Below are 144,179 nucleotides of genomic sequence, written 5' to 3'. Positions count from 1 at the left end.
CAGGCCTGACTTGGTCAACGATGTCCACGTGTCAATGTCCAAGAATGCAAGACAGCCATACTGCGTCAGCAAGGAAGCCGGTATGTTATTTCAATGTTTATTAATTGTTTTTGAAGCAGAAAATTTGTTGCATATTTGTCATTTTAAAAAGATTTAAATGAAGTTTGTGACAATTGTGCAATAATAATTTTAAATACAGGAAAGCTACAAAGTTCTTAAAGATTATGAATTGATCAGATCAATTACAATTTACATAAAAAATATTACCCGAAGGCAGATTGCTCTGGGTAAAAATAAGTAACAAGATTAGTCCTAGAAAGAGATATATAGGTTGTGATGATGAGAGGAGATACAAGATTGCCTTTAATAGGAATTATCCTACTCTCTATAGATATAGTTAGATATACTAATATTGTAAATGCTGAAGTAATTCTGTTACCTTTTCGTGCTTAAACTGGTTTGGAATTGGTTTGAGTTCTGGATAAGGACATAGGTCTACTTTTTGGGGGTAAAATGGAGGTGGATGGTGTGTGTGCAGTAGGTAGTTTTATAATTTTCGCGCGGCTTAAGCCGCAGGTTCAACTAGTTATAGAGTATTATTACTAAATACTCTGATCGCACTGTAATGTCCACATTCTTCAACTAATCCGTGTTGTTGCGTGTTACTGCGAATGAGTGCGATATTGACGTGACGATATGGCGTTCTGGGTCTGTTCAGTAACTGGCACGGGTGCAAATATGTCACTACAATGATACACCATTAAAAAGATATGTTTTCATTGAAATAAGATTGTATTTTCTCAGTATTAAAGTTAGATATTTTGACATGGAGGTAGACAAAGAAAACTTGTGCGGTTTCCATTGTCTACCTCCATAAGACTTTCATTATCTTAGTTCTTTTAAAATTCTGCAAACAGATTACACTTTAACAATGTGAATGAGGCCATCGTTCCCACAGGATTATTGAAGTCTTAAAACCTTTCAAAAAATTGGGTAAATCGTAAACTTAATTTAGTTAAACAAGTTGTCGCCTGGAGCTTCGATCGCGTTTTAAGGGTTGATCGTCAAGTTTTAGGTATAAAAAAGTAGCCTATGGTCAATACACAATTTTTTTTAATTTGTTTGTGTGGTTTGGCTGTAAATATGTAACAGAGAGAGAGTTACTTTTGCATTTATAATATGTAATGTAATCTTTTATTGAATCCTTCACTATTTTTATTCCAGGTCACCAAACCAGTGCCGAATCATGGGGTACCGGTCGTGCTGTAGCTCGTATTCCCCGTGTCCGTGGTGGTGGTACCCACAGGTAATTTATCAGACGATAACAGTTACTAATGAAATCAATGTGCTATGTATGGATTTAAATCTAGAGATCAAAAATTGATTAAAATTAAACCAATACTAGATATGATGACAAATTTTTGCAATTGTGTGAATTTAGACACACATGTGTTCACCCAATGGTTAATGTTCGACCGTAATCATTTGAACATTTTAGTAAAACATAATAATTTCTATTCCGGTTTCCATTTTTTATTCTTAACATTGAAGCAACTTGAGATATTTAAAAAGAATCACTCGACGAACTGTACAAGAGATAGTTGCTTCTCCACAGTAGCTTTAAGGAAGAAATGATTTTTGAATGAATGTATGTTTTCCATACTAAACTCGTATCTATTGAAATGTTTTCCATACCAAACTCTCGATAACCATCCCTGTAACCTTACTTGTATTACTCTACGTAATGCAAGGGTCACTACGGCAGGGTACATTATAGCTCCTTTATCGCAGGCATATTGAATTAATCGTTTTTTATGTCTCGACATATGGGAGGATAAATCTATAAAGACTAAACAATTCATTCAGTAACTTGTATCTCTTGAAAGTTGTGTGTCTGTTTTATTTTTATTTCTCGTAGTTATTGACTTAGTGTATTCCAATCACAAGAGGACCGAACCCAAATGAATAATATTTGGCTTGGAACTTTGGATGAAATTAAAGATATAAGTAGTTAATTGAAATAGTGTGGTGTTGTAAATAGAGATATATTAACTATAATGAACTGTTAGTAGTGCATAATATAGCAGAGCTATTATTATATATGTATATGTTTACTCCTTCTTTGATCGGAATCCAGTAAAGGGAAAGTACAGATCAGCAGTTAATAGTGTATGTCGTCTCCAGGTCCGGTCAGGGTGCGTTCGGTAACATGTGTCGCGGTGGACGCATGTTCGCTCCCACCAAGCCGTGGCGCCGCTGGCACCGGTTCGTGAACCTGCGCCAGCGCCGCGCAGCCGCCGCCGCCGCCGTGGCCGCCGCCGGAGTGCCAGCCCTCGTGCAGGCCAGAGGTGAGACCATGCCTTATGTCAGCTAGTGTGTTTTAATTTAAATTTTTTCAAGTAAAACAATTAGAGAGTACACCTTGGCCTTGATTGGGCCGGAGAAGCTTCTATGAACTAATATGATAATTATTATGGATTTCTAATTATTTTCTTCATGTTTTCCTGAAATGAGCTAAACAGGTGTAATAAGCTCATAAATAACTTTGTATTCAACTCGGTACAATCAGATTGTTTTATTATTTGAACTTAAGAATATTGACATTCAATCCCAAATTCATTATTTTTAAATTATCAATTAGCATTCAGATAAGAAGGTAAATGTATCAGCTTAAGTGGTACATAGATAATAAATATAACTATCATTACAGGTCACATTATCGAGAAGGTTCCTGAACTACCTTTGGTAGTCTCCGACAAGGTCCAAGAGATCAACAAGACAAAGCAAGCCGTCATCTTCCTGCGACGCGTCAAGGCCTGGTCTGACGTACTTAAAGTGAGTTATTTATCTAGCAGCATCCTTAGATGTATGCAATTTTTTTAGTTTTTATAAAACATAAATGATTACATAGAGACTTAACTTGTTGGTGGTAGAGGATCTTGTAATACGACCCAGAGAGTACCGCTGCTCGATACATAGTGTAAGTTAGTTTTCACGGAATTAACGCACAAGGAAAACGAAATTTATTTTATATCGATACAAGCGTTGCAGAACTATCGATAGTTTAACACTAATCGATACTAATACAATTACAATTGCGAAAGTAATTCGGCCTTTTAAGCTTTCACGGCCAAACCTCTGAATCGAACTTGATGAAATTTGGTCTAAAGCAAGTTTGAACCCTAACGAAGGACATCTGCCGTGTAACCCCTAAGACGCGAGCGACGTCGCGTGTATATGTATGTATGTATGTATATATATAGAAAAGATAATTGTCAAAACTTCAAAGATTAATATAATAAAATCATTAAAACTTGCTCATTAACATGGAATTTTTTTTTCAGGTATACAAGTCCCAGCGCCTGCGTGCCGGTGTCGGTAAGATGCGTAACAGACGTCGGCTGCAACGCAAGGGACCTCTCATCATCTACAACAAGGATCAGGTATGTGTCGAATGTCTCTTGGGTTAAATGAGGCCACAATTAAATAATAATGTTACCCCCTATATATCTTTCAGCCATTGGAGTATAGTACAAAAAAAATGTATTTATATTGACCATTACAAACCCCTCACTTGCTAAACTCATAATATTATTGTTTTGAGTTATGATTAAATGAGGGTATATTATTAAATCCCTAAGGAAACATTGGACAATGATTATTTTTTGACCAGTGTGTCGACGTGTGGAACACAACTTTACTGAAATTATTTCTTTTAAAAATTTATTACAAATAGCGATGATCTCTTAAATGATTTCGCTGGTATCGCACCGTGCTTTCCAAAACTTTAGCCTTAAGGGCATAAATGTGTCTGCAAACTGAACTACAGTAAACCTGTAAATGTCCCAGTGTTGGGCTAAGGCTTTTCTGCCTTTGAGAAGGTTTGGATAAAAAAAAGTTACTTTAGTAACTGTAATGTCCTCATACTGGGTTAAGGCCGCCTCTCCTTCTGTGGATAAAGTTTGGCTTGCTCCAATGGGGTTGGTGGATATACAAGTGGAAATTATACATAATTTCATTGATATTAGATACAGGTTTCCTCACGATTTTTTCACCATGGAGCATTATAAACAAATAAAAATTTGGGATTGTCAGCTTTATGTGGATTTGTTATACTTATTATCAAACTCATATCTCCCTCTCCAGGGTCTTACTCGCGCCTTCCGCAACATCCCAGGTGTTGAGATGCTCTCCGTCAACAAGTTGAACCTGCTCAAGTTGGCGCCAGGTGGTCACGTTGGTCGTTTCATCATTTGGACGCAGTCCGCCTTCGGCAGGCTCGGTGAGTTGTTACTATCGTAGCTTTAATATTGTCCCGACTTTGTTCAGGTGAAATAAGTGTATATATGTATTTACTCCCCAAACGTAACGCCACTTACTCTATCCAATTTAGTCATCCATCTCAAACAAAACACAAAAAAATCATTAATTTTCGTACAACAGTTTAGGAGTTCAGTTACAAAAGATTTATCTATGTATAAAGATTTAATGATACCGGATTGATTATTTTATCCTCGTGAACTTCAAAGCTGGAAGCGTCAAGTGTTAGGTGATGTTAGAACTCTTGATATTTTCTGTACCCCTGACAATGTGCATGGGAAAATTAATGATCAGTTGAGTTAGTTACTATGTAATAGTGTAACAAATAAACCAATTAACAAATTAACTTTTGGATTTTTATAATAATTTTCTAAAGTTAGTCAATCAGAGATGGAACTTCCTTGAGATATAATTATTATTATTAGGGTATGATTATTAAATACTCTGATCGCACTGTAATGTCCACATTCTTCAACTAATCCGTGTTGTTGCGTGTTACTGCGAATGAGTGCGATATTGACGTGACGATATGGCGTTCTGGGTCTGTTCAGTAACTGGCACGGGTGCAAATATGTCACAACAATTATATAATACATGTTACACATATGCTCCAAATTTATCGTTATTGTACAAGGAATAAGCCCGTCTGGATTGTTACTGCTCATTTTTCATCTATTATACCACCAAACATCAATACTCAGAGTTGTTGTGTTCTGTTTTGAAGAGTAAGCAACCCAGTGTAACTACAGGCACACGACATACCAGTTCCTATCTGCCCTTACACCTTTAGTATGAAATTCAATACAATATATAATGTTTATATCACATGTAAAAATGTAAGTTTTATAATTAGTAGTTAATAATATAAATGTTTGTTATAGATTCCCTCTTCGGTTCATGGAAGACACCATCTAAAGAAAAGAAGAACTTTAACTTGCCTCAACCTAAGATGGCGAACACTGATCTGAGCCGTCTCCTCAAGTCCGATGAGATCAGGAAGGTCCTACGTGCACCTAAGTAAGTTCAATTTTTAAATCTTTTATTCGAAGTAGTATCAAATCTTTAGGTCACAATGGAGATCATTTTATTTACATACTATATTATACTAAAGTGCTCTTAAATGCAAGCATGGAAGAATTAGCACCACGATAAAATTGTTAAAAAATTGTGAATATCGCTAAAACCAACACAAAATTGAGGATATATATTGTATCAGTTTTTTCCCTCGTTTAAGGGGACAGGGCAAGTGTTAGTTACCCCATGTCCTATCCAGTACCCCTTACGTGTATGTAAAATATCTGGATGATCGTTGAGTAGTTACGACGTGAAACTCGCTTTCCTATTTATAAATTTAGTGTTTAGTTAGTATTGTAAATGATGAAATTCTCTTACAGAGCATTGGGTTATGAAAACAACCATGATTACTTATCACGTTGACTTTAACTGAATAAATAATATTTAAATCTTAAAATAATTTATGTCCAAAAGACATTATTTAATGATAAAACTTTTTACAGCAAGCGTGTGGTTCGTGCTTCTCGCAAATTGAACCCACTCACCAACTCGAGGGCCATGCTCCGTCTTAACCCATATGCCGCTGTGCTCAAGAGGAAAGCAGTGCTCGATCAGCAGAGGAAGAACAACCAGAAAGCTTTATCCCTGGCTGAAAAGCGTGGAGTAAGTTTAACTATGTATCTTTTGAGACTTAAAGTGCAGTAAATAGTTTATTAAACTTCTGGTATTAAATGTTTTCCTAAGAAAATGCAAAAGTATTTGTATAACTGTGTTACACTAGCCAAGAGCACACACAGTGGAGGTTTGGAGTTAATCCCGCAATGTTACACTAGTGCAGGTCGATCGAGGCTTAAAATTATCCACTAAATGATGATACTCTCTTTCAGAGCATTGGGTTATGAATAACAATGATTACTCACGTTGACACATACTGATTTTATCCACCAAAAAAAACTCGAGGTCCCAACCGTTTCTCGTTTCTAAATATAATAAATTTCCAGATCAAACTGCCAGCCAGCGACCCCGCGGCGAAGGCGGCCAAGTTACGCCTCAACAGGGCTAAATCTATCAAACTCGCTAATTCCAAGAAGCCCAAGAAGGCGCCGGCTAAGAAGACCGCGCCCCCACCCCCCAAGAAGAAGGCAGAGAAAAAGGCTGCGCCTAAAAAGTGATTGACTAATAAAGTTTATAACTGATTTGGTGTTTCAATCTGTTCCTTTGTCTATTTGTATTTTTTTAATTTGAGGAAAGACCTTTGTGGTCGAGTAGTATGTACACCGGTTTTCATGGATAAGCCACTCCGAGGTCCCGGGTTAGATTTCCGGCCGAGATGATGTAGAAAAAGTTCATTAATATTCTATGATGTCTTGGGTCTGGGTGTATGTGGTACCGTCGTTACTTCTGATATTCCATAACTTGGCTTTAGCTACTTACATTGGGATCAGAGTGATGTATGTGATGTCCAATATATATTTTTTTTAATTTGAGGACAGCTACGAATTTGTATGCTTAGAAGATTTTTTTAGTGTGGCAATAAAGCTCTTCAATCAACCACCCCTACATCGTCAATGCTGCCTTAGGAAGAATATACCACGCCTTGTGCTTGTAGTTACACTGGCTGGCTCACTCCCATTTCTAGTCGGAATATTGGTATTCCTTTTATCGGTAGAATATCTGATGAACGGGTGGTACCTACCCAGACGTAACAGACGACCCGGAAGTAAAATATACCAAAAAATCATTAGATTTTAAAATTCTTAAAGTGTAAGTAAGCGTAACAAAAAATCAAACTGATGGCTTTGAATATTTTAATAATACCTGACCTCAACAAGGAAGGCGGTCTTTGTCCAGCTGTGGGGAACGTTAACAGATTGTCGCCTTGCCTATCAATCTTAAAACCTGAATTTCACTATTACATAGTGGATTAATAACACAATTTATATTTTTAAGCAAAATGGCTTTAAAGTGAGCCATCAGAGCACAAATTTCGCCGGTACTAGATTTGCGGTAGAAATCACGAAAACAAATGCTTATGGGCGTGGATCCATGTCTATGATGCGGCGCCGTTTGCCGTGCAACGGTACGGCACCGCCACCGGCGTCGTGTACCGACACCCCACTCAACACAAAAATTTGGCTTGAGCTTGAAAGAACGGCACGTGCTTCCACTAGTGAAATCGAAAAGTCTAAATCTAAATCGTCCGCCATTTTATGCAAAAAATTACCGCACTATGCAACTGACAACACAATAATAGTGAGCACGTGCTGGTACTCGTTTATTCAAGTAGGTTTTTACAAGCACTTTTGAATCGTGATTTAACAAACTATTTAAAGTAAAGCTACCATCGGTTCGGAATGTAGATTCTACAGAGAAGAACCGGCAAGAAACTCGGTAGTATTTTTTTTTCAACATCTTAAAATACAGTCATGTTAGTTAAATACAAAGTTAAGTTAAGTAAAGTTAATCTTGTATCGAACAATATGCCTTCTCTACTGATATATTTTTTACAATTGACTTGAATCTATGAAACGGCCAAGTTAAAAATGTCTGCGGACATGTCTTTACTGAAACTATCGGAAGCAATCCGGTATAATTTCGTATCTGTATCTAATAGACGTTGAAACCAGTCTTTATAAGCTTGGAGCACCAGATTCGAGGTTTTAACAATGTATTAAAATACTCAATTGCACCACAATATTACGAATGATTGCACTAAAATTGAGTATTTTCGTAGAAACACTGATAATTTGTGTTGGTGATTCCGTTTTCTGAAAAATAATGTTATTTATAAACCTATTTTTTTATTCAACTACACACTCGGAATAAAAAAGCAAGTATATTGGTCAAGATTTCGGTAAAAAAATATTATCAGTTAAACTCAATATCGTCATAGAACATAAAAGTGCAACCGTTCATGCAAAAAAAAAAACACTGTTTCGATACTTAGAGGTTGAAAAGTGATAAGGACCATTTCACATTTAAAAAAAAAACAACAGGATGTTAAAAAAATATTTATTTTATAGAATAAAATATCATTCTTAAGATAACATGCAAATACAATAAATTTATAACACTGAATTTGTCACAGCGACGAGTTACTCGAATTTTATAAAATATATTTTCAAATAAATCACAGCATTGTGTAAATAGTTCATTATTTTGTTGATGTTTCGTGATAAAATTAAAATAATAATTAATTATGTGATAATCAGTAATTGAATGAAAAACTTCATTAGATCAATATTACGAAGATTTTAGTCAAACGATTGAAAAAATAATAATTGAGAAATGGCTTACTTAAAACTAACTAACCATGGGCCAATAGGAGATATTAACCTTCCCTTACGTAGCTATTGCGTGACCTTGGAAACTAAGATGTTACGTCCCTTGTGCCTGTAGTCACACAGATCACACTTCAAACCGGAATAACAACTCATTACTGTTTAGCGGAAGAATACATGATAAAGCCATACGAACGCGTAAAGATCAATTCGCAAATGATTTAAACTTTCACGCACTGAATATTTAAGTCCACATGTTCAAACCATGAAAATTCGTCCTGAAATTATTTATTGGACCGATAGTTTGTTTTCGATTATTATTTTAAGCAGTTGGCTGATATTTGGACCACCAACGCACACTAGTAAAGTATGACGTTCGGCGAGTGTCAAGTGTAGCTGTTAAGGTGATATCAGACGGTTCATTCGAGTGAATGATTCATTCATCTTTCATTCCATGTTCACACGGCTTAGCTAAAAAAGAACATTCATCCGTAGTTTCTTTTAATATGGCGTCGAATGAGGTCGTGTCTCTTGGAATAAGTTTAATTTGTGATCATTTCATTTCACTCTGTGTTCAGGCCGATCCAACGTCGTTGGATCAGTTCACTAATGAATTAATTCGACACTTTTGTTTCACTGTGTTTAGATGTGTCACTTTGAGTGAAAGATGCAAAATAAAACACGAAAATGAACCGTCTGATTCCACCTTTCGCACACCAAGATAGAGTTGGCTCGTTTGATGTACAGTAGAACGCCGATTATCCGAATTAATTGTGACCGGGGCCAAATTTGTCGTAGAACCGATAACCGTTGGGGAAAACGTGTTCTAGAGTGGAGACCGCGTCTCGGCAAACTCACGATCGTCACGGAGTGACGATTTGCGCAAGACGGCTGGCAGGAGCTGGATGCGAGTTGCCGAAGAAAGACCACAGTGGCGTGCATTTGGAGAGGCCTATGTTCAGCAGTGGATGAAAGCTGATGATGATGGGGTCGATTCGGATTATCGAACATTGAAATAATAAAGAAGAACGAAGTGTCAAATAGAATAAACCTTATCAAGTTTGACAAACACAGTTCTCCAACCACAACAGTTGAAATACATCTGGACTCCAGCGAGTTCCGACTTGTTACGACACAAAACAAAAATTACGGTACCGACTCGGATAATCAGCGTTCTACGGTAGTTCTCCTGTAGTGCGACTCGGATTTAGGGGAGGGTAACTGGGGCAACTGCCCTGGGGCCTCCACATCCTCCCACAACAGAGATTCCGGATATCTATAAATTGTCAAAATATAATAATGTTACTAGTAACTGTTTTAAAAGTTACCGATACAAATATATGAATACCTTACCGATTGAAATAAAAATATTCAAATGGACTCATAATATAATTATTATGGCACATCCAGAACTTTAAATCCGACTCTGGGGCTATACTCTCTCTCTCTCTATAGATATACAAATAATCCAAGATTCGTGTTTAGATATTCATTTAAGCCATAATTTTTCCACGACTGGATAACGAAAATATGTAATTTTAAAACAAAAATCGCGATTTATTTTGACGATAGATTAAAAAATAACAAAACATTTATATATATATGTACAATTCATATTCACAATTCTCACATTAGTTAAGCGTAAAATATATACCAGGACCTACAACGAGTCCGCCCCCCAACCCTAACGAACACGATTCTAAATTACCGACATTGGAAGTTCAATATTCGTAACCTTTGTAGTTAACAAACTAACATCACTTGCCAGAGATCGACGTAGCAAATAATACGCAAAACTCTCGCTATGATCCAACGATAGCCCATACGTCGAAAAATGTTCAGGCATTAAAAAGCTACGGTGGAATTGATATACTAACATACATCTCAACGTAGTATAAAACAAAGTCGCTTCCCGTCTATACGTTTAGATTTTAAAGCGGTTTCCATCAATAAACACAGCGTTTCAAGAGGAAGGTTTATATGTATATATGTTTACATGCGTATTACTGTTGAGAAAAGCCGAGAATTTCGACTATTCAAGTACATAGACTCTTATACCTTATGTACCCGTGACTGAGAGCAAGTAATACGTACACTAAAAATAACACCCCCCCTTATCCCCTCCACTGATAGAACTCGGTTACTTATCCCTCCAAGAAATTCATTATTCAAATCACAATTCGTAAAGAATTAATTTTCATTTGTATAAATTCATATTCTCAATGTAAATAATTGTAAAAATATTATTTACATAAAATTTTCGAAGTTTCGACGAATTATTCGTGTGTATATATTGTCTGTGTGTACAATCGTTTCCAGTGGCTGGATCAAAGATGACCAAACTTTGACCTTGAACTGACTATTAGCTAGCGCCGATATACACAGGCATCAGACCCGACGTGCGGGTTTCCTCGCGAAATTCCTCAGCAACGAGATGGACTATAGACAGAATTGCAGCGTGATTTGAGTTACTGTTATTCAGATTGCTTATAAGTACTGTAAATCCTTGAGTCGTCCCGATTTAACGCCGGTGTTTAATCGAGATCTATAGTAGTAATATTTCTCCTCGTGCTGCTCCCGGAGGTGTTGTTTCACGTCCGAGTACTTCCGGAACGGCTTCTTGCACAGCGGACAGTCCGCTTCGTACTTTCTTTCGTTGTGAACCTGTGAACGGATTTTTTTTTCAATTATTTTTTAAACATACTTTTAATATAATATATGGACCTATTAAATGGGCCACGTGATAGTAGGTGGTCACCAACGATCCTAGATATAGTCGCCGTGAGATATATTTACCAAGCCCTGAATCGCCAATGCGTAATTTTAATCTGGGAGTTACGACACAACAATACAAGTATTGCTGTTTGGTGGTAGAGCGTATAATATACTCTACTACCACCAATTCAAGTTCCAGTTTTATTTCGACATCATTAAAATTTAAAAACTTTATTAAGACTAAATTAATTGTAAATCTGTTTATTTGAAAAGAGCAACAATGCGAGTTTCTTGCCGTTTCTTCTCGCTGGAGGCTGCTTTCCGAAACGGTGGTAGTATTTTAATATCGACGATTCAAAAACGCTTCATTGTGAAGTTTACTTGAATAAAATTGACTGATTTGATTTTACAGATATTGACGAATTTGGAAGTGACCAAAAATCTATTTTAATTTAAAATTATAAATCTTTCAATTTTATGAAGTACAATGGTTTACTGTACTTCGACTACTTGTACGATAATAGTTTAAAGGAAGACCAGCCGACTACGCAGGACTTTTTACAGTGCACTAGTGTGCACAAACAGAGGTGTTCTGTCTTCCTCACTCTCACAATCGGATGGAACAGCATAGCCGCCAAGTTCGGGAAGAGTTCAGGCGCACGATCGATGGTTTCACCAGCTTCCTACCCGACTTGGGGTTTGAACCTCGAGATCTTACTATAAGACAATCGAGTCACCATTGTTATATGTCTGAGAATGGAAAGCGGAACGTCAAATCCTAGTCGATTTGGGCGTATTCGGATACGATGGTGGGCAACACTGGGGTGGTTGGCAGCTGACGGTTGCCAAGGGTTGTGAATGGACGGACACGTAGAGCCCATCTACGTCCGACTTCACCGAGTTTCCGAAAAATATACGATGGACGAAGGTCGCCCACATTCCGCCACGTTCCCTTCCTTATATATAATACTAATTACCTAGACATCGGTTGAAGGGTATAGAGTTGACGTGCAGCGCCATCTAGCGGCGACCACGACTTAATGGGTCAATACAATTGACATTGTAGCTGAGGTTAGCGAGGGATTGCTTGGGTAAGGAGGATAGCCCCGCAACCCACACCCTGACTGCAAGGTTTGTATAGGTCACACATTTCATCACCTGCCACATGTGCTCCCACTTCTCCTTCAGCGAGCTGTAGTATAACGAGCACGTGGTACACTTGAACCGGGAACGATTTCTCTTCAAGTGCTTATTGTAACTCGACTGAGTGTAGAACAGTTTGTTGCAGGTGTTGCAGCTGATCGGTTTGACAACTTGATGCATCTGAAATCATAAGATATTATTATTTAACCGTGTACGTGGTAATGTTAGCTGTGAGTGTATAATAGCGTATGACAGAGACCGCATTAGAGGGAATTATTTAAGGGTGAGAGAGAAGGCCGTTGAGCCGAGATGGCCCAGTGGTTACGAACGCGTACATGTTAACAGATGATTTCGGGATCAAACCCAGGCTGGCACCACTGAATTTTCATGTGCTTAATTTGTGTATATAATTCATCTCGTGCTCGGCGGTGAAACCTACACGTGTAATCCACTATTCAACGAAATTCTGCCACATGTGTATTCCACCAACCAGCTGAATTTCTTTCACCGGTTTTTCTCAGGTCAGGGTGTTCCTTTTTCCGAACCGGTGGTAGTGTTTAATTTGACCATCAATAAGAAAATGTAATACTTCTATATTGAATAAAGGAATTTGAGTTTCGAGTTGAGTTTGAGCACTGGAGCAGCGTGGTGGAATATGGTCCAAACCTTCTCCTCAAACAGGGAGGAGGCCGTAGCCCAGCAGTGGGAAATTTACAGGCTGCTAATGTAAATGTAATGTAAAGCGAGAAGGAGGTGTGGGGAACGGTGTTACGACAGATTCAAGTGTAACATTCTCTGTTATTAAAGTAAAATAAATAATTACGTGCCTTCTTCAACCCCTATCCCCACAAATACATCTCTACATAGTATAAAACAAAGTCGCTCCCCGTCTATACGCTTAGATCTTTTAAACTACCCAACGGACTATAATGACGATCAGTCGTATACATTTGTCCTTCCCTCATCAACCGGTGTAAGCCGGTCGTGTAAGTCGTGGTCGAGTAAGCTCACCTTAATATGTTTAATGAGAAACTTCTTGTTGGTGAACTTCTTCTTGCAGATGTCGCAAACGACCACAGACATGTTGTGCACCTTCTTATGTTTGCAGAAGTTGCTCGAGTCGCTGAAGGCTTTGTCGCAAATTTCACACTTGTACACCGGCAGGCAGGCGTGGTCGCGCATGTGGCGCTTGTATCTGAAGCAATACATGTTGCCTTTCGTTTAAAAATAAAATAGCCAAGTCTTATGTTTCGTCGAAGATCACAATTAAAGTAGTAACAACTTTTCATCCTAAATTCAGATGTTATTTTAGATTTGATACGAAATCCCATTTTCAGGAATCAAGTTCACCCCTCCGATGGGGCTCAAAGCTCGCGCGAGGAGCGGCACTCACGCGTCCCCCCGCTGGAAGCCGCGCCCGCACAGCTGGCACGCGAGGCAGCCGCGGCGCGCGCGCTCGGCGAGCGCGTCCCCCAGCAGGTGCTCGATGTAGTGCCGCTTGCAGTCGTTGCGGCGCTCGAAGCGCTTGGCGCACACGGCGCACGTGCGCTGCGGGCCGCCCGCGTCCGCCGACTGCAGCGCCGCTGCAACGAGACACGCGGCAGTCTTAGGTGGAACATCCACGACAGGTGCGGTGCACTGTATGCCCCCGAGAGTGTGATCTCACATACCGCCCCCCTCCCTCTCCTACAAAACTCTTCGTCACGTACCCAAAGAGACAATTAGACTACAATTATTATATTGTAAATTGAAATCTCATAGGCGGGTAAGTGGGCCAGTGAGTGTTCTAGCTGTCTCTTTCTACAGGATGTGTAGAAAGCTAATGTACAGCCAAAAGAGGAGATCGGTCTGACCCGGCAAATTATCGGCCAATACCTATCAGTACTATGTATCAGTGACGGAACGGATCTTAAAACAACCGATTGATCCATACCACCTAGTAGATCACAGCCTTATCAATGATCGCCAGTACAGGTTTCGACCAAAACTGACCGAGCCGGGCGAGCAGAATCTGAAGAGCGATCTTGTTTTGTTGAACTCGATCGCACTTCACTTTACACAACTCATTCCAAAATGGGACTCTGATAATCTTGTCGAGTTTAATGCCAAGAATACGCAGGTATGCTTCCGCAGTGAAAAAGTCACCGTTTTCTCCTCTCTCATCTCTCTGTGGCATTACGGTGGTGATACAAAGCAAAATTACCGTGCTGGGTATTGACGTTCGCTGCGACCTCAACCCGAGGGATTATATCGAGGCTTTTATCAAAACAGCCTCACGAAAATTGGGAACAACAACTGCTCCAGTTGCAGGTGCGGTCTTACGTTGAATATTGCTCGCACCATTGGGATGACTCCGCCAAGTACTTAATGGATACCCTTGGATCGGTTGCAGCGACGTACGGTGTAAAGGTCACAGCACACGTGTTCCTCCTCTAATAACCTGAGTTCCCATAAACAAGCCGTGAAGAGCGCGACTAGTGCAGTTCATTTTTACTGACTGTACTGGCCGACTTCGCATTGGGACTCCTCTATCACTTACCATCATCAGGTGGAGTGGATTCAAATGCCTACCCAGTAAATATAAATAAAATGCAAATTCAAAGTAAATAAAACGCCATAAAACTCACCTAGCATATTCTTCAACAGAGGCTTCTCGTCCATATCAACGTAGTAGACGTTATCCTGGTTAGCGATATCGTGGATTTCCAAGTGGGTCTCCCAGTGCTGGAAGAAGTCGCCCACCCCCATCGTCATTTTACACTTTCTACACTGGTAATTGCAGTCGGTTTCCGCTTTGCTGTCGCGTATCGCGTGTATCATGACGTAGTTGTTCTTGATATGGACATTCACGTGACGGAGGAGAGCCTGTCCGAGGGGGAACTGCTTGAAGCACTTCGGGCAGGCCGAGTCCTCGTAGTTGTGACTCTTGAAGTGCTGCAGGTACTTCATCAGCGTCTGCGACGTCGTGTTGCACTTGGTGCACGTGTATCTGTCCGACACGTTTTTCGGATATTTTACTTCTGTCAGTCTCACGAGAGCCTTTTTTCTTTTCTTGTATTTGCCTCTGGAATTTAATTCGTTTTCGTTAATTTTATATTGTAGTGGTATTTAAGTTCTACTAAAGCGTTATTAAAATATTACTCCTCACCCTTTGAGGAGAAGGTATGGAGCATATTCCATCACACTGCTCCAATGCGAGTTGTTGGAATACACATGTGGCAAAATTTCGTTGAAATTAGACACATGCAGGTTTCCTCACGATGTTTTCCTTCACCACCGAGCACGAGATGAATTATAAACACAAATTAAGCACATGAAAATACAGTGGTGCCTGCTTGGGTTTGGACCCGAAATCATCGGTTAACGTGTACGCGTTCTAACCACTGGGCCATCTCGGCTCTTAAGAGAGGGTATTTCTGTGCCGGTGCGCACAGGGTGACGTCATAACTACGCTGAAGTCGCTCGCTAAACCGTTAACTGTCAAGTCGCTCGCAATAGACAACTTCACACCTTACCTTATTGTACAAAGTTTACTTTAATACAAATTTATGATTCGTGAATGTTTAAATTTGTGTTACAGTAGTGGCAACAAAAATAAGATTTTTTTTTTCTTTTTTAAATGTGTTATGTATTTAAAGGATAAAGATCCGTCAATTAAACCACGAGGCTTACACGCTGATTTAATAGACGACATGCACCAGCCGTGACACAGGCACACGCACACACATAAAAGTCTAATCTAAAGACATAATAGAACGCAATTATTTTTAATTTAACCTATTAAAAAATTTTAAGCTCATGACAAAAAATAAACCGAATTGCCGGCTCTCGGTAGAATCTACTTTCCGGACCGGTAGTGGCTTTACATTTAAATCAACCTGACAAACAATGATTGAAATGCTGGAAATGACTAACTACTTATTTTCTCGCCGGCTCTCGGTAGAATCTACTTTCCGGACCGGTAGTGGCTTTACATTTAAATCAACCTGACAAACAATGATTGAAATGCTGGAAATGACTAACTACTTATTTTCTCGCCGGCTCTCGGTAGAATCTACTTTCCGGACCGGTAGTGGCTTTACATTTAAACCGACTCTTCACACATTTGCATGATTTTTTATCAAATTTGAGATTCGTTTTGATGTTTTAATTACCTTTATCTTATAACGATAGGTCAAATCAAATCAAATCAAAATATACTTTATTCGAGTAGGCCCTTACGTTCTATTTAAAGTAAAGCTACCACCGGAATGTAGATCCTACCGAGAAGAACCGGCAAGAAACTCAGTAGTTACTCTTTTTCAACATCTAAAAATACAGTCATGTTAGTTAAATACAATTATATATGTATGTCATGTCTCCTGCCTGGAAGTCAACAAGCATTAACTCCACGCTTTTTTATCATGAATATAATCTTGTATCGAATAATACGCCTTCTTTACCGAAGTATTTTTTTACAAATGACTTGAATCTATGAAATGGCAATCTATCAAATAACACAAACTGAATTTTAAATCAATACCACACATGTGATTAAGTCTACGCACCACCCACTCATCAGATATACGCCAAATATTTATTGTTTTGTTCCCGTTTGAAGGGTGTGTAGTAAATACAGGCGCAAGAGACGTAACATCTTAGTTCCCAAGGTTGGTTACGCATTGGCGATGTATGGAATAGTTGATATTTCTTACAGCGCCATTGTCTATGGCGGTAGTGACCACTTACCAACAGGTAGCCCATTTGCCAACCTATACCATCAAAAAAATATAACAATAGCACCATAATTCTCAAGGTTAAAGTGACTATTTTTAGGGCCAATGTCTTCAGGTGCTGGTGACGTCACCAATCGACCTATTTCCCCCCTCATTAACATCATCATCATCCTCCTGCCCATATCCCAATTTTACTTGGGATCGGCGCAGCATGTCTTTTTCCATACTTCTCTATCGGACGTCATCTCACAAGTAACATTCTTTCTAACCATATCGTCTTTCACACAATCCATCCATCTTTTCTTGGGTCGTCTCCTACCTCTATATCCATCCACATCCACTCTCAAAATCTTTCCCACAACATGGTCCTCATTCCTCCGCATAACGGCCCATCTCGGTTACCGTTGCCACTTTCAAACTTCCCTACTAACAATAAATATATATACTCACCTAGTTCGCCTAGGTGGTACCTCTTCATAAGTAACAGAATGCTCATTAATATCACAGATCTCTTCAGATTTCATCACAACATCGTCAACCTCGGTCTTGACGATCGTTTCAAAATCAACCAATTCATTGCCAGCCGAATCGTTATCAATCTCCTGTTTAACGACATTCATAGCATCCGGAACTTCAAATTCATCTAGAATTTCGTTCTTTATTTGAATTTCTTCGTTCATATTTGATGTGGCAACACTGTCTCTATTGATTTTCTTCTTGTTCGTATAGGTTTTCTGTGGAAGATTTTTCGTTACAGCGACTATGTTTTTCAGTGTTCGTTGTGTAACGACAGCTGTTTCTGCGGTATCGATGTTCCCTTCACTTGTTTCCCTTTGAGTTTCGTTAATAATTCTTTGTACCGTTGATTTGTCTATGACTGTAACTTTGATACCAAATTCGTCGTCGACATAATCGTTCTGAGCTTCATTATCATGATTTTCATCTATATTAACTGGTCTGTCTGTCATTGTATCTGAAATTAATTAAACGTTGTTTTTTTTAGTTTTACACTAATAATTGGGAAATTGATTTTTGAAGACTATTGTAATTTCTATAGCACGAGCGCTTGCATCTTAATTTGTGTTTATAATTCATCTCGAGCTCGGCGGTGAAGGAAAACATCGTGAGGAAACCTGCTCGTGTCTAATTTCAACGAAATTCTGCCACATGTGTATTCCACCAACTCGCATTCGAGCAGCGGGAAGGAATATGCTCCAAGCCTTCTCCTCAAAGGGAGAGGAAGGCTTAGCTTAGCAGTGGGAAATTTACAGGCTTTTAATGTAAAAAATGTAATGATAACCATTTAAATGAAGGTGGATTGTAGCGAACCAAATTGTTTGGGCTCAATATGAGAAAAAAAAAATAGAAAAATGGGGGTTTGAATACATGAATCATGTTAAAACTTGTGATGTTATAGAGAATAAGATTATTTAATTGTTTAAATAATATTACGACAGACACATTAGTAGGATAGGAAGTTAGTCCGCAAAGAAAATGTTTGTTACATAAATTTTAATATGATATTGATAAGGTTGAGGATTTAGGAAACGATCCGTTCCAAATGCTACTAAGCTGATACTAACTGGGTTGCCATTTTCTAAATTCGATTTACAGATTAAAATATGACGTTTAACAAAAACATCAATCTCATCATTAATTCTTGTATGCTAAGTATTCCAAAAATACTTATAAGAAAAACTGTACCGTTAGCAAAACAAAAACATGGACTTGAAATTATCTTTGTATCTCATTTACTGAAACTATAACAGTAGAGCATCTTTTTAAAAGTAACTTGATACTAATGTTTTTCTGACCAACCTGTAACTGAATATGTGATAAGTGAGTGGTACCTACATAGACGTACTTGTCTACCCTACCACCAAATTAAAAACATTTGGAACAGATTACAAATAGGAAACAAAATAAAAAAAAAAAACAATAAAAACTACAGTTCATTTCAATCGTAATTGTACAAAATCTAATTTTTAAAGTATGTGCCTTCCTGATATATATAAAAGTCAGGGAGGAGAGTTTGAACATTGTCATAGTAGACTACTCCCTTGGCAACTTCTCCATACTAAACTACTACTAAAGTCCCTAAAGGGTCGGCGACATTTTTTTATGCCATTTGGTTGCTTAAAAAATTACGAAAGAATTATTTAATCTATCTATCTAGTATCGAAGAAAACTAATATTTAATTTAAGGGTTGTAACCCAAATTTTCAAAAAGAGGAAGTTGGTTGGTAATTTTGTTCCAAAATTTCAACAAATAATAAATGCATTAATATAAAAAACGACGCCATTTTCAGATTTCACATGGAATCCCCGCGAGACCATTGCCTAACCCCTTGCACAAAACGACTGTAAATGAACTGTACTTATGACGTACCTAGGTAACCTATAAGACCTTGGCAAGCGCTATCAAAGCTTGGCAGTGGAGGCTGCAAATTACCTGGTTCCGTCGCTTCGGTGAGGTCAATGATTTCTTGTCTGTTCAATACTTTTTTTGGCACGATAACCTGAAAATTAAACATATATACAATTTTCCAACCACAACAGGAAAAAAATCAAATAAAAAAAAAAATCGACAGGAAATTGAAGCGATATCATTTGTCGAGAGCTTGTTTAGTCTATGGTATTCACTATGGATTTGCGATAAAATGGCGTTTTGAGGATCCACGAAAGTGGAGATAAGTAGTTAAGTGTAACAGTGTTGTATTATAAATAAATATATATTAATCAAAAACTCTTAGTAGTGCACAATGTAGCTGAGTTATTAGCAAATCACATGAAAAACGTAAATCTATGGTTTGTTTATCTTTTTTCCTACTTCTATTGGAATAGGCTATATATTAGACTGCGAAGCTGCTTTACGCGGCTTACAGCAGAGTCCACTGACAGAAATCGTCACGTAAGGAAAATAGCCTCCCCTACCTCCAGGAGACCTTCCCTCCCTTTCAGATTGTCTCTGCTTCTTTCATTGTCAAGTTATTTTTTGTTATTGTTTTAATTCATACGGGTTTTTGTAATAAGATTGTTATTATTTCATTGTGTCTGTACACATAATATAAAAGAAAACTTCGTTCCAACCGGACACCTGACTTTTTTTTTCGTTTATAAAACATGCAAATGAACCAGGTGACGGTACGTGGTCATCACCGCCCATAGACATTACCAATGCGCCACCAACCTTGAAAACTAAGATTTCACACACTAGCTCACTGACCCTTCACACAACAAGAGGTATTGCTGTTCAGCATTAGAATATATGATGACTGGATGTTACTTAACCAGCCGGACTTGAACAATGAAATAAATCCACCAACCCACATAGGAGCAGCGTGGTAAAACCACAAATCAACCCAAAAAGAATGAGCTGTATTTTTAGCAAGTATCCCTATACTTTTATGTCATTATCCCAATCCGAGACTACTTCTTTGTTAAACTTCATTGCAATCGGCTTAGTAGTTCCGTGTGAAGTTACATCCAAAGCGCAGAGCACAGCCTCAAGACACGTATACATAAACGCGACATCAGAGTCGCCGAGGCTGTACTCTCTCTGATCGAGAGCAGGGCCCGCTGGATTGCAGTAAATAGGATTAAAAGAATTACTTATTACGGATTATGTACACATTATTTAAAAATGAAAAATGTCGGTGTGGGCCACGTCTTCCAAGAAGACGATAAGCTTGAAGTTCAGCGAAGATCTACTGATGTTCAGTAAAAATATTAAACGCCAAAAAATGTATAAAAGTAGAATAAAAAAAAAAAAATGTTCTAAATGTGAAGAATGGTTGATATATCTCACACCCCCACTGTCTATGATCGATGGTGACCACATAGTGTCATGGCCATATATATATCAGTATATACCATAGAAAAAAACACAGATTACTAAATCGCGACCAATGACGTCACGTCAATTCAAGATATAATCTCGCTTGGAATCTATTTGAACTAAAACACCTTACCTTCTCAAAGAAAGGTTTCTCCTCATCAACATCGCTGTGAAATCTATTCTTGTGAGTGGTCAACGAGGAATAGTCAGTGTAATATAATGACTCCTCACAGAAGTTACATTTAAACACCATTTTATAATTACGGGAATGTACTAATAAGTGTTCTGCCTCCATGCACCCTCTCCGCAGTCTTTTTCCACATATCCTGCACAGTACATTATCCTTTGAGTTCAACAAGTGCAAATTAAGAACCCATTTACTCTGAAAATTCTTTCCACAAAACTGACAACTATAAATCATAGGCCTTTGGTTGCATTCGTGGACTCTGTGGTCGTTGTAGCTTACATTGCATTTCTGACATGTTTTTTTCGTCCAATATATAGGCAAGTCTGATCTTACACTGTGCTGGGATTTAAGGTGTTTACGAACTTGTTCTTTAACCCAATGTTTGAACGAACATAACGGACAGCGGTACATCTTGGACGTATCAACACCAGTGTTGTTGAGCAGGAATTTGTATTTCTTACACTCGCTTTCGTGTAAGCTCAACATTTTACACGAATGTACTTTCAATTGGCACCCAATACATTTGTAGTCAACTCCCTGATGAGCTGATACATCTTTACCACACTTCCAACAATCGGATTCAATCGGTACGTTTCTAGGTTTAACGGGTTTATTGTACGCTATTATCTTGAACTCTTGGAAAGAGAATTCTACACCATAATTTAGACTGTCATGCTTCTTCACGTGTTCTCTGAAGTCTGATAAGTGCCACCAACCAATCCCGCAGACATAACAGATGTACATACCAGGGGCATCTCTAAAACGTGGTGCCGCTTCGTACCATATTTTCCACTTCTTCAGATTCAATTGTAACTTTTTGTCTATGTTACTTTCGTCTATATGAGCTTGCCGTCTGCCGAAATCATTCCTCATGTATATTTCAATCATTTTATCGACAATACTTGTAGTTTTCTTGCTTATTACATCGAATACATCTCTTATGACTTCTTCGTTTAATCTGTACTCACAGTTACGATTTGTCGTACTTGTAGTGTCGCTTAAGCTTCTAATTGAATGAATTTTTATATTTAAATCATCTGATAATTGATTATCTTCTACTATTGGTTCGTCAAATTCTTCTACTTCCACTTTAACGGAAAATTCCAGTGGCTTCGATGAAAAATAATTTGGTTCTAGTTTCCTTAGTATTGATTGGGCGTCAATTTTGGCTATTGTCTCCTCGATTTCATTCTGTAATTAGAGAAAGGAAAGATTTTATGAGAACAGTAAAGTGAGATATAGAGCCATCCTTGCTCCAGACTTACTTGGGGTTGGGGCATTGTGCAAGCCCGTCTGGGTAGTTACTACCCTCTCATCAGATATTCTACCGCCAAATAACAGTACTCTGTATTGTTGTGTTCCAGTTAGAAGGGTGAGTGAGCCAGTGTAATCACAGGCACAAGGGACATAACATCATAGCTCCCAAGGTTGGTGGCGCATAGGTGATGTAAGCAATGGTTAATATTTCTTACAGCGCCTTTGTCTATGGGCGGTGGTGACCACTTACCATCAGGTGGCTCATATGCTCATCAGACAACCATGCCATAAAAAAAAAGACAGTTTGTTTCGAATCGAAGAATCGAAGAAGAGCAAAGTATGGAGAGCCTTATTACTTGGAAAGTTCGATTTAATACTTAGATATTATAGAGTTTACCTGGAAGATTCTTTACCCTACCTAATTGTTAATTGTAAATAAACAGAAAAATATTTCGAGAATGTGATATAATCTAACATCTATTTATCCTAAGCATTTATTTATATAAACAGTTGATGGAAACATGGTATTAACCAAATGATGTTAAAGGTTAGTAATATTTTGTAATGACCCTCGTCACCTACAACTTGTAAACAAGTCCAAAATAATATTTATTCAAGTGTTTACTAAATAGGTGTTCTTTGACACATAATTATAATTGAGAACATTATTCAATATTAGACAAAATTGCCCTATTTTATTAGAGAATTAATAAATTAATAATTCACCCCCTAATTAAGCTTAAAGCTTGTGCTAGGAATAGGCAGGGCACCTATCACTTTTAACACTTGCTAGACAGAAATAATCTAGAAAATGTAATATTCCCAACATATCATCTATGATTACACTGAATGTATTACTAGCAGTGAAACATAAGTTTATACTTATATTTTATTTAGCAAAAGGCTGTTAGATTACTTCTTGGGGTTGTTAAGCATTTTTTCATGAGTTACAGACTGTGCAGTCGATAGCACAAGTAATAAATTGTGCACCACCCTTGTGCATATTACCGAATACACACTGATTTTTTTTTTTTTGTAAAACTGAAGATTTTTATTTTATCTGAAGCTTAAATTAAGAGAATAAATAGATTTATGTTTTATGATACAGTATATAACCTGTTCTATATATGTTTATTGTATATTTATCAATTATAAAGTTGTGTGGTCAATTTTTTTTAATTATTACTAATAATTGCAAATATGTAAAATATTCAAGCATCCATATTGATAAATATTTATCAAGTTATTTAAAAATCATTTATTTAGTAAACATATCGTAGATATGTTAGTATAAACAATAATAATGTTGTTTATTTTAATTTGTTTTCATTTTTGGTTATCAGTAATTCGAGTCTACCCGCATTAAGTAAAATAAAATTATAAAAACATTAAAGTTTGCCTCATATAGTAAACATTTTAATACGATTCCTTATAATTGTAGTCTTATTTTAAAAGTGTAATTAATATTATTTATATTCACTGCATATTTCGTAATAAAACTGACAAAATGGTGGCCTACCTGCATTTGGGCGATATTTTCATCGTCTGAGTCCAAATATTCCCGCGGCACTAGTTTTGATTTTCTACATCTTTTTTTACTTCTCTCCTCCATTTTTCCGTTTTGCTATTTCATAATAGTTAAATTAACATCAAAATATAATCGCCACATACGTTTTAAAGTTTGTTTAACAGAAGGAAACAATTAAAACTTAAAATCTACTCCACGAGCTATCAACTTTGTCAAGTATAATGCTACCAATTTAGTTGTAGCAGTTGTTTCGTAAATAATTCCCTTAATGTTGTTTGTTAGTTCATTTTAACGAACAAAATAGAACATGTGATATCAACACTGATACCATTACAATTTTGTCGGTTTAATCTTCATTCTTCACGCGAGTCGGGTAGTTCGTGAGAATGTTAGATTCGTTCGAAAACTTTTGTTAAATGATTATTATTTAACTATTTTTTTTGTTAGTCAATTGAAATAAATATAACTAAAAAATACATGATTTCATAATAAAATATATATAATTAAAAATAAATAAATAATTTAATTATGATATTGTGTGTTATATAATAAAATTTCTTTACTTTGAGTTTTGACATTTAGAAAATTTCTAAATATATATAACCTACAAAATAACAAATGGATGTATTTAATATTGTGTCATAAGTCTGTAATTTTAAATAAATTAATAAATATGAGTTTATTTATAAGGAATTATAAACCCGGTGTGGCTTACAACGCTCAGATATTATGGCGTTTCAATTCAACAACCGCGGAAACTGTAAAACAGGGCGAGGACGAAGAAGAATTTCGTGTTCTTGATATTTTACATAAAAAGGGTAAATTACAGAAAAGAGTAAACCGTAGAGCAGATATACAGCCAGATAGATCGGAGAAAATGCCGACAGACCAAGTGAGTAAACATATAAGATCTATCAGCGCTCTCATGAATTTATTGTATGTGTTCACATGATTTCAACTTTTTGTCGAAACTATATACTTTAGTTAAGTATTTATATCTGTCTATCACTCGCTCTTTTAATATGTGGTCTTAGTTACAGCACAGCAATGTAATTCAATCAGTTCTCTGTTGATAAATTAAACAAAACTATAAACAAGATGCTTATATCCACCAGTGGGTAAAGATTGCTGATTATGTTTTAAAATATTACTATCATTAAATATATCTAACTATAATAATTCATTAAAAAAACTGGAACACAGCTGTACTTTATATTGTTGTGTTCTGGGTTGAAGTGTGAGCAAGCTGGTATAACTACAAGCACAAGAGACATATAATCTTAGTTCCAAAGGATGGTGGTACAGAGTCAATGTCTTTGGGTGATAGTAATCACTCGGTGGTAGTGACTGGTGGACCTACTCAGATAGGCATGCACAAAGCCCTACTACCAAGTAAAAAATAAATACTGTGGCCATTTTTAAAGAAAAGATTAAAGATATTATACTCTTTATTTGGTAACTGTTTATAATTTAATGGGACAGCAACCAGATATGGCAGGAGACATTTTAGACGCATTTCAATGCAAAAAAGTGCAATCCTGCCTACTTCTGAAAGACCAGGAGGCCAAAGAGAATCGATTCCTAATGTTTTCTTAGTGTAAGAGACATATTATTAATAAAAATAGCAAATAATAGAACTTTCTAGATCTATTAATAATATTATAAAGAGGTGATATTAGTTTTTTTGTATGTTGGTACTCCCTGGAACTGACGATCTAATTCTAAACGAGAATTGTTTATAAGAAATGTAATCCTGCTGTGTTTCGTTTGCCAGTACTTCTCAGGTTTATAGTATATATTTTTTAGTAGTTCGTTAGTCTAGTGGCTAGCTTATAAGGCCTCAGATCCTGTGGTTTCGGGCTCTAACTTTTGGTTCGGAAAATTAAAATGATTCTCATATAGATGCTTAGTTTAGCTTAGTATGTTTCGTTAAAATATCAGATAGAAGTTACAAATAGAACTACGAATAATTGTATAGTAAATACAATTATTCGGCATGTAAGGAATGGTTAATATTTCTTAGAGAGCCATTGTCTATGGGCGGTGGTGACCATTTACCATCAGGTGGCCCATATGCTCGTCCACCAACCTATAATATATATAAAAAAAATTATCACTGGAGGAAATCGATTAGGGCACCATTTCACAAATCATTATTGTACATACATGTATAAATAATTGTTAGAGTTTCATCCATACCATATAAGTTTAGTAGGCGAACGGCAAATTGGCAGTCTTAACCGTTCATAGACATTAGCGCTGTACTAAATATTAATCATTCCTAATGTAGGGGTACTGGTCCCAAGCTTACTTGTCGTTACTATTCGTAGATATTTCTTGAGTAAAAGAACACTTTCTTGCTGGTCGGATCGGAATGATTTTATTTCAAAAATGTGTCGATATATATACAAAAACTAGGAATAATATTATCCAATGAAATATTTACAGTGGATATTTACAAATTCTTTCGTCCAAAGAAAACGCTTACTTTTCTACCAATAGAAAGTTACAAAATTTACAATGATAAAAATTATGATTCAGCCAATTAAAAGTTATACATTACAATTGAAAATATTTTGGAAATTAAACTACGAATTAAATGTTCGATTTTTTTGACCAATGACGACGCCGCAATTTCGTATGTTCATTTCGTGTGTTGACACGAAAGTCCGATAGAGCGCGCTGGATAAGCGCCGTGTGCGCTTGCCGATTTTCGCGTAGTATAAATAGCTCCCGAATTTGGTTTTTAATTTAGTCGGAGCGCGTCTCTGGACGTCGACGCATGTATGAACAATAATGTAGAATGTAATTCCTACACTAACACTTCCAATGTGCTAGCAACCTTGGGGGACTAAATGATGCCTCGAACCTGCTACTTGGCGGTAGAATATATGACGATTGGCTGGTACCTTGACGGGATTACGCAAAGCCCTACCACCAAGTTCACGATTAAGTTCCAAAGATTTATGGCACATCGGCGATATAAGTAATAGACAATGGTCAACATGAAAAAACAAATAAAATTTCTTTATTCAGTATAGGCATTACACTTAATTTTTGATTATCAAGTTAAACACTACCACCAGAAATTCAGAAAAGAAAGTGACCTGAGAAAAACCGGCGGAAGAAACATAGCGGGATTTTATTGTTAAATTGTGATTATTTTCAATATCAAAAATTAATAGCCAGGAAGCGGTCGTTCCATTCCCAGGGTATGCTATAAACCATGGACACACTAATTGTGGAATGTTTATTCGGACGCAAGCGTTCTTAAACATTTTTTTTTTTTAAATTGTCATCAGAGATATCAAATCAGATTGTACAAGTGCTATTATTTTTAACAAAAAAGACAGTTCTACGTCCAACACCTGCAGATTTTTTCACTTTGTTTTCCGTCACCGTCGAATATGAGAGAAATTCTAAACACAAGTTAAGCTCACGAAAATTAAGAGATGCATGTTTTTACCACTGGGACATCCCAGGGGATTTTGATAATCCTCTTTTCGTTAAATACGTTAATCTATGCGTAACCCACGCGTAGAATACCATGATATATTGAATAATGAATATTATTTCCATTAATAAATGTCTTTACTTGGAGTTCAAGTTTGCTTCATACCAAATTTCATCGGTCCAGAGGTTTGTCTGTGAAACAGCAACAGACAGATAGACAGTGTTACCATAATATTAGTATAGATGTCCAAATTTGAAATCTTTTTTTCACTAATTAAAATGTTTTTTATCTAATATTACAGAATTGGGGCAACGTATGGCCAGGTCCGAGGTCCTTCCATCCGTCATCAGTGCCACTGCCAATTCGTCAAGGCTACGTGCCGAAAGGCCAAGCGCCACCAGGGAAGAAGGCGAACGCGGAATTGATGAAAATACCCAACTTCCTTCATCTAACGCCACCCGTCGTCAAAAGTCAATGCGAGGCCCTCAAGAAGTTCTGCACATCTTGGCCGAAGCTCTTAAACTCTGAGGAAGCAATCGAGAAGAATTATCCAATGGAAATAATAAGTTCAGACTATTGCCACGCAAGTCCGACAATCAGGAACCCGCTGGCTCGCATCGTGACGTTGCGTGTGAAACTGTCAAATTTGAAGTTGGACTCGAGGGCCAGGGATAAGTTTCTGAGATTGGTCGGTGACAAGTATGACGAGAAAACTGATCTGGTAACGTTGACAGCTGATCGGTGTCCGGTTAGGAAACAGAATATGGACTATGTGAACTATCTGCTGACTGCATGTTACCACGAATCGTGGACTGTTGAGGATTGGGAAACTGATAAGAGCTTAGAAGACATGGAATATTATGATTTCGATTTGAATCCGTCGAAGAAGAATCTTGTTAATTGGTATTTAATGTCAAACAACGAAGATAATAATTTAAACGATGAACAGATTAAAAATTTCGATGTTTCAAAGATTCCTAATGGCGTTGAGTATAAAAGTGCAGTATCTGAATTGTTTAATGAAGGTGAAAGTGAACTCGCATTGAATAAATATGATACGTCTGTTAGGAAATTGTTAGGGTTGCCAGAGAAGAAAATTGCGAATTGATTGTAAATAGAAATAAATATTATTAGTTGTATGTTGTATTTTTTTTTTTAATATAATCATGTAAAAATTCATTAAATTCGTGTAATAATCAGGTATACTTAGTATTTATTTTTTTCATTTTTAAAGGATTGTCAGTATAACCGCAGCGTAAAAACTACCAGTCGCCTTAAAGTCTCGCGAAATGCGGTTTGTTTTCTTTGCTGCAATTTCTCAAATTTATTGATTATATTTTTGTACTCAGCCTGTACCGTAATCTTGTATTGTTGGTACAGTTAAAACCGTTTATGGCAACATCGTTTAAAACAACATATCGGTTATAATGACCAAAATAAAAGGTCCCGGCTGAATGCTATATAACTGTCTTATAAAAAATATTGCTTTTTACGACATTGCTTACTACGACATACCGCATTAAACGACCACATTTGGCTAATGTTTTCGAAAAATTATATCTGTAGAACAACCAGCTGATCCGTATTGTAAATTTGAATAGGCACAGTGTAATTAATGGTCAATGGCTATTATCGTAATAGTCGTAAAAGTAAACACGTGTCGAGTTTAGGCACAAATTAAAGGTTTAGGGTCTTTTGTAATTCTTAGAAACAAAACACACGCATTTGTACACAAGACGCACCAAAAAACAGTGTTGAGTTAATTGTGAAACTGTCAACATGTCGGGAGCAAAAAGAAAGCAGATTAATATCGAAGAAAAGTCGCGTATTATTTCATAGTTAGAGAGCGATATTAATTTTAATAAACGTTTCGATTGAAATAAACGAAATATAATTTAATTTCATACATTAATATATTTTGCCTATTAATACCTATGACCTACATGTGTAATGTGTTAATGTTAAATAATACCACTTCATTATCTATCTATCGGTTTTTACGACTAAATATGAGTAGTCCCTTCAATGTCGTTATAACAGATTTTGACTGTATAATACAAATACAGTATATTAATGAATATTTTTATTATAAACTTTCTGTTGCCCGCGCTTTGCTATCGTGGAATTTAAATATATTCGTTAATTTAATACATCTTTGTATACCCCACATTGGGGTTTATTTCATCCCTTCCCTACCCAGGGGTAGAATATCTAGAAACGCTTTAATATAATAGTATCTACTCATTTGAATCAGTAACCCAAAAATAAAGTTTCATGTTTCTAACTTAAAAAATGACGACCTTCCACTTATATATAAACTTTATACCCCCTTTTCACCCCCTTAGGGGTAGAATTACCAAAATTCCATCCTCAGTAAGCGTCTACTCTATAAAATGATTCTACTCAAGAAATTTCATGGCCCAACTTCAATAGTTTAGGCTTAGCGATGATGAATCAATCAGTCAGGACATTTTATTTTATATATGTATAGATAGATAAAAATACAAAAACTACATAATAGTTAACGTAAATTTAGAATTTTACACCCGTGAACGGGTTGTCCCAAGCGAATGTATGGCAGCTTGGGCTCGCCTCGCCCTCTCTCGCGCAGTGACCCCATTGATCTGTCGCCTCGTCGTCGCGTCCGTTGCACCACTGGTAGTTTTTCTTTCCGCTACAGTGTAACTATATGGTAGTAGCAATGTCTATTTGATAGACTGCCTACCAATTTTAAATAAAAGGCATGACTAAAAATATATACTTACTGGAAAATTCAAGTTTGTACTATTCAACATGCTATATGAGCCGAAAAAAAAGAACTTTTTGCTAAATCTCAATGAATACAAAAAATATTACAAAGTAAAGCGAAATAGAAATATGTCTATAATTCGCCTACGATTTTACAAGTTTTTTTTTTTTTTTTGTTTATGAATTATAATGTAACGACACTAAGCAAGAGTAGATTCGCAACATAAATTTTTACAAAAACTGAAATTGAAAAAAAAAATTGACTCAATTCGTGAATTTTTGGGAGTTGTAAATTGTGCGTTTTCAGGTGATTGGCGGGAAAAGTTTTTGGACACTTTTGAGGTCTTCACACGTTTCTATAACATTACATCGGTTTTTAAATAGTAGGTACAGAATTGATTTCCAAATCAATAATGTTGTCGCTACGATTTTTGAAGTGGGCAACATTAAAAAAAAGAAAACATTGGCGGAAAATTTAAGCTCTCTTCTGGATACGCTGGAAGCGGGAACATTGTTATAACATTATTTTACATTACTGTATTGTTTTACTTTAATTCTTAACTTAACCAATAAAGAAAAAAACGTTATTAAATAATTTCAAGAGTGATACATATAACTTATATAAATACACCGTACAAATAACTTGCAGCGGTTAATTAACAAATAACTTTCTTTTACAATAAGGAAATTGTCTTTACAACGGTATTCAAACTATCTTGATTCCGTGAACTAACAAGAGTTTAATAATAAAATCAGCCGACGAAACGAGGCGAAAACATTACGCAATTTTTCGATCGTACACACGAAGAAAGGTTCTTCGCAATTCTAATCATGAGTCGTGGTATATCTACATAGGTATAAATTGAATATTTCACTATATACGGGTTTATTTCATAAGAAAAATTACAGTAAACTCGATTTTAATTTCACAATTTTTATACTCCAATAAATTTAATATGCAAAATGCAATAAAAATGCACTAAAAATATTTAAGTACAATACACAAACATAACGCCATTTTGTTTATCATAATGGCGGTGTATTTGACATCTTTGTTTTTATTTCATTTTTATACTGTCAGTTTTTTTGTCAAAGGAGTTAATTCTAATCAGGGTAATGCATTTTACTTTAAAATTATTATTACATTTTTTATCATGTTCTGATGCTGCCTGCCAACATTTTGCTAAAGAATGACTATGTGCTTGAGCTATGGTGACTACCATTTGACTTTTCTGCCATATAAAATTTTAAAATTGGAATCTCGGGCATTTTTATCTGTATTATTAAAAAAACGTTAAGATTTATTAAGCTGATTTTTATGCTATAAAACAATAATTCTATATAATTAACAATATAGAATGGATATAGAATAAAATCATGAACTTCAAATCAGTAATTGTAGTATAGATTTATTTTTCTTTTTTAAGATATTTTCAAGAAAGAACACTTTGTATTTTGGCCGAATGGAACGATACCTTTTTACATAAATCCAGACCATTTTGGTAAGTAACCATAATGTTTAAAATAAGAATGCCTATATATTGTTAGATATGTTGCCATTCGTTGAAAACTAGGTATAAAATAAAGATTTCAATATTTACACGGCCGCTGGGAATGTATTTCTTACAAGTCTGTTGTCCGTAATTCATCGGCTGTTCAAAGTTACAAATGTTTTACTTTTTTTTACGATTGTGTGTCACAAACAATTATAATATTTTATACTACTTACTAATATATATAATGTACTGATGTAAATTAACTTATGAAGGGCATGAATATATATTGGCTGAATGCCATCAGGCCATTGCTTGGACGATAGCGCTCGGAAAAAAGGCAAGGTTGTTAATTGAATGGCTAACTAAACGAGTTGCTGGCGACATATAAAATAAACGAATGTCCTTCGCTTCTATTTAATATATTTATCGGTAACGTTAGATTTAAATATATCTTTTGGAGAAGTTAAAATGATTGAAGGATTTTACTATTGATGCTAATACTACCTTGGCCAAAAGATAAACTAACTTTGAAACTAACTTTTAAACTTGATGTAACAAATTTTTCTTTAGATCTTATGTTCATACAACGATTGTCAATGTTTCGACAGTAAAGTCATACCATTCAATTGCACAGTTAGGGATGTTAATTATCAAAATAGTCTTGTGTCTTCGCTAGCCTTTTAGGCTCTAGTGTTAGGTCACAGTCACTCCGTGGAACCAATGGGTGCCAAAACGATACGACTTGGCAACCTTCAAGAAAAGACCTTACACTTTTCTTAAAGGTCGGCATCGCACCTGCAAGCCTCCGGTGTTACAAATGTCCATAGTTGGTGGTAGTTCATATTATCATAAAAAAGGCGTAAAGAGCCTATGTTGTTCCTTGGAGTTAAAGCTTGGTTTATACTAAATTTCATCAAATTCAGTTCAGTGGTTTACCTGTGAAAGAGCAACAGAGAGACAGAGCCTGTGAAATACCATAAGAGGAGAAAAGTCAAATAAACAACATTTGACAGCAAATTGACGCGATATCATTGGTCGAGAGCTTGGTCAATCTATGATATTCGCCATGGATTTACGAATTTTGGAAGTAAATTTAAAGTAGAAATAGGTAGTTAAGTTTAATAGTGTTGTATTATAAATAAAGATATATTAATCATAAACTCTCAGTAGTGCACAATATAGCTGAGTTATTAGCGAATCGCATGAAATACGTAAATCCAAGGTTTGTTTATCTTTTTTCCTGCTTCCATTGGAATAGGCTATAGTATTTTTTATTTATATATATACATTATAGATAACGAACAAACCAATTTAATTATGACGACGCTGTCGTCTTTCGCATTCAAAACCTGCCTCGAATTCCACCCGATTTTGGGAGAACCGCAGCAGAATTTACACATAATGGTCTTCGAAAACCCGAGAGGTATTAGGAAGTGTACCATTGATATGGAGGGTCACGCCAAGGAGGAACCTCATGTGAGTTTATTATATTTTTTAGGACTAGGTATATATTAATATATTCGTTATTTGTCGGTGTGTTTACACACACTGTATACTGTATGTGTCCTGCTTATTTATTTATTTATTTATTTATTAAGGCAAACACAACAGGTTACAATCACATAGAGAATATTTCTTAAACATTAATAGTGTCGAACAGATTATAACCCTTTGGCTGGTCTTTTTTGAGATTGGTCGCCGTGACGTAATCCGAGGGCATCATCAGTTATAAAGCATTAAAGACAGACAAAGCATACGTTTACTTGGTGGTAGAGCTGCAATGCAATGCAAGCTCTGATAAGTACCAACTAACAATTATTCTATCGCCAAATGTTACGTTTGAAGGGTGAATGATCCTGTATAACTACAAGCATTAAACATAACATCTTAGCTCTTAAGTTCGTTGGTGTTTTGGTGATGTTGAATGATTAATATTTTTTAAATCGCCAATGTCTATGGACGGTGACCACTTGCCCGTCCGCCTACGTATATCATTAAAAAAAAAACCAGTAATATTACGGAAAAGGCACTGAACTAAGGAATGACCCTTAACGTATCAACGTAAGTCGGTTCTCATTTCAAGAATGAGATGCGAAGCGAGTTATTACAAAATAGTAGAACTATTTTGTTGATCAAGTTTCTTCAAATTCTTCGTCAGTGAAAAAAACATAGAATTAGTGAATAAGCCTTTCATGAGAATGGGAGTGGGCCACGTGTTCTTTTATCGTTAAAACGGTACTGAGAACAAAGTCCAGGGCCGGACCGTAAGTTTAGGGGGCCCTGGGCTAACACTACTTAGGGGTCCACCTAAGACATATCTGAACGTAGACTTGAATTAAATTAATTGAATGGTTTTGATTAATTGCAGAACTCGCAGGGCTGCAAACCATACGATCTCTTTAATTTAATGAAATTATAAATTATCCTCTCGCATTATCTTAGCTTGGACCACCTAGAATTCACGGGGCTCTGGGCTGAAGCCCAAAAAGCCATATAGCAGATTTGACCCTGACAAAGTCCCTTTATTCTATTGTTTAGCTCAGAGTAAGTGTTCATCTTGCTGTTTTCGTTTATCTTTTCAGCGCATAATTCTCGGTTATGATTGCCTTCATTCGCCTCAAATCGATATGCTCGTGATGAAGGCGTTGGGGTTTCCGTTCGAGCACAACCGAGCGAGCCGCGATGTCTTCATCGATGTCCAATTTGAAAACATCGAACCAGGTAAGATGAATCAATTCCGTTTATTACAATTATCTCAATTGCAGTTGAAACTCTTGGACCTTGGAGAAGAGCAAGAACCTTCGTTAAAAGTGTAACACCTCGCCTTTTTCACTTGTTCATTTTTTGTCCAGAGGATAGGGATTTCGATTCAACGGGAAAATGCTGCTAGCATCATTGCCACCATTCCACTTATAACCATGGCACATGGCACACTATATGGCAATAATTCTTATGAAAATATATACATATTTCTAAACCACTAAGTTCATACTTGGTTGGAGATATAGTTTTAAAAGAAAATGGACATAAATTGAAAGATAAAATTGAAACTTAGTTAAATCAGCTTAAGTATAAAAAGTATTGAAGCTGTTAATTGTCGATTATTGAATTAAATAAACACATATCACGTTCATCAAAAGACACACACATAAACAGATACTTACTCGTACATACACATGTAGGCCGTAATTATTTACTAGTTTCAGACCCTTTTCTCCTTAATAAGACAAAGTAAGAATAGGTCCCCATCCCCTGTTTAGTATTTATTACGTAAGAATCTAAAGGAAAAAATGAATATTTACTTGGTTTTGTAAATCGGCGTGTAACGAGGAGGCAGTGATTAAAACAAATTAAATTTACATACATCAATAAAATAAGTTCACAGAGCAATTTTAAATCATCAAAGCAAAAACGAGTGTCGTTTACTTAAATTGACGTCTAGTTCATAAGCGGGAAGTTCCCGGCAGGCGCAGTGCGGGTAGCGCGGGTAGGTTGCCATGGAAATACAATGCCATAAATAAAAGTTTACCTATACGCATCGCATACACGCATATACGCATCCGAGCACACCACGGCAGTCGCGCGGTACTCTGCGCTCTTTCAAATCTTGACTTTGCATATATTTCTCAACTTTCGTAAGAACTATCAACAAAAATTAGAACGCCCACCCCCCCTAAATCACCTTACTTATTTGTAACTTCAAAGGTTCTAAAGGTACGCATCCGAGCGGACCTCAGAAATCGCGCGGTTTCACGCGTTTTTTCAAATACATAATTTTAATTTTTTTTGATCTTACGTAAGAACTATGGAAACTCCCCCCTCCGCCCCTATATCGTCTTACGTAATAAATGAATGGTCTCTATTCAGCATTCATATTTTATCAGCTAACCTAACCTACGCGATAAGGTCGCCAAAATTGTACGCGTCTTTTATTTATGCTGTACCAGCGTTTTATTTATTTATTTTCTCTTTTTGGTGTACAGTAAAGTAATGTACTGTTTGGAAGTCTTTGAAGGTATACATCAAAGTGTGAAGTCAGATGCATGGTTTTTATGGCCATGGTTATTGTGGCGGTCGAGCGTATGGGCCACCTGATGGTAAGTGGTCACCACGGCCCAGAGACAATGGCGATGTAAGAATGATTATCATTTCTTACATGCGGCACCAACCTTGGGAACTGAGATGTTATGTCCCTCGTGCCTGTAGCTACACTGGCTCACTCACGCTACGCTATCTCTCGTGCTCGGCCTATAAGGAAAACATCGTGAGGAAACCTGCATGTGTCTAATTTCAACAAAATTCTGCCACATGTGTATTCGACCAACCCGCATTGGAGCAGTGTGTTGGAATATGCTCTATAGCTTCTGCTCAAAAGGAGGGGAGGCCTTAGCCCAGCAGTGGGAAATCTACAGGCAGTTGATGTAAAAAAATGTAAAACGTGTTAATAATGATTGTGTTGAATTAAAAAAATCTTTTACTCTATACATATTTTGATATAGTATACCAATTTAAAAATTTGAAGCCCTTTACCTGCAAAAGGGTTCTTGCAGACTAATTCTATTAGAACAAAACTTGTTAAAAATACTAACACTAAATGGTATAAATATATAGTTGAGTAAAACTTTTTATTGACTTCTAAGCAGAATAATTATTATTTACTGACATACTCTGTAATTGAAATGATGGAAATAAGTAACTATGAGACACTTCAACATGGCGATTCAAAAGGGCTTTTATGAGCCTACTTGACCAAAGAATATTCTGATTTTGCTATTTAAATATAACTATTAACAAACTGTTTATTTATTTATGAACTTAAGTTTAAAATAGAAAAATAAATTTACAATATACACAAATCTATCGGCATATCGGGCCCCTTGAAAACGGATGCCTTGGACCTTGTTATGGTAAAAACGGCACTGAGAGCAGTATATTTGTATTGTGACAGAATCAGCGTTTATTTCGCTGAGAAATTAGCCTTCTTGTCATTAGTAAAATCAATAAATGTATTTAATTTAATTACCAACTGTTACCGTTACGTAAACGTTATTATCAATAAGTAATCGCAAGTTTAGCTCCGTGTCGTATCAGAAACTTATCAGATGTATAAATAAATATAACTGATAATTACAATTTACACAATACAGAACACAATGATAAAACATTTCAATATTTATTGTTTAATTATTTAATTATAAAAATATCACCAGTACACCGATAAACTTCGTTTCAACATGACGCCGCAGGATTTCAAACTGTACGAAAATATATTTATTGAAACAAATCTACAGTCGACTGATTACGACGGGGTCATCGTTATAATATATCCACAAGAGAAAAACATACGTTTACCCCGACACATATGTAGTTTTATAGATAAAATATCTCTATTAGACAAACATATTAATACTGTCGCGACCGTTTGGAATTGTGACTATGTGTCGGGGGGACGTTTGATCCTGTCCCCGACTGGGAAAATAACACCGTACCATGACGTGAAGGTGATCAGAGATGCCGCCAAGAAGGGCATGCAGCGGGCTTTGGACGCTGGGATGAAGAAACCCTTGTTGGTCGTGGAGAATGTCGTTGATTTCCCCGATGGACAATTGGTTTGTATTCTTGGAGCCCTTGAAGCGTTCTACGTTCCATTACAAATAAGGGAACGGCAGGAATGCAGGAATTTCATCAGAATCGGACTGCATGCCGAGGAAAAGGAAACGGAGTCCTTCGAGAGGATCGTTAGGAATGCGATCGCATTGGAAAGAGCTAGAATATTCACAAGGGATATAGCCGGTGGAGATCCTGAGAGGATGGCGCCAGCGAGAATAGTGGAATACGTCAAGAATTCGTTCGCCGAAGACAGTAATATCACGATCAACGTTATTGACGATGACGAAACTATCGCAAAAGATTATCCACTTTTAGCAGCTGTGTCCAGAGCTGCTAATCGCGTGGATCGGCATAAGGCTAGAGTCGTTGAAATAGAATACAAATCATCCAACCCGAACAGAGTCACGGAAACACTAATGCTTGTAGGGAAAGGTGTGACCTACGACACTGGCGGTGCTGACATTAAAATTACCGGCAAAATGGCTGGTATGTCCAGGGACAAATGTGGTGCAGCTGCTGTCGCTGGTTTCTTGAAAACTTGCTCGATTCTGAAACCACCACATCTAAAGGTGGTAGGTGTTCTGTGTCTTTGCAGGAATTCCGTTGGTTCCGATTCGTATGTCTCCGACGAGCTGATCGTATCCCGTGGGGGGAAATCCGTGAGGATAACGAACACGGACGCGGAAGGCAGACTCGCAATGGCAGATTCACTTTTCAAGCTGGCCGAATTAGCTGGAAAGGAGCTCAATCCTCACATTTACACCATTGCAACATTGACCGGCCACGCCAGAGCTTGCTATGGCAACTACAGCGCCGCAATGGATAACCACAGCGCTAAAGCTACTAACCATTCATCGAAATTACAATTCAGCGGATCGAGGGTCGGCGAAGGTTTTGAAGTGTCAGTCGTCAGATCGGAAGACTTAGCCGTGAATGTTGGTAAATGTAAGGGCGATGACCTCGTGCAGTACGATACGGACGCAAAGTTCCGTAATCACCAACTGGCCGCGGGCTTCCTTATCAAAGTCGGCGGCTTAGAAGATAAAAACATTAAGTTTACGCATTTAGACATCGCTGGTGCCGCTGGAATCCCTCCCGAGGAGCCGACAGCTGTTCCCTTGCTCTCTCTCTGTCATTTGCATAAAGTACTTTTGTAATTTAACTATATTCTGTATTGTTTGCTTTTTAAAAAACTAGTTGGACGATAAATTGACCCATTGTTAATATTAAAAACTATTTTGTAAAAATTAAATCGAGTTTTCGAGATTCAGCGCGTTTTGAGCGAAAAGTGTATTTGTAATTAATTTCGTGCTTTCTGTTGCTCGTCGTAATTGTGATAAAAATGCACTTAAATATTACAATGATGATGATGAGTTAATGTTTTTTTTTTTAATTTGAACGAATTTATTAAGCTTTAGGAAATATTTAAGCGTCAATAGCGCAATGATTTACGGGCCGCCTAGAGCCTTTATCGATCCTGACCTCTTGGGCTATTGTCGTACCCACTCCTAACCTAAGTGATAAGCTTAAATAAGGGGGGTAAATAGGAATATTTGAGGCATTGGTAGTATTATTTAAAAAAAAAAAAACAAGCATATTAAAGTTACCGTGTTATTAAAACAAAATAATAATTATAAAATGTATATAATTTTGTTGTATTAAAATAAAATGAATTGTAAAATATCACTAGTATTTATTTATTGTTATTAGTTTTCTTTTGTTTTGTAATCACTCCCAATGACATTTTTAATCTGTCCAATTATTTATTATACGATTTATCAATACATATCAGTTATTATTTATCATAAGCTTCATTTTTCATCTTAATCATAAGATAGAAGACGATCAATTAGATTACAGTTTTAAATTACGTATTTTTTTTTAATTATATTTAACTTGGACGAATACAATAATTCCTTCGTCCCAATAATATTTTTTTTTTATTATTTATATAGTCGGACGATCAAATGGGCCACATGATGGTAAGTGGTCACCACCGCCTATAAATAATGGTGCTATAACAAATATTAACCATTCCTTACATCACCAATGCGCCACCAACCTTGGGGATTAAGATGTTAAAAAAAAAAAAAAATATTTCATTATTAACAAGTTACAGCAATAATCAGAAACTGGGACTATCCTAGTAAGTAACTAGTATTGCTACTAGTACTTGTGGCAGGTAGTCCCGCTCTTCCATAACATTCTTATACATTACTAAAAACGTGTGCGCGCGTGTGTGTGTGTGTGTGTGTGTGTGTGTGTGCGTGTGCGTGTGTTTGTATGTGTGTCTGTGTAGAGATTTAACAAGTTATACGAATTATAAGATTATAGCATTATAGTAGAGCTTCTGTCTCGAGGTAATTCAAGCGGAGTAACCACTGAGTTACGACTTTCTTACAATCATAAAAGCTTAGCGAATTCATATTTAACTTTTCATTTACACGAGAATGTTATGTCCTTTGTAGTTAAACTGGCTCTCTCACCCCATCGAACACAACAATACTGAGTAGGTACTGCTGTTTGGCGGTAAAATATCTGATGAGTAGGTGGTACCTTCCCAGAGTGTATTTAAAATTTAACTTGGACGATTGAAATCATTCCTTCGTCCTATAATATAAAATGTTTTTTTTTTTTAAATAATCTTCAAGTTTAAATCGAATTACCAGCCAACATTAAATTTCAATCGAAGCTTTTAGTCTTCAGACATGCTGTTAATGTTTAAAGAACGATGAACGAGGAGGTCAAATCAGATAATCAAGGAAAAACATTCAAGAATAATATTTTGTTTTTAAGGTTCAATTCCCTTCTTCACGAAAGAAAGGAAACTACCCCCCGAACTAAGGGTGATGCCCTACGACATCAACAGTGTGATGCACTTTGGAGAGCGGGAGTTCAGCAAGAATGGTCATAGAACTATCATATTAAAGGTAATTTTAAGGTTATTTATTTGAAATCTATGGAACTACTTGGTGGTTGGGCTTTGTGCAAGCCCGTCTGGGTAGGTACCACCCACTCATCAGATATTCTACCGCCAAATAACAGTGCACTGTATTGTTGTGTTCCGGTTAGAAGGTTGAGTGAGCCAGTGTAATCACAGGGACATAACATCTTAGTTCCCAAGGTTGGTGGCGCATAGGTGATGTAAGGAATGGTTAATATTTCTTACAGCGGCTTTGTTTATGGGCAGTGGTGACCACTTACCATCAGGTGGCCCATATGCTCGTCCGCCAACCAATGCCATAAAAAAAAAACTTATCAGTAAAGGGGTCATTCATTTATTACGTAAGACTATTTTCGCTTGTTTTTGACCCCCTCTTGTTATAAGAAAAAATAAGAGTAGGCCCCTCCCCCCCCCTGTTTAATATTTATTACGTAAGAATCTAAAGGAAAAATGTATACACGTTTGGTTTATTTTAATGTTTATGTTTCAAAGAATCAATTTTTTGAAATATTTATTTGTAATTTCAAAGGTAACTAATAATCTTTATTTTTGGGCCCGCCCGTCGACATGGAAATGAAAATATTGTTTTATAGGTATACGTATCCGAGCGAACCTCGACAATCGAACCTTTTCCAAGTAATTTTAACTTTGCGCATTTTTTTTATCTTACGTAAGAATTATCGAGACTCCTTTCCACCCCCTTGTAAGAAGATATAAGACATTGTCGAGCCCCCTGCCCCCCTAAATCGTCTTACGTAATAAATGAATGGCCCCAAAGGTGAGGATGAAAGGGACTTGCAAGTGTCGTTATGTATTCAGTGTACAAACAGGCATTGCGGTGTCGCAACGCAAAACGCCAGCGTGATGTGTCAATTTTCGAACAACAATGGAGTTAAATAAATTTGTTGTTGCAAACCATTTCAATTGTGTAAACAATTCAGCGTTGATTTATCGCTCAGGCGTTACGCCTTCATGTATATATCATATAAGTAAAAAGTTTTAATATTGTCTATGTCTAAATCTAATTGTCTTTGATAAGTAATATTTGGCAGTTCGCCAAAAGGCTAAATTGAAGTAGGGTCTGGAATATGTAAATAATCACAATTTGCCCAAAAAAAAATATCCCGCTGAGTCTCTTTCGACGGCTCTTCGCAGGTCAGGTATTTTCTTTCCCGAAAAGTTTGGAAGTTTTATCTGACAATCAATAAGTAAGTTTAATACTTCTACATGAAATAAAGGTTTATTAATGAAACTCATTCTTCTAGAACTACAATGCGAAACAAAATCGAATCGGATTAACGAAGAACGATTTGCGAAAGATTGAAATAATATATGGTCCAGAATGCCAGAAAAGGGATCGCCAAGCCAAAATCGATATATGCAAAAGTTACCCGAGCTCTAGGAGGAAACGACAAGTCGACGTTGAAATCGTCCGAAGCTTACGAGTGAACCCAAACATAACACCTCCCCCTGACAAAAACCTAACTGACGAACTAACGAACGATCTAGAAGATCTAGGAATCGAGAATGAAGCGCAAGATTTGCTCGAACAAGTCCATAGAATAACAGCGAAAGCTTTAGAAAATGCTAGAAAAAAGCGCTGTAATGACACTGACCTTAAAATTGAAAGCAATACAATACCACACGATGTTGCCAGTATAATGGAAGCCACAGTCCTTTATGTCAAAGAAGTTGTTAATAAAGCGCTAAGAAATTCAAAAGCCTTCTGCAATAATACTAACTCGATAGAATTATTTCAAAGAGCAAGATGCGGTTCTCCATATAGATGTCCGGTTAGCTATAAATCAACGAAATCGGGTCGTGTTGAGTATTCAACGCAACACAGACCATTCATTCGTCAGTCGACAAAGCACTACGGTAAAGACGGAAGGCCCCAATTTGTGAAATGGTTACGGACGAGCAATATTACCGAAAATAAACGAAGGAGGAAGAGAGATTTGACAGAATTAGACCAATCAGATTTGAAAACTGTAGCTGCAAATGTCACTGGAGATTTGACGTTTGACACAACGATTTCCGTTCAGAAAGTTTTGAATTTCGCACCAGTTAGGAGATTTCGAGAGCGTGGTTCGAGGTAAAATATTAATATTTTTTGATGTAATCTCGAATTTATATAATAATATTTGTATAAATAAATTCTAAGTAATCGTTTTTAAATTCCATTTTTGAAATATATATTTCCCGGATGTGTGAATCATAGGCATTTGAAAAGTAAATTAGTATTTGAATAAAGGTCTGACTTGAGGAGTTCTCATATGTTCATAAACACGAGTTATAATGTGTGTTTATAATAACAAATTATAAGTCAGAACATCTAAGAAGAATTGAGGAGAGCTCTGTATTGCTCAGTTAGAATTGACGTATTTTAAGAGCTGCGATTGTCCAGTCATTAGAACACATGAATCTTAACCAGATATTGCGGGTTCATATTAATTTGTGTTTATTATTTGTAACAGGTTTAGAACTTTCGAAGGCTATAATTCGCATATGAGAACTGCCAGACCTTAGGCTACAATATATTCTCCTAAGTTATAAACAGAAATGATATTTTATGTAGTTATAAATAAATTTCAAGACTGACCATTGAACTTGGCACCCATTTAGATCTCACTTCTTTTGTCGTTGAACTTGGCTCTCATTTTACATTTATGTTTTGATGGGATTTATCTGAACACAATCAACTAAACAACCAAAACATACATAACGAAGTAAAATACTTACTGAGTTAAGGTTACAAATCCGAATAAAACACAACGAACACTTAACGAATTACAAGTAGCGCCAATATCGACCTTACTGTCCGCGTTAAGAGATTTTATATAAAGAATGGCTATTTTATTCAGATTCGCGCGCTTTTGTTTTATTTTATTAGTCTAGCCAGTTCTATGGATAAAGGAATCTCCTAAATATACCTTATAAAAAGCCACTTTTATTTAACCGTAAGAATATATCTACATTTAGTAGTAAAGTAAAAAAGTAAAGTTATATATCCACAGCTGTGCTGAGGCCGGTTCTCCCTTGTGGACAAGGTTTGGTGTATTACACAACGCTGCTCAAATGCCGGTTGGTGAAATTAGACATATGCAGGTTACCTCACGATGTTTTAATACACCGAGCACATGGAAATTCAGTTGTGTCTGGGTTTGAACCGACAATTAAGCGTTCCAACCTCTGGATTTTGTACCTTTTACACTGGCAACTTACTCACCCTTCAAACCGGAACACAACAACAATAAGCACTACTATTTGACTGTAGAATGTCTGATGAGTGGGTGCGTCTACCCAGACAGGCTTGAACTAAGCCGTACCACGAAGTAAAATGTAATCTTATAACATATGACGACCTCCGTGGTCGAGTAGTGTGTACACCGGTTTTCATGGGTACGCCACTCGCGAGTCGATGTAGAAAAAGTTCATTAGTTTTCTATGTTGTCTTGGGCCTGGGTGTTTGTACCGTAGTTACTTCTGATTTTCCATAACACAAGTGCTTTAGCTGCTTACATTGGGATCAGAGTAACGTATGTGACGTTGTCCAATATTTACATATTTATTATTTATATTTATATAAATTGCTTCAAAGTGATTTGTTGTTTCATTATGTGTTCCGTCTCCGTTGATGAGATGAGATTACTTGGTGACAGGTCTTTGCGCGAGCCTGTGTCTTCAGATACTATCCGCTCACCACAATTCGTCTTTCACGGTTTAGTGCTAGCTTAGCTTCAGATTTGAATGCTTAGATTAGGCTATTTGACTGGTTTTTAAAATACACTTTATATTATTTAGTAGAGGTTAAGGAACCCAGTAAAAGTTGTGTTTTTTAATTCTTGTACATATTTGCTGAAAAATATCAAATTAAAAATTCAATATTTTAATAGTGCCAAAAACGATACTCAGACATTATGGCGCTGCAATGGCGTCGGTGACGTCACGTGCCTGTATTGTAATCTTTGGCGCATATAATCCACATACAGTATTCGAACAAGGTTATCAAGCAAGTGACGTCATCAGAAGCCCGACCAATCAGGAGCGTTTTGTGTCATGTGACAAACGTTTAAAAAAATGCATTTTTGTTTATAGATTTTTGAATAAATTTATTATTATTTTCAACTTTCGTTAATAAATACCCATTTTTAAACTTATAATATATACTGATTACAAGAATTGACACTTTATTGTTCGCATTGTCAAATAGCCTATTGTTCAGTTTAAATAGTGCCTGAGCAAATGTAAGTACAGACACAGAGGGACCTAAGTTCCTACTTCCCAAGGTTCGTGACATAACGATGAATACTTCTCACAGTGCTAGTCTATGGTTAATTGTCTATTCGCTATCCCTTTGACACCTTTTTGGAAGTTGCTTTCGCTATGTAGTATGTATTAAGTAACAAAGAAAATGAAATTAATTAACAATGTTTGATAATTCGTTGATTTTTATGAAAGTTTACGATATTTTTAACTTTAAAAAGTTTATTTAATCGTGTAACGATATCCTAAAAGAACTCATTTTAAACCTCAAGAATGCCCAATAATATGTTTTTGTGTACTAAAAGTATTTAAACCATTTTTTAAATTAAAAGCAAGTTTTATGAGACGAATACGACTTTCTAAGACCATCTCACCTTAAAATTATATGTTTTTTTTTTTACATTAACAACCTTTAAATTTCCCACTGCTGGGCTAAGGCCTCCTCTCCCTTTTAGGAGAAGGTTTTTGGAGCATATTCCACCACGCTGCTTCAATGCGGGTTGGTGGAATACAAATGTGGCAGTATTTCGTTGAAATTAGACACATGCAGGTTTCCTCACGATGTTTTCCGGTACCGCCGAGCACGAGATGATTTATAAACATAAATTAAACACATGAAAATTCAGTGGTGCTTGCCTGGGTTTGAACTCTGGGTTTGAACTTGAAATCATCGGTTAAGATGCACACGCTCCTACCACTGGGCCATATCGGCTCATGTCTTACGACGTAAATGCGTCTTGAGATGTAATTGTTAACGACTTTAGAGCAAAACCATGAAAAAAATTATGTGTAATATATATTTATGTAATAGGTATACGGACGGATAATTGGACCACCTGATAAATTGTCACCACTGCCCATAGACCATAGTGTCACCACACCACCCATACCAATGTGTCACCAATCCTGGAAACTAAGATGGTTATGTATTGTGCCTGTAGTTACACTGTTTCAACCAGCCTTCAAACTGGAACACAACAATACTTAGCATTGCTGTTAGTCGGAAGAATATCTTATGACTGGATAGTACCTACCCAGGCGGGCTTGCACAAAGCCCTACCACCAGCAAAATATACCTACCAAATGATAAAAATGTATATTTGTTCCAGAACATTCGGTAGTAAAGAGAAATATAAGGAAGATTACAATTCAAATATATCTTCTGACAACACGAAGAAGAGGTCAAAACATAAACGTGTAACAAAGAAGGATTTAAACATAGAACTGTTATCTGATAAACATACGGGTAAGAGAAAAGAGAAGTACCCAGAGAGTGAGAGTCAAAGTCATTCAGAAGCAGAAGAAGAAAGGTGTGCATAGTATTGATATTTTCAACGTATACTAATCAATTTAATTTAACTGAAACTCAAATGCAGTTTCTTTTAAGTCAGGCTTGGGATGGGATTTTTAAAATTAAAACGCTGGAAAGGATTAACTACTGCTTTTATGAGCCTACTCGAATAAAATATTTTGATTTTGGACGTTGGAATAGGATCACGCGCGACCAAAAGCACGGTTAAACGCTACTTACCTTAATACTCGGAGCCGTTATTTCTTGAACCCAAATTTTTTGTGAACCCAACTCATGATTTTTGTCTCGGGATCTGTATTCATATAAGCTAGTGACTACAGGAACTAGATATAGATGATGATATACATACATAACATAACAAGCCTGTAAATTTCCCACTGCTGGGCTAAGGCCTCCTCTCCCTTTGAGGAGAAGGTATGGAGCAATGCGGTTTGGTGGAATACACATGTGGCAGAATATAATTTCACCGAAAGAAATTAGACACGTTCCTCACGATGTTTTCCTTCACCGTCGAGCACGAGATAAATTATAAACACAAATTAAGCACATGAAAATTCAGTAGTTCCTGTCTGGGTTTGAACCCGAAATCATCGGTTAAGATGCACGCGTTCTAACCACTGGGCCATCTCGGATGATATACATTTATTTCTTAAAGTCATGCAACGCATATACAAGCACAATGGTGTTGTCCTTGTGACCACTTTCCATCGAGTGAGGGACTTGCTTGTTTCCTTGGTAGATGCCTTAAAAAAAATGATAGTGACAAAGGATCGACGCTACTATGCCTTAAAAAAAATGATAGTGACAAAGGATCGACGCTACTATGCCTTAAAAAAAATGATAGTGACAAAGGATCGACGCTACAATGCCTTAAAAAAAATGATAGTGACAAAGGATCGACGCTACAATGCCTTTGTAATATTAACAAGACACATTTGGTCAAATTTCCTTCCTAATTTAATCAAAAAGTAAAAAATCCCTTTTGTCCATTTAGAACATTAATTTTTTCAGGCCTAAAGTAAAAAAAAATAAGAAAAGAAAAGGATCATTAAATAGCGGGGAAATACCAGAAACTGTTAAACTTTCGAAGGCGAACAGAGAATTTTACGACGAACGAATGTGGCCCGACAAAATCGTTAGATTTGTTATTAGAGACGATTCTAAATGTAAGTACATATAATGAGATACCTAATCAACTAATCTGTAGTCACCAGCGACTAGCCGTGGCTTCGCAGGCGTGCAATTTGTGAATAATTAAAATTATAAGATCTATACTAATATTATAAATGCGATAGATTTAAATGAGATGATGATGAGATACGAGAGGAGAAGTTTCTCGAACCAAACTTCACGCAATATCAATATTCTTGCCGGTTCTTCTCGTTAGAATCTACATTCCGAACCGGTGGTAGCTTTACTTTAAATAGTTTGTTAAATGACGATTCAAAAGTGCTCGTAAAAGCCTACTTGAATAAAGTATATTTTGATTTGACTGGTATAAGGGTATTGGTAATTAGTTTGATTATTGAAAATTTTACTGAATATTACTTAGACATGTTGGTTCTGTGGTCACTCCGTGATCATACATGAATCTCCGCAGACTGGATGAGAATTAATGATCTTTCACTAGCTTAGTAGTTCCTATTAAAGTATATTTTATTGTGTAAGTTCTTAGAATTCTTAAAAAAAAAAAACAAGTAAACCTTTTTTTAAACAATTCAACGCTTTCAAGATGAACTTATTTGCACTAAAAAGATACATTTTTATAAATCTCACGTTAGTTTAAGTGTGTCGGGTCGAGTAAAATCTCACGATATCTCACTGCGAGGAAGGGGGTGAAAAAATATACAAAATCGCTTAACCTTTTTACTAGATCACCCCAATTCCTGTGGGGGTTGTTTCACATATATAGCCAATTCACCAGTACGTCTAAATAATTTAATTTAAATAAATGTAATTATGTTTTTTTGTAATATTTTGTTAATAAAAGTAATAAATTATTCAATTCACAGATAACATACAAAAAGTACGCGAGCGCCTGGAGGAAGTCAATTCCATACTGAAGAAGAAAACCTGCGTTCGTCTCCAAGAGATCACGGAGAGAGAAGGACGGAAACATCATGACTATCTCATCCTTGACACAAGTCCGGACTACGTCACGGGGAGAGTGGGCGGAAAACAGGTAAATTTGAGAAATAAACTTTTGCAGCTATCTTTACTATTAATGGTAATTTTAATTAAAAAATATTTTTCTTCAATAATCAAAGGGTTGCTTAAACTTTATAATAAGTATTTATTCGGTTAACGATGAAGTTTTGCTGAAATAACATGATGTTTGATGTTTAATATTGTGTATTTAGCCCAGTTCTTATTCCTCTTTTTCTCAAAAATTATATAAGAATAATTTTTTTTTATAATACATTATATATAGAAGGTAATCTGCTCGTTTATTAAATGTTTACAGAAGTAGCTTACAGGTATTTTTTTATGGGTGACACAGTGATTAATTTACATTGAAATGTAGACAGTTTTGAATACATTAATTTTTAACAAATATGTAATTTGACAAATGTCAGTAATTTTTATTTAGATTTTTTTCAATACATTCTATTAAAAAGAGACAAAACTTTCGTACGGTATTTTTTGTTAAAGGAACTGATAAATGTTTGGCTCACAATCCCTTTCAAAAGTCTCGGGAAAACGGCTGATCTAAATAAGCGCTCTTAATAACAATTTCTCAGTCTTAATTTGTATAAATGACTAAAGATAAAAACCGGCGAATTGCGAGTAGGATTCGCGCACGAAGGGTTCCGTACCATTATATATAAAAACGGCGAAACAATCATGTCTGTTTTATGAGGCATGAGTTGTTGTAGGAGCCCCCTTAAATATTTTATTTATTCTGCTTTTTAGTTGTTATAGCGGCAATAGAAATGCATCATCTGCTAAAATTTCAACTGTCTAACTATCATGGTTGATGCGATACAGCCTGGTGACAGAGGGACGGACGGACAGCGGAGTCTTAGTAATAAACAGACCTTGTTTTACCCGCTGGGTACGGAACCCTAAATACGTAACGTAGACTGTAAATGTCTCACTGACTAGCTAAGGCCCCCCTCTCCTTTTTGAGATCCTAGATAGACACATGGATTTATTAACACAAACACGCAGCAAATTTTATTACGATATATTCAATCACTGAGCCTCGAACCCGCCATTACGAAAATACCGAAATCAAATTAATAATTCTTGATTTACTTTTATAACATCCTAAAACAATTATTTTATATACAAAACGAGTCTTTATTCATTCCAGAATATTCCAGGTATATTTTATTAGAAAATATTAACAATGAGATACCGTAACCGTAAGTTCTTGACAAAAGTAAGATTGTAAACATATCAAACGAACGAAACTCGACTTAAATTCAGTAAATTAAGGTCAATAATTCTTTAATAGTTATTGAACTTTTATTGTTTAGTATTTAAACATTTGCAGTTTGATGTTTGATGCTATTTTTGGCCATTCGATTGTATTGTAAATATTTTTTTTCTTCAAACATTTACTCATATCAACATAATATATATTAAAAAGGAAGTCATCTAATTACCTATTATTATTAATAATAACTTATGCACCGGTAGTATGTGTTGTAATTAAGGAATAAATTAAGGAATGAATAACAATAATAACGGCAAACGATTGTCTATCGATAGTTAAGATGTAAACAATAGTATCGATACTATCGATATCATGAGCAGTTCTATTGAAAAAACTTCATACTATGTATAGTATTGCAAAAAGCATTCGTTTTAACAAATACCTGTTGAGCCAGTTTTTTGACAATAGTTTAACCTAGGCCTAGCATTTGTAGGCCTAGTAACGACAGTACATTTAATAAGTTTAACTTCCGTCAATAAAGATTTAAAAAAATGTTGTTCGACGTTTAATTACAGCGCCATCTTGTTTCGTTTATGTCAAACACTGTATTTATGTCAAGGAATCCAACGAGTAATCTAGTATTTAATATTTGTAATAGTTGTCACTTATCCAAAGTAATTTCATACTCTACAATAAAAATAATTATTATGCCTTATATTTAGTATAACGGAAACACACAAGAAACATTCGAGTTTATAAAGCAAGAGCAATCATTGTTCATTGGCTTTCCAAACCCGCAGCCGGTATTTAATCTCGGTATTTGCGGGACAAGGAATTTTCGATCCCGTGGGATAGCGATATTTGCGGCATATTGAAACTATTAATATAATTACTAACAGTATTTAACACGGGATATTTACGAATGTCTTGTTCACGAGACTCGTAGATAATGTCAAAATATCGAGCTCCACCAAATAATAATAAAAAACATGGTAAATATCCCGTTTTAAATACTGTTAGTAATAAAAATAACCATGTTAATTTAAATTCTTATTAATATAATTTATCTATTTGCGGCATATTGAGAATACTAATATTATATTTACCCATGTAAAGCAAATAAAACAATGAATTAATTAACTCCATATTTATTTAAGTTTTACTCTTAACATGAGATTGATTAAATTACACAGATTATTAATCACAGAATTTAGAATGAATTAGGTAAATATCTAACAACTATTTAGTGTAAAACAAAGTCGCTTCCCGCCGTCTATCTGTCCCTGTGTATGCTTAGACCAACCACGCAGCGGACTTTGATGTGTTTTTTTATAGATAGAATGATTCAAGAGGCTCAGGTATATATATTTAAAACAATGATCATTTTAGACGTTTCTAATGTGATGCCGTTAAAAAACATTTTTTTTTATGCTTACATTAAAAACACTGGCTTACCACCTTACACCTTAAAAAGGTCTACGAAAAAAGTCCACTCATATAAGCCACAACAAGTATTTTTTTATCCTTTACTTTTTACGAGAAATAATGGCTGACTTACGAAGCGATTTTAAGCAATACAGCATTAATCCTCATCCTATTAAGTACTTTAAGTACATTGTCAATTTCATACTGATCAATATGGCCCTGAACTGAAAAAGCTGTGAACGTTGTATATAAAGACATTCCTTATTTTATTTTGTATCAGCATTGCAACCGTGCGAAGCCGGTCGGGTCGCTAGTTAAAATATAAACTAAAAACATTTACAATCGAGCGTTGACAGGAGTGATTATGACTAATTCTTTTGTTCATTCAGTCGGTCAACGGTCAATTGAAAATGTTCGCGAAGGCCACAACAGTTATCCAACTGTCAAACTAAAGATAAACAAACCTTAGAGTTACCTACGTATTTCATGCGATTTGCTAATAAGTCAGCTTTATTGCGCACTACTAAGAGTTTATGATTAATATATATTTATTTATAGTACAACAATATTAAACTTAACTAATTACATCCGCGTTAATTTTACTTCCAAAATTCCGATAGCAGTTTCGTCGACGTTCAAAACGCCATTTTTTTGCAAGTCCACAGTGAATATCTTAGACTAATCAACCAATGATATCGCGTCAATTTGCTGTCAAATTTTTATTTGGCTTTTCTCCTCTGATGGTTAGAATAGAGTATACATATTTTTGACTTATTTATAAAATTATCATAATTGATATTTGAATATTTTAACCCTTTGTATTCCTTCGGAAAACACTGTAACGTTGGACACCACCACCCGTAGTTATAAGTGCTGTAAGAAATATTGATCATTCCTTACATCATCGACCCTCTACCAACCTTGGGAGTTAAGATATTACGTCCCTTGTACCTATAGTTATACTGGCTCACTCACCATTCAAACCGGAACACAACAATACCAAGTATTGCTTCTTGGCGGTAGTATATGCAGTGGCGTAGTTAGGTGGGTAAGGGCCCCGGTGAAAAAGAATCGGGCCCTCACCCCCTCTTTAACGTATATTGGCATTCAAAATTATAGATAGTAATAAGAATGGGATACAGGATACAGTGAGTTGAACATATAATTAGTAAGTTAAATCCATACTTCATCTCTATTCAAAGCTCTTTTCATAGCTTAGGTTAGAGGGCCCCCAGACCTCAGGGGCCCTGGTGCACTGCACCACCTGGCCCTACGATAGCTACGCCACTGAGTATATGATGAGTGAGTAATTCATTTACCCAGTAATTTGCTTACCGAAGTTACTGTTAGATCCAAAGGCTTAGGCAGAGAGTTACATATCATATCATTTTAAAATTGTATTAAGCAGATGAAAAACAAGATATTTTGTAAATATTCGATGTACTACGTGTAAGTTGGTTTCGAGCGCTATAAAACCATTTCATGTTCATAACTTTAAGGCCTTATTATAAAATAAAAAATAAAAAAACGCACTTATTCTAAATTTAAAAAATTTCCGATAATAAATCTAATTTTACACGATCTTATTTAATATTTTTTTAAGATTTAGATGATTGTAGCCTATATTATTTTTAGAGCAAATCATTTATTTGAATAAATATATGCTGTAGAAACTCGTTTAAAATCTCGTGTCCCAGTAAAATAATATTTAACATAATTAATGTCAATAAATTATGTATCTTTATGAATGATCTCTATAAACAGTGTTGGAAGGTAATAGCAAATAAGCACATACGAGAAATGGTACGAGTTAGAAAGAGACATAATTTTTGACGCAGTACATTTAAAAAACGTAATCAATAACCTGGGTGGCCATATATTAAAATATTCCCTGAATTTTGAAAGCATATATTTCTTTAATATTGTTTTTAAACAATAACAATTTATTAAATGTAAAAGTATTTAAATAATTTAAAATGCGTCTACAGCTTGATGTACATAATAAAATAAAAACTATTATTTTAACTTTTATAATGTACAACACATGTAACATATTAACCTTATTTATAATAATTTGAATTAAAAAAAAGAACTTTCAAGTAAGTAACTTTTGAGAATTAATTTTATAAGTTAAATATTTCATTTCTAAATACAGTTTTTTGTTTTAATGCAACATTATATATAAAATAAATCAATTGGAATAAAATATGTGATTGTTTTTTATAAAACTTAATAATATCTAATGTGTAAATCTAAACTTTTATTTCAAATTATAAGTAAAATAACCAATAATAAAACCATTTAATAATCGATTTCCTTATAGTTAAGAGAAAATATAATCAATTATGTATTATTGTGCAGAGTAGTTCAAATATTTTTTCTGTATATGTTAACACTGTTCCAGAAACGTCTATCAGTGCTGCCCTATGATTGGTTGATATTGCACTCTAGAATATTCTGATCTGCGATTGGCTGGGTATATAAGAAAACGCGACGATTTGAAATGTTTCAAATACTCCGAGTGTAGTTGATTTGAAAAATAGTGTTTGTTGATTAATGATGGTTGTTATTGGTATAGACTTAGGAACTGCGTGTTCGTGTGTGGCTGTATGGCGTAATAACTGTGTGGAAGTGATACCAAATGAACGAGGTAATAATATCACGCCATCTTATGTAGCATTCACTGAGCGGGAACGTTTAATTGGTGAACCCGCGAAATGCCAAGCGTCCGTCAATGCAACGAATACGGTTTTTGGGGTGAAACGATTGATCGGGCGGCCGTTCGACGACGTGGGCTTGCAAATGGACTTGCGAACTCTACCATACACTGTCATAAATCAAAACGGTAAGCCAAAAATTGTTATTAATTATAAGAATCGAAAAAGATTATTCGCGCCCGAGGAAATAAGTGCAATGATAATTTTCAGGCTGAAGGAGATCGCTGAAGTTTATCTCGGTTTTAAAGTTAATAGTGCTGTCGTTACCGTTCCCGCGTATTTCAGTGATACACAACGCCATGCGACCAGACTTGCGGGTCAAATCGCGGGTTTAGATGTTATAAGGGTTATCAACGAACCAACGGCCGCTGCTTTAGCGTACGGTTTGAGCAATCATTTACAAGGAGATCGTAATATCCTTATATACGATTTAGGCGGTGGTACTTTAGATGTGTCTATATTAAATATTAGTGAGGATTGGTTATATGAAGTAAAAGCGACCGCAGGAAATCCCAGACTAGGCGGGGAAGACTTCGACAATCGCTTAGTCGAATATATAGTTGATGATATTCGTAAAACTCAAGGGAAGGACATAAAAGGCACACGAACGCTAAGACGTCTACGATTCGCCGCTGAAAAAGCGAAACGAGCGCTAACATCCGCTTCAGAAGCGTTCGTTCGCATTGAATCGTTAAACGATCGAGTCGATTACAATGGACGAATAACGCGAACACTATTCGAACAATTATGCTCGGATTTATTTAAAGAGACGCTGATATCCGTCGAAAAGGCATTGATGGATGCGCGTTTGTTGAAAAGTGACATACGTGACGTCGTTTTAGTAGGTGGCAGCTCAAGAATACCGAAGATAAAGAAAATGCTTACCGATTTCTTCGAAGGGAAAAGTATAAAGAATTCAATTAATCCAGATGAAGCGATCGCCAGCGGTGCAGCGATTCAAGCCGCTATATTATCTGGAGAGAGGAGTGATAGCATCAAGGACTTGCTGCTAATCGATGTGGTGCCATTATCCCTTGGCGTGGAAACCGCTCGTGGTATTATGTTTAAAGTTATCAATCGCAATACCCCAATACCTTGCAGGCAGGTCAAAGAAATATCAACATTAGAAGATTATCAAATAAGCATGACAATAGAAGTTTTTGAAGGTGAAAGGTCTCTGACAAAGGACAATCATTTGCTGGGTGTCTTCGAACTCCACAATATCCTTCCAGTGCCGAGAGGCGTCGCGAAGATCGACTTGATATTTGATATTGACGCTAATGGCATACTAACGGTGTCTGCGAAAGATAAAAGCACGGGAAATCATAAAAGTATTACGATACAAAATTCAAATAGATTAACAAAACAGGATATAACCCAAATGATCTCTGTAGCTGAACAGTTCAAGAGCGAAGATGACGAGAATAGGCGACGTTTGGAATCGAGGAACCAGCTCGAGACATACATATACAACGTCAAAAGATCTTTCGTTGAGAATTTGGAGAAGATCGATGGAGAAGAATGCGCTGATATGATAGGGGAGTGCAAAGATGCTATCGCGTGGCTAGACGACAATCCTGATTGTCTGAAAGAAGAATACGAACGAAAAATGTCTGAATTGCTCAATCGTTGGTCGTTGAAGATAAAGAAGGTCGATCGTTTGATGCACAGAGCTAAGAGACATAAATATTCGGGATCGGATGTTGAAGAACAGCAGACAACGATCGAAGAAGTTGTTGAAGAACCTTCAGATTTGTAATAATGTTTTAGTTATAAGGTATGTTGTGATTAAATTTGTTTCGTGATTGATGTTTTTTTAAATGTTAGGCAGTGGCGTAGCTATCATAGTGCAATTGTGTGGTTCATCAGGGTACCATCATTACCGTCTTTACCGTAGAGCACATGGGGCAAGTGCCCAGGATCCCCATCCTGAGAGGGTCCCGAATAACCAACAATTTCTTTCACACGTTTGTTTTCTCACGTTGACTGCTATGTATATTTTCGAATATAATTATATTAGTTATCAAAAAAGATCAAAATCAGATTCCTACGAATATATGAAAATTACCGCACCGTTTATTTGAAACTATCCTTAAGACCTAGCCCAAAGCAAATTGTTTGGATGTCGTAGTAAATATCTACCAAAAGGGCCCCAAATTCATGGGTGCCCAGGACCCCAGCATAGCTTGAGACGGCTCTGGGTACCATGGAGCAAACGTAAAAAGAGGTGTGTGTACTTAAATACACGCGAGAGTAGTTCTATTTCTACTTTAATAAAGTTTTTAATTGCAGACTTAATGACACTAAAATAATGATTAGTATAAAAAATGAAATTTTTTCTTTGTCTCCGCTATCATAAATTTAAACATGCACAATTTAATTTTCTAATAATATAAACACTATTGGGAAACTTCGCGTCTATTCAAAAGTTTATTTTTTTTCGAAATTTATGACAGGTGTTTTTTTTTTATTTCATTACATTGTAAGCTGCAAGTCTACATTTGGCGCCATGATGAAACCTTTTTTGATTGAAATTTTTAATGTTTATGTTTATATTACTTCAGTTAGAATTAGAGTCTGTCGATAACAATTTTCACTTTTTGTATTATGCGGCCGTAGAACCGCTCTCTTACCGGTCAGCAACTTTTGTTTCGCTCTCTAAAATTAATTCTTTGTTATATCGTGTCAATTTAGTAAACTGTAATCAAGAATCGTCTTTATTTATTTGCACATCTACGGTTGGAGCTCTTCAAAATGAGACCGTAACTGATTTTGTGCAGCTATCGTCCCATAATAACTGGAATAAAAAACGGCTTACGCTTTATTATATATATTTATATATAAGATTTTAAAATATGATAAGGTGTGAAGTCATCTACATCGAGTGACTTGACACTTAATAGTCAGTTTAGCGAGCGACTTCATCCTGTAGTTCTCACGTCAACCTGTCAATTTAAGCGTCAATAGCGAAATGATTTACGGGTCGCCTAGCAATGTACCTACTCGTTGACGTACCCACTCCTAACACAAGCGATATGCTTAAAAGGAGGACTAAATAGGATATTAGTAATTCCTTAATTAATTTGAGGCATTGCCATTATTCTTTAAAAAAAATACAGAGTTCCTTTTGCACGTAGCTACGTCACTGTTTACACTATAAGCTCTAGAGATTTAAACAATACTGTCTCGTTCCTTCGAATGTCAAATCAATGATGATAGAGTGAGATAAGAAGTGTTTAAATCAACATATCTAAGCAATGTTTATAAGTAAGGCTGTAAACTTAAAAACTTCGACATTCGATGGTGTTATGTCCGATCGTATGTTGATTCTATTTAACCAAGTACAGCGATTAAATAGGAGTTATATTAACTTTGCGGTTGGGCTTTGTACAAGGACTTTTGGGTTGGGACCGCATACTCATATTCTACCGCTAAACAGAAATACTTAGTATTGTCGTGTCTTAATTACCAAGGTTGGTGACGTTTTGATGATGTAAGGAATCTGTACTGATATTTTAAATGTGAGTTTAACTCTGTCTGTCTGTAACGCTTTCACCGCCAAACCGCTGAACCAAAACGCCAAACTGATGAAATTTGGTACAAATCAAGCTTGAGCCTTAAGGAAGGACATATGCTAGATAAATTTTTTTATCTGTAAAACCTGACGGCATCCCTAAAAGCTGAGCGAAATCGCGTGGGTGACAAAATTGTAGTTAATATTTTAAACAGTCTTATCAAAATCTGTTAAGTGGTTTAGGAGAAGCAAGCGAATATACAGACAGAGGCAGACAACGACTGGTATACATTAGTGGAGTTAATACTTGTTGACTTCCATGCAGGGAACTGTATTTAACTAACATGGATGTATTTTTTAATGTTTAAAAGGAGTAACTACTGATTTTCTTGCCGGTTCTTCTCGGTAGAATCTACATTCCGAACCGTTGGTAGCTTCACCTAATATAGTTTGTTGAATGACGATTCAAAAGTGCTTGTTAAAGCCTACTCGAATGAAGTGTCTTTTGATTTTGATTACTATTAGTATAGAGTATAAATATACAAGTTCGCTGGTTCAATAAGTACCGCTGATTTGACAAAATCAAAATATATTAAACCCGTATTTTCCCCGTATTAAGCTAGGTACACCATAGCATTCTGTTTTAAATAGGTATATAAATAGATTTATCACTTTCCCAAAATGTATCAAATAGATGTAACAGCCTCCGCACGACATATCTGTCGTCTCTATGTTTTTCTCAGTCGCACCGCAAGGGAGACATACATACGAGGCGTATAAGACCTCGCTCCGCATTGAATGTGTTGAAATTATGGTCACTACATTTTATTATGAGTTGAAATAACTGTGGCGATAATATATAATTATTCTACACTTATTCATATATATTAATTGGCTGTTGCCTGCGGCTTTGCTCGCGTGGAAGTTGAATATATTTACAGATTAACTTAAAATATTAATTTAAGACCTCTTTGTTTACCAAATTGGTGTGTATTTCACCCCTTAGGTTTGAATATCTAGAAACGTTTAAATACGTATCTACTCATTTCTAATCAGTAGCCCACAAATAAAGTTTCATAATTCTAACTTAAAAAAGTGACGGACTTCCATACAAACTTTCAATCCATATTTCACCCCCTTAGGGGTATAATTTCTAAAATTCCTTCCTTAGTGGGTGCCTAATTAATAAAACGATCTAACTCATCAAATTTCTTGGCCCTAACTTTAATTGTTTACGATCGGCGATGATGAATACTGATTCATTCACAGTCAGGATATGTTATTTTATATATAAGTATAGATAAATTATTAAAACTAAATACAAAAACTATATTAATTGTTTTTTTTTTTCCACTTTATTGTAAGTGATCACCTCCACCCAGACATTTGCGCCGAAAGAATAACCATTTCTTTCATTGCCGATGTGTCACCAACCTTGGGAACTAAGATGTTATAGTAAGCGGTACTAGTCGTGAGCTATGAAGGAATGAAGAAGGCAAGCGATTGGTCCGTTAGTTAGTTAGTCCGAATTCTTGTCATCTATTAGGCTATCACTTGTCAGTCGGCTACTGTCATTTGGTCGAACTGTACACGTGGACAGGAGAGGATATCTGGGTCTTGGTAAGAATGAACGGTCTCAAGGTGAAAGTGAACGGCGTTCAAGTTGGACTTGAGGCCCCTTATGTTATATAAGTCCACAGTGAGGGTGGTAGGGGTTGCATGTTCCGCTTGCCCCGAACAGTGGTGAGCCCAAAATTGACCACCCCTTCCCCCATTATTCGGAGGGCAGCTTGGGCATCCCTGCTCAGGTGGTGTACGTCCTGAGCATAGATGCCTAGAGAGGGATTCTTCACCGCATTCGCTGATGCTACCCTCCTGGATAAATGTAACCAAATTCTGCACAACCATCATGTTTTAGGGGGGAGGGGGATCGGGCCTCCAAGACTCTCACATACCGGACGAAACGTCACCAAACCAATTTTGCGCCGGTTTAAGTGAGAGAGTGGTACTTCCCCGGGCGTGCCGGCTCATTCGGTTGCAACCCGAAGGTATGCAGTGTGGTACTACCACTTATAAAACGTGCGACCTTAACCCCATCATGCCCAACTGTGCTCTCGACTCGTGCCGGCTTGCCCATCCACACAGGACACAACAATACTAAGTATTGGTGTTCGTCGGTAGAATATTTGACGAGCTGGTTGTACCAACCCAGACGGCCTTGCACAAAACCCGCATCAAATTTTAGTTACCTTTTTTTATTAACTCGACTTGTAAATTATATATATATAAATTATATTACTATTTATTTGCTAATAATTTCATAATTTGCATATTGCTCAAGATTCATACATTCCTACTAAAGTTCTATACACTCGCAGACGCGCTCATCCACGTTAAATTTTCGGAAATCATCAATATGAGAGACGGTTGTACTTACAACATGTCCTTGTGTGTGAAACATCGGCGTTTGTTAGTAGGAGTGACACGTTCTTGTTTACAAGATGTACTTTTGTGTGTGAGACATCGGCGTTTGATAGTGTGCGTGAGACACGTTCGTGCTTACAAGCTACTTGCGTGTGAGGCATCGGTTTTTATTAGTGTGAGTGAGTGTTTAAAATATATCTTTGTGTGCGTGAGACATCGACGTTCTTTAGTGTGAGTGAGACACGCTCGTACTTACAACGTGTCTTAGTGACGTGAGTCATTGGCGTTTGGTAGTGTGAATGAGAGTTGCTCGTCTAACACATCTAAGTGTGCGTAACACAATTAACGAGTAGGGACAGAAAATCAAATTAGATTATATGATTACCTTAGTTTTTAAGTTCTACGTGTAGTTCAACGTGGAGTCACGTCTTCGTGAGTGAATATATCGCATTCCTAGTGCCTTTTACAAGTTACATTTTACTTTTAAATTGTCCCGTCTACACTTGTAAAATACCGGAAACAAGTGATCACGTGTGTTAACGTTGTCAGATTTGATGATGGCAGTAAAAAATCGGGAGGTATAGTGGGACACCCGGTTGAAACGAAGTTGCTTTCGCTATATACTTATTATGTATTAAACAACAGACACAATGAAATAAATTACCAAAGATTGAGAATAATTAAATGGAAATGACAAAAATGCTATTAAAAATCCCGCGGGAATTAAAACAATGACACAAAAATTGTTTAAATAATTTAAAATAAAACCGTATAAAATAGAAAGAGACAGAGAGATAGAGAGAGAGCGGGTAAGGTTGCCTGGCGCGACGACTTCCGCCAGTACACTCTACTGTAAGCGCTTAAAAGAACTGTGTTCAACTCAAACTCACAGATTGTTTCCGAATTTTGTCACTAGATGGCGCTGTATTGATTCCATACAAATAAACAGGAAACGTCAATGCTATCGAATACGTCAAGAAACTCGCACTCTAATGCAAGGCAATGTATTTTTTTTATTATATTTTATTTTACAGGCAAGTGCACCATTTGTTACATTTTTTTTCTTAGTTTTAATGGATCTTTGTTTCGAGTTTTTAGTTGATAATGGCTCTCGGCGATTTGTACAATTTCAGCATTAATTATGATCGGTTTGATCATTATTTAGTACAATGTATTCAATATTATGTTAAGATATTTTTTTATGTATGTATTATGTTTATATAATCATTCCTGATTATGTAATTTCGAATCTACCTCATTTTGAATAAAGATTTAAGTTCTATTTAATTGTAGTTTTTTTTTTAATAAATCCTGTAAAACTGCAGTAAAGAAAAGTTTATTTAAATGAATACAAGCTTTTATTTACCGCAAATCTTTGCCGTCAGTAACGTTAAGTACCTACACGCACACTAGCAAAGTAGTAAGACTTTCGGCGGGTGTCAAGCGTTGCTGTCAAGTTGGTTCGTTTGGTTTAGTTCTCTTGTAGTGTGACACTGTAGTGAGCCGAGATGGCCCAGTGGTAAGAACGCGTGCATCTTAACCGATGATTGCCGGTTCAAACCCAGGCATGCACCACTGAGTTTTCATGTGCTTAATTTGTGTTTATAATTCATCTCGTGCTCGGCGTTGAAGGAAAACATCTTGAGGTAACCTGTGAGGCATGTGGTTAATTTCAACGATATTCTGCCACATGTGTATTCCACCAACCCGCATCGGAGCAGCGTTGTGGAATATGCTCCATACCTTCTCCTCAAAGAGGAGGCCTTAGCCCAGCAGTGGGAAACTTACAGGCTGCTAATGTAAATGTAATGTAATGTGACACTGTATCTATATATAGAAATAATCGAAGCTTCAAATCTTTAAGTAAGCAAGATTTGGTCGAATAAAATCAATTTTATTCAAGTAAACTTCACAATGAAACGTTTCTGAATCGTCGATATTTAAACACTACCACCATTTCGACTACCAACACCGATCCAGTTAGTATTCATATATTTTTTAACCATTTAACAAATCAACTAAATACTAATAATTACAATAAATACCTTGGAGTAGTGGTGCACAAATCTTCATCAAAAGTATAACACCTCATTGCCTCCACTGGTGACAGGAGGGCTGGTTCGTTTTTATCCCAGAGGATCGGAGTTGCGATTTAACGGGGAAATGCTTCTAGCATTCTTGCCGCCATTCCACGCGGTCAAGATTTATACAGTAACTATTTTTAATTCATATTTGTATATATTTAAGCACTTAATGTTATCAATTCGTATGTTAATAAATAGTTCAAATACTGATAGTTATATAAAATAACATACAACATTGCTAAGTAACCCCCGTTCGATGTATGTTATCACAAATAAATATATATGTCGGTGGGAAACCACGTATTTAAGAAAATAATTCAATGACAATGACGAAATTGTTATTAAAAATCTTGCGTTAATTAAAACAAGAACTAACATTTTAATGACGTTCAAAAGAGAAGGAAAGGTGGAGGGGGTATATTTTGCCGTACGCGTCTATTGTCTCTACTGTAAGCCGCGTAAAAGAACTTCGTTCCAAAACAATGTTTGTCTTATTTTTATTATAATATACTAGCAACCCTGAGGGCGGTTATTGTGGGTTATCCCCAATAGATAGACATATACAATTACATACTTTTTGACGTCATAGTATAACGTCATGACGTTTGCCGTCACGACGCACGAGTCGGTCTCACCCCCGAGACGACCATTTTGTTTCAATTCATCTTATATTTCAGAATTTCGGTTGCATCGAGCTGTTCGAAGGCGGGCAACACCGCCAGCACGCCGCCATGATGGCGATGGCGATGTTGGGTTTCTATTTCGAAATATCCCGACACGACCGTGACAAGTACATCAGGGTGCATTTGAGACACATTCGGGCAGGTTTGTATATTATATGTTCTATGTGTGTGTGTGTGCTGTGTACCTATATGTGATGATAAGAAAATTGTAGATACCGTTAGACTATAATCTACCTCGCGAGATTGTGAACTGTCGAAATATTGTGAACGGCGATATACTCAAAATAAAACGACAAAAATTTCGATAGTTATGATATTTCGTTTAGGTTAGGTTAGAGTTTTTATAATTTAACTTTAATTATGTTATAATTTATAATATTATTATTAATATTATAAATATTAATAATTTAGTTCACAATCTCGCGAGATAGATTATAATCGAACGGTATTTACGGTGATATATATATCGCATAGGCTGATAAAAAATATTGGGTTATTCTATGGAAAATAATTCACTAGTAACCCGTGGAAGTTAGATATGTGTACTCTCTTGCTTCGGAAGCATTTAAAGCTGTTGGTTCTGCGCCTGAACTCTTTCCGGTCGTGTTGGTGAGCCGTTCTATTGGATTATGAGACCAGGGAATCGAGTGCACCTGTGCTTGTACACACTTCATCACTTGTTGTGATCTATAATATGTCCGTTATCTGGTTTCCGTTGAGATTGCCCTACTAAGCTTTGACCTAAATCGGTCAGGACGATAGCATCATGAATTTTTATGCACGTCGAGATCTTCAGAAAAGGACAAGCGTTCCTTGCCACTAATACACGATAACTAGTAATAACATACTCGCTGTGCCCGCGACTTCGTGCGCGTTTGAATTTAACAAAGTAGTTTTTGTTGTAGCCTTAGTTACTCCTTATTACATCAGCTATGTGCCAGTGAAAGTCCCGTCAAAATTGGTCCAGCCGTTAAAGACAGACAGACAAAAAACAACGTTACTTTGGTACATGTACCGTTTACATATTATTTAGTTACAAACAGACACTCCAATTTTATTATATGTACAGATAAGCTACACCATTTTGAAAAGATACGTTCGGACGCGACTCTTCCTTTAGCTTACGACTACAAAAGCGCGACTCATCCCGCTTGGCAGTTTTGGAGGAAAGTCGGAAAGAAGGGGATATCTTCGGTCGCTACTTACAAAGATCAGGTGAGTTTAGCGTCAGATTTTGGAATTGATGTCTGCTGGGTGTCTACAGGAGTCTAAATCGATGGCATCCTGTATGATAATGGTGGATTTAGAAGTTGGACGTCAGGTAAAGTAGTAAGTACATGTCCTTCTTTGGGGTCAACCTTGCTGTATCCCGAATTTCATAATTTCCTCAGATAGACAGACAGATAACTTAAAGTTTTCTATAAGCACAAAGAGCTTGAGTCGAGCAGTGTTGTGGAAATCCTCCCGCCGAAAAAGATAGTCCAAGATTTGACTATCATCAGCGAGTCTTATTTTTTGTCAATTTTTTTTTATTTACGTATATTGAATTAAAAAAAAAGAGCCAGAAGGCGATCGTTTCATTCCCAAGGTGTGCCATCAATCATAAACTCACTAATTGTATAGTAACCTTTCGCACACAAGCGTTCCTTAACATTTTTTTTTAATTTGGCATTTGACAGAAGCATTTTGAACAAGTAACAATAATATTTTTTTCTTCAGGATCCAGATGGTTCCATAATGAGGTCTTTAGGTCAAAACGAACAGCTCCTATCTGATACGGACATTATTAAGATAAACAGTGTGTACGGCGTGCAGTGCTTTGAAAAAAGAAATAAAAACGAATAATAAACGTATGATATCGGAGTTTAATTTATTTCTAACTGGAAACCTGTCCCGGCTTCGCACGGGTGCAATGCTGATACTAAATGTACTACAGAATGTCTTTATATACGATTTTCATAATTTTTTCAGTCAGTTCGGGGTCAGATTGAGCTATTTATTAAATGTAAATGTATTTAAGGTTGGTTGGTAATTGGATAAGGATTAATACTGTATTGTTTAAAATCGCTTCGTATCGTCGTAATATTCTTCAAAGTTAAGGTTAAATAATGGTTATTTATAGAACTTTTTAAAGCGTATAATACTGTAGTATATTATTTTGATCTATCTCGTAGGTTTCAGCCAGCGTTTGCAATTTAGGCGCAAAAATGTGTTTATTTACGACATCACTTCAGAAACCTCTAAAATTATCAGTGTTTCTCTACGATATTGTGCATGTATTATACATATGAAACTTCCTTGTGAATCTATCTATTAAAAGATACGTATTAAAATCCGTTGCGTACTTTTAAAGATCTAAGCATACATGGAGTTACGAAACTTCCTTGCGAATCTATCTATTAAAAGATACGTATTAAAATCCGTTGCGTACTTTTAAAGATCTAAGCAAAGGAGGCAGACAGACAGGGGTAAGCGATTCATCCAACCAACTTTGAGCAGTAAACAGTTATTTCCCTTGTGCCTGTATCAAACTCCCTCCCTGTACTGATCACTCGTCCATACTAATTATATTTACTGAGGATTAGCGATAAATTTTCGAGTCACGAAACGAAACACGCAGTGTGGGCAAGCCCACCACAAAGTGGACTGACGATCTAGCAGGAGGATCGAGGATCGCAGGAAGCTACTGGATGCGAGCAGCGTAAGAACGGCGTTTGTGGAGATCGTTGCGGGAAGCCTTTGTCCAGCAGTGGACGTCTTCCGGCTGAGGTGATAATTTAGACGAAGTTTAGCTGTTTGGAGTTAGAATATATGATGAGTGGGTGGTAGCAACCCTGACAGTGCAAAAATTAGTTATATTGCTCTTAATAACCTAAATTTTATTTATTAATATAGATTCTCCTTTGCGTAACCTTCATGATCTTTACTTTTTTGCCAAATAAAACAGCACGCATTATAAAAAAAAAATGTATTCCACCCAAATATGACACAAATAACAATTAAATAGCATGGCTCGAATTGTTCTCCTTCGTTAAGCTAATACTGCTCTTGGTTACCACATCATAAATGTCAACATCCTCTGCGTACCTCCTTCGACGTAGTACACATTTGTCACGACTTATCATAATACTTACTGCTGAAAAAAAAATCTAATTCTTTATTCAAGTAGGCTCATAAAAACATATTTGGATAATCAAATTACAGTGCTTTTGTTTTTTTTTTATAGTTGTAATGGGATAGGCGTTTGTCTTCCATCTCGCTTGATGGAAAGTGTAGATGAAAACGAAGGTGGTACACGCCCATTAATTACTAATTACAGTGCTGAATTAAATGTACAGCTACCACCGGTGAGAAATAGATTTAACGGAGAAGAACCGGCAAGAAGCATAGTAGTCTGTCAGTTACTATTAAAAATATGAATTTAATAATAGTGTTTAAAAATTTTCATTATAATCTTTAATTAATATTTATTGCAATTCTAAACAATAATTCATTAAAAAGCAATGATTTGCAACCGATCACTCTATTTGTATCCTATGTGACACAAGCCGAACATTCTGACAGATTGTCAGCTGAACCGACACAGACCTAAATAATTAAAAAAAAAAATATAGTTGTAATGTGCGCTATACTTTACTTACCAGGTCTGTCAGTTGTAGTCACAACCGTCCGTTCGATTTTATGTTCTTCTTTCCAATGAAAATACATTTTTTTTATGATCGCCATCACAAGAGCTATCATAAATATGCTGATTCCGAATAGAATTGTGTATAAAGCCATATTTGTAAAGACAATTAATTTTTTTTACCATTTTATTAATTAAAATATTATTTATTGTTATTTAACATGACTTTTGGTTGTCAAAATGTATAATTATATTTTTTTTAATCATACTTTTTATTTAATTATTAATATTATTCAATTCAAAAACTTCCTAACTGTTTTATTATTTAAAAAGAAAAAACAATAATTATATTCATGACTGAAAAACTATAATAGTAGAAAACATTTTTTACGTAAACAAAATTAAGCTGAATATTGTCTTACTGGTGCCTATGAATTAAAATTATTAAAAAAAAAAAATGGCGCGAAGCTCAACACAGTTTTGTAACAATTTACGTTGGATTTTGTAGATATATTTAACAAAATGTTGTTATGAAAAATAAATATTAAAAAAACAATTACGATTTTAGAAATGAATTCCATTGATTATGGTAAGTTTGTATTAAAATATATATAAAGGAACATTTGATAGAATTTATGTATAAAATCTTACAGTGGATTTAAAAATCATAGATGATGAAACATCAAACAAATATAAATCCACCTTAACTGACTGGCATACGGACCGCTAAATAGCTCGATTTGATCTTTTGATCGCATTTCTAAGTTTTCGTTTTTGTTTTCATAGTAAATAAGTAAAACTGATTCCTAAAATACCTACATCATCTATGAGTACGTTAATTTTAAATAAATCATTCTATATTCTAGAATCAAGTAACCCGCCAAATAAGGCGAGACTTGTTTAAATTCTGAACATCTGATGATGTGTATAAAAGTTCGTTATTTTTTCTTGTGTTACAAAATTTCTATCGTCCTAACAAAGTTTATATAAAACCAAGAAAGCCTGTTAATATTTTTCGGTGTTTGTTCTTACAAATATTACAAAGGCGAAAGGATTATCTATTATATTTGTTACCTCTTCACGCATAAACCGCTGAACCGATTTCGTTGAAATTCGTCATGGAGATAGTTTGAATTTAGGAGAAGGACATAATTTACTTTATTTAATAAATTTTTTTATAAACGTGTGTTCAGCCGCAGCTTCAATCAATAAAAGTATCTTTCTAGACAAATTTATCATTGAAAAATATCGCCTCGCGGTTGCACTAGCTGTTATCAAAACTAAACCACAAAACATATCTATAAACGATCATTTAAACAATCTGAGAACAAACAACGAACGAAACAACGATGACATCACGATATGCGAAAGTGATTTCGATATTGATGAGAACGATTCGGATTTAGAAGATAAATTAAACGATAATGACGTCAGCAACGACAGTGTTACCATATTGAAAAATTTCGATTTTGGTAACTTAGAGGATATATCAAAACCGAATAATGCTTCGTTGATAAATATTATGAAGGAATTGAACGATATAGACGATCTTAATTTTAAGGTAATGAAAGGGTTTCGTTCTAAAATAAAATAATTTATGAAATGTGCGTATGGGCCACCTGATGGTAAGTGGTCACTAGCGCATAGACATTGACATTGTAAGAAATATTAACCATTCCTTACATCGCCAATACGCCACCGATCTTGGGAACTAAAATGCTATGTCCCTAGTGCCTGTAGTAACTCACTCAGCCTTCAAACCGGAACACAACGATACTGAGTACTGTTTGGCGCTAGAATATCTGATGAGTGGGTGATACCTACCCAGAAGGGCTTGCACAAAGCCCTACCACCAAGTGATATAATGACACAAATATAATACCGAGTTTATTTTAGAATTAGATCATTGGTTCCGAAGGTTATCCCGTAAATACAAAGAGACAAATTTTACCTATAATCATAATAGAGGCTAGCTTATTAATTGTGCTCAAGGTAATTTTAAGCCACCAGTTGTAATCCGATGGAATGTCGAAATCGAATTCAGGCGCTGTACTATTCAAGTCTAGGTTGAGCTTTATAAATTACACGCGGGTAAAGCCGCAGGTTCTGCTATTAAGTATGTACAAGAGAATCATATTTTTATTTATAGAGAGATATTAACACAAACGATTCACAATCAACATACTACGGAGGATCACAAGAATCGAAAATCGATTTTATTAACGATATATTAAACGAAATAGACGCTGAAATATTATCTGAACAATTTACAATTAATACTGAAAAAGAAACTGAAAAAGTCAACTCTCCTAAAACTAAAATAGATGTTAACGATATAGATTCACAACAAACAGAACTATACACATTGAGAGATTATACAGATTTTAACACACACATAAGTCAAAGTCAAGACGATTTTGTTATATCTACAAATTTATACTTAAACAATGCAAAATCGGATGATTTAAGACTAAATAATAATAACAAAACAGAACACATCGATGAAAATATAAAAACAAACGTAAATTTAACAAACCAAGTACCCAATAAAGTTACCAATGATATCATAAATAATAAAACAACTTTATCAAACGAGACAAGTGATAGGAAAACTAAATTAAAAGACGGACAAAAATTAAAAAATAAACGTAAAAAAATTGACTTAAACACAACAAACAATAATATCGATGACTTTTCGACACAATTCTCAACTCAAAGTACAATTTCACGCGAAAAAAATACAAGTATTGATTTATCTCTCAATTTGGATATTTTAAACACAAATTCAACGATAAATTCTAATTCAGAATCTAAATATTCTAAAAATCATTCAATAGAAGCAACAGCAACAGATAGAAATGATTTTGATGGCGTAATTAAAAACACAGTCAGTACAAATGAAATGTCATGTAAAGCTAATTCATTTTCATTGGATGAGTTCGAATATAACACAGAAAGTCAGATGTTCAGTTTAAATAATTCAAGAATTAATAAACACAACAAAGAACTAGATGATGAAATGTCACATAATAATAAAATTATGTCTGATAGAGATGATACAGAAAATGATAATTATATCAAAGTTGATAACTTAGCTAGATCTGATCGAATTAAAGAAAATTTGACAATCGAACATAGTTCAAATGATAGTTCAGAGATTTCCGATTTAACGGAATCTCAAGCTGAAATTGTTACGTTTAAAGTTTTAGAGGAATTAAATAAAGTTAAAAATTATTTAAATAGAAAATTGACTAAATCTGATTCCGGGTACAGAAGTTTTCAACCGAGGAGTTCTGGTGATAGCGGTGAGATGATGGAAAACTTTGCCTTTTTAATTTATATAATGGTATCGACTAGGTAGGTCGCCTGTCTAACGACCTTTTAATAAGTGGTCAATTTACTTTGACTTTAGCACTAAAAAATCACCAACCAACCTTTGGAACTAAGATGTTATGTTCCTTGTGCCTCTAGTTAAACTAGATCAAAGCGGAACACAATATGGTTTGGCGGTAGAATATCTGATGACCTACCTAGATAGTTTTGCATAAAAGCCCTACTATCACTAAGGCCGTGGACATTCAATCCAAGAATAGTGGTTGTGTACGTGTGGGCGAATTTTTTTTGCTCATACTCAACTCAAGCATACACTAAATTTATTTGACATATGCTTGAACTCGGTGAAGAAAAACTTAATGAGGAAATTTACGTGTAGAATGAAAATCTGGCACATGCATTTATCCGTCTATACGAGTATAGTAACTTGGAATAAACTTCATAAACTTCTTAAAACTAGGAAGCGTTAGACTAGCTGTAAAATTTATAGACTTACATTATTATCTTCAAAGGCTGATGATTAATAGAAAAAAAAATTAAGCATTGGTTAAAAATTTTGGGTGCATTTAATTGTAAAGTCTTGAATACTTCTCGTCGGTGTCAACCCAAAAGAGTCTTGCTCAGCAATAACAAATCACACCATTGACTATTGTTGAGCAAGATTGCCATTTGGTTTCCCCAATATTGACGCCGAAATAAACACTAGAATTAGAGTTGCACGACTCGCTGGACAGCTAGCGAAGCTGGAAGGAGATGGTCCCTCAATGCTTAAGTACTATGCCACAGATGAAAACGTTGGGGTAACGCGTAAGAGTGTTTTTCCAGCAAAAATTGTCGCAAAGCTCTGGCATCTAATATAATGCCTTCAAAGTTTTAGCTTGTCATCTGTCAGGCTCAGCCTTATCGCGTTTTGGTTTTCAAGCGCTTCAATTCTCTTCCAGCGTCGCAGTGTTCTACTTTATGGATAAACGAATCCGCTCATTGCTTAATGAATTTCCTCACAACGTGCCCATTAGTTATGAGCACTTCTGTAATAAGTGATGAAATTTCCAAAGTAAGTATCATGGATATTTCTTGAGTTTAAATAATATTTGTGTCCTGATTTCTTAGGAAAGTACGATATTAATGATGTCTTCCTTATCGATTTAGTTTATTTTACAGCAAAGTCCAAAAAGGAATTAAGGAATTACTTATATTCCAAATTAAAGCTTTAGAAAGGTGACGACAATAGTCCAAAGGGATTTTTTCGATCGCTAGACTTTTAAACAATTACGCTATTGACGCTTTTGCAATTGAATTTGAACGGAGAATAGCTAAATGTGCAGGACGTAAATAGCAATAACCATAATATGGACCTTCCCTTTAAATTTATCATTAATGTGTGAGAATGAGTTTTAGTGTGGAAAATAAACTTACGCATATGCGAATCAGCGAGTTTTACGTTGGTCGGTCGGAAAATGGCAAAAAAATGCCTTTTTGTAACTGTCATAGTGTTCACGCGTACGAAAACAATTACGAATAAATAAACTTTTAATTCGTTTTTAACTCATAATCGGTGGAGTTTTTTTTCTGTTTAATTCTTATTTGAAATGAAATTTAGTGAAAGTCTCGTTGTAATCGGCTGCAGCCGTTTCCTAGACTACCCGGAACAAATAACAAACAGACACACAACAATTTTATATCAAGAACCAGTCCTTATGTGCGTTCATTTCAAAAAATGATCTTTTTTTTTGTAATAATATTTTAAATTTCTAGGTATTAGGTAAATTAATAGACAAATTACATGATGACGAAATCTACCCGAAATTTCTCGAAGAAATCCTAAATATATGTAATGATTTACTGAATACAATTTACGAAGGACCCAATTATGGGGAGAACATAGTAATATACCTTATTCTTATACAAAAATTAGTTATATATATATATATATATATATATATATATATATATTAAGTATTATAATCATATTTTATCATAAATCAAATATGGCAATATGGCGGATATATGATGCCATATTGTTTTGTCAGCTGTCAAAGTCTATAGCTGACTGAACGTCGGCGATTGTTTTACCGTAACTTTTATTAAAGATGATATAAGTAGTTCAGTGGAATAGTGTTCTATCATAATAAGGATATAGCAGAGCTATTAGCGAATCGTATGGAATACGTAAATCTATTGTTTGTTAATAAAGATAATATCATCATCATGATCAGCCTGTATTATTCCACTGCTGGACGAGGGCCCCCCGGCCACCTTACGTACATCATAGCTCCACCGAGCCACAACACCGGGCGTCCAACACTGCGCTAATAAAGATATATTTACTAACTATTATAACTCCTACTAATAGTTTATGATGAATATATCTCTAGTTATAATACAACACTATTACACTTAACTACTTATTTCCACTTTAATTTTACTTCCAAAATTCCGATAACAGTTTCGTCGACGTTCAAAACCCCATTTTTTCGCAAATCCATAGCGAATATCATAGATTAATCTTTAGTTATTATTTATTATTATTATAAGTAAGACAGTGTAATTACAGGCACAACGGACGTAACATCTTGGTTCCCAAGGTTGGTAGCGCATTGGTGATGTAAGGAATGGTTAATATTTCTTACAAACGCCATTGACTATGGGCGGTGGTGACATTTGCTCGACCGCCTACCGATATGATAAAAAAAAACATTTATAATTTCTTTATTTAAAAAAATAAACATTTCTTTTAGATAAACAAAGACGAAACAGTACAGCGTTTCCTATTTCTCAATCGATCACTACATATAATAAAATATTCAATCGAAAAAATAACAACGATACTAGAAAATACGTTAGTTAACTTAAACGATTCGTTCGAAATTCAACACACGGACAAATCCGAAAATATTTGTTATATATTCTATATTTTAGAAGATTTATTGAAGAGAAATAATCGTTATAAGAATTTATTGAGTCAGAACAGTTCGCAAACGTCGCAGGACGAGAAGAGGATTCTGAAAAAGAGTTCGTTGACAGAGATTTGGCGGAAAAAATGGAATTTGACAAAAACTGATATCTGTGAAGGTGCATTGGAAAAGGAATGTTCCTTGACCAAATGCAGTGACGTTTTGAATAAAATAATAGTTCAAGCAATGGAGGGTTATAGTCTTATATCGTTCGCTGCGTTACAATGTTTTAATTTATTGCAAAATTGAAATAAATTTTCGTTGTTTTTTTATTTCCATCACGCAAAGACCTAAAATATTTAAGCCTAAGATTGCTTAGTTCATTCATAAAATTATAGATAAAAAAAACGTGTAATGTATAAATACTTAAAACAAATTACAGTTCAATCTCCATTATCATATTTAAATAAAAACAATAAATTTTTCAAACATTTATTTCAAATGTCATTTTGACATATCAGTTATCACAGATTATATATTTTTTTTTTAAATCATCAATAATACAAAGCTGAAATCTCTTCTTCCAACTTTGTCTTCTCACAAACTTGTTTTAAATGCCTGTTCAGTTTATTGGTACCCTGAAATTAAAATAGTTCAAATCACTGTTTAATTTAAATTCTTTGACAGAATATACTTTACTTCCTTGAGATTTAAGCTTACTTTATATTAAATTTCATCAAATTCGGTTCAGTGTTTTAGCCGTGAAAGCGTAACACACCAGACAGAATGACTTTCGTATTTATAATATTAGTATATGACAGAATGGGTGGTTGATCAGAGTGGATGTCCTCACCATCAGACATTATGTGTGGGTGTAATGTGGGTACAAGTAAATAATAATAATTCCGTAATCACTCAAACGATTTATTTTTAAACACAATAATGACGAGTCGTAAGACAGTTCTCGGTTCTCGGCTCGTCAAATCAGCTTCCGTATTGTTGACATCTCCGACATTTAAATAAATTTCTTTAATTTTGAATATATTTTTAGTATAAAGTATAAAAAAAAATTATTAAACGAGCTCACCTTAAATGTGCTACCACACAAGTGACAGATCGCCATTTTGATTTCGGGCTTCTTGTTATGTGTGCCAATGTGCCTCACGAGGGACTTCCGACTGCTGTAACGAGCTGGACATAGCGTACAGGTGTAGTCCTTGGTGGACGAGTGGACTGTTTGGATGTGGGACGCTAGTAATCTTTGATTCGGGCACACTCTGTTACATATTGGGCATTCGAATCTGAAAAAAAAACGAGGTTTCATATGAACGCAGTGGCTTTCTATGGGACAATGAAATAAACAAACGTTTGATGAATTTTATGGCAAATATTGTTATTAAAAATACCGTCTAGATTAAAACAATAACAAAACTGTGGTGACAATACTAGTTGTTGTGTAGAAAAGATATTGATTAAGATTAAGATATATTAATATTGAGGCGTTGTATATTTATAGTATGTAATTGTTATATATGTAGTTAAGTGAAGCGTTTACGTGTGTGCGTGTGCAACGCCTCGATTAAACCAGTGTGTAACTAGCCTCGTGGTTTAACTGACGCAATCCTACTCCTTAACATATATAACAGTAACGTAGGTTATCTACAAAAATATAAGTTACGATAATATTATATAAACCCGTATATAGTAGAAAGAGAGAAAGAGAGAAGAGTAAGAAATCAATAGGAGGAGGCCTAACTCATTTTCCTTCGAAATTCATCCTCGTTCGAGAACATATATATCTATACTATCTATATAAATTTGTAGTCAGACTGTCGTCTGTCTGTTTTTGTCGAATTTCGTCATAAACATTCGTGTTATGATTCACTGACATCAGTTATACCAATTTTGAATTTTTTATCTGTCTGTCTGTATGTCCCGCTATAACTCAAGAACGGTTGAACCGATCTTTATATAAATTGGTATACAGTAAGAACATATCAATATTACTATATATAAATCTGTAGAGTCTGTCTGTACACTCAATTTTTTGAACGAGTGGCAGTTGAGGCGGAGTCAGAGGCCGTTTAAGTTTAACGTGAATATTCGATTTCCTTTTTAATTTGGACTTCGTTTTATTGATTTTATTATTTTCACTATTAATTATTCTCTTATTATCTTATTTATATGTTCAATAAATGTTGGACATATAAGACCCGCATTGGAGCAGCGTGGTGGAATATGCTCCAATACCTTCCCCTCAAAAGGAGAGAAGGCCCTAGTCCAGCAGTGGGAAATTTACAGGCTGCTTATGTTATGTATGTATCTATTATTATAAACAAATTTTAAAACGCCCAGTGAAGCGGGCGGGTATCAGCCTTGGTCGAACTGACATCACGCCATTTCAGAGTCAATAAGGAAAACATCGTGAACTCACTAAGGAAAACAGGTGACGGAGTGGTTAGACAAGGGAAATGGTGCATCGGTCGTCCAACGTTGAATTTGAATCAGAATTACACAGTGCCCAAAGAAAAGTTTACCCAACCCACCTAGATTCCGACTCCGCAAAATGTATACATCCTTCCTGGGCGACGGTATTCGTTTCTATAATAAGACTCCACAGTTATTTTTAACTTTGCCTATTAAAAAAAATTTAAAACTCACGTCAAGAAACATTGATAAATAAGGCAGGCAAGTTTTTGTAGTATTTGTTGATGTCTAGGCAGGATATATATATATGATATCAGCTCTCATGACATTGATATATACAGTCATAACAGCTATAGTTTTAAGAAAAAATTAGACTCTTTGCTCAATTAGTGTCAAGATCTTCTTTTGTTTTTTTTTTTTTTTAATTTGGAGTAATTTTTTTTTTTGTTCTTTCACATTTTTGTTGTTATTTTAAAGACATATTAATGTAGGAGTGTAGTGTTTTGTTTTTTTTTTTGTTATTTAAAATGTATAATGTAAACGCCTGTAGTGGTGTATCACACCGTACATTAATTTATTTCCTATTTTTTCTTAATAATTTTTTAAATATGCCGATGGTGTTTCGAAAATCTATAAATAATAAATATATATAAATTTATTTGTATTTTACTGACATACTCTATATTTAAAATTGGAGGAAAGGAGTAACTACTCAGTTTGTCGCCGGTTATCGGTAGAATCTACTTTCGGAACCCGTGGTAGCTTTACGTTTAATTCACATGTCGATTTCATAAGTTCTCTAATCCCTCACTCTCATTACCCAATGGGATGGCGAATCCGATACGACCGAAGAGTTCTTCAGGAGAAGTCCAGTCTCCGTGCTGTTATTAAGTTTGAAACCAGAACCTCTATATAGCCAGTAGACCAACGAGGCAGTCGATTTCATATACTAAACTAACCCCCCCCCCCTCCTTAAAACTTGGACAAAGTTATTAATCAAATACTCACAAAGTCTGCTGGTGATTCATAGTGTTCCGCTTGTGGGCCAGCAGACTCTTCTTGGTGGCGTAGCCCACCCCGCAGGTGCCGCAATGGTGCAGCTGCCCCGCCCCCTCGTGCGTCCGCTTGTGCTGGGTCAGCGTGTACGGACTGCTGTAGCTCGCTGGACATTGCTCGCAGTGGAATTTTCGTTTTATGTGCTTTCTGGAATGTGTGCAAAAGATTTCATTTCAATTTAATGTTGAACGTTAATGACATTTTTAGTTGTTTTATGATACAGGTAGACGGCCGAGCAAACGAGCCACCATAAAAGTGGTCACCATCGCTTCTAAACAATGGCGCTATAAGAAATAGTAACCATTCCCTACATCGCCAATATGACACCAATCTTCAGAACTAAGATGTTATGTCCCTTGTGCCTGTAGTTACACTGGCTCACTCACCCTACAAACCGGAACACGACAATACTGGGTACTGCTGTTTGGCGGTAGAATATCTGATGCGTGGGTGGTAGCTAGCCAGACAGATCTGAACAAAGCCCTACCACCTAGTAAATGGCAATCCGAAGGGTGAGTAAGCCAGTGTAACAGGCACAAGGGACGCAACCTCTTCCTTCATAAGGTTGGTGGCACATTTATAAAGTATGGAATGGTTTCTTACAGTGACAATTTCTATGAGAGAGAGAGAGATGGGCCCCATTAACTATTAAACAGAAATTGCCAGCCTGCCTGCCTGATTCAACTTAAAAAAATCTCGCTTTACAATTAATATTCCCTATATTATCTTCTTCAAATACCATAACCGAGTATGCTTACATCATGTGTGTGCGTAGAACAGCTTGGTTGCTGTAACTCTCACCGCATACCACACATGACAACAAACGACCCCCAGCTTTGCTCGTGTGAACTCTCTTCAAGTGCTGCTGTAAGCCGTTCGCATCCCTGTAAAAAAATGGAGTTAAATGAGAATCTTCATCATGAGATAGTTATATCTTATAGCTTTCAGTATAGTGCAAGCATGCAAGCCAGCAATTAAATTTACATACATTAGCAGCCCGTAAATGTCCCACTGCTGGGATAGAGGCCTCCTCTCCTTTTGAGGAGAAGGTTTTGGAGCATATTCCACCACGCTGCTCCAATGCGGGTTGACGGAATACACATGTGGCAGAATGTCGTTGAAATTAGACACATGCAGGTTTCCTCACGATGTTTTCCTTCACCGCCGAGCACGAGATGAATTATAAACAAAAATTAAGCACATGAAATTTCAGTGGTGCCTGCCTGGGTTTGAACCCGAAATCATCGGCTTCTCCTCTCTCATTTATACACAGTTACTATCTGGTTGATGTCTCGTGGTATACTTTGATTGCAAAGGCTTTAGATAAATTGCATAATAATTTTGAAACATTTAAAAGTATTGGCTCAGAATATAAAGTAATTAATATCGTGGTGGAATATGCTCCAAACCTTCTCCTCAAAGGGAGAGGAGGCCTTTAGCTCAGCAGTGGGAAAATTTACAGGCTGCTAATGCTAAAAAGAAAAATGATTTGTATGTATTTGAGTGGATATTTGGAAGGTTAACATTGGAGTCAGTAGGTGGCGCTAAGATCGGCAAGTAAACAGAACTCCCACTTCACCCGGACAAAGTCAGCTAGTATATTATAATGTATTATTTTGTAAGCACTTATCGAATTACGATTATTCATATATTATAAGGAATTGTTAAAAAAAGACATGGGAGTCTCTAGGGGTCAATTCTTCGACCAATTTTCTTCCATATATTTATAAGTGAATACGGCTAATTTTAAAGGATTATTTATATTAAATTTTAAGAAGTTATCAAAGTTTTAATCAAAATCAAAATATACTTCATTCAAGTGGGCTTTTACAATCACTGTTGAATGGTCATTTAACAAACTATTTAAAGTAAAGCTACCACCGGTTCGTAATGTGGATTCTACCGATAAGAACCGGCAAGAAACTCAGTAGTTACTCTTTTTCAACATCTAAAAATACAGTCATGTTAGTTAAATACAATTATATATGTATGTTATGTCTCCTGCCTGGAAGTCAACGAGTGTTATTTATCACGAAACATGATTAAGACAATATTAATATCTGAGTATCCTACCTAATAATATACATGCGAAAATGACTTTACTACGCGTTTAGATCTGTAAATCGTCTGTTATTGAATCTGTTTTTATTTTAAAAACGACATCCGGTCTATATATCATCTTGGAGCCAAAGACTCCCTTCGGTATTTTCTTAACAAAGTAGGAATACTCACTGTTGCGTCATAATATACAACGTATCTGTGACGTCAACGCTTTCAATGATACCCCTAATATATGCCGTTTTAAGACTACATTCCGTAATGGTGGTAGCTCTCTTAATATTATAATAGTTCTAGAAAATGTCAATTCAAAAATAAAAGCCTACTTGAATAAAGTATATCTTGTATACTGAACCCATCGTGATGAAGGTTGCATACACTCTATCAAGAGTACTTAAAAGGACATCGAGTACCTATGACCTCCCTCCACAAACGCTGGCAAAGCTGTTTAAGATCAAGAAGGTAACTCACTTAAACAAATTCCCGCAGAATTGACAGGCTACGCTTTGAACATTTCTCTTCACGCACACGTGAAGCCTCTTCGCACGTGGCTTTAGACTCACGCCACACTTGGTGCACTCGTAACGCTCCGCGTGACCCGCTGTGTGGTGACGGAGCACTGTTACCGTTGCGAAACGAAGAGTGCACGTTCTACATTGATATTCACCATTGGACTGAAAATATTTATTACATTGAAATTATGGCAGACTGACAAAAGGTACATCTGATAGTTAGTGGGATCCACCAAATATAACCCATCAATTGTATCGTCAAATGCGCCACCAATATTGGTAACTTAAATCTTACGTCCATTATGCCTGTAGCTACCCTCCACCCTTCGGTTTGAAGGGATTCAACACTACCGACCCAGCCAAGTATATATTGCCTCTAAATATTCCACTACCTAACACCTTCCTCTTGAGGAGAAAGCTTATACAAGCTTACAAGCTACAGCTTATTCCAAGTAACGTGTGTTTGGTTAACTTACTTCCTCATGCCTCATCATATGCGTTTGATATGTGTCTTTGAAAAGGAACCCCATTGCACAATTATAACACTTAAATTCAGCTTCTATATACTTCTTCTCTCTTCTATTCGCTTCTAGGGCTGCTTTCTGATCTTCTAGACTTAAAACTATTTTTCTAAAACATTTCTTCTTTGTGCTCTTTGATTTCTTAAGTTTAATTTTATTTAAATCATCATTAGGTTGATTTTCATTAGCTATATTGATCGTTTCAACGAATTCTTGATTCCCTTCATTATTATCTATATTCACTTCATTATTCGTTGCAACAATATTTAAATTATCATCATCATTATCTAAATCATTAATATCATCACAAACTTCATTAAATACATCATCGCCTTCATTACATTCATTTACAGCATCCATTGCGTTAATACTAACATCTTGTTCATTTTCATTTTGTTTAACATTATCATTATCTTCTATAACGTTTGGTTCAATTAAATTGTAATCATTATTTTTCCTATCAACTGTTTCGTATTGAATAAAATGATCATTTTCATTGTGAAGTTTCACATATTCATTGTCATTGTTATAATTTGTACCGTCAATGAAATCATTATTGTATGTAAAATCGTATGTTTTATGCATTTGATATTCAATGCAATCATCGGGACATAAAACATGGATTTCTAGATTGCTTCTTTGTAAATTTAATGTGCCCTTTTCGCTGAAATTTTAAAGATTAATCAGTCAGTCACGATTTGTAAATAAATTTAGCAGCTCAACCTCGGATTTACTGGGAGAATTTCATCAAAGAAGGAGTTTTTCTAGAAAGCTCTAGATTATTTATAATATTATGTGCGTAAACACAGCTGTTTTTTTTTTAATGATTTAGATTGGTGGAGTAAATGTGCTATGATGGTAAGTCCTTAAATAACCAATGCACCACCAACCTTGGGAACTAAGATGTTATGTCCCATGTGCCTGTTACACTCGTCCACTCAGCTTTGAAACTGGAACACAACAGTACTAAGTATTGCCGTCAGTAGAATATATGTGTGTTAACCAACCTAACATGATGGAAAATAAGAAAAGACTACAGGATAACCTTCAAATTAATGCAATAGAAAAACATAGTATTGTTTTAATGGTTACCCCCATTAACGGGTAATTTTTTTAAAAATAAATTGATTAAGAACAATGGACTCACCTGAATAATACCGGGTATTCTAAGCTCCGTTTGTAACATATCGACTTGAACATAGACAGTTTGTTTAAGACGTGACAACAGATGAAACATAGTTGCGTGTCGGGACATAACTGCAATGCAACAAACATCTTTACTAAAATGATAAATACGACAGTGACTCTCGTCTGTATGTTGCTCTTTCACAGCCAAACAACTGGATCAAATTTGATATGAATCAAGCCTGAACTCCAAGGAAAGACATCGGATACTTTTTATGCCTAACGACTGACGACCAACCACGTTATTTATAAGTTAACTAACTATGAGACAAATAACTTAAGATTTCTGGGATTTACTGAGCGGGTGCTGAGTCAGTCGTGTGGCAAGCAGTTCTCGTGGTTGTAGATTTAAGGGAGAAATAAAGATATATTAGTATAATGTTGTCTTAGATTTTCGCGAATATTACACATTGAAATAAAACTACACTACACTAACAGTGGTCTGCCCGTGACCACGAATACTGCAAAGTGCTCGAAACGTCGGGATGTTAAAATAAAATAATTAATATACGCGATTAAATCCGTTAAAAAACTAGTTTTATTTCGATATATTAGTAATAAACTCATTAAATATCACGTACAGGTATCCCGACAACATCTCTATATTTCTCTCGTGTGTCTTCACTAACTTCTTTATTGACTGTACTGTGGCAAATAAAACACAAAAACGAAGACATTTGGTTTATTTCTTCTATTATTTAATTTAAAAGACATTAATTATAATTTTTAAGTTGTATTGTTTATTTTTGTTTTGATCACTGATTTTGAGAAAATTACATTTGTTTTCGACAGTCGAAAAATACAGATTATCATCAACTTTTTGTCAATTCAGTCAAAAAGTGACCTTTTGAAGGAAATCGCGGCTCATTTAAATTATTTTATGCCTAAATTTTATATTCTAACATACTAATTCATCCTTGGAATCATTTGCGAATTATTTTTCCAAATATGAAAGATATATTATATAATACAAATATAAATTTATTTATGGTTAGAAAAAAAATAACGTATCTATGGTTAAATACTTAGTGCCGTTGAAATATCGATGTCGATATTATATTTATTTATTTTTCAAGGGAAACAAACATTGAAATTTAAAATTTATTTTTAACACATATAGCACTACAATTGCTGCAGATTTATCAAAAAAAAAAAATATTTCATTACGAGCAAAAGCAATTCCAAACACATGCAATATAATTTAAAAAATATTATAGAAAAAATCGGTATTAATAAAATATAACACGCAACTAAAGATTTTTTTATATCTGCTCCTAAATTTTTTTATTGATATTTTAATTAAGAGAAAAGGCGAATTAACAATATTATGTATGATCTTATAAGGGATTTTTGAAATTATTAAACTATGATTTTTCAATTCAAAATTAAAACGTAACTAAAGAGGTTTTCATAGGATGTGTTCATTTTCATGTAATTACTTCAAAAATATTGCTACTTAGTGATGGAGTGGATTGGAGTGCTCTTCACTAAACTTGTCATTTCAAGTGCTTTCGATTTGTAAGCTTTCAACCGAAAAAGTCTATTGAGTGGTTAATCGAAGCTTATCACAATTAATGTAGTCATACAAATGAATCAATCAATAAAGAAAATTGAGATAATTCTGATATTTCAAATAATTTCTTAAACGTCGATTAAGATACATTACTAATCATCAATATGAAACTGATGCGGACGTTTTTAAACAAATATAAAATATTTCCGATTTAGAATATCGATATCGACAATTATACACTGCTAGACTGTCTAGTACCTCACGCACTCACGCATGTCGTACGTCAGGAGGATACTTTTTGTGTCTTGAAGCAGAAAATTATTAAACATTTCGTTTCGACATCCATCAACCGTTCAAGAGTCGAATTGAGGAGTTGCGGACTTCAATGTGTCAATATTTCCTATGTTTATGTGTAGTGCGGAATTTTTCGAAAATTCGATTTGTTTAAACTATATTCGCATAAAGTGATTAAATTAATATAGAAGTTAGAACAGATCTGTGCCGTACATAGTATATATAATTGGACGTTTGTGTCCTGCGATTGTTGTGCGAAAAAAATATTTATGAGTTACGAAAGTATTCGACCTTTTTCGTGTTTCAATGGATTTGGCAACAAACGACGCCGGTAGTCAAAAAATGTATACATTTAATTTTATTTGATGAACAATACAGAATTGAACATCGGCTGTGAGCTTGCTGGTATGTACCTATTTTACTTTAATTTAAAAATAAAAAAAGAGGTTCTTTATAATGTCATGATCTGAGTGAACTATAATTATCGTGGACTGGCTGTTTGTAGTACGTTTTAATCTAATTAAGCTGTATCAAGTTACTAGGTTGGTTAAAAAATAGGTCTTTTCGTGTTTAACAAGATTCCAATAAGATTAATTTTTTTGCAGTATTTTATGTAGAAAATGTTTCGTTAAACTATCTCTTATATAAAACTTATTTTGTATTGCTTTATTATAACAGAATAAAAAATATAATAAGCCTAGCAGCTTGCCCATCATAAAATAATATTAAAAATAATTTGAGTTAAGCAGTGATACTAGTCATTATAAGAAGGGTATCTGCAAAAGGGACATAATAACTTGATCATAGTTAATTTTTTAAACTGTTTTTTTTTAAATGAGTGCCTTTTTGTTAATGTCTAAAGTGATCATTTCCACAGATGTGACTCTTGCTTCTGTTCCTTATTCAAACTAATAAAAAAAAAAATGATGACTTTTATCAGATTATAAATACATAATTAAAAAAATAAAATATTTGATTCTTTTTTTAAACTGCTATTATTACAATAATATGATTGTTAATGTAGTAATATTTACTGTAATGAAATAAAATAGATAAAAAATTACAATTAATCTTTAAGGGAGATTACACTATTTGATATATAGATACAGGGGACAGATTAAAATCAAACATTTTTCTAATTATTTATTACTAGTCACCATAAGTCATAAATAAAGAATATTATATGACATAAATATAATTTATGCACTATAATATCTGAGGAATAATGTAGCTTTCCAACGGTGAAAATAATTTTAGAAATGGAACATTTGTCCTGAAGGTTATCCCCTACATAAAAATAAACAAATTTTACCCCTTTGTATATATATATTAGTATAGATTATAGGCTAAACAATGTTTGTCAATGTGTGTGTGAATAATCGTCTAGTACACTCTGGAGCATGTTTACGAAATTTTATTACTTGGATGGCATGTGTTTTGTTTATCCGCTGCACATAATAAAGTCTTAAATTTGAATCACAATTTTGATGTACATATTGCCGATCCAACAGATTACGAGAATGATCAATCAAAATCAAAATATACTTTATCTTAGTAGGATTTTACAATCAATTTTGAATTGTCATTTTTATTATAAAAAGTTAATTCTACTCTACTGAGACCGGATACTGGTTCTTCTCGGTAGAATCGAGGTGTATGCTAAACAATGTTTCTTGAACCGGTAAGAAACTCAGTAGTTACTCTTTCATAGCATTTGAATTACAAAGTTGTTTCAGTTAAATACAATATAATATCATGCCTGAAAGTCAACAATAAAAGCTCCTCGCTTGGTGATGGAAACGAGAATAGAGTTGGCAACTTTGTTTGTTTTAAACCATTATAAAACTATGTCTATACTACATACTCATTGGTTCTGTTGCCTTTAAATGTTTATGCATTGCATTTCAGTGATCCAATTTGAGTAAGCCAGTGTAATAACAGAAGACCACTTAGATCGTACACTTAGTAGTGTATTGGTAGCAAAAATTAAGAGCAATTTATCGTAATGCCTATCTGATAACAGTACTAAACCAATTTATATAAAACTTACACAAGAAGATGAATTGTGGTTCGGAGAAGGTTTTAATTATATAATATTATTGAATAAATAGTTTCACTTTTCAGTTTCAATGGCTTTTAATATTGACTGTTATGTGAACTATGTGTTCTTTTATAAATTATTAGCGTCTTTGTGTTGTCGTTATTGTGTTTAAAAATTCTCTTAATGCAACAGCTGTTTATACAGATTAAAAACAAAACAAGGAATTTGTATTTTTTTTTTTTTTAATAATTTGTCACTAGTTCCTCTGTGTCTGTCAGTGGTGGTGGACTGTTAAATATTTAGGATAATATTTGACCTGCTTTTGTTTTACAAATAAAAATAAAATATGTTCATGTTGAAATTTGTTCAAATACTAGAAAGAATTAGAACTAAAGTTCGCTGCAGCGATTAATCTTCATTATGTCTAATCAAACGATTAAAGCAAAGCGCTAGATCGCTTATATTGAATAGTTTCTCGCGACCATAACGTCGTAAGCGCCGGAATTCCATGGCGCTTACGCTTTTGTGTGTGTCAAATAGTAGTCCAAATGCCTGTGTTGTGTTACAGATTAAAAAAATCGCGATTTGTAATTGTTTTTCATAGTTAATCCTTATCGTTGCGGTTTTAGTTATCTACGGTTGTTACTCGTTATGTCATCAATAAAATTGTCTAATATATGAAATTGATTAATCTAATATATATAAATAGACATGACACTATTTTTTTTTAAAGATATAAGATATCATATCTTTAGTACTTGATAATGGTGATGGCCCAGTGGTTAAGAGGCGAGAATTTTTACGATGACTCTGAATTGAATGTCACTGAATTTGAGGACCGAGAAGGACATCATTTACTACTACTTTTTTTTTTTAAACGGCCGTTTGTTTGTGCATTAAATAGTTTTATAAATTACGCGCGGTTAAAGATGTAAGTTTAACTAGGAGATAATAATTTAGATCATCGTTTTCGGCAGGCCGGTAAAAATTATGTTTGTACGTTGGCTTTAATTTAATTTTCCATGCGTTAATTTTCCAGTAACACGTTTATTGCTCGAATGTCAAAGTTAACGTCAAATATCTTTTCAAAATTTTTGATTTTTTATTTGGCCTTTTTTTGTGTCAAGAGGGCACAGATTATTTCGCCAATGTCACGTGCGAATCTTTCCAATATATAACCGTTACACTTACTTACTGATTGTCAAAAATCAACCACCGTTTAGGAAATAAACATCTCGGACCCATGAAGAACAGGCGAAAGAAACTCAGTCGATTTTTTTGCCGTATTGTATAGTTAGTTTTCATAAAATAATAATAATATTTGCTTTATTTGAAATAACCTGAAGGCGAGCATGTTACTCCAAAGTCTTAAGTCGTTTGTTTTGTAATATCCCTTCGAACACAAACGCTGCATACCGTTTCGTTTAAATTTCCAATTGTAAATTTTTGGTCGTTTTCTGGGATCCTGTTGTAGAAGCGTATACATTAACCCCATGAAGTTATGTCATAATAGCCTCTCCAATAATAAAATCGAATTAATATCGGCTGCATTACCCTAAAGTACATTACATTCTGTATGACATTCTACTCTTGAGGTACAGACATTATACTGTGGAAATAAAACAAACTACAACATTAGACATCTGTCTATCTTTTTACCACGAAGGCTACAGAGCTGAGTCTAGCCATTGTAGATTGCTCAAATCGTCATATGAAAGAACTACCATTTCGTATTTATTACCTGAAGGATGTGACAGGTCATATAGATAAACGAGGAAGAGAAATGGACCAAGAATATATCCTTGAGGTACCCTCACAGTAACTGAAGCCCCAAGAGATCTCTTTCATTTATATCATCAATCTGATTGCTAAGATACTTAGCAGAAGAGTGCAGTAAAGTCTAAAGCCGGAGACTACCTTAAATGACGTAACTACTTGACCAAAGTTTCGTGTAGCACACAATCAAAGGCCTTAGATAAATCACCAAACATACCAACGGCATCCTGTGATTCAGGGAATGATTAAAGGAACCGGTATGGCATCTTTATAACAGCACCAGCGTGATTCTGGTTGCACTGTAACAGGAAACCGCAGTCGTCCACGCTTAAGATTTGTTATGTATACATAAATGGACATTTATTAGTGATTCATCATAAATTTTGACTTATTATTTTATCTCATTCAAATATTGATTGATTTATCGTGTTTTATGAATCACTAACACCGATAGCTCCTATCGGATATATAAATTTTATCAATTTAAATTTATAATGTTATTTTTATGTAAAACAAAAATTTAAATTTCGGTGATGATCGGTACCTTTCAAGGGAGACTAGGTAATTGCAATGGCACAAATACCCTCCATGTTCTTGCTCTGGAAAGAGTTCAGGTATAGGGCGTAAGGGTCTTGATATCTGAGACTAGGGCAGGGCCGGACCGTAAGTTAAGGGGGCCCTGGGCTAACACTACTTAGGGGCCCACCTAAGACATATCTGAACGTAGACTTGAATTACATTAATTGAATGGGTTTGATTAATTGCAGGACTCGCAGGGCTGCAAACCATACGATCTCTTTAATTTGATAAAGTTATGGATTCTTTCGAATTATCGTCTATTTTTGGCTTTGACTTGACTTAGCTGGGGCCCCCTTGAATCCACGGGGCCCTGGGCTGAAGCCCAAAAAGCCATATGGTAGATCCGGCCCTGGACTAGGGTAGGGCTGTTCTCCAGGCTGTTACTGAATATTTATCGACGGTAAAACCCATTAACTTGTTTTTAATCTATTTGAATCATGACCTCGAAGTCTACGGTCTAAACTAGCGAATAGACCAACTATACTTCACTGAAGATAAAAGTTTGTGCACTTTAATGCACAATCCTACATTTATTTTTTTACAATTATCTGTGACAAATCCAACTCAGGATAAGAGGAATTGATCTTGTAACATTTGTTAATAAATGTCACTTCTCACTGTTCACTTTAAGTACTTTTTCCAATAAAACAGTCCACACAAACTTCTATTACTTTTATTACACTATAATTATAGTTACAGCGTTTCTACTTAGTAAGCACTCAATGAACAAATTGAACTAAACTCCATCTAATTTGTAATAACTTATATAAATTTTGATAATCCTCCCACCCAGAAAATAAGTTACTACCACCCTCACAATATTTGACAAACAAAATCTATATAATAACATTAATTAATTTTATGATTGATTTTAATAAACATTTACCCACTTTAAGTATCTTAAATTATTTAATTAATATTTAACACAAGAATAATTATATTTATGCTGTATGCTTCATGTTGGGACTGGAGTGACCGGATGTCGCTAACACGTTTGAAACGAAATCACAGTCATTGTAAGTTAAGTTAAATCTGGTAGGGCTTTGAGCATATTCTACCGCCAAATAGCAGTACTTAGTATTGTCGTGTTCCGGTTTGAAGGGTCAGTGAGCAGTAACTACAGGCACGAGGGACATAACATCTTAGTTCTCAAGGTCGGTGGCGCATTGGCGATGTAAGGAATGGTTAATATTTCTTACAACGCTGATATTTATCGGCTTTGCCATTAGCCCATTTCGGCAAATAAGAACCGGCGTTCTTACGTATACTATGCAAATGTATACTATATTTTATCCTATAAGGAAATCAACGAATGATAATTCTAAGGTTTTTTTATCATGTATGTAATCTTTTATCGAATAATACGCCTTATAAATCAACAGCCGATATCATTTATCGTGACGATTCACTTGCTTAGATTCGTGGATTTTAACAAACACAGTGGGTTTTAATTTTTAACGTAACTTTTGAACTCTGATTGGCTGACCAGGACGATCGAATATTCTCTATTCGAGTAGGCTCATAGAAGCACTTTTGAATCGTCAAGTTGAAGTGTTAAATTCAATGTAAAAGTAACCTGTTCGGAGAGATTCTACCGAAAATCGACAAGGTACTCAGTAATTTTTCAAACATTTTAATTGCCTTTAAACAGAATGTGGAAATCATCAAAATCATCTTGTATTGCGTAATATGCCTTATTTATCAATGTTCCTTTGCCATGAGCTTTCTTTTTTTTTTTTAAATTGTTATTTAAACACTTATTGAAATTAATGCTGTTTGACGGCAAAGGAGTGTCACTTTGTCCCCCAAAGTGTAAACGTAACACTTGTTTTGTTATGATAATTATTTTGACAGATCTTGTTCGTGTAAACGTATTTATTTTGATGTCAAAGACTTGGACGTCTGCCGAGCTCGTTTATGGTGCTCTAAAATGTTTTGATAGTTTAAAGTATGTTTTAAATTTACTTTAACACTGAGTTTCGTATATTTATGAGGTATGTGTACATTTTTTATATTTGTTAAGCGTGTATCTTAGCTGATAACTGTGGATTCAAACCCAGACAAGCATCACTGAATTTCCATGAGATTGACTTGTTTATAGTTGATTCCATGATCGGCGGTGGAGAACATCGAGAGGAAATCTGCACGTGTACTACCCAACATTACAATCTGAGAGGAGGTCTAAGCCCAACGGTGGGATATTTACAGGATGTTACATTACTTATATATTTTATAATATACATTTTATAAAATACAAGGCGAAGGTAGCGCGCGGTACATTAAAGTGTGGCGACAAAAGCGAATACAAATTTTCGGTACAGTGGATCGTCGTTTTGTTGATACGTCTTAATTGTAATTAGTAATTATTTTAGTTAGAAATCTAACTTCTTATTGGCTCGCCTTGGTCTGGGTGTGATCAAATAGGTAGGTAGGTAGAGAAGGTTATTACCACATTGGTACACTAATATTGACCATTCCTTACATCGCCAATGCGCCACCAACCTTGGAAACCAAGATGTTACGTCCCTTGTACCTGCAGATACACCGGCTTACTGACTCTTCAAACCGGAACACAACAATAATGAGTACTACTGTTTGGCGGTTGAATATCTGATGAGAGGGTGGTACCTACCCAGACGATCTTGCAAAAATCCCTACCACCAAGATCTTTGAATCAGATCACAACAATACTAAGTATTCCAATTCGGGTAGAAGATGTGAGTGGGCGGTACCCAGAAGTCCTACCAACGACTTGATTAAGAATACTAAACAAAGGGAACTGCAGTCTTGAGTTCCGAGCGGAGTTATGTTTCGTATTTAGACGCAGAAACATTTGCCAAGTGATAAATATATATTGGCTATATTTAAAAATCATTTATTAATAATACAAATATATACAAATCAATGAGAAGAATTAATTCTCTGTATTGTAAAATCTAAATACAAACATTACATAAATTTTGCAGCCTTTAAAGTTTCCACTGCTGAGCTTATCAAATCAAATCAATTTTATTCAAGTAAACTTCACAATGAAGCGTTTTTGAGTCGTCGATATTAAAATACTACCACCGTTTCGGAAAGCAGCCTCCAGCGAGAAGAAACGGCAAGAAACTCGCATAGTTGCTCTTTTCAAATAAACTGATTTACAATGCCGTTTTTTTACAGTAATTACTGTCCTGTGATGGAACCCGAGCCTAAATCCAGGCGTTTTTTTTTTCTAAAAAGTATTATTTTAATGAATAATAAGATTTATTTATTAATTTAGTCTTAATAAATTTTATAAATTTAAGCTTAGGCCTCCTCTCCCTTTGAGGAGAATGGAGTTTGGAGCACATCACGCTGCTCCATGCGGATTGGTAGAAACATGTAGCAGAATTTTGTTAAAATTAGACACATGCAGGTTTGAACCCGCAATCATCGGCAAGATGCACGCGTTCTAACCACTGGGCCATCTCGGATGTAAAATCTACTAAACCAATATTCATAAAACTTATACCAGAAAAAACAGCGCGTTTACGGAGAATCTTTTAGTATATCATCATCATTACATAGTATAAAACAAAGTCGCTTACCGATGTCTGTCCTTGTGTGTGCTTAGATCTTCAAAATTATACGACGGATTTTGATGAGGTTTTGTTAATAGATAGATTGATTCAAGAGGAAGGTTTATATGTATAATACATGCACAATATAGTAGAGAAACACTAATAATTTTTAAGATTACATTACAAAAACTGGATGAACCCTACGAGATAGATCAAAATAATGTACGACAGTATTGTACACCTTAAAAAGGTCTTCAAAAAAGTCCCCGATGGTATATGTCTATCTGTTAGGGATTGCCCACAATCTTTTCCCACACCCGTGCTGAGACGGGGCGAGTCGCTAGTGATATTATTAAAACTCGTCGATTTGCCCACGTTTAATATATACATTTATACAACCCCTTATTTCCAACATTACTTTAAAGGGCGACAAAGGCCTATTGAGGTACAAGGTTCCTTCATATCAATTTTCATCACAATTTATTTAATAGTTTAGTTATAAAGGCGTAACAGACAGATTAACTTCCGCATTTTTAATGTTGGTAGAGATCGTTGGAGTAGCATCGCAGTTCACTCGCTTTAAATATAGACTATTGACGTGACAAGCGATACTCGTGACGCGATATCAACATTGATATCAGTACGTGGATATGAATGATAGTTTTTGTCGTATGCGTTACTAAATCTACTAATTATCACACAGTGGACGACGAAAATGTTTAGTCCTTACCAAAGCATTAGTCATTTTTAAGGTTCACTAGAGAGACCCACTCTAGTGAGCACAATACATAGTCGTGTCAGAGGGACCCCCCCCCACCAAAGACACTGCCACTGTATTAACTATCACATATCGTCAATGGGCAGTTGATACACCCAGGTTATTAAGAGTCCGTTGATTTGATTGAAACTCTGGGTAACACTGAATTGTGTATTTAATTTGTGTTTATGATTGATAACATCGTGAAGGATCCATCATGTGTCTAATTTCATTGACATTCTGACACACGTGTAACCGCCAACCAGTATTGGAGAAGCGTGGTGGAATAAGCTGCGGCGTAGAGCCAGGTGGTGCAACCTAAGCTTTGAAAAGAGCGGGTCAACCAACTCGCCGGCTCTTGAAGCTAGAAAACCTTGACCCTGCTCACAAGAATTTTTTTTCCTATCTATAATTTTGAAAGGCAATATAAGTTAAAGAGGGTATGGGAAGAAGGGGTGAGGGCCTGATTATTTTTCTACGCACCGGGGCTCTTGCTCACCTAGCTTCGCCACTGGGAATAAGCTCTTTTTTCCTCAATAAGTGGTGCCAGAAGTGGAACATTAGTCTGGTAGTTTTTTACATATAAGTATATTATAATTCACCGGAAGTTATTACCTAAATTATGCCGGAAATTAGCGATATACATACATTATGTCGTTTAGAAATGATCGAACAAATGGACAGATTCCAAAAACGATTTAACACGACGTAGTGCTGGAGTTTCATGTAAATTATCAAAGGGAGTCTGTCTTCTGAATTATTTATAAACATATTACGTACTAGTATAATCCAATGGCAGGAGTAGTAAATATAAACAAATCTTAGATATACATATTCCTTGATTTGCTAATAGCTCTCTTGTATAATTACAAACAGTTCATGATAATATATCTTTATTTATAATACAACACCATCCCACTTAAACTACATATATCCACTTTGATTTTACACCCAAAGTTCTGATAACTAGTTCGTTGACAATGATCTACCAATGATGTCGTATGAAATCAAGGTCGAATTTGTTTATTTAGATTTACACCTCCTGCCATCGAAATGGACTATAATTATTTTGATTTTCCATTTGGGACGCGATGACTCATCGCGTAAAACACGTGGCGTGTACGCCGCGGTCATTAGTTCAAGTCTTGACACTGGTTTTTCTAGAGTTATTTCCGTTTAAGCGAAATCGTGTGTTTTTAGCGCGTAGGAAACATTTTGAATTGGATTTTTTTGGATACGTGTATGATGTTTGAATCTTTGCATAGACAATACTCGACTGTATTCTGACGTTACTAACTTTTGCCGAAGTTACGCGTCTTACGGTAGATTTAACTGGTAGTTAACGTCACGTAAAGGAAAAAGCGTTATGTTCCCAGGCGATCGTTCCCTCCCTTTTCCTTTCTCGCTGTCTCTTTCTAATGTTTTAATTCTCACGGGATTTTTAATAGCAATTTTATTTATTTAAAAACAAAAGAAAATCAGTATCGATTACCCAAATTATTTGTCGCTGTTTTTGAGCTTATCGCTTGTGTTAGGAGTGGGGAAGAAATCAGCCTAAGGGGTGAGGATCGATCCTGCGTCCTTTTACATAGCTAGGCGGCCCGTAAACCACTGCGCTGTCTTTGAATTACTCTCAAACATAGTCAATTTATTTAATTTTTTCTGTTATCTGTACCCTGTACAAGATAGCTTGATCTTTTTGACAGATGTAATTTTTTCTGTTCGACATAACTTTGCAATGACGAACAAATTATTTTCGTAATTCAATGATATTAAAAATTGTAAAAATATTTAAAAAAGTACATATAACACAAAAGTTAAAAAGATTCGAGCGTTTTCCGAAAATTTTAAGACTTTTTCTATTATATATTATTGCTTCAAAGTAAAATTAAAAATAGTAACACTGAAAATAATAGTCGCTTGTACGATGTAACAACACCGGTCGGACGGTAGGGACGCGAATGACAGGCGGTAACTGCTACAAATATCGATTACAAAAATCCTTACTAAAGATCATTGTTAAGTTATCGTTAGGAACGGGGGTCCGTTTGGTTGGGGTCTCTTTAGCTGGTATAACTCTTTAAAAATTGAATTCTAATTTGAATTACGCATTCCATCGTTCCATCGACTGTTATATATGTTATATTTTCTGTTTCTCATCACAAGCCCTTCTGTCAAAAAGATCAATCTAACTTGAACAGGGTATACGTATATAGCGAAAGCAACATCGCTCCAAACGGGATTAATCCCTCCCCCCGTTTTTATTTTAAATGTCGATATGTCCACTTGACTTGACTACGATCACGTCGTGCCTAAAACCTTCTTCGATCCCTCAGCGTTCACAGCCGCTGCTTATCCTGGCTTATATTATATCTATATAAACATAATGAATGCGAAAGTAACTCTGTTCGTTACGCTTTCACGGATAAACCACTGAACTCCAAGCAAGGACATAGGCCGATTTATAAACCTAACACCTTACCGAAAACGCGTGGGCGAAAACTAATACACGACGATCTCCGTAGTGGAGTAGCATGTACACCGATTTTCATGGGTGGGCTACTCCGAGGTCCCGGGTTCGATTCCCGGTTGAGTCGATGTTGAAAAAGTTGATTAGTTTTCTATGTTGTCTTGGGTCTAGGTGTATGTGGTGCCGTCGTTACTTCTGATTTTCCATAACACAAGTGCTAGCTAGCGTCTAGCTACTTACATTGGGATCAGAGTAATGTATGTGAAGTTGTCCAATATTTATATATTTATTTAATATTTAGAGTATACTAGCGACCCGCCTCGGCTTCGCACGCGTGCAATGCTGATACTAAATATACTACAGAATGTCTTACAACGTTCACAGTTTTTCAGTCGACAATACAAACCGCTATGTCCCTGCGTTTTAAATCTGTAATATCTTCGAAAATATTCATTTAAATTACACGCTGTAAAGGGCCATATTGATCTATATTAAATGCACAATGTATTTAAGGTACTTAATTGGATGAGGATTGATGCTGTATTGCTTAAAATCGCTTTCAAAATAAGCCATTATTTCTCGTAAAAAGTAAAGGATAAAAAATGGTTATTGTGGGATATCCCTTAGAGATAGACATATACTATGGGGGACTTTTTTGAAGACCTTTTTAAGGTGTACAATACTGTAGTACATTATTTTGATCTATCTCGTAGGGTTCAGCCAGTGTTTGCAATGTAAGCGCAAAAAATGTGTTTATTTACGACATCATCAGTGTTTCCCTACTATATTGTGCATGTATTATACATTTAAACCTTCCTTGTTGTATCTATTAAAAAAAACGCATCAAAATCCGTTGTGTGATTTTGAAGACCTAAGCGTACATAGCGACAGACAGCGGTAAGCGACTTTGTTTTATACTATGTAATGATAATATATAGGATTAATTAAAGCGATTCCGGTCGAGATCAACAGTCAGGAAACTCAGTAGGTACTCTTATATACATATAGCTAACATATATTATTTGTAAATATATTAATATAAACTTGAGATCTACTAGCTACTCGGCCACGGAGGCCGTCGCAAAATAAATTTATATAAGTAGTTTTTATATTTGCTAATTAAAATGTAATTAATTATATGTATACGAATTTAATTTTGAATATAGTATCGAAGCATGGGAGTTTTTTTTTTTAAGATTTTTAATTCTCACACATTGTGACGAAGGTTTCTATGCGTAAAACTTTGTGTTGAGGTGTCTACACACAAATCGCGGCAACGTAGGTCGGAGTGACGTTGACGTTTCGGTGTATTTATACAAATATCCAAGACACATCAATATAAATAGAATACTTTATTCAAGGAGTCTCGTGCGAGCACTCTTGCATCACTGTTTCGAACAGGGCCGGCGTAACCGGTATCCCGGGGTATCCCGTATATTCGACCGGGGTCAGACTGGGCTATATGGGCCCAGCTGGTTCTATTTACATGCAATGAGATCGAGTATCGACTCTAACGATGAGCGTAGAGCAGTGTTAAAGGGTATACAGCACGGGAGGCAGGATAATCCAGACTTCTCGTTCCATCAGTCTTCTCAGACTCATCGCCATGTGCTTGCAAGTGGCTGAAATGAAGATGTTTCGGTGGATGTGTGGTGTGACCAGACGTGACAAAATTCGCAACGAGTACGATTATTATTCGCGGTAGCCTGGGAGTACGTGACATCGCCGACAAGCTACAAGAAAGCAGGCTGCGCTGGTTTGGGCACATCAGACGAAGATCTCCAGAGTACATAGGAAATTTAGTGACCAATCTTAACGTTATAGGGTCAAGACCCACACACACACATGGAACGTCAACGAATCCTAAATCCACACTTCTTTATCGAGTAATGCGCCGTATTAATCAAAGTTTTCTCAAAATATGATTGAAATTTATTAATTGGCATGAGGAATTTTGTTATAGAAGCGAATTCCTCGCCCAAGGAACGTTGAGTTGACTTTGCGGAGACGGTAACCAGTTATTACCAGTTTTTATTTATTTCTTGTGTTTACACAGCTTTTGTCGCCGTTTCCATAAATATATTCATTTTGTTTATGGAGTTGATAGGTCATTGGGCAAATGGGCCAACTGATGGTAAGTGGTTACCAACGCGTTTGGACATTGGCGCCGGTTTTAATCATACCATACATCTCCAATGCGTCACCAACCTTGGGGATTAAGTTATTATGTCCCTTTTGCCTGTGGTTACACAACTCGCCCTCCAAACTGGAACACTACAACACAGACTTGCTGTTGGGAGGTGGGATGATGAGTGGGTGGTACCCATCAAGACGGGCTTGCACAAAGCCCAATAAATTGTTATTGTGATGCCGCCGACCTCTCAGATTGTAAATAGTCCTAACGTGTCTTATTAATAAATGAATATAATTTCGATATTAGCAGGCGAAACATCGTAAGGAAACCTGCATTAAGCGCATGAGATTTGTCACACATATACCAACACTTTAGCCCAGCTTTAGCCCAGCAGTGGTATATTTATAAGCTGTTTTGTTGAACCATGATATGCACCAAGATGTGGTGTGATGTAATCGTAGCTCAAAACGCTGTAAGACCAAGAAATGGAGCAAGGAAGCAACGTAATACAGCTAACACTAGTTAATACTTTTAAAACCAATTGAAAGAAAAAAACATGTTGATGTTACTCCATTGCCGTTTTAAGACTGACATGACTACACGTCGAGCGTTGCGGCGCCGCAATGGTCGTGTGGCCTCACTTGTAACACTATGCATAAACAAAATTAAAATACTTAATAATTTAAATTTTTTATCGGTTACGGATTTTTATTTCGGATAAATATAAATACAATAGTACAAATAATACTTATTTATACAATATCCTTATCATTATTAAAAAAAAAATCCGAAGCTGGGTCGGGTCGCTGGTATGTAATACCGCGTACGACTCGGTGGGTCTCGTGTGAAGACTCCTTAAGAGTATCGCTGATTATTAACGTATCGGTATATTAGATTAGAATAATACTTTGTTAGATTAGAAAACACTAATGTACAGGAAATACGAGAATGAGACATTAAAAAAGATCTCTTAACAATAATAAATAGAAGCTAAAGTATAACTAACTAGTTGCCGCGGTTTTGTCTGCTTGTGTATTTGGGTGGAGGGTGGCTGATCAGGTGTTAGGTACCCTATGTGGAGGCAATAAGGCGAGATGTTATACTTTTAATTAATCATTGCGCTACAACTCCAAGGTCCAAGTTACAACAGCAAATGGGACAATTTTTTTTATGATATAAGTAGGCGGACGAGCATATGTGCCACCTGGTGGTAAGTGGTCGCCACTACAATGTCGCAGTAAGAAATATTTACCATTCCTTACATCACCTATGCGCCACCAACCTTGGGAACTAAGATGTTATGTCCCTTGTGCCTGTGATACACTGGCTCACTCACCCTTCTAACCGGAACACAACAATACAGTGTACTGTTATTTGGCGGTAGAATATCTGATGAGTGGGTGGTACCTACCCAGACGGGCTTGCACAAAGCCCTACCACCAAGCGATTCGCTAATAGCTCTGCTATATTATGCTCTATAAACATTTGTCGATTGATATATCTTGATTTATAATTCAACACTATTCCACTTAACAACTTATAAGTAATTAAATTTTCATGAATCCATAATGGATACAATAGATTGTTCAAGATTTCGACCAATGATATTGCGTCAATTCAAGGTCAAACTCGTTTATTGGTCTACTCCTAATCTAGTTGGAAAAGACCACTCTGATTTTGATTGTCAGAATTTGAAATTCGAACAGCAGTTTAATTCCAAGCAGAAAGTTCATAATATCTTGAACTCCCTGTATCCCTAATTCAATACAAACTGATAAGAACTTCGTATCAGATAAGAAATATTCAATCAAATGCAGGTATGGTCAAATTATTAGTCATAATTTTGGTCAATTCGTTCTTTACGAGTTTCCCGAAACTCGATGAAAACTCTGGCAAGTCTCTCCTGGCAACTTCTGAGTATTCTCGACGGACATACTCAAAATAATTTTCATTGCGCCCAGGGGACGACGAGGTCAAGATATTCTGGTAATGACACCAGATTAATTCCTTCGTCAGATCCAAGTATAAAATCTGAGCACGTCGAAACCCAAAACCGTACTCTAGTTTAATTAGAAACAATCGTTGAACAAACGGATGAATGATAAGTTGTAAAGTGTACTAGTTTTCATGTTTGATCACTAATGGGTAATACGTACGTACGTTAATTGTATTTAAACGATGTTTCGGGTCAAAGTTGTACTTACATCGATAACAGTTATTTGACCCACATTTACATTAAATATAAAATTTTTGGAACGAAGCCCTTTTACTCGTCTTACAGTTGAGTGAACTGGAACTCGTCACGTAAGGAAAAATAGTTATGCCTCCAGACGATCTATCCCTCTCTCTCTCTCGCCTCTGTCTCTCTCTGACATTTAATTATTGTCAAACGATGTTTATTTATTTCATTGTGTCTTTTATTCAATGCATAATATACAACTAAAGCAAATTCGTCCCGCACGGAAGGATTTCCCACGACACCTCTGTTTTGTTTTTTTTCAATATATTACTATAATATAATCACAAGAAAAATGTGTTAATATTCAACGATTGTGTTTGTTTTTAATTAGAGCCTCCAAATGTCTCACGACTGGGCTTAAGCCTCTTCTCTTTAAAGATGGGTTGGAGCATGATCCACAACGTTGCTTCAACGCGAGTTAAAACTCGGAATCAAACAGTTTATATTCACGGCTTCTAACGACGGTGCCATGTGGTCCTTGTGGTCCATGTGCCAATCTATTTGGGGTCGGCACAGCATTCTCCTTTATCATTCGCCATTGATCGTTCACACCCATCTCATTATATCCCTGCTCACACACTCCATTCATATCTTCTTAGTTTACTCTTCCCCTCCCCCCTATATGGTCATGCCCATTCTTTTATTATAAACTAACTGTAACAACCACACCATCGCATAGTACATCATCTATAGAGTATAAATTTTAAATTTAAAATCTCTTTCTTCAAAACCCCCGTCTTGCCCCTTTAGGGGTGGAGTTTCGTAAAATCCGTCTTAGCGGATGTCTACACCTTATAAGGAACTTACCTGCCAAATTTTAAGTTTGTACGTGTTATAGTTTCGTGATTAATCAGTGAGCCGCTTTTATATATACATATTAAATAATTCAATAACCGTCATTGTCACAAAACCGCCGAACGTTCCTGGACGGAGACATTATACTTCGATAACTGATAATTGACCTACATATAATAAAAAACCGGTATATATATTATGTGTATATATGTCTGATAAGCTGTTCGATAACATCCAACATATGATATTGTATCCAATATCTTTGTTTCGTTTATCACTAACTACCCGTCCAGACTTCGCACGGGTTCAAACAATCGCGTACATCTTCGACCCCCCTCATATTTCAGACAATACACAAATAAGTTTAACACAAACGATCCAAATATTCGTATTTGATTCCAAATACTTGGTGGTAGGGCTTTGTGCAAGCCTGGGTAGGTACTACCCACTCATCAGATATTCTACCGCCAAATAACAGTACTCTATATTGTTGTGTTCCGGTTAGAAGCGTGAGTGACCAAGTGTAATCACAGGCACAAGGGACATAACATCTTAGTTCCCTAGGTTGGTGGCGCATAGGTGATGTAAGGAATGGTTAATATTTCTTACAGCGCCTTTGTCTATGGGCGGTGGTGACCACTTACCATCAGGTGGTCCATTTGCTCGTCTGCCTACTGATATCATTAAAAAAATAACCTATAACATAAGATTTCAAATAATACAAATTTTCAAATCAGACTAACTAACAAAATAAAGATAATTGTAGTCTGAATATTCCTTTTATTGATGACATCGAAGGTGATTGTTTTAACCGTAAGCTCTGGGCCGGGTAGGGGCCCACCTAAGACATATCTGAACGTAGACTTGAATTAAAATCGTTGAATGGGTTTGATTAATAGCAGGACTCGCAGGGCTGCAAACCGTACGATCTCTTTAATTTAATAAAGTTAAGGATTCTTTCGTATTATCGTCTAAATTTGACTTTGACTTGACTTAGCTGGGAATTGAATCCACGAGGCCCTGGGCTGAAGCCCAAAAAGCCATACGGTAGATCCGGCCCTGCATAAGATGATTGTGCCAGTTAACTAACAGTTAATTTAAACTCAGATATTGAATACAGTCGGAATTTATCAAAACTGACATCGTTAACAGTCTGATAAGAGATAAGATTACCTTGAGACCAATAATTGTTGATTGATACGAGCAATTTTTGGCCGAAAAAATTAGAAGATACAATGTCTTCATAGTTAGTCTGATTTGAAAATTTGTATTATTTGAAATCTTATGATATAGGTTATTTTTTTAATGATATCAGTAAGCAGACGAGCAAATGGACCACCAGATGGTAAGTGGTCACCACGCATTGACAATGGCGATGTAAGAAACATTAACCATTCCTTACATCACCGCCATCGACCTTGACAAACAAGATGTTATGTCCCTTGTGCCTGTAGTCACACTGGCTTACTTACCCTTCAAACCGGAACACAACAATACTGAGTACTGCTGTTTGGCGGTAGATTAGTTTTGGTGGTAGGCGGGTGAGTATATTAGTTCGCCCATAGTTGACTCTGTACGAAAATATTAATGATACCTTACGTCGCCAATGCGTCAACAACCTCGGTTACTTATTTATGTTCCTTATGTCAGTAGTTCGTAATATAAATGAACGAGTACTCCATTATATACCCGAAACGTATTATCTTTATTATATATATTTATATATTATAGAATAGTATATGCTTTTTGATTTACCTTTTAGGAAATAACCTGGGCGACAAAGCTCCGCTCGGCTCGGCCATGTGAAATTGGAACTCAAAAATGTTTCTTGAGAAAATACATAAATTACATTTATGTTTATATAACTATACATAAGCATACACAATGAGCCGAGATGGCTCAGTGGTTAGAACGCGTGCATCTTAACCGATGATTTCGGGTTTAAACCCAGGCAGGCACCAATGAAATTTCATGTGCTTAATTTGTGTTTATAATTCATTTCTCTGCGGTGAAGGATAACATCGTGAGGGAACCTGCGTGTGTCTTATTTCATGTGTATTCCACCAACCCGCATTGGAGCAGCGTGGTGGAATATGCTCCAAACCTTCTCCTCAAAGGGAGAGGAGGCCTTAGCCCAGCAGTGGGAAATTTACAGACTGCTAATGTAATGTTAATGTAAAAAATACACAATGAAATAAATTAACGACATAAATAAGAATTGTAATTAAAAATCTAATCACTTTAAATCATGTTTATTTAAATCGTAAACGAAAGGTCGTGTCGAGGGGTCATAAAGTTTTTACCTTACGTGACGATATCAGCCAGTTCACTCTACAGTAAGCCGCGTAAAAGAAAAATCTTCGCCCTTTCTCGACTATAATACGCACGCATTATACATGTAAACCTTCCTCTTGAATCAATATATCTATTAATAAAAACCGCATCAAAATCCGTTGCGTAGTTTAAAAGATCCAAGCGTACGGACGGGAAGCGATTTTATTTGATATGTTGAGACTAGCGATCCGCCCCGGCTTCGCACGCGTGCAATGCTGCTACTAAATATACTACAGAATATCTTACAACGTTCACAGTTTTTCAGTCGACAATACAAACCGCTATGTCCCTGCGTTTTAAATCTGTAATATCTTCGAAAATATTCATTTAAATTACACGCTGTAAAGGGCCATACTGATCTATATTAAATGCACAATGTATTTAAGGTACTTAATTGGATAAGGATTGATGCTGTATTGCTTAAAATCGCTTCGAAAATAAGCCATTATTTCTCGTAAAAAGTAAAGAATAAAAAATCCTTTTTGTGGGCTATCCCTAAGATATAGACATATACCATCGCGGACATTTTGTAGACCTTTTTAAGGTGTACAATACTGTAGTAAATTATTTTGACCTATCTCATAGGGTTCAGCCAGCGTTTGCAATGTAAGCGCAAAAAATGTGCTTATTTACGACATCACTTCAGAAACCTCTAAAATTATCAGTGTTGCTCTACGATATTGTACATGTATTATACATATAAACCTTCCTCTTGAATCAATCTATCTATTAATAAAAACCGCATCAAAATCCGTTGCGTAATTTTAAAGATCTAAGCATATATAGGGTCAGACAACGGTAAGCGACTTTGTGTTTGAAATGATATCTTTTTTAATTGATCGTTAATTTTTTTCCAGGTGACCCCTTCATTCCTAATACCTATACCTTTAATTAGCATTCCATTATTAATATATAACATTAAAATACACTGCCAGTCATAATATAATAAAATTATATTTCGTATAAAATCCCAAATTCCAAGAATACCATTCCATTAAAAAAGAAAAAAAAAATACTTAAAAATTTACAGTGTCTTTAACGGTGATAATAAAAATAGAAGCAATATTTTAACTGTTTTATCTCGCTTTAGTCTAAAAATTAAAAAAAAAAATCACTATTTAAATAATAGATAATTATATTAAATTATTATAAATAAATAAATATATGTATATATAATATTATTATAAATATATCACATTGCACTAATTCCATATATAATAAAACTTTTATTATTTTATTGATTCGCTATTTGCCTGTTTGCGTGTTTCGTCGACGTAACGTTTTTGTGTAAAATGATCGGTTAATATATCCACTATGAGTTCATCCCCAGCCATCGAGGCTACCCCTACCGCAACCCCTACCGCTACCCCATCCTCACCCGCGTTGAAGGCGCCCGACTACCACTTCCAGACGTCAACGCCGAATTATTACAAGGTAACATTTTATTTTTTTATTTTAACTAAAATAAGGTTATCAAAATTAAACTGCCCTAAATATATCCCTTATGTTGCCATTGCGCCACAAAACTTGGTAACTAATATGTTATATCCCCTGTGTCTGTTACACCGGCTCACTGACGTTTAAATATTGCTCTTTTACGATAGAATATATAATGACTGGATTATACCAAGCATTGTATATGTAAGAATTAAATAGAAATTTAAATGCTTACTTTATTCAAGTAGCCTTCTTTTACAAAGGCCATTTTACAGATACAATATTTAAAACTTCCACCGGTTCGGAATGTATGTATATTCTACTGAGATGAACCGGAAAACTCAGTAGTTACTCTTTTCCACATTTGAGATACATTATGTCGATCAAATACGATTAATTTGACATGAATATATCCGGTTTGATAGTCAGCAAGTACTAGCTCGACGATTTTTTATCTTGTTTTAAGTAATATCATGTATTTATTAATTCTCTTTTAGTAATGGATTTGAATTTATTCATTGGCAAAGTTAAATTTGTTAAGCATTTTTTTCTGTGCTTTTACACTACGAGAAAGAAAGAGAAGACTGCTGTTTTATAGTTCCTGCGCAGTTCTATCGTCTTTCAAAATGGCCGCTGCTGTCAAAATTCCGTCAAACTGACATTATTATATTTATGTACATTCCAATGGCAGGATAAGTAAAGTTAAACAAACCTTTGATTTAATCTTTCATGCGTTTTGCTATAAATCTCTGCTATATTGTACACTATAAACAGATTCTCGATTAGTATATCTCTATTTATAATACAACACTATTCCACTTAACTCTTGTACATTTCAATTTTACTTCCAATGTTCAGATAACAGCTTCGATGACGTTTCTAAACGTCATTCACGAATCTACAATGAACGGCACAGATTATTATGAGCAGTGATGTGACGTCAATTCAAGGTCAAATTTTTTATCTTTACTCCTGTCATTGGTTTAGACTATGCTATTCGTCTCGCTGTAGACATAGCGTGACATGTCTTGTATAATATGTTCTAAATGGGAAGTATATAATTGTGAATATATATTGTACTGGTTACCCGTTTCGGCTTTACACTGGTACAATAGAGGTACAAAGTTTAGATTGATGAACAAGGAGAACAACATTGAGGGAAAAAACCCATTTTTTTTCGGCTGTAAATGTTGAAATTATCTGCTATAATATGTATGTATTATGCATATTAGCCTTCCTCTCTGGAATATCTCTGTTTATTGGTGAAAACTGCATTAAGATCCGTTACGTACCCACGGGAATAGACTTTATTTTATACTGTGTTGAGATCATGTATGTGATCGTGTTTTTTGTGTAATTTCAGAAACAACATCAGCCCCTGAGCGTGGTCTTATCAGCAACAGCTCCATCGACGCCCCCTACTTACGGTCAGTAAATAAATTAACAAATACCTTAATTTGTACTTTGTACATAGTGAACAGCCTGTGGCGACCCACTGGTGGGATAACGCCTATTTGAGGAGTACGCTTGGAGTTTATTTGACTACACTGTTCCAAAGCGAGTTAGGAGAATGCACATGTTGCAGGTTTCCATGAATTATAAACATAAATTAAGCACAACAAAGCTAAGCGGTGCTATTCTGAAAAAAAAAACACTTGGTAATTCGATGCAAATAATTATATGACTTTGCATAATTATATATATATTTTTTAAGTAAGCATATTTCCATTTTTTTTTATTTATAACACTGAAGATCATCATGAAGTTGATTTCCCTGTATATTATGTGTTAAATAAAGGACAATGAAATAAACCAACAACATTTGATAAAAAAATCGAGAAATAATTTTTTCATAAAAAATCTTTGTAAAATAATAATAATAATAAATTTACATAGTGTAATATAAAACCGTATACAATAGAAAGAGACAGAGATAAAAGAATGAGATGGATTTTTTTTATTTCTGACAGTTGACTCTACTGTGAGCTGCGTAAAAGAATTTCGTTCCAATAAAAATAAAAAGTCGGTTTTGGCTTCGCCGAGTGATGAGGGCTATCGTTTATGGTGGCAATAGTTGGCGCCACTAGCGAGTGAGATATCGCTGTCATTGAAAATGTATTCTCTGTTGCAAAGTCATGATTTTATTTTAAATTTGATAAACAAATAAATAACGATCACGCTCGAGTGAACAGATTGTTTACTCTCTTGAATTTGAGAATAATTTATGATATAAATGATGAACTAATACAGACCTATTAGAATATTTATATTTATATCTAAATAGTGTTGCACTACAAAATAACTAAAACGGACGAGCCAACTTTTTTATCTAGGTGTGCGTGAGAGCTACGCCTGACACTCGCCGAACGTCATACTACTTTACTAGTGTGCGTTGGTGGTCCAACAGTTGACAACAATTTTTTCGACGCGTTCTCAGCTTTGACAGTCTATCTAGACATATGAATAATCAAAGATTGACCTATACACCTATTTCGTTATCATTTCGTGATTACTCAGATGATTTGGTAAAAAAAAAAACAATATAAAAAAGGCAAGACATGACGTAACAAAAAAAGTACCTTGTACCTTAACTGACCTATCGGAGACATATTTGGAGACGGTTTTGTGTTAAACCGTACAAAAATGTATTCAATGTTTGTACTGAAAATTTGTATTAAGGCGATGATGTCTGAATGTCTGACAGTTACAATATAATATTGTCCTATTGACGTTCTGAGCGCTTCCATCGTTGTTATTAGTTAGGTTAGGCGTATGAAGGGCATTTGCTACATGTTTTCCCCTCCGACGTCGAGGTTCGGTCTCACAGGACGCCTTTAGGACGCGTGTATTCTTAGTCCTTCAGTGAGCTCCCAACACCCAGTGTCTTTGTAAAGACCACTGTGCCCCACCATCTACTGAAAAATAAATAAATATACGGGCATTTTTGGACCGTACTGTGTTTTATTGTAATTACCCCGTAATGTCAATGAACGTCAAACATAACGACGGAAGTCGTTTTTCGGATCTTGAGTATACAATTTGCTAAATTTGTATATGTAGGTAATGGAAGAATCTGTCTGCTGACATTTGATATTTCAAGAGACCTCATTCTACACTAGCGCCTCTGGTGGCGAATTCAAGGGCGAATGTTTTGAACCATATGTGTAATACACCTGACTACACATTAAATATTAATCTTCCTAATGTTATTCTTTATATTTGTTTACGAATATAATCTTAGATTTGTTTAAATTTGGTCCTCCTGCCATTGAAATATATGTTAGACGTGTTTGTCTTTCGTATATTACAAAAAAAAAAATGTCTATAAATAATATGTTCTTAATCGATTATGACGTTGTAATCATGTAAATACGAACTAAAGAATATTTATAGTAATTATAATATAATATTAATTTTTTATTTAAAATAACAAAAATGTGTGCCGCCCCCGGGTGGGCTCGAACCACCAACCTTTCGGTTAACAGCCGAACGCGCTAGCCAATTGCGCCACGGAGGCGATGGGAGACTTCGCGAAATAGAGAAGCGCGTTTCACCACGACAAATTCGTGACGCGTGACATACTTTTTTATCTATGTATTGTTTTTAATTTTTTTTTTTTTTTTTTTATCTGGTTGGATGTATGCTTATTCCAGTAGAGCGATATATACATTATGTTATTTTTGTTTGTTTTTCGAATATAAAATCTTGATACGTCACTTTCCAGGAGAGCCGACGCTCACGCCGCCCCCGCGGTCCCCAGGCGCCCCGCTAGCGACTCCGGCCTCTGGTGACGGGAGGGCTCACCCTCCAGACGGAACATCCTCAGATAAGGTACTGATAATTACACTATTGCGATAAAAAAGGTCATTGGGGTTGGCCATATTATTTATGAATAAAAATAGTTTTTTTAATGTCTGTATTTCGTCACTGTGAAGTCAAATCAAAATATTATTTATTAAAGTGGGCTCATAAAAGCACTTTTGAATCGTCATGTTCCGAATATTCCGAAAAGAAAATTTTTTCGACCATTTTGATTACAGAGTATGTTAGTAAAGAACAATTTTTTTTTAAATATCTGCCTCAATCAATAAATACTAAGTACACGCATTTTTATCTTTAGTATAATCTTGTATTAAGTATTATGCCTTATTTATTAATGTATTTTATAATAGACTCAGTACTATCTGATTTTATAATTACAATCAACAATAAAATTATATAGTTTAACTGGATAATTATTATTAATAAAATCTAACTAAAAATACAAATTTTCAATGACTCAGAAATAGTATGTGCGAAGCACTCAAACTTCGCGCCAAAAAGTAAATTCAAGCCGCTGTGACAGGCGCGCGTTTTTTTTTTTTTTTTTTAAATGTATTAGACTCCAAGGTATTGATGCATTCGGAGGTAATAGAATGTATGATGAGTGGGTGGTACCTATCCAGATAAATGCACGAAGCCCTAAGTAATATTGAATGAAAATTTTGTATTGAATTTAACCAGCCAGTACTAAATGAGTGTAAGATTTCAACTCAAGCGGTTGTCTGGTATATGTGTATCTGTAAAACTTAATATTAGATGGAAACAAGCTTTATTATGCACAAAGTTTAAAGTGATTGTTAAAGAGTTACTACTCCATTGAGCCAATCCTGGGTTTGGAATCAGTTCCCCGATTACATAGTGTTAGTAACTCTTTTGTTGGGCAATTAATACGTTTTACAACAAACCCAGTAAATCTTTTAAAATATTCAATTGTAAAATTAATAATTATAAATTAAAGAATGAATTGATGAATAAAAGATCCCGCTGAGTTTCATTCGCCTGTTCTTCTCAGGTCTGAGGTGTTAATTTCCAAACCGGTGGTAGATTTTTGACTGTCAATAAAGCAAGTGTAGCAATTCTATATTGAATAACGATTTTAGCTTTGATCACTACCATAAAAAATGGTCAACAGAGCAGATTTCAAATCTGTATCATGATACATGATAGGAGGCGTATTAAGCTTACAAGATTTGATCTAAACAAACATTGCAAGTTGAATAAAAGCTTGTGATAAATTTACGTAATCACAGATAAAAAAAGATACATGTAATATGCATGATAAAAAAAAATAAAACAAAAAATATAAAAATAATTTTCCTAGGGGACACCCGGGTTTGAACCGGGGACCTCTCGATCTGCAGTCGAATGCTCTACCACTGAGCTATATCCCCGTTGAGTAATATGTTGAAAAATCTCATTATATTGTATTGTAATGATTTGTGTTTTTTTTATTGTAATAATTTAGGTCTTTAATAATTCTTAATAATATTATAAATGTGAAAGTCGACCCATCTGTTTGTTACAAAATTTAAATATAATAACGTCTTTAAAAAAAGTTTCAAGTGAATACCAGAATACCAATTTTTGCTTTTAATGGCATGGAATTTTTAATTATTAATTCCTAAGGGGGTTAAATAAGGGATGAAAGTCTGTCCAAGTATTCGCTATTTTTGAAAATTAGAAGTTAGGTATTTTGTAAATAGGTTTCTGTTTGTGAGATAATTCATGAGATGTTTTTTTTAGTTATATTTACGAATAGCGACCCGCTCCGTCGTGTAATTCATTATCATAATATGATATAAATATAATTTACTAGCGACCGGCCCCGGCTTCGCACGGGTTATCCCTAAGAGATACACATATACCATCGCGAACTTTTTTGAAGGCCGTTTTAAGGCGTACAATACTGTAGTAAATTATTTTGATCTATCTCGTAGGGTTCAGCCAGCGTTTGCAATTTAAGCGCAAAAAACCTGTTTATTTACGACATTAGTTATCCCTAAAATTATCAGTGTTTCTCAACTATATAATGCATGTGTTATACATATAAACCTTCCTCTCGAATCGCTCTATCAATAAAAAGAAACGCATTAAATTCCGTTGCGTAGTTTTTAAGATCTAAGCATACATAGGGACAGACAGCGGGAAGCGACTTTGTTTTATACTGTATAATGATACCCTGTAGCACGCAGGAATAATGTAACATTCTACCAAGATGAAAATGATCATTGGTTTCGGAGATATATGCACATATACACATATATTTACAGTCGGGGTAAGAAAAGGTTGGTCACCGTAAGGTCTATTTTCGTGTGCTCAGTATGAGCGATAACCTGCTTTATTGATATTGATTGAGTTTGACATATTGTGTCGCAATGTACACTATTTTGAACCTTGTTATCATATTGTGTTAGTTTAATTTTACGTGCAGTCTTCTGTTTAGTGCTTTAGATTCAAAATGTACTAAGAGTTTACGACTTGATAAAGGAATGAATATGAAAACTGACGAAGGTTTTCTTACCCTGACTGTACATACGTTGAAACTAATTTGACTTATTTTTAATATTAGTATAGATTCACTTCATGTTTTAAATAATAATGCAGGTTTAAATATGTTAATTGTAATTGAAATTTACAGTCGTCAGAAACAGCAGTGGGGGGAGTATCGCGCACGGCAAGCACAGCGCTCTCGCGTAAAGAGAGTTACAAGGCTCAGAGGCAGCACTACAGGAAGGAGAAGAAGAGAGCCGCCTCCGCCCTCCTGCACTCCATAGAGGATCCATCGGTCGTTGTGCTCTCTGATTGGTTGAAGGTGAGAACTGAATCACTGTTCTATTCGGCTGCATATCTGGTGATGTTGGGTTTTAACTTTTAATTCCATGTGATGGGAATCATTTGATTTTTTTCTTCGTCTTCGTCTGTGGGTTAATAAATACTCGATCTTCGTTCCGTTTTTTTTTTTTGTACGTGTTTTTTTTCGATAACTTGGTTTGGTGGATACCACTGCCCACCACAACAATCTTAGTGGACAGACTGTAATTGTATATTTACTTGCTCTTGAAGATAAGCATTTTTTTCATAACATTGTTTGGCGGTCAGGTGACTGGGCCACCTGATGGTAAGTGATCACCACTGTCCATAGACATTGGCGCCGTAAGAAATATTAACCGTTCCTCACATCGCCATAGTTACACTGGCTCATTCACCCTTCAAACAGCAATACAATAATACAAAGAATTGCTGTTTGGAGGTTGAATATAAGATGAGTGCGTGGGACCTACCTAGATGGACTTGCACAAACCTTTAACACCAAGTTGATGTCATTAGCCCTCATACCGCTTATGTTCTACACCTGGCTGTCCATATCTTACCCTTTTTTATCGTGACAGCATCCTCAAGTACTGTAGGCAATATAAACATTACAGCAGGGTTCTTGGAATTAAAACGTGGAATCCCCCATACGGTTCCATATCCTAAGTAGTCTCAAAGTTGGCAATTCTCCAGGTTCGTGGATCGCTGAAGTCATGGACGAAATTGTGGTGCGTCTTGAAGCCTGGTCTGTTGCTGCTCTACAAGAGCCCCAAAGCTAAAGTGAGTACCGGAAATAGTTTATTGCAATGGCAGGTGTAATGAAGAAAAATTGTGACCTTGAATTGACGTGACGTGTAATTTAAAAAATTAACGTCCTGTACATATCCCAAGGCCTCCTCTCCCTTTGAGGGGCTTGGATCTTATTCCACAATTATGTACTACACGTGGAAGATTATACTCTGACACTAGGCAGGTTTCCTCACGATGTTTACCCATTGGACTATCTCGGCTCAAACTTAGATTATAGCTTAAGAAAAAATATACATAATTAAATAAATATATATATCTCGTTTAGGACAATTTTTATGATTATATTTTATTTACAGAGAAGTCACTGGGTTGGAACTGTTCTGCTGACGTCCTGTCAGGTTATAGAGAGACCTAGTAAGAAGGACGGCTTCTGTTTCAAACTTTACCATCCCCTTGAACAGAGCATCTGGGCTCCGAGGGGTCCTCATAATGAAACTATAGGTGAGAATATGTATAAAGTTAGATAAATAGATACATGTCGTATACTCTATTCCAGCCATAACAGGATAAAAGCCAAATAAACAACATTTGACAGCAAATTGACGCGATGTCATTGGTCGAGAGCTTGGTTAATCTGTGATATTCACTGTGGATTTGCGAAAATTTGGCGTTTTGGACGTCGATGAAACTATTATCGGAATTCTGGAAGTAAAATTAACGTGGATATAAGTAGTTAAGTTTAATAGTGTTTGTTATTATAAATAGACTTGACGACCTCCGTGATGGAGTAGTGTACACCGGTTTTCATGGGTACGCTACTCTAGGTCCCGGGTTCGATTCCCGGCCGAGTCGATGTAGAAAAAGTTCATTAGTTTTCTATGTTGTATCGGGTCTGGGTGTTTGTGGTGCCGTCGTTACTTCTGATTTTCCATAACACAAGTGCTCTAGCTACTTACATCGGGATCAGAGTAATGTATGTGATGTTGTCCAATATTTATTTATTTAGTTAGATATATCAATCATAAACTCTTAGTAGTGTGCAATATAGCAGAGTTATAAGCAAATTGTATCATATATATAAATCTAAGGTTTGTTTATATTTTTTCCTACTTCCATTGGAATAGGCCATAGAATCCATTCCACGAAATGAGTTCTCAAAGCACTTGTGCAATTGATGACCTGACTGATTTTGGTCACGGCGTCCAATCTCAAGGGAGACCTGCCAACGCAAGACATTATAGTGCACGTGTGTGTGCAAACAGGTGCACCCTCTATGGTCACACTCATAATCCGATGGGACGGCGAATCCGATACGACCGGATAGTTCAAGCACAGTGCTGACAGTACACGTGCCTGTCGAACACGGTAGTGTACACCTTGTGCAGTTATTCGTTGATACCATCATTGGCCAAATAGTTTTTTTTATATATATCAGCCAATGAGGTGCGAGTATTTTGATCTCTAGGAGTTCGACTCGTGGAATGAAATGTATGAGCGTCTTATGTGCTGTGGTGAGTGTTATTCATCAGGTGGTTGATGAGCAAAAAAATTGCTAATTTGCCAGGTGCCGTGGTCCAGCCCCTACCCACGGCGCATCTCATCTTCAGAGCGCCCTCCCAAGCAGCTGGTCACTGTTGGTTGGATGGACTGGAACTCGCGTTGAGATGCAGCAATGCTATGCTCAGGTATGGCATACTTTATACGTAAACTGTCCGTCTGATTGGCTAGCTTATAAGTCTGCGGATCCCTAGGTCCTGGAGTTTAAGTTTTGGATTTGGGCAGTAAAGTGTTAAGTCAGTCAATAAATTATTATCAGTGCTGTTCACACTCTCGGGCCTCTGTGCGCTCGAAAACCCGCTGATCATGCAAGTGAACACTCTGCGTTTGTCGGATTGTGTTGCCTTCGATTTACGAGAGCGCATCTTTGGTTGCATACTCACTGTTTTCTTTGATATGTCCAACGCAGTTGTCTAGCTTCCTTTGAAAATGTCGTGTTCGAAGTCAAGACATCCTCTTTCAAATATTATTTATTATTATTCGGTTAATACTCCGGGGATATTTTAAGCTAGCTACTAGACCTTCAAGGCAATCTTGAACAAGACATACATAAGTGTATATACATTTCATAATTGAGACATCTTAGTTCTCAAACTTGCGTGGTGCATTGACGATGTAATTAATGGTCAATATTTCTTACCACGTCAGTGTCTTCTGAGCGGTGGTGACCACTTACCATAGGGTTAATTTGTCCGTCGGTTTTTTTCTGATTGTATTTTATTTTAACAACAGATGTTCCCGGTCGAAACCGGAACAGGCCGTCGAAGATGCTCCCGCTTCACAGACGAACATCTCCCACGAGGAGCTGGAGAAGCATTTCAATGAACATGGTTAGTACAAAGTTGATTTTTAATTAATTTAATTTACGCCTGCGGAAATTATCAGAGCAAACATTACCCTTGATACTTTGCTGGATTTTTTCTTGTAGGCAAATTATAATATTCTTATAGACGATTCCAATGGCAAGTGATAATATTATGATGCTATTATGCAATACGAACAGTTCTTAATGAATATATCTTTATTTATAATACAACAATATTGAACAGAACTTCCAAAGTTTATATTTTAATTTGTTCGATTTACAAATAACAGTTTAGTTAGATGAAGACTAATGACGTCACGACAATTCAAGGTCAAAGTTGATTATGTACTCCTTCCATTGGAATCGACTCTATGTTGATATGTTTTTTTGTGCTTATACGTAAATTAAAAGGTTTTTAGCTGATGTGAAATGTTTTATATTTTCTTTTTTATAGGTTTGGTTTGTAATTACAAAAAAAGAATATATTCGTTATTATTAGGGAGAACGAGTATATGTCAAAACGAAAATTGATTATTGACCTGGAACCTGGTCGACTCTGACGTCACTCAACCCGAGCATACACTTGTGTGCGTATTTCGTAAAATAATAATAAACGCTTATATTAAGAGAACACGTCTATTCCGGTTCGCGTCTCCGAGTCGACTGTGACAATTTCGTGCAAATTTAACATCGTGACGTGCAACGATGCGATATTGTTTCGTGATGACGTATCGTGTGTATTTCTTAACACGATATCACGATCCGTGATACGTCACGTTGCGGGATCCTATCGTGATGTCGTGGATTGATTTATATGTATATATAATTACACTAATTTATGTATATATCATTCGTTTCCTACACATTCGCTTGCTTTATCCTTTCGTATTGTCCGTGTTTGATGATGACAGTTTTGAGACTAGCCGAGTCACCATGTAGTTCTCCGTCACCGCTTTTATCCATATCAGATTATTCCCCAAAGAGTTTTCGGTCCGAGTTTAAAGCGTATCATTCGAAGGAGCATCAGGCGAAACTCTCCAAGAGTCTGACGTCCAGCCCGTTCAGATTCGAAACGAAGCTACCGATACTGAGGTGCTTCGAATTACCGAAGTTGTCGTTCGGCGAGCGAAGTACCGAACGCGATAAAAATTCAATGAGTTTTTTAGAAGATAATATTTCAAAGATAATCCTCAAGAGGCGGTGCTCGACTCCATCTGTTTCGAAATCGAATTCGTCCCAGAAACGTATCAGCGAGTTGAGGGAATCTGGAGTTAAAACTGACTCAGAAAATGACGAAGCTCTTCAATCCGAAATGATGAAACGAAGGGAGATACTGGAATCGGAGGTGTTGTTCAGTTCGCCGGAGAATTTTTTGATTACTAAAACCGCTCCGTCGCTGGAGAGATTTGTGGAATCGCTCGACGTGTCCTCGTCCAGTGATGATATTATGACGTTTAGGTGATGAGTTCATGATTAACTGATTGATTGAGTTAATTTCAATAGATCGTGCACGAATAAGGAATCATTCCAAAAACATTCCAGCTCCTGGTATCTGATACAGGGATGTTATGGATATGTCATCACGGATCTGGATATAGGTACGGATATATTAATTATATTTTACTGAATTCAGGTATAGCTACATATACGAAATTATTACGTAATAATTATTGACGATATTTTCGGTTACGGATATTAGATTATTTAGAAATTGTAAACGAAAACATAACAAGAAGAAGGCTATTGTATTATTATTAAATTTTAGGTATAGCTTTAAAATACAATTAGTTACTCTCTTTAATTAAAGCATTATGCAACAACAAAATTATAATAAATATTCTGTCCATCGGTTTCGATTGCGCTTACGGAGCTCCATAACATCCCTGATCTGATATATATATATAAAGTCGCGTTACGTAACGCTGGATGCAAGGGGGGGGGGTTGTTGGCGCATAGGAACAGTCGAACATTTTGCAGTAGACTCGCTCGCCACTATGTATATTGACAATGGGAACACGTAATTCTTACTGGCTGGAAGGCTGACTTCCCTTGCTCTGGCGATGATATTTTGAGAATGAACGCGACCTGTGATCTATTGAAGTTAACTATACCGTCCAATTTTACTTTTTAAGCGAAACGGTTATGAGGTAATCGTTTTGAATTTCGAATGCATCTTTTTAGAAATTCAACGCCGTACAGTCAAAAGTATTCTTTAATAAACTATGACAATTTACCGTCGAACAATTTCGAAGCGTCGCAAACGGATAGGCGTGACGATAGATACACGGCACAGAACGTGTATCTAGCCGGGAAAATTGTCAGAAGCGGTGAGGTATTTGTGTTTTGGTAGAATTGACCAATAGTTTCCGTAGAACTCTCCACATGCCCTTGCGAATAACGACCGTGCACACACATTGGTCTTAAGTCAATTACAAGAAACGATCCCAGAAAGGACATGACTCTTATGCGCTCATTGGTTAATGAGCGTGAATATCATTGGCTAAATTATTTCTTGGTGTCGTCGTTCGTGCTGGATTCGTTTCGGTCGTATCTCGTCGCATGCATCGACCAATGAGCTGCGAGTATTTTGTTCCCTAGGAATTCCTCCCGTGAAATGGACCATACCCTAGTTTCACGAATTCTTTACAAGTTCGCCGATTTGTCGTTCGTCTGGTCAACCAGATGTGAACTTTGCGAGAGATACTGTAAAAAGAAACTCGAAACTCACTGCAGAACACGATCGTGAAATCTCGTAATGTGATTTGCGACATTCGTTGTAATAATTTTAATATACACGAATCAAAATGGCGTATCCCAGTATGTCGGTTGTCAAAATTCCACGAGTGAGATACCGATTTTTGACGGGATCGTAGTTCTTGTCGCGATTCGCGTTCTGAATTTTCAAGGCAATGTGGAGAATCCTTGAGGCTTGTTTGATTTAATGTCACATTTCATACATTAAGGGGCACTAATGTATGAAATGCATTCACTGTGAGGTTTGAGTTGGTTTCGAGTATGGAGAATGAGCTAGTGTTGTTACAGGTATCCGAAAATTAAAGTGATGTTCTTTCATTCGATAAAAAACAAACGACGAATTTTTATTTTTATTTGTAATCGCTTATGGTCACATTTTCATTTTTTAAATTGCTAGCTGCTTGTTCTTTGCTCGGCTAGGTAGATTCTATCTATTATTGCGAATCTGCAACCGATTACGCAGCGGAAACAACGGAAGGTCTTAAACAACAGCTCTCAAGAAACATTTTCCATTGATACTCCGCTCCTTTTGGTCGTATCGTTATAATATATAACCCATAGCCTTCCTCGATAGTTAGTGCCATAGCACTGAATTATTTTTTTCAATTCGACCCAGTGTTTTCTAATATTAACGCGTTCAACCAAACAATCAAACTTCGGCTTAATAAGCTTATAATATTAGTATATTAGTATAGAAATGGGAATTGTTTTACTTGGTGGTGGGGCTTTGTGCAAGTCCGTCTGGGTAGGTTACCACTCATCAGATATTCTACCGCCAAACAGCAATACTTAGTAATTTTGTGTTCTGGTTTTAATTGTGAGTGAGTTTAACTACAGACGCAGGGACGTAACACTAACACGGGGTAGTTTAAAGACTTAAAGACATATACAACTATGTATATAGATTTAATATATATCATTGAACACTGTCGAAGTGAATAACAATTATATCTGTTCATAATTGGGACATATCATCTTAGTTCCCGAAGTTGGTGTATTTGTGATGTGAGTATTACTTTTGGTACAGCGTACGTGGGTGATTTTGACCACTTACTGGTGGTTTATTACCACGTCCGCTTAACTATCTTATAAAATAAATGCTTTCAGAAAAATATTGGTTGCTAGGCATTTGAATCTATACTTATAAAATAACATGTCCTGACTGACTGATTCGTCATCGCCGAGCGTAAACTATTAAAGTTGGGGCCATGAAATTTCGTGAGTTGGATCGTTTTATTGAGTCCACTAAGGAAGCCCACTAAGGAAGGAATTTTGGAAATTCTACCTATAAGGGTAGAATTTAGGGGTCGAAACTTTGTATGGAAGTCCGTCATTTTTTAAGTAACCAATCTTCTCCAATAATGTTACTCGGAAATTTAAGATCTCCAAAATTATGCAACGGCACCAGAATAAAAACGTAGTATTTTAATTTAATCTGTAATATAATCAACTCCTACGTGAGCAAAGTCGCGGGCAACAGCTAGTATAATATATTATTCAAGATCTCGATCGATTATATCGCGACAATTAAACGTCAAAGTTGTCCATATATATGACGGTGACTGCGATAAATCAGCGGCACGCCCGTCATCGGTAGGAGCTTCTGGTACAGACTTCATGGCGTCGGTCTCAGGCAACCACAAATATAAAGAATGATAATTATTGTATTTCATGTAGGTGATCAGCGATAACAAATTACAAAGTAGGTATATTATAACTATCAGAGTTGCGTGAACCAACGGTCCTGTTTGGAAGGTCCGGACTGTATCGTTCTCTGTAATGAACTGAGCTTCCGACTATTGCTGCATGTCGATAGTCAACTATCGATAGACTATCGATAATCAACATTTTAAAGTACTTTTTCAAGCATAGAATACCCAATTTTGTACGAAGTAAGTTTGAACCCCAAGAAGTACATAAGTTTACTTTTTATACGAAAACCTACGACGCTAACATGTGAGCGGAGCCGCGGATAAACGTAGTATAATACTTACTCGGTGGTAGGGCTTTGTGCCAGTCTGGACTGGCACAAAGAAATATCTGGATATTTATACCGCCAACCAGCAATACTGTATTGTTGTGTTCCGGTGCAATTAGTAAGCCAGTGTAACTACAGGCACAAGGTACGTAACATCTTAGTTACCGAGCTTGGTGTATCGGACATCAGAAGGGAGTTTAATTTATCATATAGTGCCTTTGTCTATAGGCAGTGGTGACCTTTTACAACCAAATGGAACGTTTGTCAGTCCACCTACCGATTGGAAGTAAAATGTATATATAAATACTCACACATACAGAAGTACAGCACACATTCGTACGAATCGCAATGAATATTATCGTTTGTATTGTGATAATTTCAACAACGATGACGTCAGACAGCTGATGACGTAGCTTAAATTATAATGTTTTTATCGCTACTTCCTGCTTAACGTCTCGGAAAGTATTTTCGCCTCGTTAGTATGGTGCTTTGTTTATACGGCTGCAGATCACGAGGTCCTAGATTCAGACCGAAATTTAAGAAATATACAATTACTACCTGCCTGTCTGTCTGTCGTCCTGATTTCTTTTGTTGAAATATCCTACTGGGTCCAATCTAAACAATAAGGGATTCACTCGAATAAACACAAAAAAAATCATCAAATTTGGTACAGCTGTTTTTAAGTTCGGATACACACACGCTTCCGGACGAATTTTGCAACGAAAGGCGATGTAAGGTGGTGAGCTTCGATAGAGTCGTGGTGTTATTGTTGCCTGATTCAGGTCTAATACAGACGCACGGAACTAAGTGAACCTAGATGACTTGAGGCTGATTAAAACAAGTCTATAGATATAATATAAGATATAAGAACAAGTCTGTTTCAAAGCAACAACGTAACGTTGCGTTTAAGAACAAACGTAAAGAAAAATTATTATGTTTTAACGGCTAGGAAAGTTTAAATTCTCGGCTTTTCTCTACTGCTAATATGCATGTATTGTACATATAAACCTTCCTCTTGAATCGCTCTTGTCATTGATCAAAAAATCATGAAAATCCATTGCGTATAACGACGGCGAACTCTGGCACCGCGCGCTCATTGGTCAAATTAAAGCGCGCGCTTCTCCGGCTTCCTGTTACGCATTGCCGTCCCTTTTGACGAAATCACGCCCACAGATTGTGTGTGAGCGAGATGGAAGATGTAGCTCACACGGTTGGAACGAGATACTTTCATTATATATTATGTATTAAATAACAGACGCAATGAAATAAATCGTCAACATTTGAGAATAATTAAATGTCAAGAGATAAAATTGTGATGGAAAATCCCGTGAGAAGTCCCGTTAAAAACCGTATACACTAGAAAGAGACAGAGGGAAAGTGAAAGAGAAAGAAAGGTCGTCTGGAGGGGGCATTTTTTCTTACGTGACGATTTCCAGTCTACAGTAAGCCGTGTAAAAGAACTTCGTCCAAAAAAATTAAAATTCGTAAATGAGTTTGAACCCTCACTCTTTGCACGTAAGGTTCATATTCGCTCGTAAATAAATAACAGAATTACTTTGAAATTAAATTTCCTTAAATCACAAGTTATGTATTAATGACTAAACAAAACTTAACGCATAACCTATCTTTTGTAAGTAGGTTAGACGTTACGACATCTTATCGCGAACTGACTTAGTAGGTAATGTATTACCGGCCTTGTATCACGCGTTCGTAACGATGCGTTAAATTTATTGACATTTAAAAAGTATGAGAACTAAGTGATAATTAAAAAGTTTATCTTCAAACCTTTGCCGAAATTTATTGTAAAAAAAAAAAACAATACATTAAATAGTGTGCGGTGATAAAGTGCTTTTTTTAATTTAGGCAGTTAAAGTCAATACCTTCGAGAGCAAAAAAATTTTTTTTTTCTGTGCGCTGTCATGTCTTAAGATTTCTATAAGATATATTTTATTGTGTATTAGCGTTTCAATGGTGTAAGGTTTGACAGTTTAACTAGATATAAATAATGAAAGGACTACCTACATTAAAAACGTGCAACACTAATCTTTATCGATAAATGCTTTTGTGATTAGTGAAAAACTGTTTTTGAGTTATCAACTTGTGTTTTATGAAGGCCTTTCCGGTTATCGTCACCTGTTGAATACTATTATTTTATTATTATTTTTAAATCGAATCAACACAAAATATATTTTATTGAAGTATGCTTTTACAAGTACTTTTGAATCGTTATTTTACAAACGATATTAAGTGAAGCTACCACCGGTTCGGAATGTAGGTTCTCCGAGAAGAACCGCCAAGAAACTCTAGAAGTATTTACTCTTTTTCAACATTTAAAATACAAAGTTATGTTAGTTGAATACAGTTATATATGTATATAATATATCCTGCTTGGAAGTCAACAAGTATTAGCTCCACGCTTTTTTTTATCATCTACATAATCTCGTATTGAATATGCTCTTTTCATGAATGTATTTTTTTACAAATGATTTGAATCTATGAATCGGCAAAAGGGAACGATAGAACAGCCAGCCTGTTTATTTTTTTTTAAATCAACAATAAAAGCTTATGACATATACTAAAATTGACGTCCGCGGATTGCTCGCGTTTTAGGGGTTGGTCAAAATGAAGTAGTCTGTGTTCCTTCCTTGAGGGTTCATTACTTCAGCATTTCATCAAATTAGGGTCAGCGGTTTGGCCGTGAAAGAGCAACGGACAGTTACTTTCGAATTAATAATATTAGTACATAATATCGATGTGCGTAGTCATATTTTTAGTTGATTTGTTTTAAGATAGTTAGATAGTTTTTAATTAAATGAAAATAATTAATAATAATAATAATTTTGTTATTTTTAGAACGTCTTTAACACAAACAATTAAATCATTACGTAGTATAAAACAAAGTCGCTTATCGCTGTCTGTCTGTCCCTGTGTATGCTTATAATATAATTATAATCTTTAAAATTACACAACGGATTTTGATGCGGTGTTTTTTAATGGATATAGTGATTCGAGAGGAAGGTCTGTATGTACACTACATGTATAATATAGTAGAGAAAACTTGATAACTTTATATATTTGGCGCTTACATTGCCAAGTTGGCTCAAACCTACGAGATAGATCAAAATAATGTACTACAGTATTATACACTTTATAAAGGTCTTCAATAAAGTCCGCGATGGTATATGTCTATCTCTTAGGGATAACCCACAATAAGCATTTTTAATCCTTTACTTTTTACGAGCAATAATGGCTTATTTGCGATGCGCTTTTAAGCAATAAAGCATTAATCCTTATCCAATTAAGTGCCTTAAATACATTGTGCATTTAATATAGATCAATATGGCCCTTACATTATGTAATTTAAATGAATATTTTCGAAGATATTACAGATTTAAAACGCAGGGACATAGCGGTTTGTATTGTCTAACGACTGAAAAACTGTGAACGTTGTAAGACATTCTGTAGTATATTTAGTATCAGCATTGCACGCGTGCGAAGCCGGGGCGGGTCGCTAGTTTGTATTAAAATAAGATAAGGTGTGAAGTTGTCTATTTCGAGTGACGTCACTTAATTGTCAGTTTCGCGAGCGACGTCTTCGTGATTACGTTACCTTGTGCGCGCGCATCATAAGAATTTATCACGTATTTTTTTTTATGTCAAATTTTTTTTAACTTATTTTTCTAAAAAGAGTTATACTAGCCAAAGAGACCGCAACCAAAAGGACCCCCGTTCGTAACAATAACTTAACAATGATCTTTAATAAGGATTTTTGTAGCAGTTACCGCCTGTCATTCGCGTCCCTACCGTCCGACCGATGTAACATTGTACAAGCGTCTATTATTTTCAGTGTTTATATTAAAATTTTACTTTGAAACAATAATATATAATAGAAAAAGTCTTAAAATTTTCGGATAACGCTCGAATCTTTAGGAACTTTTGTATTATATGTATTTTAAAATCATTAAATTAAGAAAATAATATGTTCGTCATTGCAAAGTTATGTCGATCGAGAAAAAAATACATCTGTCAAAAAGATCAAGGTATTTTGTACAGGGTATAGTATCAAAATTAATATATTCCTTATTCAAGTAGACTTTTACAAGCACTTTTGAATCGTCATTTAACAAACTATTTAAAGTAAAGCTACCACCGGTTCGGAATGTAGATTCAACCGAGAAGAACCGGCAAGGAACTCAGTAGTTACTCTTTTTCAACATCTGAAAATGCAGTCATGTTAGTTAAATACAATTATATATGTATGTTATGTCTCCTGCCTGGAAGTCAACAAGCATTAACTCGACGCTTTTTTATCATCAATATAATCTTGTATCGAATAATATACCTTCTTTACCGATGTATTTTTTACATTTATACAATTGACTTGAATCTATAAAACTATGAGTAGAATATTGTTATATATGAAGCAAATTCTCTGTTAATTTATGAGCAGAGATTTTCAAATAAATGACGCTATGTAATTGTCTGTCTGTAGGAGGTTAATAAAGACTCAACAAAATCTTTATTCAGCGTAGAAGCGTTACACTTGCTCGTGTTAACTTTAGAGCTATTCTGTAATGAGAAACTCGAATCTCATCCCACAAAACGAGCGTGAAATAATAAATAATTAATATTGGACAACATCACATACATTACTCTGATCCCAATGTAAGTAGCTAAAGCACTTGTGTTATGGAATATCAGAAGTAACGACGGTCCCACAAACACCCAGACCCAAGTTAGAAAACTAATGAACTTTTTCTTCATCGACTCGGCCGCGAATCGAACCCGGGAGTGGCGTACCCATGAAAACCGGTACCCAAAAAAACTACTCGACCACGGAGGTCGTCAGAATATCAGAATATTATACGTGTCATTGTATCACTGTTAATCGGCTGTCGAATTCACGACTGCGATACGAAGTGTATTCTTACAGAATCGCACTGCTATTCGGGAAAGTTCGTTAAATAAATGTGTTATGTTAAAAATAAAATAACATAAATACATTGGAAGATTTATATAGATAGATTAGCCTTTAGGAATAAAAATAAACAAATCTTAGATTTACGTATTTCATACGATGTGCTAATAACTCAGCTATATTGTGCACGGCTAAGAGTTTATGATTAATATAACTTTATTTATAATACAACACTACTGCACTTACCACTTATTTCTAATTTAATTTTACTTCCAAAATTCCGATAACAGTTTCGTCGACGTTCGAAACGCCATTTTTTTCCCAAATCCACAGTGAATATCACAGATTAATCGAGCTCTCGACCAATGATGTCGCGTCAATTTGCTGTCAAATGTTGTTTATTTGACTTTTCTCCTGTTACGGTTGGAATAGAGTCTAGGAACGTGGATATATTTTTAGGTATTATTGTGTGTCGGTTTGAATGGGGAAGCCAGTGTACGGGTACAAGGGAATTGGTTGATACGTTGTACCGTCTGTCTGTCTTAAATTAATGTATTGTATTAAATTACAAAACAGAAACTGGCTGTTATGCACTCGTATTGAATTTTAGCAATCGGCCTCAGTGGGTCGTATTTATGTTAGGTATAAAACGAAGAGCCGAGATGACCCAGTGGTTAGAATGCGTGCATCTTAACCGATGATTTCGGGTTCAAACCCAGGCAGGCACCACTGAATTTTCATGTGCTTAATTTGTGTTTATAATTCATCTCGTGCTCGGCGGCGAAGGAAAACATCGTGAGGAAACCTGCAATCTAATTTCAACGAAATTCTGCCACATGTGTATTCCACCAACCCGCATTGGAGCAGCGTGGTGGAATATGCTCCAAACCTTCTCCTCAAAGGAGAAGAGGCCTTAGCCCAACAGTGGGAAATTTACAGGCTGCTAATGTAAAAAATGTAATATAACGAATATATATACTTATGTTTACAAATGGTACGTTTTGAGATTAGCAAGTTCAAACATACAGGGCCCCAATGCGTTGCCTAGCTTAGTACATATCCGACGATCGGAATCAGATTGTCTGTCTGTCTGTTTGTTCCGACTAATCTCTGGAACGGCTGGACCGATTTAGACGGGACTTTCACTGGCAGATAGCTGATGTAACAGGGAGTAACTTAGGCTTCAACAATAAGTTTGACGCGCAAGAGGTCGCGGGCGCAGCTAGTTATAAATAAATTAAATAAATATATAATCACGCTTATCACCCGTCTCTCTATTCACCTGCATTACTAATCATTACTAGACAAGCGTTATCATCGTCTGATAAGGATAAATCAAAACGTACTTGTTAAGAACGAAATTAAGTTCTTAGTCTTATTTAATTCTGTTTGTGATAAAATTGTGTGCTTTGGCATATGTTATGTAATGTTTGAAATGACTTCTGTTTATCCAATGTTGCCATCGCAACGGCACGTAGACGCGAGTGTTGCTAGTGCATAATTTTTCTTACTAAAATTGATGCCGAATTGTCTTTATTTAGGTAATTTCTAATGGCCTCCTTTCTGCGTTTAATCTTGGATTTGTCTGAGTTATGGTTAATCGCCGTTTTATTCATTAAACAGCAGAAATCATTTCGTTTATAGAGGAATGCTACGGCACTCAAAAATGTCCTCCAAATTAAGGATACAATTTTTACCCTTTTGAGGAGCAAAACCCCTCATTGGCTGGACTAGCATAGGCAAATCACGCCTTTGACAATTGCTTTTCTTACGCATTCGTGAGTGTGTGTGTGGGGGGGGGGGGGGGGGCGTGTGCTCGTATGTTTTAAGTATAAAAAGTAGCTTATGTTCTTGGGAGTGCAAGCTTGCTTCCCTTAAATTTATCGTTTTAGAAAATAGTTAACAGACAGACTGAATTATTTTCGCATTTATGATATTAGTATAGATTTCGTTTTAAGTTTTAAACGCTGTTGTTATATTTTATTTATCTTAAATACAATACACGAAGGTCTCTGTGCAACGCCATTCAGGGTTTTCGTGTCAAGGTTATGCGTTATCTGTACTGCTTAAGTCAGTCAGTGTGTCATCCATTCACGAATATCAATAAGTAATGTCGATTCCAATGGAAAGAGTACCGGATACATGATAACTTCTCGTTGCTTGCAATGGAACGACGATTATAGATATATAAACTCTGAGAGTGATCGTGGTCGTCATGAAATGGTTGATTGATGTTACTCTTATCAGGATGTAATACTATCTCCATCTGTCATCTGTCATCCTATGTTTTTCAACCACAGATGTAATTTGGTCAGCCCGTATGAACGTCCGACCGCAAGGTCTGATGCCTTCGTCTAAAACTGTCTTAAACTAAAATAACATTGAACTTGAATTGACGTGCTGTCATTGGACGAGATTTAAATTAATAATCTGTGATGTATTTCCTAGTGGAGATAAGAAGTATGCTGGAATGTATTATAAATGATGTCTCGTCGTCCTAACCGATTTCGGTCGCAGCGTACACGGTCCAATAACAAGGGAGACCAGCCAACTACGCAGGACATATTAAAGTACGCAAGTCTGTGCGCTAACACAGGTGCACTCCCTATTCCCCCACTCTCATAACCCGATGAGACGGCAAATCTATTTATATAAAAGCCAAATACCAATCACTGATCAATCTATAACTATAACACCTATAAAGAAATTTGGCATGTAGGTTCCTTATAGGGTGTTCGTCCGCTAGGATTTTGCGTAATTCCAGCCCTGAGGGGGTAAAACGGCGATTGGTAGTTTGTATGAAAGTCCTATGTTTTTTCAAGTAAGAGACTGGAGGTTTAAAATGTATACTCTATAGGTGGAGGTGTGCTAAAAATGTGTCTTTAGAAATCAACACCCTTTTGGGGTTAAAACAGGGCATGCTAGTTCAATATAATCAGAAAGAGTTCAGGTGTAAGACCAATGGCTTTACGTACTTTCCCAGGAACGGGAGTGTACACTTCCAGACTTCTAGCTGTTACTGAGATTTTTTTGCCAGTATAACCCAGTATTTTTTATGGCATAGTTTTTCGGACGAGCATACCACCTGATGGTAAGTGGTCAGTGGCCCATAGACAATGGCACTGTAAGAAATATTAACCATTCCTTAACTTCCGTTAATACATTCCTTAAATTCCGGGACGCGAATAACAGGCAGTAACTGCTACAAACCTACCGTGCCGCTGGTCTACCTCTTTTTCCTATGCCTATATTTCGGGTCCAAGAAGTCAATATTTTTTTCTTCTTTATTTAGTTTCGTTAGTTAGTCTCTCTCTCTCTCTCTGTCTCTCTCTCTCTCTCTTATTTATTTAGTCATTATAACTATATGGCCAATCCAGCGCCACCTGTTTTGAGTATGAGAGAGCATCGATAGCTTTAGTCCTCTCCCTTATACTCGTGCGGTGTATTCTTTGTATTCGTTTAAATTTCGTAACGCTTCTCTCCATACTCCTTTGGAATGATCTAATTTTTTTTTTACTTGACTTAGTATAAGTTGCAACTTATAAATGTCCCACGTCTGGGCAAATATTCCTCGGAGCTTAGACCCCCCCCCCCGAGCTTAGACATTTTCAATATCCTGTTTTATATCATATTGAATGAATTATATAAAATTACAATTTTACAAATAAACTCGGAGAATCTTGTTTATTTACTCTGGGTCGTTCAACTTTCAGATGTAAAGTAATGATCGCTTCGAAACAAAGGTTATTGGTTGATTTTGTTCAGTGAATCGTATGTGTTGTTTTCGACGTATGTTTAATTTGTATGTAATACGTATTATTATCTTGTTTATGTTAAACTAGCGACCCGCCTCGGCTACGCACGGGGGCAATGCTGATACTCAATATACTACAGAATGTCTTTGTATACAACGTTCAACGCTATGTCCCTGCGTTTTAAAATCGCATGAACCGCATCAAAATCCGTTGTGTAATTTTAAAGATTTAAGCATGAATAGGGACCGATAGCGGTAAGCGACTTTGTTTTATACTATGTAATGATGTAGGTGCCGTGGACGGGCAAATGGGGTACTGTGTGATATGTGGTGGTAGGTGATATTACCACATTAGTTGCATATATATAATGCGGGACTGAGATGTCATGTCCCTTGTGCCTGTAGTCGACTTACCCTTCAAACCGGAACACAACAATTGATAGGCGGTAGAATATCTAAAGAGTGGGTGATAAAGCCCAAAATAAAAGAATCTCTCTGATATTTTTTAGCTTTGCCAACTAGTAAATTTAAATCGCATGTTAAGGTCACTTTGATAAGTATACCGTATCTATTGTAAATTTCAATCGATACGTTAAGTTGGTCCGTTTAAGGATATTTTAAAACGTATGACTTATCGCCTTCGGGTTGTTTCAAATGGAAATCTGAAAATCTAATTGTTCAAAGATCTATTCGATCTTTTGATGTCTGATGTGTTAATTTCGTAACCGGTGCTAGTGTTTAAATTGACAATCAATGAGTAAGTGTAACTGCTTCTATATTTAATGTAAACTTCTTTGCAGTTATTAATAAAGGATTTTATAATTGACTCTGTTAACACATGTCTTTGCCTGCGTAGAAATCAGTTTGTGAGGAAAAAAAAAAATAGCATATATCTGTCCTTGGGGCTCAAGCTTCGTACCAAATTATGATATTAGTATAGATGTGTATATAAGATACATTGACCTCCGTCGGGTGTTGCCAAATATTTTTATCGTAAGGGTCGCACTGAAGACAGGCTTAGCCGGTCGAGTTCGCGGGCCGGAGCGTAAGCACCCCTGAGCTACGTTGTGCTTTTATTAATAAATTTTATTTGTGATCATTCTATCAAATAATGCGATTAGAAATTGAATTAAAATAATCTTAGATTTTGTCTTTATAAATTATAGACCGGGGGCGAGTGTTAAAATAAATAATTTATTTTACTGCATACTATTGAATTATTTTTGTTATTTATGTCTAGAATTTATTAAATTAAGAATTGATAACATTAAGTGCTTAAATATATACAAATATGAATTAAAAATAGTTACTGTATAAATCTTGACCGCGTGGAATGGTGGCAAGAATGCTAGCAGCATTTCCCCGTTGAATCGCAATTCCGATCCTCCGGGCTAAAAACGAACCTCCATCCAGTGGAGGCAATAAGGCGAGGTGTTATACTTTTTATGAAGCTTTTTGCACCATTACTCCAAGGCCCAAGTTATTATTATTTGATATAAACAATAATAATCCCTCGTTATGTATAGTCTGAATGGTAGTACTTGTAACAAGGATATTATTTGTACGAAAGCCTTTTACGCAGCTTACAGTAGAGTAAACTGGCAGAGATCATCACGTAAGCAAGAAGCGTTATGCCTCCAAGCGATCTTTCTCTCTCTTTCTCTATCTACCCGTCTCTTTCTTTTATATACGGTTTTGTACGTATTTTTAGTTATTGTTTCATTTCATACGGGATTATAAATAAAAAAATATTTCTCGTCTTTTAATTGTTCTCAAACGTTGTCGATTAATTTCATTGTGTCTGTTCGTGACACATCTTGTTCAAAGTTAGTTTTGCTAAATTTCTTATATTTATATATCAGGCAATAATTATTTACTAAGATTGGCGAAAAGATTGTTTATTTGAATACGTTTATCGCTAAATCTATCAGCTTGATTCAAAATATATTGTTCTCTCGTTAGATTTGATTGAGAAATATAGTATATCGTACGGTGGCGCTGCTATGCGCTACTAATATTATTAAATGCGAAAGTAACTCTGTCTGTCGGTCTGTAACGTTTTCACGCCAAACTACGAAACTGAATTTCATGATATTCGTTGTGAAGTAAGCTCGAACCACAGGGAATGTCAGGCTACATTTTGATAGCTAACACCTCACGACCAAACCATAAAACGCAACTGAACTACTAGTAAATAGTATACGTTACAATATTTTATCTTCTAATGGTGTTAAATTCCAACTTAAACGGAAATGAGAAACAAATAATTGATTTAAGAATATTATAAATATTGGACAACATCGTATACGTTACTCTGATCCCAATAGCTAAAGCACTTGTGTTATGGAATATCAGAAGTAACGACGGTACCACAAACATCCAGACCTAAAAACACTAATGAACTTTTTCTACATCGACTCGGCCGCGAATCGAGCCGGGGACCTCGGAGTGGCGTACCCATGAAAACCGATGTACGCACTACTCGACCAAAGAGGTCGTCAAGTTGTATTGTTATTTTTTATTGAAGTTTGAATTAATTCATCAATTAGTCATGATTTATCGCTGAAAGGGATTATGTCATCAGATAAAAGAAGGAGATATATGTTATATATGTTGTTAACAATTAATGTAATTACGATATATCTTCTGCATTCATAATTAGCATTAGCAGCCCGTAAATGTCCCACTGCTGGGATAAAGGCCTCCTCTCCCTTTGACGAGAAGGTTTGGAGCATATTCCACCACGCTGCTCCAATGCGGGTTGGCGGAATACACATGTGGCAGAATTTCGTTGAAATTAGACACATGCAGGTTTCCTCACGATTTTTTCCTTCTCCGCCGAGCACGAGATGAATTATAAACACAAATTAAGCACATGAAATTTCAGTGGGGCCTGCCTGGGTTTGAACCCGAAATCATCGGTTAAGATGCACGCGTTCTAACCACTGGGCCATCTCGGCTCTCGTTTTCCAACACTATTAAATGAATTGTATCTGAAAATAAGTCCTATAACAATAATACCTAGTGTATATTACTAAACGTATCTATCGTTTAGTGTCAAAATCAAAATTATAAATAAATATTACAAACGACGATAACTCAAAAACAGTTTTCAAAGTGACAATTCTAGAATTTATACAAGTGAAAATCGATTATACAAATGAATTAGCTAATTTAAATGAAACGAAAGTGAAGAACGAAGTGACTTGTGGAGGATGCCGAGACAGATTAATTAAAAACAGTAGCAGATAGCGGTCAAGATGGATCAAGAGTCGAACATGATGATGTCACAAGTCAAAGAGAAGAGTCGAAGGCGTTCGAGTATATTTTCGTTACTAAAACGACAGAAAAAACTATCGAGACAATACTCGGAGCCGACGAAGATTCTGAATAGGAAATTTTCAATCGACTCGGCGATTATCAATCGTTTCAACAACGACATCGTCAACGGCGAAACGAAGAGCGCGTCGGATCTGTCGCATTATGATGAGGGTTAGTTTGATTTTATAGTCAGGGGTCCGTACGGCAAAAGTCGGTTGTACTTTGGTGTGTAATTTTTATGCTTGGAAATGTTCCACTGGGGGATTTATTTTGATTTTGACTGTTATCTATTGTGCCTCAATGTTGGGTGGATGATGGTCGATGCTGGGCACGAGATGAAGTCACAACTGGATCATTTAAAGGGTTGGTAATATAGATATTTACTAATCGAAATTATGTAGAAATGATTCAGAAATGTTCGCGACATACATAATACACGACACATAATTGTTTTATGTAAAACATTTAGTCAGTGAAGCGCGTGTTGTAAATATCATGTGAATGACGCTATTAAAATGGTCGTTTTATGGTTCAATTTGATTTTTATGTACGAACGTATTTTTTTTTTATTAGTATTGGTACTATACCGAAATAAAATAAGATTCGACATAATATGACACATAAGCAGCCTGTGAATTTCCCACTGCTGGGCAAAAGCCTCCTCTCCCTTTGAGGAGAAGGTTTAAAGGAGCTTATTCCATCACGCTGCTCCAATGCGGGTTGGTGGAATACATATGTGTTAGAATTTCGTTGAAATTTGACACATGCAGGTTTCCTCACGATGTTTTCCTTCATCGCCGAGCACGAGATTGCCTGGGTTTGAATCCGCAATCATCGGTTAAGATGCATAATGCATGTAATTTTTCCGCTGCCGGCACTTCTTTCTGGAGGAATATGAATTTGATGGGCACGATAACAGCGCCGCCTACCGGGTCCAATATAAACCATCCAGGGACCCGAATACAGACGTGAATTTAATCGAATTCGGTCCAACAGCTTATGAGTTCAGTTACATGCGCTTGTACAGAAGTAACATAGTATTTGAAGACATTCAGCTGAATAAATAACGCCAAAATTAACACAACGAAAATATGACACGTTTATCGGAATGTTTCAATCTTAGATCTTTATGTTTTTCAAATATTTACGTATGTAGTTTGCTCGCGACCTTATCGTCGTGTGACGTAACCTAGCTTAGTGTACTTATGTGTAATTGTTTATGCGTCATCTGAATCGAGCACCATTTTTAAATCTTGAACCTTAATTTGTCCCACTTCCCGGTCTTCGATTAGGATGAAATTTTGCACACGCTCCGAGTTCTGATGACTATACACGACTAGCTAATAAACGTCATTACGAATCCAATATGGCGGACGTCCAAGATGGCGGACTGGCTGTTTGAAATCCACCCCAATGATATGGGTATCAAATGAAAGGGTTTGCTTTTGTAATTTTTAGTGCGTGCTTAAAGCGTGTTTTTTCGTTTTTTAAACTATTATTTGGAACGAAGTTCTTCACGCGGCTTATAGTCGACCAAAATGGCGGGAATCATCACGTAAGGATGCCCTTGAGAATAGAGATGTGTCCTGTTACATACACAAATACAACCAGTACTGTGGTCTGTTGTTTTACGGTTTGAAGGAGTGAGATAGTTGTTTTGCTACCTGCACAAAGGACATCTTAGCAAAATGATGGTGTCGCATTGGCGATGCAATGTCCATTGGGAACGAGGATCAGGTCTAATTGTGCGTTTTCCTACCTATATCATAAAAAAACATCCATCAAGTAGATTTGGTAGGACAGCATATAGAATTAGGTATCTTTCCTCAGGTTATAGGTTATGACGTCTCACCAAATATGGCGCTCTGTAAAAGACTTACAGCCCTGTATTTAAAATTATACTTTTTATTCCAGACGATTTGCTAATAGCTGAGCTATGTACAAACAGTTCTTGATGAATATATATCTATTTATAATACAACACTATTACACTTAACTACTTAAATAAAATTTAATTTTACTTCTAAAGTTCCGATAACAATTCTGTAGGTCATAGATTATTCAAGATCGCGTCAATGCAAGGTTAAAGTTGTCTATTTGTTAACTACTCTGCGGTCGGATTAAGGCGTTAGTTGTTCAAGGGTTTGGCCTCATATTGACAATGCAAGGCGAAGGGTTGATAGCAACACAACAACTTGTAAAGCCTGTAAATTTCCCACTGCTAGGCTAAGGCCTCCTCTCCTCTGTTTATTTCTATTCATATTTAATATATGTACTTAATTAGATTGACAAAAAAAAGCCCCGCTGAGTTTCTTTCGCCGATTTTTCTCAGGTCAGGGTGTTTCCTTTTCCGAACCAGTGGTAGTGTTTGATTTGACTATAAATAAGCAAGTATAATGCTTCTATATTGAATAAAGGAATTTGAGTTTGAGTCTCTGCATTTGAGGAGAAGGTTAAGAGCATATTCTACCACGCGGCTCCAATGCGGGTTGGTCGATTCACATGTGTCAGAATTTCGTTGAAATTAGTCACATGCATGTTTCCTCGCGTAAACACAAATTAAGCACATGAAAATGCGGTGGTGCTTGCCTGGACTTGGACACGCAATCAATAGTTAAGATTTGAAGGGTTTTTAAGCAAATTTATAACAATCATTATTCTTATACATTTTATTAATATTATGGAAACAATTTAATGGCCGTTGAAGAATGCTTGAGGGTTAGGCTAGTACTGAATTTTCACGTCCTATATTGTGTTTATAATTAAATCCTTCACACAAGTACAGTAAACGTCAATATACAACTTTAAGATTGAAGAACAAACATTCGAAGAAATATTCGTTTTCTTCCGATTTGGAAAGTCGAAATTCTCGGCTTTTATCAACTTTAATATGCATGTATTATACATGTAAACCTTCCTCTTGAATCAATCTGTTTATTGATGATAACCGCATTGAAACCCGCTGGGTAGTTTAAAAGATCCAAGCGTACAGACAGCGGGAAGGGACATTGTTACTATTTAGAGAAATACGCGTTTTGATGACATTTTAAAAGTACTGTAGCGTACAAGAGAAAATAAAATAGAAGCGTTTTTCATTAAACTCGGTGACCACTAGTTCAGTAATGTAATATTGTTTATACTAATATTATAAATGCGAAAGTAACTCTGTCTGTAACGATTTCACAGCCAAACCACTGAATCAAATTTGATGAAAATTTGATGAAGCAATCTTGAACCATCAGGAAGGACACAGACTACATACCTTATACCTAACACATACGAAACCGCGGACGACAGCTAGTTTAAATAAGTTTCCGTAAATCCATCAGCTGTATAATACGTGTCCCGCTAAATATTTCCCTTCAGCTAATTTATCGTCTGAGTGAGTGTTTGCTAAATATGATGACTAGATCAGCTAGATTCCTGTAGTTAATACCCAGCACATTCCAACAGAATTAGCAGGTGCAGCGTCAGACACGGACAGCGAGGGTTCGAGACCAGGGATGCAAGACAGCCAGAATACTGACGACCAGGGGCTCAAGAAGGAAGACATCATCGCCAGGATAGAGAGCTTCTACGTTGAAGATCCGGATATTGAAATTGGAGTGGTGTGTAGTACTATTGATAATTAATCTAAACTTGTACTAATTACTTGGTAGTTGGTAGATATTGTACCGCCAAACAGCAATACTTAGTCCATTCCACGAGTCGAACTAGGGAACGAAATACTCGCACCTCATTGGTCGACGCGCTGCTAGACAATTACAAGGTCACGCGCATTAACCAATAAGCGCACACGAAAAGCCCATATGTTAGCTCGTCTCGTGGAATAGTCTTTTAAGCAGTACTGTTGCGAAAGCCGTGGGCGGTCGTCGGTATTAATGGATGTTTGTTTGTATTTTCAGGCAGGTGAGCTGGTTGAAGAGGTAGCCGAGGAAAACAAATCGTTACTATGGTTTCTCTTGAAGCAAGTGAGACCCGGAATGGATCTGTCGAAAGTGGTTCTCCCGACGTTCATTTTGGAACCCAGATCCTTCCTCGATAAGCTATCTGATAATTATTATCACGCGGACTTGTTGGCACAGTAAGTTGTCTCCTTGGCCTTTTGAATCTCTTGAGTGTATCAGAATTTTAAAAATGAAAATTGTCGAATAAATGTTAATGAAAAAAAATCTTCATTCAAGTTAGTTCTTTATAAGCAATTTTTGTCATGTTACAGGATTAAATTTAAATTAAACCTACCACTGGGTTGGAATGTAGATTAATACCGAGAATAACCGAAGATGTGCCGTGTGGTACCACCATTATATTTTTGTTCGTTATCTTGCAGAGCGCAATCCTTAGAAGATCCATACCAAAGATTTAAAGGGGTACTAAGATGGTATCTGTCTGGGCTTTACCGGAAACCGAAAGGTTTGAAGAAGCCCTACAACCCAGTTCTGGGCGAGACGTTCAGGTGTTGCTGGCGACACAGGAACAACGAAACGTACACTTATTATGTTGCTGAACAGGTGAATATACTTTTAGGGTTCCGTGTCCAAAACGGGACCCTATTACTAAGACTCAGCTGTCCGTCAGTCACCAGGCTGTATCTCGTAAACCGTTACAGTTAGACAGTTGAAATTTTCACAGATGATATATTATTGATGCCGCTATAACAAGATATACTAGAAAACAGGATAAAATAAATATTTAAGGGGCTCCCATCCAACAAACTTGATTTTTTGCCGTTTTTATAGATAATGGTACGGAATCCTTCGTGCGCGAGTCCGACTCACATTAAGTTTTGTCGCGATTCAAATATTCGCACAAAGATGGCGCATTAACAATGACTCTGAGTCCCAGATTAAACACTACTGAATTAATATGCTTGTGAAGGAAACATCGTGAGGAAACCTGCAATTGGTGTCAGAATATTGTTTTCTAATTTCTAGGTATCCCACCACCCACCGGTCTCCGCTTTTTATATATCCAACAGGAAGGAGGGTTTCGTCATAGAGGGCAGTCTCCTGGCGAGGTCTAAGTTTTATGGTAAGATTAAACTTATAGTCTTTTGTTTAGTTTATAATTCAATCATTTTTGTAATGGCATTTTGGCTGAAGATCTTCAGGTCTTGGGCTAGATTCGTGGAAGTTATTACGCTTTTAGAGAAGTTCTCAGCTAGAAGTCTGGAGATAAATAGGCGGACGGGACATTTTGCCACCGTTAAGATAAGTGGTCACAACCCTCCATAGACATTTCATCACCAATGCGCCACCAACCATGGGAACTAAGATGTTATGTCCCTTGTGCATGTAGTTACACTGGCTCACGCACCCTTCAAACTGAAACACAGCTATACTAATTACTGTTTAGCGGTAGAATATATGTTGACCACCACCACCAAATAAGTTTGGCCATTATGATCGAAAACATGTCAAAGAGGTTCTTGTGTATTTAATTCATTTTGGAAGGCATACTTATTCTTATGTACGGAATAAAAAATAAAATTAAAAGTACCGTTGACAAAAAAAATATGATATTGAATTTTATTGTTTATATTTTCAGGTAATTCAACGTCGGCCATTTTGGAAGGCTGCGCGCGGATACATCTCCTAAACTGGGGGGAGACGTACATAACTACAGCTCCGTACGCGCATTGCAAGGGTATCGTGATTGGAACGCTGAGCATGGAACTCGGGGGCAAGGTCAGTGAAGGTCGAAGTCTTAATTTTGGTCAAGATACAAAAATATGACATATAAAAATTTTGGACGTTTAGTGTATTAATTCAAGAAGCAATTTACGCACGAGTAGTTGTACTTCTTTAGGGTTATTGAAAATAGTTTTAGTTATAATAAATTTAAACAATACAAGTTAAATTTGTAATAAAATAAACATTGTAAAACTATAAAAAAAAGATAGGGTGTGAAGTTGTCTATTTGGAGCGACTTCGTCGTGTAGTTGACACGTGACAATGAGCTCATAAAGATTCATTCACAATTTTACAACGCGCCATTATAAATTCGAAAAAATTAAATGATATTATTTGTAACAAAAATAATAATAGACAATCCAATAAAATCTTAATAATCTACAATTCAGATGAAATTGAAAACACTAGAAAATAAATCTTTAACAAAAAAAAAATCGTCTTCAATGGTATATAGCAATAATCGCTTGCTGATATTTATTTTAAAGAGTTCCGTTGTCTGTTAGCGAAACTGACATTTAAATTAGACCATTCCGGAATAAAACTTTCGAATAAAAAAAAAGTATTTACGCCAACCCGAATAGTTATGATTAACTTATACCCGGAGAAAAAATTAAAATTAAAATTTCCTTTATAATAATGTATAATTTTCTCAATAAACCTTTTCATTTTTGAAGTCGATTAAAATAATTTAAAAATGTATTATATGTATACTCGACGTATTACGTATAGAAAACTAGCTATTTAAAACAAAAACACCTTTAATGTTTTAAAAGACGTCGAATACAATAAAATGTTCTAGAAAGTACGTAGAATATTACGTAGAATACGTCACGCGTCTGCTCAGTTATACTACGTGTTGTGTAACGCGGTGCTCTATTTCGCAAAGTCTCCCATCGCCTCCGTGGCGCAATTGGCTAGCGCGTTCGGCTGTTAACCGAAAGGTTGGTGGTTCGAGCCCACCCGGGGGCGGCACACATTTTTGTTTTTTTTTTTAACTATATTAGTTTTAATTTTTGAATTTATTTCATTCATTTGTTTTTTTAACCGACTTAAATAAAGATGTATTTTGTTTTTTATTTTGATTGTATTTTTGTATGCTATTTCTAGTATTATAATTATGTATATATAACAACGCAATAAGAAAATATTTAGTTACGTCTCGTTATGTAGATAAATTGATTTCGCCCGCGTGTTAAGTTCTAGGTTCTAGGTTTTAGGTATAAAGAAGTAACCTATGTCCTTTCTTGTGGATCAAGCTCGCTTCATACAAAACTTTATCAAAATCGCTTCAGTGTTTTGGCGTGTAAGCGTAATAAACAGAGTTACTTTCGCCTTTACAAAATTAGTATACATTATTGGTTTTACCACGCTTATGTACTACTAGCAATCCGCCCCGACTTCGCATGGGTAAAATTTATTAATAAAATAAATTGTTTGACATAAATATAATTTATACCATATATAAAAAAGAGCCGAGAATAAAAGTATATCTTATCATAATTCTCGTATCACGACGCACAGCCGAGTTATCGCAAAAAAAACTAAATTCAACCCCTTTTTCAAGATGGCGGCGAACACGTATAGAAAATCGAGTTTGTTCGACACTTTCAAGTTAAGCTTTTCTAAGCTTTCTCTACATTATAGCTTAAAATCAGCCTTCTCGGTTAATACATTTATATATAATGATTGGAGTGTTATAGCATTCAGGAGTAATGGACCTTGGCGTTTGATTTTTTGATTAGAATTGATCATTTGGTAGGGCTTTGCGCATGCAGGTCTGGGTAGGTACCACCCACTCATCAGATATTCCATCACCAAACAGCAGTGCTCGGTATTGTCGTGTTCCGGTTTGAAGGGTGAGAGAGACAGTGTAACTACAGGCACAAGGGACATAACATCTTAGTTCCCAATGATTAATATTAGCTGCAGCGCCATTGTCTATGGGCGGTGGTGATCGCTTACCATCCGGTTGCCCATTTGCTCGATCACCTATATAATATTATAATAAAAAAAAAATACCAACGCTCATTTGAGGTGCGTTTAAGAAGGAATATTTTAAGACTTGCGTTTCCATGATTGTTCTAATTTTAAACCGAATATATCTCCTTTCGTTTTAGATACATATAATTTGTCAGGAGACGGGATACCAGGCGGACGTCGAGTTCAAATTGAGGGTATGTTTATTCAAATAATAATGACTTTTATATCTTATCTAGCTTTCGAAATATTTTGACCTCGAAATACTGTGTTTCGTTTTTGTGTAGTGGTTTAGTTATAAGGCCGCAGATATCGAGAGGCCTGGAATCCGAGTCGAGCTATTAAAGGATTCACACACTCTTGCGCCTCGGAAAGCGCGTAAAGGGCATTTTATGTTGGTCCTGCGCTTAAAGTCTGTCTGTGTGTGAGTCGGATTCACTTTCTCTTCGGATAATGTTAGTTACGGAATAAATAATGCACTGTTTGCGCACAAATTAGTGCGCTATGATATGTCTTTTCAGTCATCAAGGCCATTGAGCCACTTTGACAAAAATCTGTCAGAAAATCATTGTCCAAATTGTCAACAAAAAAAATTAAGACATAACATTGCATACCCAATCTTTATTGTTTCCCCTTTTTCCTCTGGAAGTAGGGGGGTATGTGAGACTCGTCGGTGCTTATTGCACCGGAATATCTATTAGAGCCGAGATGGCCCAGTGGTTAGAACGCGTGCATCTTAACCGATGATTTCGGGTTCAAACCCAGGCAGGCACCACTGAAATTTCATGTGCTTAATTTGTGTTTATAATTCATCTCGTGCTCGGCGGTGAAGGAAAACATCGTGAGGAAACCTGCATGTGTCTAATTTCAACGAAATTCAGCCACATGTGTATTCCGCCAACCCGCATTGGAGCAGCGTGGTGGAATATGCTCCAAACCTTCTCCTCAAAGGGAGAGGAGGCCTTTATCCCAGCAGTGGGACATTTACGGGCTGCTTATTATCTATTAGAAATCCAGTGAAACCCTGTCCGTCTGTTCTGGGGGCGAAACAGAATCGCTTGAGCGTACGTAAGGATGCATTTTAAAATTGTAATAACATAAATCTTGTTCTCAGTCTTTCCTCGGCGGTGCTGATCAGACGAACGCCATATCCGGTAGAATAAAACGCGGGAAAGATACCGTCGCGACGGTCGAAGGTTACTGGGATGGAAAGATCGACATTAAGGATAAGAAAACAGGGGTATGTCTGGATAACTTGTGTATATGTAGCCGATTCCAATGGAAGGAATAAAGATAAATTACCAACGGTGGCCTTGCTCGGCGGTGAAGGATAACATCGTGAGGAAACCTGCATGTGTCTAATTCCAACGAAAATCTTACACGTGTGTATTCCACCAACCCGAATTGGAGCACCGTGGTGGAATACGCTCTAAACCTTCTCCTCAAAGGGAGAGCAGGCCTTAGCCCAGCAGTGGGAACTTTACAGGCTGTTAATGTAATGTAAAATGTATGTATATTTTGTGTTTACAAATCTCGTGCTCGGTGAAGGAAAACATCGTGAGGAAACCGGCATCTGTCAAAATCTGTGTATCTACCAATACGCATTGGTATAGCGTCATCATGGACGTTCAGCAGTGGGTCTTATACAGGATGTTACGTTTAATCAGTAAAATATCTTCTACGATAGACAAAAACGTTCATGAAAACGATTTGTTAAAATTCTGGTAAGAGTTTGAAGTTCGCTGCAGCGATAAGTCATCACTGTGTCGTCTAATCGAACTATAAAACATACAGCGCTAGATCGCTTAAAAATATCAGTTTTCCCGCGACCGAAACGTCGTAAGCGCCGAGAATTTCAAGGCGCTTATGCGTTTCGTTCAACGTTGTGCAACGATATGTCGGTTATTTACAGTTTGTAGGATAACGTCGTCTTTGAATATGTTTTATTTCTATAGTGGTATTCAATAATGTTAGCTAAGTATTTAATCGCTGGAACAAAAAGTAGTGGTAGTTGTACTACGCTCTGGATATGACGTATCTAGCGCGTAGTACATTTATATGGATGCTTTTGTACTACTGGTATCTATGATGACATATCGGACGTGTATTTTGACGTGTGTTTATTAAACGTTTCAGGAAGAATCGAACCTTCTCGACGTTGCGATATTGAAGGAACAAAGGTTGCCGAGATTTCTCGTTAAGATAGACAGACAGCAGGAGTGGGAGTCGCAGAGACTCTGGATTAAGGTCTCCGAGGCGATTCATAACGAAGACCAGGTGAATATTAAACAATACTTAACCAATAATAGCTGGAAAGTGCTGACCAGCACTATCTCGGCACACGTAGCGGATAAGCTCCAAGAGCGAGAGGTGGTATGGCCATGTCGCGCGGCGACCTAAGGACTATGTCGGGAGCGAGTGCCTTGATATATTTGTACCTGGAACTAGTCCAAGGAAGCGGCTGGATGTCGCGAAACATGACATGAGAGCCCATGGACTCACACATAATGATACTAATGATCGTGCAAAGTGGAGTAGACTTAGTCGGAAGGCAGACCCTGGCGATAGCTGGGTTTAATAATTATCAGGTAGAAGAAGAATAATAGCTAGAAAATAGTACTTGAATTTCTTAACAGGTCTTCTCGGAAGAATCTCCGTTACGAACTGATGGTCGATTTAAAGTGCTCGAGTGACTTTAATTTAAAAAACGATTTGTTTCATAACGTGTGGTCCTTCTGACATTAAATTTCAATATTGGTAAATTAAAAACATCTTGCCACAATACTGACTAATGTGTATCCGCCTCGCAGAGGACCAACGTCGTGGAATATACTCCAAATCCGTTTATTTAGCAGGATTCGATATAATTTCTTATTTATTTCAGGTTGTGGCTACAGAACAGAAGACAATAATAGAGGAGGCACAGCGTGCTAGGGCGAGAAGTCTTCTAGCGCCGTGGATACCGAGACTGTTCCACCGGGACTCTAGAAGCAGTCCACCAGAAGGTATACACTAAAGACGTACATACTTTTATACAAGTTCAACGACAGATTCGGTTCATGTTCAATAAAGATGTATTATTACTTCTTGATGGTCACAGTATAACTTTGTGCAAGCTCCTCTGGGTAGAATTGTACCATTCACCAGATATTCTACCATCAAACAGTAATGCTTAGTATTGTTGCGTTTCGCTTTGAAGGGTGATTGATAAAGTGAGGTAACTATAGACACAAGGGACTTATCTTAGTTCTCAAGTATATAAGTTCTGCGAGTATCTTTTTACAGAATAGCTTACCAGTTAATAATTTAACACGCTGTATAATCAAGTAAAGTGACTTTTTTTTATGGCATTGGTTGGCGGACGAGCATATGGGCCACCTGATGGTAAGTGGTCACCACCGCCCATAGACAAAGGCGCTGTAAGAAATATTAACTGTTCCTTACATCGCCGATGCGCCACCAACCTTTGGAGCTAAGATGTTATGTCCCTTGTGCCTGTGATTACACTGGCTCACTCACCCTTCTAACCGGAACACAACAATACAGAGTACTGTTATTTGGCGGTAGAATATCTGATGAGTGGGTGGTACCTACCCAGACGGGCTTACACATAGCCCTACCACCAAGTAATGTTCCACTGCTGGGCCTGGTTCCTCTCATTCTTGAGGAGAAGGTTTGGAGACTATTCCACTACGCTGCCCCAATGCGGATGCGGATGCGGATGGTGGATACACATGTGGCAGAATTTTATTGAAATTCGAAACATGCATATCACGATTGATGTGATTATAAGCGCGTGAAGGTTTAATTTTAATGAATATTTTTTCTTTTCTCTTCCAGGTATAACAGACCAGTGCTGGAAATATAATCATTCGAACACGAGGTAATTGAACTTTTATTAAACATTCCCCTTCAATGTTGATTTAAATATTTTTTGTATATTTTAATACCTTTATCAACGTGCAGGGGGTTAATTCTACTAACTATTTACTTGGTGGTAGCGCAAAGGGTAGGTACCACGCACTCATCAGATATTCTACCGTCATACAGCAGTGCTCAGTATTGTTGTGTTACTACAGGCACACATGGCGCATCGGCGATGCATGGATTGGTTAATATTTCTTACAGCGCCATTTTCTTTGAGCGACCACTTACCATCAGATGGCCCATATGCTCGTCAGCCAATCTACGCCATAAAAACATTTTATATAACGTTCCCGATTATATTTCAATCAAACTTCGACCGAATGTATTGTTCTGTTAGTGGAATAGGTAAACGGCTGAACGATTTCTTTTCGATTCGATTGCGATAGAGGGACAATATCTTAGTAGAATTACCCAGTATTTTTTTTTTCAGTCCATGGCAACCAGAAGAATTGATTGAATACGAAGATGACTTCATAATAACGTCGATCAAGAACATACCGATGCGAGGTCCGCCCGAAGCGAGGATACGGGAACTGGCTCCGAGGACCGACTCGGACAGCCACGACGACCTGGCGAGAAGGTCGAAGACATCCACGTGAGTTGGAAATTAAACCCTACGACTAATATAATAAAGATTAATTTCCATTGAATAAATTATTATGTCATTCGATAGTCCGTTCTAATGGCAGGACTAGTAATTATTGATAAACTACTTTGACCTGAGCCGAGATGGCCCAGTGGTTAGAACGCGTGCATCTTAACCGATGATTTCGGGTTCAAACCCAGGCAGGCACCACTGAAATTTCATGTGCTTAATTTGTGTTTATAATTCATCTCGTGCTCGGCGGTAAAGGAAAGCATCGTGAGGAAACCTGCATGTGTCTAATTTCAACGAAATTCTGCCACATGTGTATTCCGCCAACCCGCATTGGAGCAGCGTGGTGGAATATGCTCCAAACCTTCTCCTCAAAGGGAGAGGAGGCCTTTATCCCAGCAGTGCGACATTTACGGGCTGCTAATGATAATGAATGACTTTGACCTTGAATCGATGACATCATTGGTCGAGATCTTAACGTGTAGTGGTCGTTATGGATTCGTGAATTAAATTAAAGTGTATATAAGTGTAATAGTGTTGTATTATAAATAGAGATATATTAATCTAGAACTGTTTGTAGTGCATAATATAGCAAAGTTATTAGCAAATCGCATGGAATTATTCGTAAATCTAAGGTTTGTTTATATATTTTCCTTCTTTAATTGGAATAGGGTGTACTGACTAGCGTGTAGTGTCTACTCTGGTCATAAATTCTTATTAACTAAAGATATATTAAAATTTTCCCGTATATATATGTATACATACACTCTTGTCTTGGGTGAGCCTTTGCTACTGCGTCTTAAGACCTATTGACATTCAAAACGCCATTTTTTCCCGAATCCATAATGAAAAACATAGATTGAGCAAAATCTCGACCAATGATGTCGCGTCAAATTCAATGTCTGTGTTGTTGTTTCGCTTGGAGCTTTAACGTTGTATAGTAATTATATAGAGTTAGTCGAATGCGTATTATTAATAAACCTTTGTTTCAGACGAACATTAAAACAGACTCTGTATGCAATCGACACGTCGTTACGCGAACAGAGCATCGCGCTGGAGCGTTTGACGAAGAACGTAGAGTCGTTGACCGAGAGCCAGCGAGCCGCGACGTACCGACCGCAGAGCGTAGGCAGGGTCCCCACGTCGAGCCATTCCTGGGACCTGTTCGGGGGCTTCGTGCTAGCGATGGTGTTGCAAGCCTTGTTAAACTGGATATTCTACCAAAAAGACTGAGTGTTGCCACTTAAAAATAATAATACATCGACCAAATTTAGTTTATTGAACTGTCTTTCTGTCTGTCGTTTGAATTGAATTTAATGCATGCTTAATATTGCAACATAACTATGTTTAAATATTATTATTATTATTGATAATATTTTCGTTTAAATTGTCATAACTTGGGGTAAGGCAGTCTATTCCAATAAAGGAACCTAGTACACTACAGATACTTAATTTTCATATGACACCCGGTTAGTTAATACCGTATTTTTTGTTTAATATTTATATATATAGGGTTACCAGATGTCCTTTAAGCAACATAGGAAAGTCCGGATGCGCCATAACACGTTCGGAAACGTAAACAAAAGTTAAAAAAGGGATATATTTTTTAAATTAAATATCATTTATTTGATCGGTACATGTTTCTGAGTTTGTTACATGACAACAGTTTATTTTTTAATCTTAAACCGAACTGTCCGAGTTTTAACTGAACGTCTGGTAACCTTACGTACGAATTATATTACAGAGCAATAAAGTTTGATCACATAGTACGAAATATATATGTTACTGTAAAAGCTCGAACTACGGTAAATCTTAAGATTTTCCAGTAAAGCATAAGATTTACCGATTATGAATGTCCGTAAATGTCCATAAAACTTTGGGATTCGAACTTCTACCATCATTCACTTGGTAAATCTTAGGATTTACATGTTAGGTTAGGTTAGGTTGGAATGTTAAAAGTCCGGAAAAGTCGTCCCTTTATAATAAATACTTAAATTTACCAACTCATGTCGGTAAATCTTACTTTTACATGGAAAATCTGAAGATTTACCTTAGTTCGAGCTTTGACAGTAACATATATATATATATCATAAATAATACGTGTAAAGAGTAATGGCTTCTTTACGTGTGTAAATAATGCCCTCCCGGCCCGCGCCACCGCTTCCACCCTACAAATGTGTATATCGCTTCAGAACTGCGTAAAACTAAACCTTATGACAGTTTAATTCATAATAGAAACATAAGAAGATAAATAACTCAGTCTATCCGCCAATCCGTTTATATGGGGAAGATGCCAATGCAACTTGGCATCAAGAGTAAGGCCAAGAAATTCAGTTATTTCAACTGGATCCATCGATTCCCCATTGATAAGTACATCTGGTTTTACATTTTGCACGTTTGGTGTGCTAAATTTTACAATTTTAGTTTTTTTATTATTCAGCCTAAGATTATTTACGCTAAACCAGTGTACTATATCAGACATAGCATTGTTTACACCGTCATACTGTACCTGTTTCCTATTAATTTTAAAAACCAAAGAGTTATCATCAGCAAACAATACTATACCAAGTTTGTTCACAACAAGAAAGGGCAAGTCATTTATGTATATGAGGAATAGAAAAGGTCCAAGAATTGATCCTTGTGGGACCCCCATACCAACTGAGACGCCAGAAGACCTTGTCCCTTTAACGTCAACCCTCTGAATTATATTGTTAAGATAATATATTTTGAGTTATAGCTCTATACACGTATTATTTATTAGTATAATTGTCTTTGGATTAAATTTCGAATGATATTTTTTTGACATGATACTTTTAATATTTCTTATTTGATGAAAATGTCTGAATTAAATGTTATCATAAACAACTCTGTTGCCATAGCAACCGTTTTAAATGTTAACAACAAATGTATGTATATATGCAGTTAAGTGACACACACAGACGGAAGGACATATTTCAACACGCCTACGCTTTCCAAATGTTTAAATATATATATATATAATTTTTAGCTTATTATACGCAGTAAATTGAGCTTAAAGTGATTTGTCTATGGAATATGTTATATTTTTTTTTTTTAATTCATTTCGTATTAAATGTAAACAAAATTGAACGAAAAAATACTTTAAAATTTGTAAAAAAATTTATATTATTTTAATTCTGTATAAAACTGTCCGTAGAGTTTTAAAAAAAATGTTTTTTTTTTTTTTTTGTTTACGTTTTCTACGGAATGAATCTTTGGTTGATTTAAGACACTCGAATTGAAATCTCCAATTTGTTTTTTTTTTTTAATGATAAGTTTTTTTTTCTTGTAATAATTGATTTATATTGCCATTAAATATTACTTGGAGGTTAAAATAAGATTATAAAAAAAGACATTTAAATTATATAAAAATAAATAATAAAATTAATTATTATATACAATTTAAATCAATCATAATTTATCTTTGAATTTATTAAATCAATACGTCAGTTTAAGTCGTGGCTCGGTGCTAAAAGAGTTTAAGTACACTTTTGAGTGAATTGCATTTTGCCCCCTAACAATATTACGCATAGAACAAAGTCGCTTCCCGCCGTCTGTACGCTTGTATGTTTTCATCAGTAGAAAGAGCGATTCAAGAGGAAGGTTTACATGTATAATATGTGCAAATTATAGTCGAGAAAAGCCGAGAATTTGAAATTTCCTAGCCGGAAAAAAACACAAGAATTTTTATTTTTTTGTATGATCTTCAATCAAAAAGTTACTTACAGACCTTTATTGCACTCGTGCAAAGCCGGGACGGGAAGCTAGTATATATATTATATAAAACAATCTGTTCATTGTCTGTTCTAATTACAAAAAGGAACAATTATTGATAAAGGCCCTTTTATTCAAGGTAATATCTTGTATGATAAACACGTTACAAAGATGGCGTCGTATTCAGTAAATTTACTAATTAT

General features: G+C 36.0%; 8 protein-coding genes and 3 non-coding genes across 12 annotated transcripts in view; 7 read left to right on the top strand and 4 right to left on the bottom strand.

The window, feature by feature from the left end:
• The window catches only part of LOC125075353 (60S ribosomal protein L4), an 8,399-nt gene extending 1,869 nt beyond the window's left edge, over positions 1-6,530 (top strand). Inside the window, exons 2-10 of the mRNA XM_047687085.1 lie at positions 1-80; positions 1,225-1,306; positions 2,185-2,348; positions 2,711-2,835; positions 3,345-3,443; positions 4,147-4,282; positions 5,202-5,337; positions 5,838-5,997; positions 6,336-6,530. The exon at positions 1-80 is cut by the window's left edge and continues 101 nt beyond it. Of these exons, the coding sequence (XP_047543041.1) occupies positions 1-80; positions 1,225-1,306; positions 2,185-2,348; positions 2,711-2,835; positions 3,345-3,443; positions 4,147-4,282; positions 5,202-5,337; positions 5,838-5,997; positions 6,336-6,506 (1,153 nt within the window). The 3' untranslated portion in view covers positions 6,507-6,530. The remainder of the gene's footprint in view (positions 81-1,224; positions 1,307-2,184; positions 2,349-2,710; positions 2,836-3,344; positions 3,444-4,146; positions 4,283-5,201; positions 5,338-5,837; positions 5,998-6,335) is intronic.
• A 3,803-nt stretch (positions 6,531-10,333) lies between these two features.
• LOC125075352 (zinc finger protein Xfin-like) lies at positions 10,334-24,226 on the bottom strand. Of its 2 annotated transcripts, none has more exons than XM_047687082.1 (9): positions 23,990-24,226; positions 21,160-22,404; positions 19,578-19,707; positions 17,639-18,161; positions 15,101-15,537; positions 13,867-14,056; positions 13,485-13,668; positions 12,489-12,653; positions 10,334-11,279 (listed from the first exon to the last, which is right to left on the bottom strand). In XM_047687082.1, exons 1-9 carry the CDS (start codon positions 24,080-24,082, stop codon positions 11,103-11,105), a joined length of 3,144 nt encoding a protein of 1,047 aa, XP_047543038.1. In that variant the 5' UTR covers positions 24,083-24,226; the 3' UTR covers positions 10,334-11,102. The 2 variants fall into 2 exon arrangements, with proteins under 2 accessions (XP_047543038.1, XP_047543040.1); XM_047687084.1 differs by having other exon boundaries at positions 19,641-19,707.
• Positions 24,227-24,604: 378 nt separating this feature from the next.
• On the top strand, positions 24,605-28,591 carry LOC125075354 (28S ribosomal protein S35, mitochondrial). The gene is made up of 2 exons (XM_047687086.1): positions 24,605-24,890; positions 27,754-28,591. Exons 1-2 carry the CDS (start codon positions 24,621-24,623, stop codon positions 28,558-28,560), a joined length of 1,077 nt encoding a protein of 358 aa, XP_047543042.1. The 5' UTR covers positions 24,605-24,620; the 3' UTR covers positions 28,561-28,591.
• Positions 28,592-31,653: 3,062 nt separating this feature from the next.
• On the top strand, positions 31,654-63,902 carry LOC125075396. The gene is made up of 11 exons (XM_047687137.1): positions 31,654-31,702; positions 32,991-33,172; positions 34,279-34,417; positions 40,103-40,236; positions 41,516-42,345; positions 45,626-45,826; positions 46,840-46,994; positions 47,841-48,010; positions 62,052-62,199; positions 63,127-63,272; positions 63,777-63,902. Exons 2-11 carry the CDS (start codon positions 33,014-33,016, stop codon positions 63,900-63,902), a joined length of 2,208 nt encoding a protein of 735 aa, XP_047543093.1. The 5' UTR covers positions 31,654-31,702; positions 32,991-33,013.
• On the top strand, positions 36,925-38,911 carry LOC125075154 (putative aminopeptidase W07G4.4). The gene has a single exon (XM_047686770.1). The coding sequence runs from the start codon at positions 36,931-36,933 to the stop codon at positions 38,461-38,463; it is 1,533 nt and encodes a 510-aa protein (XP_047542726.1). The 5' UTR covers positions 36,925-36,930; the 3' UTR covers positions 38,464-38,911.
• LOC125075152 (heat shock protein 68-like) lies at positions 53,292-55,327 on the top strand. Its single transcript, XM_047686769.1, has 2 exons — positions 53,292-53,480; positions 53,563-55,327. The coding sequence occupies exons 1-2, from the start codon at positions 53,353-53,355 to the stop codon at positions 55,109-55,111; spliced, it is 1,677 nt and encodes a 558-aa protein (XP_047542725.1). The 5' UTR covers positions 53,292-53,352; the 3' UTR covers positions 55,112-55,327.
• An 8,532-nt stretch (positions 63,903-72,434) lies between the features above and the next one.
• On the bottom strand, positions 72,435-80,416 carry LOC125075151 (zinc finger protein 624-like). Its single transcript, XM_047686768.1, has 8 exons — positions 80,250-80,416; positions 79,631-79,740; positions 78,439-79,147; positions 77,922-78,124; positions 76,151-76,276; positions 75,345-75,539; positions 72,997-73,210; positions 72,435-72,547 (listed from the first exon to the last, which is right to left on the bottom strand). Exons 1-8 carry the CDS (start codon positions 80,343-80,345, stop codon positions 72,464-72,466), a joined length of 1,737 nt encoding a protein of 578 aa, XP_047542724.1. The 5' UTR covers positions 80,346-80,416; the 3' UTR covers positions 72,435-72,463.
• A 1,041-nt stretch (positions 80,417-81,457) lies between these two features.
• Positions 81,458-142,108, top strand: LOC125075162 (oxysterol-binding protein-related protein 8). The gene is made up of 21 exons (XM_047686785.1): positions 81,458-81,880; positions 101,003-101,579; positions 102,946-103,009; positions 105,307-105,413; positions 108,043-108,216; positions 108,909-108,995; positions 109,322-109,466; positions 110,530-110,650; positions 111,255-111,352; positions 131,506-131,660; positions 131,958-132,136; positions 132,383-132,563; positions 132,987-133,083; positions 133,600-133,739; positions 135,863-135,919; positions 136,837-136,962; positions 137,859-137,999; positions 138,607-138,727; positions 139,563-139,605; positions 140,080-140,244; positions 141,237-142,108. The coding sequence occupies exons 2-21, from the start codon at positions 101,460-101,462 to the stop codon at positions 141,475-141,477; spliced, it is 2,562 nt and encodes an 853-aa protein (XP_047542741.1). The 5' UTR covers positions 81,458-81,880; positions 101,003-101,459; the 3' UTR covers positions 141,478-142,108.
• Trnan-guu lies at positions 105,026-105,099 on the bottom strand. Its single transcript has one exon. It is a non-coding gene; the product is annotated as a tRNA-Asn (tRNA).
• Trnac-gca lies at positions 106,724-106,795 on the bottom strand. The gene has a single exon. It is a non-coding gene; the product is annotated as a tRNA-Cys (tRNA).
• On the top strand, positions 134,641-134,714 carry Trnan-guu. The gene has a single exon. It is a non-coding gene; the product is annotated as a tRNA-Asn (tRNA).
• Positions 142,109-144,179: the final 2,071 nt, after the last annotated feature.

This window comes from Vanessa atalanta, chromosome 30 (assembly GCF_905147765.1).
Source record: "Vanessa atalanta chromosome 30, ilVanAtal1.2, whole genome shotgun sequence".
In the NCBI taxonomy this organism is placed as follows: domain Eukaryota; kingdom Metazoa; phylum Arthropoda; class Insecta; order Lepidoptera; family Nymphalidae; genus Vanessa; species Vanessa atalanta.
The sequence above is the reverse complement of the archived record's forward strand: the minus strand, read 5'-3'. Positions and strand labels throughout refer to the sequence as shown.

What these genes read in the sequence shown, in the direction of transcription:
- LOC125075354 (XM_047687086.1), top strand. Translation starts at nt 24,621, where the DNA reads ATGTATTTAATATTGTGTCATAAGTCTGTAATTTTAAATAAATTAATA. An exon ending in AGAAAATGCCGACAGACCAA is followed by an intron (nt 24,891 to 27,753) that starts GTGAGTAAACAT and finishes CTAATATTACAG; the next exon opens with AATTGGGGCAACGTATGGCC.
- LOC125075352 (XM_047687082.1), bottom strand. Translation starts at nt 24,082, where the DNA reads ATGGAGGAGAGAAGTAAAAAAAGATGTAGAAAATCAAAACTAGTGCCG. An exon ending in AAAATATCGCCCAAATGCAG is followed by an intron (nt 22,405 to 23,989) that starts GTAGGCCACCAT and finishes CTCTAATTACAG; the next exon opens with AATGAAATCGAGGAGACAAT. An exon ending in AGGTCTTATAGGTTACCTAG is followed by an intron (nt 18,162 to 19,577) that starts GTACGTCATAAG and finishes AATTAATTTCAG; the next exon opens with ATACAATGACAGACAGACCA.
- LOC125075151 (XM_047686768.1), bottom strand. Translation starts at nt 80,345, where the DNA reads ATGTCTTCGTTTTTGTGTTTTATTTGCCACAGTACAGTCAATAAAGAA. An exon ending in GTTCTACGCACACACATGAT is followed by an intron (nt 75,540 to 76,150) that starts GTAAGCATACTC and finishes CACACATTCCAG; the next exon opens with AAAGCACATAAAACGAAAAT. An exon ending in TGTGTGGTAGCACATTTAAG is followed by an intron (nt 72,548 to 72,996) that starts GTGAGCTCGTTT and finishes TTTTAATTTCAG; the next exon opens with GGTACCAATAAACTGAACAG.
- LOC125075152 (XM_047686769.1), top strand. Translation starts at nt 53,353, where the DNA reads ATGCCAAGCGTCCGTCAATGCAACGAATACGGTTTTTGGGGTGAAACG. An exon ending in CACTGTCATAAATCAAAACG is followed by an intron (nt 53,481 to 53,562) that starts GTAAGCCAAAAA and finishes GATAATTTTCAG; the next exon opens with GCTGAAGGAGATCGCTGAAG.
- LOC125075154 (XM_047686770.1), top strand. Translation starts at nt 36,931, where the DNA reads ATGACGCCGCAGGATTTCAAACTGTACGAAAATATATTTATTGAAACA.
- LOC125075396 (XM_047687137.1), top strand. Translation starts at nt 33,014, where the DNA reads ATGACGACGCTGTCGTCTTTCGCATTCAAAACCTGCCTCGAATTCCAC. An exon ending in ATAGAACTATCATATTAAAG is followed by an intron (nt 40,237 to 41,515) that starts GTAATTTTAAGG and finishes TCATTCTTCTAG; the next exon opens with AACTACAATGCGAAACAAAA. An exon ending in TCGCTACTTACAAAGATCAG is followed by an intron (nt 63,273 to 63,776) that starts GTGAGTTTAGCG and finishes TTTTTTCTTCAG; the next exon opens with GATCCAGATGGTTCCATAAT.
- LOC125075162 (XM_047686785.1), top strand. Translation starts at nt 101,460, where the DNA reads ATGAGTTCATCCCCAGCCATCGAGGCTACCCCTACCGCAACCCCTACC. An exon ending in CGGATATTGAAATTGGAGTG is followed by an intron (nt 131,661 to 131,957) that starts GTGTGTAGTACT and finishes TTGTATTTTCAG; the next exon opens with GCAGGTGAGCTGGTTGAAGA. An exon ending in AGAAGGTCGAAGACATCCAC is followed by an intron (nt 140,245 to 141,236) that starts GTGAGTTGGAAA and finishes CCTTTGTTTCAG; the next exon opens with ACGAACATTAAAACAGACTC.